Source organism: Rhinolophus sinicus, chromosome 14, assembly GCF_057876585.1.
Source record: "Rhinolophus sinicus isolate RSI-liver-muscle chromosome 14, RSI-T2T, whole genome shotgun sequence".
Lineage (NCBI taxonomy): Eukaryota > Metazoa > Chordata > Mammalia > Chiroptera > Rhinolophidae > Rhinolophus > Rhinolophus sinicus.
The window spans coordinates 94,657,574-94,801,752 of record NC_142514.1 but is presented as its reverse complement, the minus strand read 5'-3'; positions in this window follow the sequence as shown (position 1 = coordinate 94,801,752).

The window sequence follows — 144,179 nt, the reverse complement described above, 5'->3', positions numbered from 1 at the left end:
AAGTAACTAGTTTCCTTTTTTAGCTGCTTTTAGGATTCTCCCTTTGTCTTAAAATTTGACATTTTAATTATAATGTGTGTTGTTGTGGGCCTCTCTAAGTTCATCTTGTTTGGGATTCTAGATTTCCTGGGTTCATATATCTATTTTCTTTGTCAGGTTATGAAAGTTTTCAGTCATTATTTCTTCAAATAGTTTCTCAATCCCTTGCTTTCTCTCTTCTCTTTTGCATATCTCTATGATGTGAATGTTATTGAACTTGATGTTGTTCCAGAGGTCTCTTAAACTATCCTCATTTTTTAATATTCTTTTTTATTTTTGCTGTTCTGATTGGGTGTTTTCTGCTACCCTGTCTTCCAAATCACTGATTAAATCTTCTGCTTCACCATCTAGTGTGCTGGCGATACTTTCTAGTGTGTTCTTCATTTCAGTTATTGTATTCTTCACTTCTGACTAGTTCTTTTTTATGGTTTCTATGTACTTTTTTATGCTTGCTATCTCTTTGTTGAAGTCCTCACTAAGTTTCTTGAGCATCCCTATAACCATTTTTTTGAACTCTGTATCTGGTAGGTTACTTATCTCCATTTTGTTTTGTCACGTCCAGCATGACACAGGCAGTGAGAGAATGAGAAAGGGCAGCAAAGGGTTAAGAAAGAAACTGATATCAAGAGATTTATGCAATAGGGATCAAGGGTCTCACAGCCTCTAAGGACTGAGAGCCCCGTGTTAGGCCACCGTGTGGCTTTTATTGATATACACACAAGGAAGTAGCATTGATTTTTTTTTTTTTTTTTTTTTTTTTTATGGTCTGTGAATCCCATACATCATACAAGGAAACTAATTTAAACCAATCACCCTTGCCTGTAAGCGGTTGAAATTGAAAGTCCCATGATGTATTAATACTTGTTGTATGTACCTACCCAAGGGACAAAACCTTTATGCTGAAACTTACTGATAAGAATAGATGGAGGAACACGTCATCAAAATGGCAGCATGAGGTCAGCCTCTGGAAATCTCCCCTGGACTTTACAACAAATTGAAAAACTATAACTCCACAAAGGACTCCCTGCACAGCAGACAGGCAAGACTAAGAGTCTCACTACTGAATTCACCTAAAGGTGGGCAAATCGTATGAGCAGGGGAGGAGGAAAGAGAGAAGTGTGGAGACGGAGCTGCTGGGCACAGGACGCAGACCTAGCTCAGTGCTCCAAGCTAGCTGCATACCGGAACTACCACAGCTGTGGGAGAAGGAAAAACTTGGACTGCTAGGGCTCTGCTTATGGCTCACTGGGATGAGGGGACAGCATATAACATGGCTGAACCCAACATTCATGGCAGAGACTTTGGAGCAAAGACTGAGGGAAGAAGGATAAAAATGGTGGTTTAAGCCCTCACTGCCACAGAGAACAGAAGCCTTAGGCACTGAGCCTAGCTGCCCCCTCCCACCCTGCCAGAGCTTGCCCCATGCCCACCTGCACAGTGCTAGAAGCTGAACAGTAGCAGTGTTAGATCAAAAGAACAGAATATTTGCAGTTCTGAGAACTGTGGTCCACAGACACAGATTCACAGCCCAATTAGTTCCAGCAAAGGGAAAGCAGGACTGGCTGTGGTAGTGGTTGCCACCATTGCTCTGGGCCAATTCTCACAACACACCCCGCCTCTGTCCCCACCTATCTCGGTGGATCTTGCAGGAGTAAACAGAACTGCTAAAACACATGGGCTCTGAATCTGGTGCAGGAAGAGCTTTGGAACTTCAAAACTTCTCCATATCCTGACAGGGATGTGAAGACCTATGACCCAGGTGAACTGTTAACAGAGGAGGAGCCCTCCTTCCAGGGAATCCCCACATTGTGTGAGAAGCTAGAAAAGTGCAGAGAAAACATAACACTACAGTGTGAGAGAGAAAAAAAAGTTTCAGTTGGAGAGAAAATGAAACATTCTACAAACACATATTGGAAAACAAAAGAAACACCTCTTCCTATCAACCTATTGCAGAAACCACTCCTGTAGATGTCTAGGAAGAGAACTAATAAATCATTAATTGCCATGAATAACCAAGGCAACAAGATAGCTCAGAAAGAAAGTGAAAAGTCTCCGGAAAAGGAACTTAAAGATATGGAAATATGTGACTTAAATGACAGAGAATTCAAGATTGCAGTTCTGAAAACAATCAACAAGATGCAAGAAAACACAGAAAGGAGGGCCGGCCCTGTGGCTAAGGCGGTTAGAGCTCCATGCTCCTAATGCCAAAAGTTGCCAGTTCGATTCCCACTTGGGGCAGTGGGCTCTCAACCACAAGGTTGCCAGTTCAATTCCTTGAGTCCCGCAAGGGATGGTGAGCAGCACCCCCTGCAACTAAGATTGAACACGGCACCTTGAGCTGAGCTGTCACTGAGCTCCCAATGGCTCAATTGGTTGGAGCGCATCCTTTCAAACACAAGGTTGCTGGTTCGACTCCTACAAGGGATGGTGGGTTGAACCCCCTGAAACTAGCAACGGCAACTGGACCTAGAGCTGAGCTGTGACCTCCACAACTAAGACTGAAAAGATAACAACTTGAAGCTGAAGGGCACCCTCCACAACTAACATTGAAAGGACAACAACTTGACTTGGAAAAAAGTCCTGGAAGTACACATTCTTCCCCAATAAAAGTTTTGTAACCCTTCCCCAATTAAAAAAATAAAATCTTTAAAAAGAAAAACAGGAAAGAAAACACAGAAAGGCAGTTTAATGAACTCAGAAACACAATCAAAGAACAATATGAACATTTTCCTAAAGAGACTGAAATTTTAAAAAAGAACCAAACAGAATTTCTGGAGATTAAGAACTCAATAGAAGAAATTAAGAATGAAATAGCCAACTTAGTTAGTAGAGTTGACCAGATGGAGGAAATAATCAGTGACATCAAAGATAGAAATCTGGACATGACATGGATGGAAGAAGAAAGAGACTTGAGACTTAAAAGAAATGAAAGAACTCTACAAGAACTGTCTGACTCCATCAGAAAGAACAATATAAGAATAATGGGCATAACAGAAGGAGAAGAAAGAGAGAAGGGAACGGACAGTATATTCAAACAAATAGTCGATAAGAACTTCCCAAACTTGTGGAAAGAACTGTATCCTCCAATCAAAGAAGTAAATAGAACACCTAATTACCTCAATCCCAACAGGTCTTCTCCAAGGCACATTGTATTGAAGCTGTCAAAAATCAATGACAAAGTAATAATCCTCAAGGCAACCAGGGAAAAGAAGACGGTAACCTACAAAGGAAAGCCCATTAGATTATCATCAGATTTCTCAGTAGAAACTCTAAAAGCCAAGAGGGAGTGGAACCCAATATTCAAACTATTAAAAGAGAGAAATCATGAGCCAAGAATAATATATCCAGCAAAGACATCCTTTAGATATGAAGGAGGAATAAAGACCTTTCCAGACATACAGAAGCTGAAGGAATGTTCTAACACAAGACCTGCACTACAAGAAATACTAAAGGAAGCTATTCAACTACCATCAACAGGGACAATTTGTGGCAACCAGAACATAAAAAGGGGGAGAGTAAAGGCCTGAACCAGAATATGGGAATGGAGAAATTACGCATACTGAAAAATGGAATACTCTAAACATCAAACTTTCTTTTACATAAACTTAAGGGAAACCACTCAACAAAAAAAATCCAGAACTGAAATATATACTGTAATAAAAGAAGAAACAGAGGGAAACCTCATAGAATACAACCACATGGAAATAATAGACAACAACAAAAAGGCAAAGAAGCAATGGAGACACAGTCTTACCAGAAAATTAAGATACAATGATAGGAAATCCTCACATCTCAATAATCACCTTAAATGTAATAGAAATTCACCAATAAAAAGACACAGAGTAGAAAATTGGCTCCAAAAACTAAGCCCAACCATATGCTGTCTCCAAGAGATGCATCTCAGCTACAAGGACGACCATAGACTCCAAGTGAAAGGGTGGAAATTGACACTCCAAAATAATGGTACCCAGAGAAAATGAGGTGTAGCCATAATGATATCAGATGAAAGACTTCATGGTTTAAAAGGTAAAAAGAGACAAAGATGAACATTTCATAATGGGAAAGGGGACTATACAACAAGAAGACATAACAGTCATCAGTATTTATGGCCCCAAACAAGGAGCACGGAAATATACGGAGCAACTACTAACAGAACAAAGGGAGAAATTGACCAAAACACAATTATACTAGGGGACCTAAATACATCATTGACAGCAATGGATAGGTCATTCAAACATAAAATAAATAGTGAAATAGCAGCCCTAAATGTCACATTTGATGAAATAAACATAATTGACATTTATAGAGCACTTCATCCTAAAACATCAAACTATACATTTTTTTTTTCTAGTGTATATGGAACATTCTCAAGGCTAGACCATATATTGGGACATAAAACTAACCTTAGCAAATTTAAGAAGATTGAAATCATACCAAGCATATTTTCTGATCACAAGGCTTTGAAACTGGATATCAACTGCAAAGAGAAAGCAGGAAAAAACACAAATACATGGAGATTAAACAACATACTTTTAAAGAAAAACAGGGTCAAAGAGAAATAAGAGGAGAGATCATAAGATATATAGAAACAAATGATAATGAAAAGACATCCTACCAAAATATTTGGGATGCAGCGAAAGCAATTTTAATAGGGAAATTTATATGATTACAGGCCTATCTCAAGAAACAAGAAAAATCCCAAATAAATAACCTCACGTTACACCTTAAAGAACTAGAAAGAACAAATGAAACCCAGGGTCAGCAGAAGAAAGACAATAATAAAAATCAGAGCAGAACTAAATGAAATAGAGAACAAAAAGACAATAGAAAAAATTAATGTGACAAAGAGCTAGTTCTTTGAAAAGATTAACAAAGAGACAAACCCTTGGATAGGCTTACAGAGAAAAAAAGAGAGAAGACACTAATAAACAAAATCAGAAATGAAAAAGGGGAAGTTATCACAGACACCACAGAAATACAAAGGATCATCCAAGGATTCTATGAAGGACTATATGCCACCCAATTGAATAACCTAGAAGAAATGGACAAGTTCTTAGAAACATATAGCCTTCCAAGGCTGAACCATGAAGAACTGGAAAACCTAAACAGACCAATCACCAGTAAGGAAATTGTATCAGTCATCCAAAACCTTCCCAAAAGCAAAAGTCCTGGACTAGATGGCTTCACTAGTGAATTCTACCAAGCCTTCAAAGAGGATCTAATACCAAGTGTGCTCAAACGCTTCCAAATAATTGAAGAAGAGACAGTACTTCCCAACTCATTTTATGAGGCCAACATTACCCTGATACCAAAACCTGGTAAGTACAACACAAAAAAAGAGAACTATAGACCAATATCTCTGATGAATACAGATGCAAAAATCCTAAACAAAATTCTAGCAAATCGAATGCAACAATGCATTAAAAAGATTATTCATCACGACCAAGTGGGGTTCATCCCCGGGGCACAAGGATGGTTCAACATATGCAAATGCATCAATGTGATACATCTCATAAACAAAATAAAGGACAAAAATCCTACGATTATATCAATTGATGCAGGAAAAGCAGATGACAAGATACAACATCCATTTATGAATAAAGCACATAATAAAATAGATATAGAAGGAAAATATCTTAACATAATAAAGGCCATATATGACAAGCCCTCTGCTAATCTCATAATTAATGGAGAAAAACTGAAGCCCTTTGCTCTACGTTCAGGAACATGACAGGGCTTTCCCCTATCACCTCTGCTTTTCAACATAATGTTGGAAGTCCTGGCCACAGCAATCAGGCAAGAGAAAGAAATAAAGGACATCCAAACTGGGAATGAAGAAGTTAAATTGTCACTCTTTGTAGATGACATGATGCTATATATAGAAAACCCTAAAGACTCCACCAAAAAGCTATTAGAAACAATCAACAAATACAGTGAAGTTGTGGATTATAAAATCAACACACAAAAGTCCATTGCATTCCTGTATACTATCAATGAAATCTCAGAAAAAGAAATTAAAAAAGAAATGGAAGGAGAACTGACTCTGGGTGATGAACACACAATGGGATTTATAGATGATGTAATACAGAATTGTGCACCTGAAATCTATGTAATTTTACTAACAATTGTCACCCCAATAAATTTAATAAAATAAGATTAAAAAAAAAAAAGAAATAACAATTCCTTTTGCAATTGCAGCAGAAAGAATAAAATACCTAGGAATAAACTTAACCAAGGATGTGAAAGACCTATATACTGAACACTACAAGACATTTTTAAAACAAATTCAAGAAGATACAAAGAAATGGAAAGACATTCCATGCTCATGGATTGGAAGAATCAACACAGTTCATTCAATCAACATTAAATTGCCATATTACCCAAAGCAATGCATAGATTTAATGCAATCCCCATCAAAATCCCAATGCCATTTTTTAAAGAAATGGAACAAAAATCATCAGATTTGTTTGGAACCACAAAAGACCCCGAATAGCCAAAGCAATCTTAAGAAAAAAAACAACAATACTGGAGGTATCACACTCCCTGACTTTAGCTTGTACTACAGGGCTACAATAATCAAAACAGACGTGTAGACCAATGGAATAGAACTGAGAACTCAGAAATAAAACCACATAAACATGGACAGATAATTTTTGGCAAAGAAGGAAAAAACATGCAAAGGAGAAAAGACAACCTCTTCAAGAAGTGGTGCTGGGAAAACTGGAAAGCTACTTGCAAAACAATGAAACTGGATTGCTATCTGTCACCATGTACCAAAATTAATTCAAAATGGATCAAAGACTTAAGCATAAGACCTGACACAATAAACTGCATAGAAGAAAACTTAGGTACTATACTTATGGACCTTGGGTCAAAGAACATTTTATGAATTTGTCTCCAAAGACAAGGGTATTATAAGCTAAAATAAATGAATGAGACTATATCAAACTTAAAAGCTTCTGCACAGCAAAAGAAACCATCGACAAACTAAAGAGGCAACGAACTGAATGGGAGAAGATTTTTGCAAACAGTGCCTCCGATAAGGGGCTAATATCTAAATATACAAGGAACACATGCAACTCAACAACAGAAAAACAAACAACCCAACTGAAAAATGGGCAGAGGACCTGAAGAGACATTTCTCCAAAGAGGACATACAAATGGCAAATTGACACATGAAAAAATGCTCAACATCACTAATCATCAGAGAAATGCAAATAAAAACTACAATGAGCTATCACCTCACCCCAGTCAGAATGGCTATCATCAACAAGACAAATAGTAACAAGTATTGGAGAGGCTGTGGAGAAAAAGGAACCCTCATACACTGTTAGTGGGAATGCAGACTGGTGCAGCCGCTATGGAAGGCAGTGTGGAGGTTCCTCAAAAAATCACGAATAGAATTACCATATGACCCAGCAATCCCTCTCCTGGGTATCTACCCAAAAATTTGAAAATGTTTATCCATAAAGACATGTGTGCTCCAATGTTCATTGCAACTTTATTTATGGTGGCCAAGACATGGAAACAACCAAAATGTCCTTCGATAGATGAATGGGTAAAGAAATGGTGGTATATATACACAATGGAATACTATTCGGCGGTAAGAAAAGATGAATTAGGACCATTTGTGACAACATGGATGGATCTTGAGTTTATAATGCTAAGTGAAATAAGTCAGACAGAAAAAGCAGAGAACCATATGATTTCACTGATATGTGGTATATGAACCAAAAACAACAAAAGAACAAGACAAACAAATGAGAAACAAAAGCTCATAGACACAGACAATAGTTTAGTGGTTACCAGAGGGTAAGGGGGGTGGGGGGTGGGAGATGAGGGTAAGGGGGATCAAATATATGGTGATGGAAGGAGAACTGACTCTGGGTGGTGAACACACAATGGGATTTATAGATGATGTAATACAGAATTTTACACCTGAAATCTATGTAATTTTACTAACAATTGTCACGCCAATAAATTTAAAAAAACAACAACACACTTTGCACAGTCAGGAAGTGAAGACTAAGGCAAAGTTGTACACAGCCTGATTGAGCATTGAAGGTGCTACCTAACACATAAACAACCACAAAAACTGAGAGAGCATTCTTTCTTCCTTCCTTCCTTCCTTCCTTCCTTCCTTCCTTCCTTCCTTCCTTCCTTCCTTCCTTCCTTTCTTTTTCTTTCTTTCTTTCTTTCTTTCTTTCTTTCTTTCTTTCTTTCTTTCTTTCTTTCTTTCTTTCTTTCTTTCTTTCTTTCTTTCCTCTCTGTCTCTCTCACTGTCTCTCTCTGTCTCTCTCTGTCTCTCTCTCTCTTTCTTCTTTCTTTTTTTTATTCTTTCTTTCTTTTCTGCTTCCTTTCTCTCTTTTTCTTCAGATATTCACAGAAATATCTGTCAAAGCACTAACTGACCAAAAGCTAAAGGATCAGTGATTTCAGAGACCACACATGAGAGAGAATACAGACTTTACAAAAGTAGCTTAGAAGACTCAATAAACAAAAACTGCAACCCATGGAAAGCACAAAAACTAATTCTGAAAAGGGAAGAAACTGATATCCATAGTTAACATATTATAATATTCAAAATGTCCAGTTTTCAACCAAAAGGTATAAAATATGCAAACAAACACTAAAATATAAGGCTCATTCAAAGGAGAAATGAACAGAAATGTTTCCCGAGGAAGCACAGATCTTGATCGTACTAAACAAACACATTAAGTCAACTGTCTTAAATATGCACTAAAGAAAACCATAGACAAAAGGCTGAAGGACACCAGGAGACCAATGTCTCACAAATACAGATTATTAAAGAGATAGAACTTATGAAAAAGTAACAAAACAGAAATTCTGGAGGTAAAAATTTCAAACTGAAATGAAAAATTCACAATAGGATTTCAAAAAGTACATTTGAGTTAATGAAAGAATTAGAAAACTTAAAGAAATTCAGTTGAAATTATCCAGTTTGAAGAGCAGAATGAAAGAAGAACTAGGAAAAATGAACAGAGCCAAAGAGCTGTGTGGGACACTATCAAGCATACCAACATATGCACAATAAGAGTCTTAGAAGGAGAAGATAAAGAAAAGGGGGGAAGAAAGAATATCAAAAGGCATAATACCTGAGGAATTCTGGGAGTATGGCACAGTTGGAGACACCAGGAATCTGTCTCCCCATGTAGAAAACAACTGTGGTTATACTAACATAAAACAAAATAGACTTAGGTAAAACAAAAAAAAAGTTACAAGTGACAAGGAAGGACATTATGTATTTAAAAAAAAAAAGGATTAATAGAGCAGGAAGATATAACAATAATAAACATTTATGCCCCGAATGACAGACCATTAAAATATATGAAATTAAAATTAACAATTGACGGGAAAGATAGACAGCTCTATATCTATATTTGGAGACTTCACTACTCCATTCACAATAGGGGATAGAACAACCAGACAGAAGATAAGTAAAGAAATAGATGACTTAAACAACATAATAAACCAACTAGTTCTAACAGAAATATACAAGACACATTATCCAACAATAATGGAATAAATATTCATCTCAAATACACGTGGGACATTTTCCAGGATGTGCCATATGTTAGGCCACAAAGTAAGTCTCAGTAGAGTTAAAAAAGATAGGCATCATGCATGGTATCTTCTCCATCCACAATGGGATGAAGTTAGCAATCAATATAGAAGGAAAACTGAAAAATACACAAATTTGTGGAAATTAAGCAACACAGTTTTAACCAATGTATCAAAGAGAGCATCAACATGGGAAATTAGAAAATTCATATTTGTGAATGAAAATCAAAAGACAACTTACAAAAAAATCCAAAGATTGAAATCATACAAAGTATTTTCTCTGAGCACAATGGGTTGAAACTAGAAATCAATAACAGAAGGAAATCTGTAAAATTCACAAGTATATAGAAATTAAGCAACACACTCATAAACAACAAATGAGTCAAAAAAGAAATCTCAAAGGAAATTAGAAAATACCTAGAGACAAATAAAAACAAAAACACAACATACCAAAATTATGGGATGCACTAAAATCAGTGTTTATAGGAAAATGTATAGCTATATACACCCACAATAAAAAGAAAAAAGATCTCAAATCAATAACCTAAATTTGCACCATAGGAACTAGAAAAAGAATAAGCCGAACCCAAAGCCAACAGAAGGAAGGGAATAACATAGTGGAGATAAATGAAATAGAGAATACAGAAAATTAATGAAAACAAAATTTGTTTCTTTGAAAAGATCGACAAAATTGACAAACGTTTAACTAGGTTGACTAGGAAAAAGAGAGAAGACTCAAATTATTAAATCAGAAATGAAAGTGGGGACATCAATACTGACCTTATAGAAATAGAAAGAATTATAAGACAATACTATGAACAGTTTAATTATATGCCAACAAATTAGATAAAGAATAAATAGCTTGTCTTGTTCCTTTGTTATTTTCAGTTTTATATACCACATATCAGTGAAATCATATGGTTCTCTAGTTTTTTTGTCTGACTTATTTTGCTTAGCATAATAATGTCAAGACAAACGAAGAAACAAAAACTCATAGACACAGACAATAGTTTAGTGGTAACCAGAGGGTAACGGGGGAGTGGGGTGGTAGATGAGGGTAAAGGGGATCCAATATATGGTGATGGAAGGAGAACTGACGCTGGGTGGTGAACACACAATGTGATATATAGATGATCTAATACAGAATTGTACACCTGAAACCTATGTAGCTTTACTAACAATTGTCACCCCAATAGATTTTTTTAAAAAAGGAATAAATAGCAAATCTAAATGGTTCTATGACAAGTAAAGAAGTTGCATCAGTAATAATAATAAAAAAAAACCCAAAAAAGTCTAGAGCCAGATGGCTTAACTGATGAATTACACTCATCACTTGAAGAAATAACATCAATTCTTTTCAAATTCTTAAAACAAAGAAAGAAAGAAAAAACTGAAGAGGAGGGAACACTTCCCAAATAATCTTATGAGGCCAGCATTACCCTGATACCAAAGCCAGAAAATGACATGACAAAAAAAGAAATCTATAGACAAATATCATTTATGAATATAGATGCAAAAAATTTATCAACAACATACTAGCAAATGGAATCTATCAGCATATTAAATCAGGACCAAAAGGGATTTTTCCCAGAAATGCAAGTGTGGTTCAGCATATGATAATGAATGTAATACAGAATATGAATAGAATAACAGGGCGGAAATACCATATGATCTCCAGAAACACTCTCAGCTGATAGTAGGAGGAGATGGGTTTTTCTAAGGTTAGGATTGGCAAAGCCAGGGAGGAAAAGGATGCAAGGACTCTGTGTCTGACTGGCTGTGCTTTATGTGATTTCTGGCCTCCCTGTCTCTTTTACCCTCCAATTGCACTCCCTTCCTGCCAGCTTCCACACAGCATGAATGCAGGAACAGATAGAGGACTGAGGGAACAGAAGAAGTGAATAATATGGGGTCATTAGGTGGAGAATTAAATGTGAGGCAGCCAAACTATCAACTGATGAGTGGATAGGCAAAGTGTGGTCCATCCATACATGGAATAGTATTCAGTCATGAAAAGGAATGAAGCACTAAAATATGCTATGACGTGGATAAACGTTGAAAACATATGCTAACAGAAAGAAGCATCACTCAAGACCACATGTTGTATGATTAGGCTTATACGAAATGTGCAGAAAAGGCAAATCCATAGAGACAGAAAGTAGATTAGTGGGTTGGCTAGGGCTGACGGCTTAGGGTGCTGGGGAAAATGGGGAGTGACAGTCAGTACAGAATTTCTTTTGGGGGTGATGAAAATGTTCTCAAATTGATAGGGGTGATGGTTGTACATCTCTGTGGATATACTAAAAACGTTGAATTGTATGCTTTAAATGTGTGAATTGTGTGATATTTGAATTATATCTCAGTAGAGTTATTATTAAAAAGAAAGTGAGGACATAAGAACAAGGACCCCAGTGGAGATATATGCAGGTTACTGAATAATCTTTTTTTCTTTTCTTTCCACTTCCCTTCCTTTTCATTTGTCCTCTTTTCTTTTCTAAGAAGGCACATCCCCAGGCCCATTTATTTGGAGTTGGTGGAGCTGCCTTTCTTCCAGAGGTTCACAGCTAGGATTAGCGTCTTGTGTTTTGCATTTTGCACAGCAGGAATACTGCATTGTTTTCTCTGCACACCTTCCTGACACTTCGCTCCTGTCTGAAATAGAGTGGGTCATTTCACCACACCTCTGTGATTGTCTGTCTCCGCCTGCTAGAACACCAGCCCCAATACACTGCAGCGGTGCCCTAGAGCCTCCAGAGCTACCTGGCACAGGAGGTGGCTCAATAAATACTTGCTGAGAGATCCCCCATTTCAGCATCCTGGGGCAGCCACGTTTACCACACGTCTCCACGGATGGTGCAGTCACCAGGGTAACCCTGATGTGACCCTGGGGTTCAATAATGCTTAAACAGAAGAAACAAAGATGTTACTGATAACCTAGGCTAACTCTGACTTTAGGTGTTTTCTGCACATGGTTATTTATTATTATCTATACCATTAATTCAAATGCTACTCTTCCAAGTGAGACATAAAATAGGAACCTTGTAGATCACATAATGCTGGTTTGGGGGAATCTCTCTCTTACTTAGTCTGTATTTACTAAGCATTTACTACTTACCAGATGCACATTATCTCATTCAATCTTCACAGCACACTATGAGAAACACACTATTTTTATCCTCACTTTCAAGATGAGAAAACTGAGATTTCAGATGAAGAGAACATCCTGTGTTGTTTGGCCAGTAGTTTCCAGGAATGGGTAAACCCAGGGTCTGCAGCTTGAAAGGGAGAGAACATACTTCTCATCTTGTGGATTACCATCTCCCACATGCCTTTGGCTTAGCACTCACCCAGGAGCTCCCGGTGTCCCTTGGTGCCCTACTGCTACTGCAGCTCCAGTTGGGCCTGTCTTCTGTGCTCAGGGCCCCACCCTGGCCCCACCTGCTCACACTCACTTGCAACTTTCTGTCAGGGCACATGTTCCTCTATCAGGCATTGGGAAGGGGCCTGCCTCTCTCCTCACTTCCAGGTAGCCTTTACCTTCTCTTCCCTTCCAACTTGCAGAAACTTCACTGCTTCTTGGATTTAAACTGCTCTGGCCCAGGTTCCAAGCTAGAATCTGTGACCTTGCCAGAGGAGAGAGACTCCCGACTCCCTCCTCCCCCATCAATGGTCAGGATTCCACCAACTGCTTTCGGTCTATCCCCTTCTATGCCCAAAACTAACCTTTTTCCTTCCGATTTTTCACCAGCCCCCTTCCCAGAGTTTAGTCAATGAGTTTGATGGTCTAGAGTTTCTCCTTGAAGCTTTCTCTATGCACGCGTACTAAAAAATGAAGGGAAAAAATTCAGAAACACATATCAATATGTGAGTATTAAAACACTGGTTTAATTGGCAAGACATTTACAATACTGATGAATTAAGAGTTGCATTGGTTTTCTAGGGGCATCATAACAAAGTACTACAATTTAGGTGCCTTAATAACAGAAGCTTGTTTTCTCACAGTTCTAGAGGCTAAAAGTATGAAATCAGGGTATCAGCAGGGCTGGTTCCCTCTGAGGGCAGTGATGGAGAATCTGCTCCAGGCAGCACTCCTTGGCTTGTAGATGGCCCTCCCTTCCCTATCTCTCTTCACCTTGTCTTCCCTCCATGAGTATCTCTGCATCCAAATTGTCCCCTTTTATAAAAATATCAGACAAATTGGATTAGGCCCCGCCCAACGACCTCATTTTAACTTGATTTTCTCTATGAAGAACTTATTTCTTCCAAATAAGGTCACATTCTGAAGTTCTGGGGGTTAGGACTCCAACATATTTTTTTTGACGGGATACAATTCAACCTATAGCAGGTATCAATAATGAATTCCATATCATGCTTCTTCGGACAAATCTGATATGCTGAGTAGATACTAGTGATTTTCTCCACTTGTCAACAAGCACTTGTAAACATGGTGAAAGCATCAAGAAGATTGGTTGGAAGTTTAAACATTTGATAGATCTGAACAGTCTATGATAGGATAGTCATGATTGCTTTTCAACTGTGAGATTTTCTCAGTTTTTACAGTTTACATATTTCTTCAAGGGGAAACCTGAGAGAAGCTTTTGATATGCCCTTCGATGATGCCCTAACCATAAGGCACAGAAAAACATGAGCTCCAGGCCCAGGCACCACCAATGCCCGAGCTGTTCATATCCAGTGCCCAGATGAGTCAGAAGCATTTGTTAGTAAGACTTTTTGAAGTCTTTTCAGAGTAAAGCCATACCGAATGTCCTTTTGTGCTGTTTTCTGGGTTGCTTTATACTGTCTTCTGGGAAGCTGTCCACTGACAATGGGATTGCTTTAGAAAATGATCAAAGAAACCATTTCTAATCGTATGGTCTTCATTTCTGAGCAGCAATAATAGGCCTCCCAGTCCTTGATATTGTAGGAAACTATAAATAATGCTGTGTCCCTTTGATTACCAGCTCTTAATTCTGATTTTATTTACTTTTCAGAAACCAGCACTTGACAATATGGTAGGAATTCTAAGCTGCTTATATTGGTAGAAAATCCTTTTATTTTAGACTGTACGGGTATATAGGTCTGCCCTCGAACTGAACTGTTAACATTTTTCAAAAACATGTAAATGGTTTTAGAGCTGTGCCGACAAGAACACAGAGCTCTTGAGAGAAGGAGCTGAGAGTAAAATGTTCCTGGCAGGTTCTGTGTCAGGTCTGAAGATTACTAAGAGCCATAACAAGGCTTTACCTTTTATCTTCTGTTTGCTCTCAAGATTGTTCCTATAAATTTCTGTGATACTATATTTCTGTCTGACAATAATTTTTATCAATCACTGCTCCATAATATGTCTTTGTAACAATTGGGCAGTTTGTATTTATCTTACATTAGATATGGGGAACACATGTGAAACTCAGCACTCACCTGCTCCCTGACTACCTGAGTGAGTCTTGCTTTCATCCTTTTGAAAAACAAAAATCCTGCCACTAACTTTCTAGAGCAGCTATATAATGTTTTAATCTACTTCCCTACTCTGACCCATCATTTCCAAAATGTGTTATTTTTATCACAAGTCTTTCTCAGGAGGATTATGTCTATGCTATTCTGAGATTGGGTGACATTGGACGGGACCGAAGGTAATAATAACAAATTTTCCACTCTGTAAGTCTGATGTGACTAAATCATTCATAGGGCCACTCTAGACAAACAGCTGATCACTACAGGGAAACACCTCTGGGTAGTCAGGCTCCTTTTTCTGAACCACAGAAAGTCCTTTTCTGAGTCTGCACCTCTTTTTTTATCAGGAGTAATGTGAGGAGATGGAGGCCCAAGTCTGAGTTTCCACACTCTCCTGTGCACCTTGAGCCATTTGCTGTCTGCATTCCAGCCAGCTCTGTGTGTAGGAGCCTCTCTTTTAATAAAACAATCAGTAGATTCTCTTAATATCAAGCCTTATTTGATTCTGGCTTCAGTCTATCAATAGTTTTATCAGGGAAGGAATTCCAAAATAATTCTTAAAAACAACAATAACAACAACCTTCTTAAACAAAATAAAATATATGCCACGGAGTCAGGGTTGTGACTAGGGAAGGTGAAATATGGGAGAAGGGAACAGGGCCTCTAAGTTATCGCTCTGCAGAATTGGGGCCTATGTCTTCCCTGGAGGGCAGGCACTGTGTTGACTGTCAAATGGGACCCGCGTTACCATTAAGAAGTAACTTAAGAATTACTTACTGTTCTTAAGTAACAGGCCTAATGTTACTTACATTAAAATGAATACCACACAGTGCCATTCAGAATCTTTGTTGCACTAAAATTTGGTTGTGCAAAAAACTGATTAAAATAACTAGGCTACTGGAGGTTGATGTTTCATTTACTATACTGGGAGAGGAGCATTTACTATAGGGCTCCACTCCATGCTCATGGTGGGGGAGAAGCTTCGGGAAGGACCACCATGGCCTCCCTAAAATTCTAGTGTTCAGGGCTCACTTAAAGCTTTGAAAATATACAGATTTCTCCTGGGGTCAAAATTACCAGCACCAAAACCCTTTGAGGTAGTCTCTATTGCTGTTTTCAAAAGATTGAAAAGGAGAAGTCTTGTCTTCATATAAGGTTTCAGTCAATTCGCTTCCAAGCCAATCATGTTTATAAGTGTCTGAGAGTTAGCCTGGCTGGTTGGGTCGCTTCCACCTCCCTCAGAATCTTTTGATGTTCACTGAGACTCCCACTAACCATGCCATGGAATGCACTAGCGTAAACTCCACAATGAAAACCAAACAAATAGTGATTGGATCTAAAGACCAGAACAGTGAGCCAAGAATCTAAAGAGTGAATTGTGTTCTCAATAATCCATGAATTACCGAATAAGCTTAATCTATAAAGGAGGACAATAAAACCTGAAACCCAGCAGCTGAGACATATGTTTGCACCCGTGGCCACTAAGCTCAAATCACTTGCAGACCAGTGTGTGTTCTCCCCTATGCTCATGGTAATTCAAGATCAATTCCTGAGAACTGCAGGAAACAACTGTTGTATAGGCCACAAATGATCATTATTTCCAAGTTTATCTCAAATTTTGCAACACATAACTCGCATTAGTGAACACTCTCTAAAGTGCAGAGAATGTACAAAATATCTTCATTTTGCTCCAGGCATGACTTCCATTCATGGAAGTAAATACACGCTCTGAGTCAAAATAAAGTCATGCACAGGATATGAAGCAAATCTGACAGTTTTACTTTTTTTCTATGCACCTTAATTTCATGAAAATGTATGCTGCTAGAGGAAAATGCTTTCTACAGTACTTTGACTTGCATATTTTTCTAGGTTGGAGATGTGATAAGTAGTTAATAGGTGGCAAGTGAGAACGGGACTTTTGAGCAAAATTCAACCAAGACATCCTGAGCTAGTACGTGACATGCAGCATAGACTGTTTTGTGCTGGAAACTATCATTGAAGAAAAGGAAGCCTTTAACCATGTCTCTTTGCAGACCAAGTTAAAACACGGAGAAGGTGAGACCCAAGGATGGGGGAGAACAAATTAAGAAGAAAATAATCAGGACTAGAGGAGCAGCAAACTCTCTGTTCTTGTTTCAAAGCCTCAGTTCCCACATTTCTGAGCACCAGTTGTGACTACCAGTTCACCCATTTCCTCCTCACCTTAAGTATTTGCTTGAACAACAAAGTTTTCTTTAAAACAATGCCTCCATGCAAAAAGGAGCACAAGAAAATTAGGAATACAAGTTATGTAGTTATTTGTTCCAAATCATACTATAACTTGGGTACTTTTCTCTGCTACTGACCTAGTACTACCCTGAAAATCACCTTAGACATAGCAAGACAAAATAATACTTTTTTAAAAATTTACTAAGCCTGAGAGACAACCATAGACAAAGATGGTAAATGCTGTGCTTTCCTTCTTTCACAATCACATCAAAATTACAATCTACAAAACAACTATTATTGAGAATCACTTAAAATCAAGATGAACTGAAGCCTTTTAACTACGGATGTGCAGAAGGATCCACCTCCAGCTGGTAGGAAAGGCAGAGACAGAAATGGGATGGTCCCACACCCTTGTGTGACCATTAAATATCTGTTGGGATATTTTGGCTGTGGAGATTACTCTACCCCCAAAGGAGCAAGAGATACCAGCCCCACCCCACCCCAGGGTTCCAGTGCCAGAAAGAAAAGTCCCCATAATTTCTGGTTGTGAACCAGCAGTGATTGTGAGTGAGTGAGACTGAGGGTGGCTGCACTCTCAGATGCTCTGCTTAAAGGGACTGCATGCAGACTTAACCACCAAAGGAATCACTGGCTCTGAACTCCAGCTGGGGCAGCAGGTAGAAAGGTGGCAGGGACATATAGTGGGGAATTGAGTTGTTTGGCTTGGGATAGGGGCTAGAGAAGTGGCTTTCTCTAGGACAGGGGAACTGTTGGATGTCATTGTTTCTTTTCTGAGCCCTCCCCTTCCCCACATGTGCCCTGCCCTTCATTTGCCATGCCCTGGTGATTTGAGACTTGGCCCCACCCAACTTTTGGGCACACCCAAGTTGTTTCCAGTGGCTTTTACATGCAGACCACCAGCTTTGGCTTAAGCTGCAGACTTTCCTAGGGCTCTCAAAGGTTCACAGAATCCAGACAAGCAGCATCTGGTTTGAGCATGTCCTATACCTCTGGCTGAGCAGCCCTAAGCTGGCAATAGTGGCAGCCGGCCTTGTTTAGTGGCTTGGTCTCTCAAGACGCTTCCAAGCATAGGACAGGCAGCAGCCATCTGTGGAGTTCTTTCTGGCTTCTGCTGGGTGGCCCCAGGTGGGGCACAGGCTGGAGCTGAACTTTACCTACAATGGATCCCCTACAAGGTGGTCCTGGGGCTGGTGCCCCAAGTGGCCATCTTCAAAATAAGCTGTAGCATTACCCAGGCACTTCCAAGTATGACATACAAGGCACAGATTGGGCAGGCACCAGAGCCCTGCTGAGGCACATCCTGCTCTGTAGGATCTGCCCCTGCACAACAACTCTTCTACTGTAGTCAAGGCCAGTCCTCATAACCAGTAAGCCCAAGGGTCAGTCCCTCCCACTGATGTGCAGTTATCAACCAAGGCTCAACTACAAGAAGAGGGCACACACAACCCACACGAGAGACACACCTGGAGTGCATGGCTTAGGTGACAAGAAAGACTGTGCCACTGAAGCTCACAGCACACCTACTATATAAGGCCACTCTACTAAGACCAGAAGACATAGCAGCCCTACCTAATACATAGAAACAAACAGAGGGAGGAAGCCAAAATTGGGAGACAAAGAAACATGTCCCAAATAAAGGAACAGAACAAAACTTCAGAAAAAGAACTAAACAAAATAGAGACAAGCAATCTAGCAGATGCAGAGTTCCAAATACTGGTTATAAGAATGTTCAGTGATCTCAGGGAGAACTTCAACAAAGATGAGAAGCATACAGAATTGTACACCTGAAATCTGTGTAATTTTACTAACAATTGTCACCCCAATAAATTTAATAAAAAAAAAATTAAAAAAAAAAAAAAGAAACCCAGAAAAGAAAAAAAACAAAAAAAACCCAAAAAAACAAATAACCCCCCCCCAAAAAAAAAAAAAAAAAAAGGAACTGGAAACCATGAAAAAGAACCAGTCAGAAATAAAGGATAAAATAATGGAAATGAAGAATATAATACAGGGAATCAACAGTAGATTAGATGAAGCAGAGGATCCAACCAGCGATGTGGAAGATAAGGTGGAAGCAAACATCCAACCAGAACAGCAAAAAGGAAAAAGAATCCAAAAAATTGAGGAGAGTTTAAAGGGCCTCTGGGGTGATATCAAGCATACCAACATTCGCATTATAGGGGTACCAGAAGTAGAAGAGAGAACAAGGAATGAAAAATCTATTTGAAGAAATAATGACAGAAAACTTCCCTAACCTGGTGAAGGAAATAGACACATAAGCCCAGGAAGTGCAGAGAATACCAAACAAGATAAGCCCAAAGAGTGCAGCACTAAGACACATCATAATTAAAATGCCAAAGGTTAAAGACAAAGAGAGAATCTTAAAAGCAGCAAAAGAAAAGCAGTTAGTTATCTACAAGAAAGCCCCCATAAGACTGGCAGCTGATTTCTCAATAGAAACTTGCAAGCAAGAAGGGAGTGGCAGGAAATATTCCAAGTGATGAAAAGCAACGACATACAACCAAGGTTACTCTACCCAGCAAAGCTGTCATTTAGAATTGAAGGACAGATAAGAAAACTTTTTCTTCCCAGAGAAGAAAACGCTGAAGGAGTTCATCACCACGAAACCAGTATTACAAGGAATCTTAGAGGGAGTTTCTTTAAAATGGGAGGGGGTTTAAGGTTGCTTGAAAGGGGAAGGGATTAAGAAGTACAAATTGGTTGTTACACAGTAGTCATGGGGATGTAAGGTATAGCATAAGAATTGTAGTCAATAATATTGTAATACCTAGGTATGGTGCCAGATAAGTACTAGATCTATCAGGGTGAAAGATGGGGACAGGTTGAAAAAAGGTGAAGGTATTAAGAAATACAAATTTCTAGCTAATACAGAATGGTGAATATAATCAACGATGTTGTAAAGACCATATAAGGTGCCAGATGGGCACTGGACTCCTCAGGGGGATCACTTCATAGACTATCCAATGAGCTATACACTTGAAGCTAAAGTAGAATAATACTGAGTGTCAACTATAACTAAATATATAGGTATATATAGTCACGGGATGTGGAGTACAACATAGGGAAAATAGTCAATGGTATTTTAACAGCTATATAAGCTGTCAGAAGGATAGTAGTTTGGGAGGAGGTTAATACTTTATGAGGGCTTTAAATGTCTAACTATTACGTTGCTTTGTACACCTAAAACTCATTTTTAAAAATGCGAAAAAAAGTTTACTGAACACTAATTGTATCAATAGCATTATTTTGAGTGCTATAATATTTTGCCTAGATTTAAATTTTTTAACTTTTAATTTTGAAAGTATTTCAGATTTACAATTTAAAAAAATATGATGAATAAAGCTAAGTGAAATAAGTCAGACAGAAAAAGTAGAGAACCATATGATTTCACTGATATGTGATGTATAAAACTGAAAACAACAAAAGAAAAAGACAAACAAATGAAGGAACAAAAACTCATAGACATAGACAATAGTTTAGGGGCTACCAGAGGGTAAGAGGGGATGGGGGCTCTAGAAGAGGGTAAACAGGGTCTAATATATGGTGATGGAAAGAGAACTAACTCTGGGTTGTGTGAACACACAATGTGAGATATAGATAATGTATTACAGAATTGTACACCTGAAATCTATGTAACTACTAATAATTGTCACACCAATAAACTTTACTTTAAAAAAAGAATTTACATTTATCTTTCATTCAGCTTCCTAAAATATTAACACCTTACATAACAAAAGCACAATTATCAAAGTCAGCAAATTAACAATGATACAACGCTATTATCTAATCTATAGACTTTATACGCATTTATTTTTCTGGTCCAGGATTGCACACTTCCTTTGGATGTCATGTGTGCTCTGTCTCCTCCAGTCTGGGATAGTTCCTCGGTTTCTTTGTCTTTCATGACAAGGACACTTGTGAAGTTATGTTGTGGAACGTTCCTCATCTTGGGTTTATCTGCTGTTTTGTAGGTTGTGTCAGGAGAAGTTGTGGTTTTAAGAAATCATATTTCTAGACAACACACACCTAGGGTGTGAGTCCAATGCCCCCAGGACATTGCCATGGCCTGCTGACTCCTGCTTTGGGCTCCTGGAACTTGAGAGCAGGATGTGATGCTACAGATCCCCTGCCCCACCCTTTCCACCCAGGTATCCCATCCTATTGCCTCCCTCTTTTTCAGTGTGCAAACTCCTTCTCATGGATGGCCCTTGGCTCTTTGTCTAGCCACCATTCCATTCTTCTCCAAGGTTAAGCTTCTGGAAGGAAGGGAGGAAGGAAGGAAGGAAGGAAGGAAGGAAGGAAGGAAGGAAGGAAAGAAGGAAGGAAGGAAAAAGGAAGGACTCCCACTCCTTTCCACTTCTCCCAGTGTGCTGGCTTCACGTTCTCCTGCTGTACACCACCTTCCTTAAGAAAGGGAGGGGAACATGTATGGCAGGGGTCTGACTGACTCTCTTCCCTAGTTGTAGCTTCAAACACTTCCAGGAGGGCTGTGGAGAAAGAAACAATGTCCTCTCTGGAGGGAGGAACTCCAGACAGGAACGAGGTCCAGGTCAGTCAGCTTTGGCCAAAGGAACAGAGCGCTGGCCACAGACAAGGCATGAAACCCACTGTGCACTCAGAGGAGTTGTTGCGGCAAGAACATCAGACTATGGGTGTCAGGTACACAGCTTTTCATCTTTCCTCTCATACCTGCTTCTACACTGTGCTGAGAAATGCAAACTTCACAGCTTCAGTATTAACTGCCAGCTTGGGCTTTGTTTGGATCCCTTATAGGCAATCAAACACTCACAGGCCGAAGGGGAACCCACTGACTCCTCCTGTCTCCATGTCTAATTATCAGCAAGCTTTGCCACTTCTACCTCCAAAGTACACCCAGACTCCACTCACATCTCTCTAAGTGCACCCTAGCATATCACCTAATCTAAATCATCACTGCCCCTTATCTGGGCTGACTCAATGATCTCCGCCATTGTCTTCCTGGGTTCACTCTTGATTCACTACAATCTATTCCTCACACAGCTGCCAGTGCCATTTTTGAAGTATGTAAATCAAATGACTTCCCACTGTGCTTAAGAGAAAATCCAGCTCCTTGCCAAAGACTGCAGACTTCTAGGACTGTCAGTTCTTTGGTCTGCAGCTTCCACCCCTCTCCTCACTCTGCAGCTGTGAGACTCCCACAGATCCTCAACTACCAAGCCCTCTGTGTTCTAGCCACATTGGCCTTCCTGTTCTTGCCAACCTAGTTTCTAGGCTTTGCATTTCTCTTTCTTCTGCCACCAAGTACCTGGGTCTGTCTCACTTCCTCCATCATGAGGCATTAGTTACAATTTATATGTGACTCTCTATCTTTATTCATAGCACCTATCTCTAATGGGAATTACCTTGTTCACCTATTTGTTTACTTATTTTCTGTCTCACCATCACTTTGAGATTTGGAATGAAAATATAGAGGAAAGAAGAGAGAGAGGGGAACAGCTAAAGAAGAGCAAGTTAATGAGGGAGGCCCTGGTGAAGGATTTTTTTTTTAAAGACTTCTATTTTATTAAGGGGGAGTTTCAGGTTCACAGCAAAAGGGATTTTAGAAGTTCATTGTAGAAATTTAGAAGAAGACCTGTGTAAGAATATTTGAAATGTTTTCATGTGCTCAAATTAGATTTAAATTAATGAGAAGAAAGATGGGTTCCTTGAAGAATACTTCTGCTAGAAAGCTCTTCGTTGGGCAATGCTTATTTGTGTTTAACAGCAGTTTGAGTTAATCTGTTTATATTGAGTTGTCATTGTTCAGAAAGGAAATAAATAAATTGAAAATAGAGCTTTAAAACTTGATCTTTAAATTTGGGAAGAGGCAGCGAGTTATGGCATGGAGAATCAAAGAGAATTATGGCATGGGTTAACTTTGTGTTTTTGTGCTTTTGGATTAGTTTTCAGCTTATTATGTACAAGAGAACTGTGTGGTCAAGAGCAGGCAATAACAAATCTGGAGGAAGCATGGCCAAGGAAACCATCCTTAAAGAGCTGATGCCTCAAGAGGCAAACATCATTTCATGTTAATACAAAACAGCAATCACGTTACAGTGCTAACGCAGAGCCAAGCACTGTCCTAAGTGCCATGCATGTACCAGTGCATTAATCACTGCTGTAACCCCATTCTTATTCTCTGCAGTTGGAGAATGTGTAGTCCAGGAGGCTCAGTACCCTCCCCAAATCATGTGCCAGTAAGTGGAGGAGCTGGGATTTAAAACAAGGCTTTGTTGCTGCAGAGGCTATCATCTTAACCACTCCCCTGGCTGTAAACAGCATTTATATTCCAATTCTAGTAATTGCTAGAAATCAGAAATTTGTGTATCACATTCTCACACTATCTTTCAGCCACAGGCAAATGGAATGCATTACTACCAAAGATAAGTTGCTGTTTACCTTGGGACATAATAAGTTACACTTATGACCATTTAATTAGACCTTAATCCAGAGAATTCCAGAGGCAATACCACATTATTCTAGCCTCATTCATCCTCTTAAATCTTACCTCATTTGCCATGTTCTCTGAAAATAAGACTTAACCAGACCATCAGCTCTAATGCATCTTTTGGAGCAAAAAATATATTAAAATAAGACCAGGTCTTAATATAATGTAATATAAAATATAATATAATACTGGGTCTTATATAAATTTTTGCTCCAAAAGACTCATTAGAGCTGATGGTTCGGCTAGGTCTTATTTTCAGGGAAACATGGTAGTATTTCTAAATTGTTCGTTCTACAAAATAGTGACTCTCAGTCTGAGATGGCTACCTACCCTAGGTCCACTTTGTAGTAAACAGAGTGCAAATGATTTTTTCCCTCATATTTAAGAAGCTAAGGGATTTGGTAAAGTTACCCATTAAAAGGCCAGATATGAACTTTCTTTGCTTTTGCAAGAAAAGGTTGGAAATAATTATTCTAAGGCACACTTAATTTGCCCATGCCATATTAATAGTTATTTGTTGTTAAATAACTATAATCTTCAGTTTGGTTATGGAAACATCATTGAACCATGTGTAAAATATACTATCTCCTTAGATCTATTACTGGCCAAACCTCACTGATGGTGGCCACCTTGCCAGATAGGGGAGGAAATAATCAGGCACTGGGAAAGGTGGCCTTGATCTTGGGGGGACTGCTTTGAAAAGCTATGACCATATGAAAAGATGCTCAATGTCACTAATCATCAGTCAAATGCAAATTCAAAGCCCAATGAGATATCACTTCACTCCTGTCAGAATGGCTATCATCAATAAATCAACAAACAAGTGTTGGCAAGGATGTGGAGAAAAAGGAACCCTCGTGCACTGTTGGTGGGATTGCAGATTGGTGCAGCCACTGTGGAAAACAGTATGGAGATTCCTCAATAAGTTAAAAATAGAACTACCTTATGACCCAGCAATTCCACTCCTGGGTATTTATCCAAAGAAATCCAAAATACTGATTCGAAAAAACATATGCACCCATATGTTTATTGCAGCACTATTCACAATAGTCAATATATGGAAACAACTGTAATGCCTGTCAGTAGATGACTGGATAAATGATGGTACATTTATACAATGGAGTATTACTCTGCCATAAAAAAAGAATAAAATCTTACCATTTGTTACAAAATGGATGGACTTAGAGGGTATTATACTAAATGAAATAAGTCAGACTGAGAAAGGCAAATACCATATGATCTCACTGATATGTGGAATATAAAGAACAAAATAAGTGAACAAACAAAACAGAGACAGACACATAGATATGGAGAACAAATTAATGTAGCTAGATGACAGGTGATTGAGGGATGGGTGAGAAAGGTAAAGGGATTAAGAACTATAAATTGGTGGTTACAAAATAGTCACAGGGATGTAAAAAGTACAGTATGGGGAATAGAGTCACTAATACTGTAAAAACTATGTATACTGTCAGATGGGTACTAAACTTATCAGGGGGATCACTTCATAAATTATATAAATGCCTAGCCACTATGCTATACACCTGAAACTAATATAACATAATATTGAACATCAACTATAATTGAAAAAAATAGTCATGGGGATGTAAAGTACAGCATAGGGAATATAGTCAATATTGTAATAACTATGCATAGTGTCTGTGGGGACAGAGTCCCAGAGAGCAGTTTCCAGGCTCTCAGCCTCACATGGAAAGGTGCTGGCTCTGGTAGTAGATGGCCATCAACTGTAACTAGTTGGCCCTCAGCTGTAACCAGTTAGCCGTTGGCCACTTATATAATTGCCGTGCCTAAGCTAGCAAGCATGGATTGCAGCTAGCAAGTGGGATTGGTTGGTTGGTTGGCAGAGAAGCGAAGGGCAGATGGCGGATCACATGGATCCTGCTTCCTGTATCTCCAACCCAGCTGCCAGCGAGAATATAGTGGTATGAACTGGTATGAACCTCCTGTCCATGGCTCCCTTGTTCCTTTTTGGCCTCACCATATCCTGCGTTCTTGTGTGGGGAGCGAGAGCTGAGACCCTTCATTACAGTTTCAGATGGGTAATAGACTTATCAGGGTTATCATTGTGAGGTATATGAATGTCTAATCAGTATGTTATTTTTGTATACCTTGACTAATATAATAGTGTATGTTAATGGTAATTGAAAAATAAATTTTTTAAAATTAAAAAAAAGAAAAGCTGTGACAACTATGCATCCTGACCCTCGCACAGAAAAGAACCCCACATTTTACAATTTTAAGAGGGTTCATGATTTTCCAAATCTGTTTCAATAAACCATTTTTGACTTATATAATACATTTCAATCATTAAAACATTCTATTGCAATTAAAATCCAAATTTCTAAACTATGGAAACAGATGCATAAAGAAGTATGATGACTTAACTGACGTTATGGGGTGAAAATATTAACATGAGACTATTCAATGACTTCCTGATCACCTACCTTAAACAAGAGATGTTCACATTCAGTTATCAGCCTAAATTCTTGCTCCCCAACATCTGAAAGAGGAAATTCTTACTGGAAGAGAGATGAAGGGGAGATGTGTGTGTCATGAAGGGTGTCATGCGGAGTCTCCTGTCCCGCTCCCCACATAAGAATGCAGGATATGGTGAGGCCAAAAAGAAACACCCACGGAGACACAGATAGGGGAATCATACCACTATAGTCTCACTGGTGGCTGAGTTGGAGACACAGGAAGTAGGATCAACATGATCTGCAACCTGCCGTCTGCTTCTCTGTCATGCAACCAACCCCACTTGCTAGCTGCAATACGCCCTGCTAACTGCAATCGGCTCTTGCTAGCTTAGCCACCATCTTCTTGCTAGCCCCCATTTTCTGCTAGCATAGCAACAGCAGTTATACTAGTGGCCAATGGGTCACTGGTTACAGCTGACGGCCAACTAGCCACAGCTAGTTAATGGCCATTTACTACCCGAGTGAACACCTTTCCACGTGAGGGCGAGAGCCTGGAAACTGCACCACTGGCTCTGTCCCCACACTCCACCCCTGCAGGGTCTTGCCTCACAATCTATGCAACAACCGTCTTCTGCGAGGGGCCCTGTGCGAGGAGCCTGGAGGTGAATGCAATATCCTGGACACAGTGAGGCTCTCTGGGCACAGCCAGGGTTTCTCAGGGCACCACCAGTCCTTCTGGGTACAGCTAAACTTCCCGGGCTTCTGAGGGCACCACCAGTCTCCCCCGGCACAGCCAGGGCCTCTCAGGGCACTGCCACTCTCTCTGGGCACAGCCCGACTTCCTGGACACAGCCAGGGCCTCTCAGGGTATCACCAGTCTTTCTGGGCACAGCCAATCTTCCTGGGCACAGCCAGTTTCTCAGGGTACCACCAGTCTTTCTGGGCACCACCAGGTCTCTTAGGGCACTGCCACCCTTTCTGGTCACAGCCAGACTTCCTGGGCTCAGCCAGGGTTTCTCAGGGTACTACCAGTCTTTCTGGGCACAGCCAGATTTTCTGGGCACAGCCAGGGTTCTCACATACTCTCAATGGTGGCGGTCGAGACACAGAAGCAAACATCCGCCAATTCCACTACATGGTGGTACGTTCCCAAGCAAACAGTCAAGAGGTCCATCAAATCAGGGATGGAGCCAATTCCCCATAGTCCATAGTCATTCACCAGGGCTGTGTGTTAGCCTCACAATGTGTGCCGTCTCCGCGGGCGAGGGCTGCAAATCCTCCCCAACCAGGGAATGAGGGCCTCAGCAAGCACTTCCCAGCCCACAGGGCTGTAACGACCTTCGCTTTCTCTGGCTTATGCTGGTTGGGGAACCGTCCACATCTTCCCACCGCTCTGCGTGGGTCCAGCTTTCCAGCAGCTGCTCCTCCTGGTCCTCCTGAGACTGAGTGTTCATACCCACAAACTGCTCCAGCGCCCTTCGGAGAGCTTTGGCCGGCACCGTACCCTGCTTCACTGCGTCATGTGTCATGCAGGGTGTCATGTGGGGTCTCCTGTCCCACTCCCCACATAAGAATGCAGGATATGGTGAGGCCAAAAAGGAACACCCACGGAGCCATAGGTAGGGGAGTCATACCACTATATACTCGCTGGCGGCTGAGTTGGAGACACAGGAAGTAGGATCAACATGATCTGCAACCTGCTGTCTGCTTTTCTGTCATGCACCCAACCTCACTTGCTAACTGCAATCTGCCGTGCTAACTGCAATCCGCACTTGCCAGCTCAGCCCCCATCTTCTTGCTAGGCCCCATTTTCTGCTAGCATAGCCACAGCAGTTATCTTAGTGGCCAATGGCTCATTGGTTACAGCTGATGGCCAACTAGCCATAGCTGATGACCATCAAATCACAGTTGATGGCCATTTACTACCCGAGTGAACACCTTTCCACGTGAGGGTGAGAGCCTGGAAACTGCACTCTTGGCTCTGTCCCCACAGTGTGATAGCAGCTGGTAGGAAGAAGGGGTATTGGCTTTGTGAGAGGCGCAGGTGGAGGTGCTTAAGCAACTCTACTGGGTGAGGAAAGTCACTAGGAACAAAGAGCCTTGGAGTAAGTGTGTTGGGGAGTAATTCTAGATTTCTTAAAGGTACAATGTCTTTTTCAGTTCTTCATGGTTGTTGAAATGTGCTTTGAATGCAACACACATCTAGGACATCCAAGTTATTTGAGAACTGCAGCCATATATGAAAATTAGAGCTCTAGTTCCAAATAGCTTCTACCATCTTTTCAGCTCAAACAGGGCCCCTTCAGACCATGATTTTCTTTTTTCTTTTTTCTTTTTTATTTATTTATTAAATTTATTGGGGTGACAATTGTTAATAAAATTACATAGATTTCAGGTGTACAATTCTGTATTACATCATCTATAAATCCTCTTCTCACCCTCCTACCTCCAAACAAACAAACCCTGGACTATGAACTTCTGCCATCAGATATATTAGTTTTGAATACAAAAATTTCCATGGTAACTAATATCTAACCCTATTAGATAGTTCCTCACCATCTCAAATTCCATTTCCCTCTGTATGTTTTCACACACACACACACACACACACACACACACACACACACACACCTCACTCCAGGCATTGACAAGGATACAACTCATTACTGTTTAGAGATGTGTGTTTCAACCAAATGCCAAGGGCTCAGTTAGGAGGAGTGAGAGCGTGGATGTGGAGAAGCAATAGGGAGTACAGTTTCCCTTGTTTGAGGAAGCTATTAACAAACGTGGTACTTTCACCTGTCAGGAAACAGAAGTAAAAACTGCTTTCTCTCACCTGGAGATGCACAAACGTGGTGTTGGGCTTTTCTTCACTTGAGGGTAGAGCAAGTCATACATCCACAAGCTTGATTTTGAGATGAGTCATAATGAGTCGAATTCTTTTGGTTTTATTTATTCATACTGGAGAAGGGCTGAGTTAATCTGCCTCCTCAGAGCAAACTGTCTAACCTTCACAGAGAAAAACATCCAGCACAGTTCTCAGGTAATTGCAATGCTCTCTTAAATGAAGAATTTGGGTGTTGAAGTTCCCTTCCTTTTTCTTAACCTTCCTCTTTCCCTTCTTCCTCCCTCCTATCTTCCTTCCTTTGTTAAAAATGTGCCAAACCTGCTGAAAAGAACTAGAGTTCCCTAGTGAAATGTCTAACTCTAGGGCTGGAGAAAAAAGTATAAGATACAGGTAACCCCCATATAACATGGTTGTTAGGTTCCTAAAAAAATGCCGTGTGTGGGAACAGAGTCCCAGAGAGCAGTTTCCAGGCTCTCAGCCTCACATGGAAAGATGCTGGCTCAGGTAGTAGATGGCTATCAGCTGTGACTAGTTGGTCATCAGCTGTAACCAGTTAGAAATTAGCCACTAATATAATTGCTGTGGCTAAGCTAGCAAGCACAGATTATGGCTAGCAAGTGGGGTTGGTGGGTTGGCAGAAAAGCGGATGGCAGATTACGTATCGTGTGAAAGCTGCTTCCTGTATCCCCAACCCAGCCACCAGCAAGACTATAGTGGTATGAACCTTCCCATCCATGGCTCCATTGGTGTTCCTTTTTGGCCTCGCCATATCCTGCATTCTTAAGAGGGGAGTGGGAACAGAGACACCGCAAGACACCATGTTATATGAATCCGTGTTACACGAATGTGGGGGCAGAACCCCAGAAAGTAGTTTCCAGGCTCTCGGCCTCACATAGACAGGTGCTGGCTCAGGTAGTAAATGGCCAACTGTGATTACATGGCCATCAGCTGTGGCTAGTTGGCCGTCAGCTGTAACCAGTGAGCCATTGGCCACAATATAACTGCTGTGGCTACGCTAGCAGAGAAGAGAAGAGAGAGAAAGAATGGGGGCTAGCAAGAAGATGGCGGCTGGGCTGGCAAGTGTGGATGGCGGTTTGCGGACAGTGTGGATCCAGCCTCCAGTGAGAGTATAGTGCCGCCAGAGAGAATATAGTGGTATGACTCCCCTACCTATGGCTCCGTGGGTGTTCCTTTTTGGCTTCACCATATCCTGCGTTATATGGGGAGCGGGAGCAGAGACCCCACCGGACGCCCTGCACGACAAATGGCGCAGCGAGCAGGGTCTCCCGCATGACAAATGGCGCAGCGAGCAGGGTATGGTGCCGGCCAAAGCTCTCCAAAAGATGGTGGAGCAGTTTGTGCATGTGAACACCAGTCTGAGGAAGACCAGGAGGAGCAGCTGCCGGAGAGCTGGACCCCCGTGGAGGGGTGGGAGGACGTGGACGGTTCTCCCACCAGCACAGGAAAAGCCATGCAGCTGCTGGAGAGATGGAGCCCCGTGGAGAGGTGGAAAGATGTGGACGGTTCCCCAACCAGCACAGGCCGGAGAAAGCGAAGGTCGTTGCAGCCCTGTGGGCCGGGGAAGTTCCTGCTCGGGCAGCCCAGATGCAGGACTTGTAGTCCCAGGAGGTAACGCTTGCTGAGTCCTCCGTGGGAGATGAGGGTGAGGTCAAGGTCGTCCCTCACCCCCAGGACAGCCCTGGTGAATGACTATGGAGTATGGGGAATTGCCTTCCATCCCTAATTTAATGGACCGCTTGACTGTTTGTTTGGGAACTGTTGTTAGTGGAACTGGGGGATATTTGCTTTTGTCTCTTGACTGGCCGCCATTGAGAATATGTAAGCACCTTGATTGTGAGTCGCTGTTGTTCCAGCAGGGTACCCTGAGAGGCACAGAGAGAGTGGCAGTGCCCTGAGAGCCCTGGCTGAGTCCAGGAAGTCTGGCTGAGCCCTGAAGATACCCTGGCTGTACCCAGGAAGTCGGGCTGTTCCCAGAGAGAGTGGCAGTGCCCTGAGAGCCCTGGCTGTGTCCAGGAAGTGTGGCTGTGCCCAGAGAGTGGCAGTGCCCTGAGAGCCCTGGCTGTGTCCAGGAAGTGTGGCTGTGCCCACAGAGAGTGGCAGTGCCCTGAAAGCCCTGGCTGAGTCCAGGAAGTGTGGCTGTGCCCACAGAGAGTGGCAGTGCCCTGAGAGCCCTGGCTGTGTCCAGGAAGTGTGGCTATGCCCACAGAGAGTGGCAGTGCCCTGAGAAATCCTAGCTGTGCCCGGGGAAACTAGTGGTACCCTAAGAAGTCCAGGAAGTCTGGTCGTGCCCAGGAGTACTGGTGGTGCCCTAAGAAACCCTGGCTGTGTCCGGGAAGACAGGTGGTACCCTAAGAAGTCCAGGAAGTCTGGCTGTGCCCAGAAGTACTGGTGGTGCCCTGAGAAACCCTGGCTGTGCCCGGGAAAACTAGTGGTACCCTAAGAAGTCCAGGAAGTCTGGCTGTGCCTAGAAGTACTGGTGGTGCCCTGAGAAACCCTGGCTGTGCCCAGAGAGCCTGGCTATGTCCAGGATATTGCATTCACCCCCAGGCTCCTCGCACAGGTCCCCTTGCGGAAGACGCTTGTCGCGTAGATTGTGAGGCGAGAGCCTGTAGGGGTGGAGTGTGGGGGCAGAGCCCCAGAAAGTAGTTTCCAGGCTCTCGGCCTCACATAGACAGGTGCTGGCTCAGGTAGTAAATGGCCAACTGTGACTGCATGGCCATCAGCTGTGGCTAGTTGGCCGTCAGCTGTAACCAGTGAGCCATTGGCCACAATATAACTGCTGTGGCTACGTTAGCAGAGAAGAGAAGAGAGAGAAAGAATGGGGCTAGCAAGAAGATGGCGGCTGGGCTGGCAAGTGTGGATGGCGGTTTGCGGACAGTGTGGATCCAGCCTCCAGTGAGAGTATAGTGCCGCCAGAGAGAATATAGTGGTATGACTCCCCTACCTATGGCTCCGTGGGTGTTCCTTTTTGGCCTCACCATATCCTGCGTTATGAGGGGAGCGGGAGCAGAGATCCCGCAGGCCGCCCTGCACGACAAATGGCGCAGCAAGCAGGCCTCCCCGCATGACAAATGGCGCAGCGAGCAGGGTCTCCCGCATGACAACGAAACAAAGAACTAGTACAAAAAAGGGGGTTAGGTTCCAAAAATTAAAAAAAAATACTATTATATTTTTTTTTGTTTTTTGTGTTTTTTTTGTGTGTTTTTTTTTCTCTAATTTTTTTTTAAATTTTATTTTATTAAATTTATTGGGGTGACAATTGTTAGTAAAATTATATAGATTTCAGGTGTACAATTCTGTATTACATCATCTATAAATCCCATTGTGTGTTCATCACCCAGAGTCCGTTCTCCTTCCATCACCATATATTCGATCCCCCTTACCCTCATCTCCCACCCCCCACCCCCCACCCCCCTTACCCTCTGGCAACCACTAAACTATTGTCTGTGTCTATGAGTTTCTGTTTCTCATATTTTTATAATTAAGAGAAATTTCTTTATTAAAGCAATTTTCACCCAAAATATGACATATTAATATATATTAAATAATGTTTTCTTCATCATCCCTACTAAGCACCATTAACCGAGAGTGTTTTCTTTTTGACAAAATATCTTCATCCTCTGAACTTAATATTCCACGAACAAAAATGGATTTAAAATTCTAATAAATTTTAAAATTCTGCAGTCAAATCTGATACAACATCCACGCTCAAATAAAAAATGTCAAATAAGATATCTTTTGCTCTTAAAAGGTCTTATTATGTTCCGTGTTATTGAGGGATTTCCCTAATTTCAAATGAGATCATGTTTGCTCTTAAAAGCTCTATTATACTCCGTGTTGTTCCGGGATTTCTCTAATTTTCAAACCGCGTTAGAGTGAACCCATGTTCTAGGATTCCGTGTCATAGGAGGGATTTCCCCAATTCTCGAACTGTGTTAGAACGAAACCATGTTATAGAAATGCTGGGTTATATGGGGGTTACCTGTAAGCCCCGAAGTAAGGAATTGCTCAAAAAATGATGGAGACATTCCAAATGTCACAGAAACTAGTTTGAAGGGGCTGCCACTGGCCAAACCTAAAACAAACTAAGTATCAAAATGAATAGTGGTATTAATGGATTATAACTCATTAAATAAATAAATAAATAATAAATAAGCTTGTGAGTACATATTAATAGTAGAAAACAAACAAATAAATAAAGGGGTCAGGTAGAAGGGAAAGCTCTTCCTGTAGTAGAATGCCAACTAATCTATGAAGAAGGAATAATAGACATAGAAAATTACTGCTTTGTAGCCACCATAACAAAATTGATCAGGCAAGAATAGTCACTAAATACTAAAATCACTGGGTGAAATCATTAGGGGGTGGGCAGATAGTTACCGTCTCCTATTCTGCTGACAAATGATTACTAACACAAGAGCAGAATATCTTTCCAATGGACACACTGAGATGCTTACGTGATCACACTCACGCAAACTGAGAGTGCACAACAGGGCCCAGGGTATTTCACAAATGTCAATGTCATAAAAAACAGTGACAGGTTGAGGATTGCTCCAGATTAAAGGAATCTAAGTGGACATGATATCTAGAAGCACTGCGCAATCCTAGATTGGATCTTGGATTAGAAAAAAAATACTTTTAGTATAGTTTTTGACAATATCAAAATTTGAGTAATCACTGAAGGTTAGATAATAGTATTGTGTCAATGTAAAATTTTCTAAATTGGATAATTACACAGTGATGATCTAAAAGATTATTCTGGTTATTAGAAGATGCACACTAAATATTTATAGGTGAAGGGTCATAATCTGCAATTTACACCAAATAATTTGTAAGAAAAGAAAAATCAAATGGAGGAATGGAGAGAGAGAGAGAGAATCAACGTGGCAAATTATTAATGATGGAAGGATTGAAGTGAAGGACATATGGGCATTAATTTGTAATATTCTTGCAACTTGTTTTTTAAGTTTTTAATTCTTTCAAAATAAAGAACTTTAATCAAAAAATAACTTCCTAGATGTAATCAAAATGGTGGCGTGAGGTGAGCCTCTGTAATTTCCCCTGGAATTTACAACTAATCGAACAACTATAACTCCACAAAGGACTCCCTGTGCAGCAGACAGGCAAGAAGAAGAGGCCTACTACCGAATTCACCTAAAGGTGGACGAATTGCGCGAGTTGGGGAGGAGGGAAGGGAGAAGTGCAGAGATGGAGTGGCATGGGTGCAGGACACAGAACTAGCTCAGTGCTCTAAGCTTGCTGCATCCCAGAACTACCGCAGCTGTGGAAGAGGGAAAACTCGGACTGCTAGCGATCCGTTTATAGCCCACGGGCTGAGGGGACAGCATATAGCATGGCTGAAACCAACGCTCACGGCAGAGACCTCAGAGAAAAGACTGAGGGAAGAAGGCTGCAACAGTGGTTTAAGCCCTCATTGCCGAGCAGAGAATGGAAGCCTTAGGCATTGAGACTAGACAGCCCCTCCTTACCCAGCCAGAGCTTGCCACGCCCCCACCAACCCTATGCTAGAAGCAGAACAGTAGCAGTGTCAGATCAAAAGAACAGAATATTTGCTGTTCTGAGAACTGTGGACTGCAGATACAGATTCCCAGCCCAACTAGTTCCGGCAAAGGGAAGGGAGCTGTGGAAACAGGACTGGCTATGGTGGTGGATGCCTCCATTACTCTGGGCTATCTCTCACAACTCACCTGACCCCTGACCCCACCTACCTTGGTGGATCCCTGTAGGAGTAAACAGAACTGCTAAAACATACGGGCTCTGTTTCTGGTACAGGAAGAGCTTTGGAAATTCAAAAGCACTCCGCATACCCACACGGACACCTGCACCCTGTGACAAAGATGCACTATAAACAGAGGAGAAGCCCGTCTCCCAGGGAATCCCCCCATTGTGTGAGATGCTGGAATAGTGCAGAGAAAACATAGCACTACAGTGTGAAAGAGAAATAAAGGCTGCAGTCGGAGAGAAAATAAACTGTTCTACCAACAAGTACTGGAAAACAAAAAAAAGACCTCTTCCTATTACTCTGTAACAGAAGCCACACATGTAGATGTCTAGGAAGGGAAATAATAAATCAGTAATTGCCATGAATAACCAAGGAAACAAGACAGCTCAGAAAGAAAGTGAAAAGTCTCCAGAAAAGGAACTTAAAGATACAGAAATATGTGACTTAAATAACAGAGAATTCAAGATTGCAGTTCTGAAAAATCTCAACGAGATGCAAGAAAACACAGAAAGGCACTTTAAAGAACTCAGAAAAACAATCAAAGACCAATATGGGCACTTTATGAAAGAGACTGAAATTTTTAAAAAGAACCAAATAGAATTTCTGGATATTAAGAACTCAATAGAAGAAATTAAGAATGAAATATCCAGCTTCGGCAGTAGAGTTGACCAGATGGAGGAAAGAATCAGTGACATTGAAGATAGAAACCTGGAAATTACACGGATGGAAGAAGAAAGAGACTTGAGAGTTAAAAGTCTCAAATTCTACAAGAACTTTCTGACTCTATCAGAAAGTGCAATATAAGAATAATGGGCATACCAGAAGGAGAAGAAAGAGAGAAGGGAACAGAGAACATATTCAAACAAATTGTCGATGAGAAATTCCCAAACTTCTGGACAGAACTGGATCCTCGAATCAAAGAAGCAAATAGAACACCTAATTACCTCAATCGCAACAGGCCTTCTCCAAGGCACATTGTATTGAAGCTGTCTAACTAAAATCAACGACAAAGAAAGATTCCTCAAGGCAGCCAGGGAAAAGAAGATGGTAACCTACAAAGGAAAGTCCATTAGATTATCATCAGATTTTTCAGCAGAAATTCTACAAGCCATGGGGGAGTGGAACCAAATATTCAAACTAGTGAAAGAAAGAAATTAGGAGCCAAGAATAATATATCCAGCAAAGACATCCTTTAGATATGAAGGAGGAATAAAGACCTTGCCAGAAATATAGAACATGAGGGAATTTTCTAATACATACCTGCACTACAAAAATTACTAAACGAGGCTATTTGACCACCATCAACAGGGACAATTTGTGGCAACCAAAACATAAAAAGGGGGAGAATAAAGGCCTGAACCGGAATATGGGAATGGAGAAAGTAAGCGTGCTGAAGAAAATGGAACACTCTAAATATCAAACTTTCTTTTAAATAAACTTAAGGGTAACCACTCAAAAAAAAAAAAAAATCCAGAACTGAAATATATAGTGTAGTAAAAGAAGAAAGAGAGGGAAACATTATAGAATACCACCACACAGAAATAATAGACAAAAACAAAAAGGCAAAGAAGCAATAGAGACACAGTCTTACCAGAAAACTAAAGATAGAATGACAGGAAATCCTCACATATCAATAATCACCATAAATGTAAATGGACTGAACTCACCAATAAAAAGGCACAGAGTACAGATTGGATCAAAAAACTAAACCCAACCATATGCTGTCTCCAAGAGACACATCTCAGCTACAAGGACAAGCATAGACTCAAAGTGAAAGGGTGAAAATTGAAACTCAAAGCAAATGGTACCCAGAGAAAATCAGGTGTAGCCATAATGATATCACATGGAACAGACTTCAGGGTGAAAAAGATAACAAGAGACAAAGATGGACATTTCATAATGGTAAAAGGGACTGTACAACAAGAAGACATAACAGTCATCAATATTTATGCCCCCAATCAGGGAGCACCGAAATATACCAAGCAACTACTAACAGAACAAAAGGGAGAAATTGACCAAAACACAATTATACTAGGGGACTTAAATGCATCATTGACAGCTATGGATAGATCATCCAAACAGAAAATAAATAACAAAATAGCAGCCCTAAATGACACATTAGAAGAAATGGACATAATTGACATTTATAGAGCACTTCATCCTAAAACATCAGACTATACATTTTTTTCTAGTGTACATGGAACATTCTCAAGGATAGACCATATATTGGGATATAAAATCAGCCTCAGCAATTTAAGAAGATTGAAATCTTACCAATCATATTCTCTGATCACAAGGCTTTGAAATTGGATATCAACTGCAAAAAGAAAGCAGGAAAGAAACACAAATACAAGGAGATTAAACAACATGCTTTTAAAGGATGACCGTATCAAAGAAGAAATTAGAGGAGAGATCAAAAGATACATAGAAACAAATGACAATGAAAATACATCCTACCTCCGATAAGGGGCTAGTATCCAGAATATACAAGGAACTCATGCAACTCAACAACAAAAAAACAAACAACCCAATTGAAAAATGGGCAGAGGACTTGAAGAGACATTTCTCCAAAGAGGACATACAAATGGCAAATAGACATATGAAAAAATGTTCAACATCACTAGTCATCAGAGAAATGCAAATCAAAACCACAATGAGATATCACCTCACCCCAGTCAGAATGGCTATCATCAACAAGACAAATAGTAACAAATGTTGGAGAGGCTGTGGAGAAAAAGGAACCCTCATACACTGTTGGTGGGAATGCAGACTGGTGCAGCCGTTATGGAAGGCAGTGTGGAAGTTCCTCAAAAAATTACGAATAGAATTACCATATGACCCGGCAATCTCTCTCCTGGGTATCTACCCAAAAAATCTGAAAACATTTAGAGATAAAGACACGTGTGCTCCAATGTTCATTGCAGCTTTGTTTACTGTGGCCAAGACATGGAAACAACCAAAATGTCCTTCGATAGATGAATGGATAAAGAAGTTGTGGTATATATACACAATGGAATACTATTCGGCGGTAAGAAAAGATGATATAGGAACATTTGTGACAACATGGATGGATCTTGAGAGAGTAATGCTGAGTGAAATAAGTCAGAGAGAAAAAGCAGAGAACCATGTGATTTCACTGATATGTGGTATATAAACCAAAAATAACAAAAGAACAAGACAAACAAATGAGAAACAGAAACTCATAGACACAGACAATAGTTTAGGGGTTACCAGACGGGGGTGGGGGGTGGGAGATGAGGGTAAGGGGGATCGAATATATGGTGATGGAAGGAGAACTGACTCTGGGTGTTGGACACACAATGGGATTTATAGATGATGTAATACAGAATTGTACACCTGAAATCTATGTAATTTTACTAACAATTGTCACCCCAATAAATTTAATAAAATAAAATAAAAAAAAGAAAAAAGTAAATACGGTTTTAAATACACATATGAGGTCAGACAATTAAGTTCGCGAGTTTGTTGCAATGATGTTGCTAACCTTTTTTGATATCAGAGGTATTATTCATTAGAAATTTGTACCAACTGAACAACAATTAACTAAGTTTACTATTTAGAAGTGCTGCAAAGGCTGCATGAAAAACTTAGATGACCTGAACTTTTCACCAACAATTCATGGCTCTTGCATCACGACAATGCACCAGCTCACACAGCACTGTCTGTGAGGGAGTTGTTAGCCAGTAAACAAATAACTGTATTGGAGCACCCTCCCTACTCACCTGATCTGGCCCCCAATGACTTCTTTCTTTACCTGAAGATAAAGAAAATGTAGAAAGGAAGACATTTTGATGACATTCAGGACATCAAGAGTAATACATTGACAGCTCTGATGTCCGTTCCAGAAAAAGAGTTCCAAAATTGCTTTGAAGGGTGGACTTTGTGCTGGCAAGCAGTGCATAGCTTCCCAAGGGGAGTACTTTGAAGGTGGCTGTAGTGATATTCAGCAATGAGGTATGTAGCACTTTTTCTAGGATGAGTTTGCAAACTTAGTTATAAGACCTCATATAAAAACCATATTTAATGGTTTTAAAAACTATATATATATCCTATTTTCACATCTGTTAAAAACTACAAAAACCAAAGACCCAGCTCTTTAGTCTTAGAACACTCCTTTATTTTTCTATGTTGTCAAAAATCATGAATCAGTCTAGCCTTCAAATCTGTCAGCGACCTAGTAGGTCCTCATCCTCTTTCTCCAATGTATAGTTGGCTCTGTGGTTCCTGGTTCAACATTCATTGTCTCTGTGGCTCTCTGTGTGGCATTCCTGATGGAACAATGGATATACTTGACAGATTCACAGTTAGAAGGTATCAAGTTTCTTTAATGTCATAGTTAGTGGACACATGGTGGACAATTAGTAAAAGAGTTACATAAAATGGCAGCTACTACAGTGTCTTCCCAGACAGCAGTATCTCTTACCCAAAAGCTCCATGGTGGGCAAACAGCTGTGGGTGACCCCACCCATAAGGAGTGAGGGTTTCATCAGGTATAGAAGGCCCTTTTGTGCTTGTCCACAGGAGGTTGTACAACCTCTTGACTTTCCTCCTGCCTAACTCTTCTGGAATCTTCCAACCACACCAACTGCACATCAGGTACAAATAACCAGTGCACCACATCACCAGTGCATTCCTGAGTGTTTTCTTGGAAATGAAGAAGGAAGGTCAGGGTAGATACACAAGTAGAGGCTTAGGATGGCTGAGGTGCTCGTCAGTGTTCTCATAGGGCAGGTTGGGTGTTTTAGAGTCGAATAGTGAAATAGATGCTTAGAACAGCCATCCATCATTACTTGTTTGAACAGCCATCCATTATTACTTATTTGAAAATGGTGAATCAAGATACTGTGAGATGTGGTATGCAAATTAACATACTCAGCCAACAAGAGGCATGGCCCTCAGAGTCCTCATGAGCATTTCCAGGGCTCCTAGCAAAGCAATGAAGTGAAACTTTAGGGCTATTGTTCAGGTCCAAGGAACCAAAATTATGCTTCCCTGACAAAAAGGAATAAAAAATGTGCCCCAACTCTCAGCAAAATGGAAACTGGTAATGATAACTCAAAGACATCCAGTTAATTGTCATCATGTGTTTATTTGCATATAAGTTGGAGACAATAATCAATTTTATTAGTGTTATCTAACAAAGAGGGGAAAGTGATGCATATGGCAACAGAGGCAGAGAGGGAAAACAGAGATGCAGACAGTTTGCATGTGTTGGGATAAACTAATTTGCAGTCACCTAGCAGAGGTCAATAGGGAGCAGGTTGACAAGGAGTACCAGTGAAAACACTTCCAGTTGTCACAGACTTTCCAGGAAACCTTAACATCAGCTTTAGTGCGTGTGTGACAAGCCGACCTTATGCCTGCCAGTGTCCTGCCAGCATCTGCACTTTATTAAGGGCAACTCTGCCCCAGCTCCCTTACAGACTTTTCTCACTACAAACCTAAAGTAGGTGAGACTCCAAAACACAAGCCTTGTCCCACTGACAGTGAGAGTGTCATCACTGTCCTTGGCTCGGTAGGCATCTATACACAGGAGCACGTCACACCAAGGGGTGTGATCCAAATACAGTGCTGAACTGTCAGTACTGGACCTGAGTGCTCCCTGTGGATCTCAAAAGAGCAGCATTTGCTGTAAGGCCAGGCTACCCATAGTCAGAGAGAGTGCTGTAGGTCTCACAGGTGGGGAGAGGGTTTCCCTAACTGCCGGGGGCAGAATGCAGCATCACACTGAAGAGCAAACACGGTGGATATCAAGACACCAGCATGAGTGGCTGGGTTCCCTGGGACCATGGAAGCATCAGCCATTGGGGGAGGCTGCCAGGAATAGAACTTCTCGGGCAAAGGTGCCAGTGGTTGAAGAGTTACTTGGCCACTGACAGAGAGGCTCAGGGGTTGCTAGTGGACTGAGGAGGAGAAATGGTTGCAAGGCTAGACTTTCTGCAGCTCTCCCAGGTAGGAGCTGGGGTCAAAGGAAATGCCTCTGCTGCCCTTAATTAGCTCAGGTCATGAAGAGCCTGGGATAGTCAGGGTTGTTAACTAATTTGACCTAAGAGCTCCACTATTTTAGAAAGGCATTTTTCATACTACTAGATAGTGGGCTTCCAGATCACACCAAGTCAAACAAATCCTGGTATAATTTGGAACTTTTGGACAAAAGGATATATGCTCATGTTGTAACCACATTAGGCTGAGTTAGAAATGTCCCAGATTTGTCAGCCTGGCCACAAACTGTCTCAGAAACAGAAAGCATCAGAATTCGAAAGGGCCTTAAGGATTATTTAGTCCAAACACATGTTTTTACAGATAAGAAAATTGAGGTTCAGAGAGGTGCAAGGAGTGTTGTTCCCAAATTACTTTATGAGTTTAGAGTTGAAACCAACTCTGAATTTTAAATCTGCTGATTTTCAGCTGAATTATCAGCAACAGGTGGTTACGTCCTTATTTGTTGCTAAGTCATTGTCTCCTTAATAAATGAGTGTGCTTGTGACATTCATACATTTTAGTCTCTTTTTTTATTGTGGTTAACTACACAGAACATAAAATTTGCTATTTTAACTATTTAAAAAACATTTTTTTATTGGGGGACAGTGTGTTTCTCCAGGGCCCATCAGCTCCAAGTTGTTGTCCTCCAAATTAGTTGTGGACGGCACAGCTTAGCTCCAAGTTCAGTTGCCATTTTCAATTTTTAGTTGCAGGGGGCGCAGCCCACCATCCCATGCGGGAATTGAACCGGCAACCTTGTTGTTGAGAGCTCGCACTAACCAACTGAGTCATCCGGCCGCCACTATTTTAACCATTTTTAAGTGTACATTTCGGTGGTCTTAGACACATTCAGACTGCTGTGCGGCCTTCATCACCATTCATCTCTAGAATTCTTTGCATCTTGCAAAACTGAAACTCTGTCCCCATTCAACTCTACATTCTCCCTATCCTAAGCCCCTGACAATCACCATTCTATTTTCTGTCTCTATGAATTTGACTACTCAGGGTGCCTCGTATAAATGGAATCATACAATACTTGTCTTTTTGTCACTGGCTTATTTCTCTTCTAGGTTCATCCATGTTGTAGCATGTGTCAGAATTTCCTTCCTTTTTAAAGCTGAGTAACATTTCATTGTATGTATAGACCACATTTTGTTAATCCATACATCCATTGATGGACATTTTGGGTGTTTCCCCCTTTTGGTTATTGTGAATATTATTGTACAAATAGCTGTTTGAGTCCCTGCTCTCACTTCTTTTGGGTATGTACCCAGAAGTGGACTTGCTGGATCATAGGTAATTTTATGTTTAATTTTTGGAGGGACCTCCATGTCATTTTCCACAGTGGCTGCACCATTTTACATCCCCACCAGCAGTGCACAAGAGTTCCAATTTCTCCACATCCTTGATAACACTTGTTTTGTTTTTAAAACAGTCACCCGAATGGGTGTGAAGTTGTATCTCATTGTGGTTTGGATTTTCATTTCCCTAATAATCAATAATGCTGAACATGTTTTCATGCACTTAGCTGGTATTTATGATCTGTTTTCCCAGTGGTCACTGTTCCCCGTGTGCACTGCTTCTTTGCAGCCGGGCAGCGTGAGAGCTGTGGCTTTGGGTCATCCATCTGCCTGTAAATTTTCTGGAGGCAGTTTGAAGTTGAAAGACGAGTCAGACCCATGTGGCAGAAAGAAATAAAAGGGCTGTGGGCAGGGGGTTCCAGGAAGGCTGGTATTAGTGATTGGAGGTTGGACTGTTGAGTCATCTTGTTGTTCTCTTTCCCTCACTGCTGAAGTCTAGTCAGAGGCAGGTCCTGGAGCTTTACTGAGTCATTCAACATTGATGGCTCCTTTTCCTTCCTCACTTTCTTTGCCATGCTTACTGTCAGTTCAACTCTCTTCTCCTATCAAATTATGCATATAAAAGCATTGTGCAACTGCAAGGAGTTATTAAATAGAAGGGACACACTAGCTTTAGGCCCCCTCCAACATCATTTTGTCACTCAGTCACAGCTAACAAATAACTTTAAAAACATAGTCCCTCTTTCTATTTTCTCTCATGCCTATCTCACAGCCAGCCTTCCTCCCTCCTTCCTCCCTGCTGTTTCCTTCCCTCCTTCCGGTCCTCCTTTCCCTCCTCTCTTTCTTTCCTTCTCTCCTTCCATCTTTCCTGGTCATTTTTCTCACTGTCCACTGAACAGGTCATCCATTTCCCTACCTCTAGACACTTGGGCCCTGTACCCAAGCACTGAAACGTCTCTCACTTTCTTCTTAAGTTGCCTGATCCTAAGTGTCCTATGTATACTAAAGTCTGCCCCACTTTCAGGTACATTCCAGGTCATTGAACTCCTCCAGCTTCTTCCCATACTCCTTAGATCTGATTGACCTTGACTCTCAGAATTTCTCTCTTCCTTTTCATTTTATTTTGCTTTGACTTTTGACTCCTGCACTGGACTGCACCATCTTTGAGGAGGAGATCATGTCTCAGACATCCCTGGACATGGGAAGCAGAAAGAGCCCTTGTGTTAGGGAACAGCCTTGATGTCTCCCTGCAGCCGTACTGCTCTCCAGCTGTGTGTTTTGGGTTGTTTCATTCATCACTTTACAAGGAGGTGCTACTAAATGATCTTTATCTTCATTTCCTGCTCTGATACCAACAACTTCATAAACAACTTCATAAACCTATATTGTCTTGGCTTCTGTGCTCCCAGACTACTGGTTACAAAGCACACATAGTATTGTCAACTCTAAGTGGCTTAACACAGCACGAATTTATTATTTTATGATTCAGTAGGTTAGAAGTCCAGATGGGTGTCAATGGGCTAAAATCAAGATGTTAGCAGGCTTGACTCCCCTTCTGGAAGCTCTAGGAGAGAACCCATTCCCTTTTCCAGCTCCTAGAGCCCATCCACCATGTTTCCCTGAAAATAAGACCTAGCTGGACAATCAGCTCCAATGCGTCTTTTGGAACAAAAATTCATATAAGACCCAGTCTTATTTTACTATAAGATCCAGTCTTATTTTACTATAGTATAAGACCCGATATAATATAATATAACATAACAGCAGGTCTTATATTCATTTTTGATCCAAAAGACACATTAGAGCAGATTGTCCAGCTAGGTCTTATTTTCAGGAAAACACGGTCCTTGGCTTATGGCCCCCTTTCTTCCAAGTTAACAATATCACATCTCTCTGAATCTTTCTTTCATAGTCACATCTCTCTCTCTCTGACCACAGCCAAGAATCTCTGTTGTTAAGGATCCATGGGATCATACTGGGCAATCCAGTATAATCCAGTATAATCCAGAATAATCCAGTATAATCCAGAATAATCCAGATGGGGACATCTCAAGGTCCTTAATCCCATCTGTGAAGGTCCTCTTGCCACGTACAGGAACATTCATAGGTTCCAGGAATTAGGATGTGTACATTTTTATGGACCACTCTTCTGCCTAGCAAAGGACAGAGTGGCAGGTGGGCAGGCTACTGCTCACTTCTACTTTTGGGAGTTCTCAGCCAGATCCCTATATTTTCTGCTTTTATCCAGATCTGGTCCACGTTTGTCTTCTATCGCAAAGCTTGTTTCTTTTTGCTATTGCAGTCTATGCTTTTCATTAAAAAACTCATTCCCCTGACTTCAAGGTGCGCTTTTTTTCCCACTAGATGCTTCAGAGCCAACCCTTTCAAACATGCAGTTCTAAAAGCAGAGCTTTTAGCAATCCCTGGGGCCATTTATCAGACAGTTGTTGCCACATGAGACAGAGTGCAGCCAGGGTTCTCCAAACACTTTTGCTGTTAGAGGAGAGGAAGAACGTGAGTATTCTGAAATGTAATGCTGTGGAGCACATATTCCTAACTATTATGAGTTTAATAAATTTGCTTTAAAACCCAGAAATTTCAAGGACATCTCTTTATGTGATTATCTGTAACTTTCAGAATGTGATGATTGTTTAGATACATGGCTACAAATTACTATGACTTCAGTTATGATGGTAAAATAATTTGTATTTTGTGAACCACAATGGTATTTACATAATTTAACGATGGGACAGGTATAGGTAAGAGATGTCATTTACTTGATTCAGAGCCTATGCTTGCTGTGTATATAGATTTGTGGGCACGAGATATGACTCATGGCCTTATTAGCAAGTTTTCACCGGAGGGTGGCAGGCAGGGGTCCCTGTTCTTACTCACTTTCCTGGGCTCCTCATGAAAAAACCCAAATATTGCAGGCTTTCTGAGACCCTCAGCTTTCCAAGCTCTCTCCATAGGAATTGAGACATAGCTGTACATTCGTGCCCCTCGGCCAGTGAGGTGTGGCATGAGGTAGCCCACCCAAAGCCAGTCAGGTCTCTTCCGTAGTGCTTGCACCAAAGAAGGGAATCCATCCGCACCTTCAAAACATCCAGAGTGCCCAACAAGAGGAGCATGTCTCCTGACCTTTCATAAGAAGCCGATCTCACTGTCTCAGACAGTTGACATCCACATGGCAATGAGTTGTTCCTCTTGGAGGCGGCCCCGTCCCCCGCCCACACACACAATCCCAGTTCTGACCTTTAGTCTCATTTTCCAAGTCCTACTTAAATCTGGTCTAACTCTAAACTTCTCCCTTTCCTTTGTACAATTGTCAGCTCAAAGCACTTTCTGTGAACTGTTATTTTTAAGAAGCCTGCAAGAAATGTTGCTTTCCTCCACTTTTCTGTGTCTCAGTCAATTTAGACTTCTTTTCTCTTGAAACTTCAACTCCACCTATTCTCTTCTGAAAATGCATTATGGGCTTGACATGAAAAATGTACTTCAGTTAAAACTCATGAAATCATACTATATTTGTGATTTTTTTCTTTTGATGTAGCTAACCATTAGGCCAAGTAAAACTATAATAGACTCACAACTTGTCTTATAAAAACATTTCACTCACGGGTATGTTTGCCTGAGATTATTTTCCTGCTTCTACAAGACATATGTTTCATGAGCCTTCACATTTTGCAATAAATAGTCTTCACTCAGTGTTTTTACTTTCTACTTACAGTACTGACTCAAGGGGGTGTTTTCCAATTGAAATGTGTTTCACAGTCTTTATTCTAAATAATGTTTCCTCTTAGACATAAGGTGTTTTTTCTTAGCAAATCAACCTGCATATTTTTAGCAAGTGGAGTATTGGTAGAAGCCTATCAGTGAGGGAAAAGCTATCCAGAGATCTGCTCATTTGTGTGCTTCTACTTAGCACCACAAATTGAAACCAAAGGAAACACTTATTTCATATTTTTCTGGACATATTTTAAGGGTATTCATGGTACTTTTTAGTCAGATATAAATGCTCAGTAACAATGCACCTCAATGAAAGCTGCACCACAAGGTCACTCAAGAGGTTTGTATCATAGAGACACTTTACAAGAGGCTTGGTCAAATTCTGGGGGTCTGCCTGGAGCTTTCAGCTCTTAAAATAATCCTGAGAGGTAAGTAAGCAGAGCACTGAGATCTAACAAGGCTAAATTATTTGCCCAAGAATACAGCAAATTAATGGGTGCCAGGGCTAGATAGGTCTTCCAGAAATGAGGTCAGTCCCCTTTTGCATATCAGGTGTGGTTCCAGGGCCCCCCAGATTAATGGAATCTGCCACCTTGAAGTCACTGAAGAAGTGATCCCAACCAAGCTTTCCTGGGTGTCCTGACAACCAGATGAGCCATCTCCAATGAGGAGTTCAGTGGGCGGAGTGGATTTCACAATGCGAGAGGCCTACACGGCATAAAACTAGCCTGTGCATTTGGAGTTGATCTGGGGACTGTTACACTCAATATGGAACACTGAGCTGCTTTGGCTATGTTCATCTGAGCTTCTTCATGAATAACAGAGGGAGAATGGAGGAGTGAATAAATCAGTCTGACCTCAGTGAGCTGGACCCTCCCACTATAACATCTATAACTGTAACATCTAAAATTCAAAGGACACATTGACATATGAGGTGTCAGTGAATCTTAATGCATCTAGAACAGGGAGAATCTTGTTAATTGTTTATGTGATTAAATATTTTGCTCTTCAGTTCAACATCAGGGAGTTGAACTGATGGGAGTGAACATACACACACACACACACACACACACACACACACACTTAAAGACAAGCACAACTGCCTCTAAAGCTTTGATGTATAAATTAATGTAAAGACAGAAGACAGAACATAAATAAATGAAATAAACAGACCCACAGTTGTCACATTTATTTTCCTTGTTCCTATTCACTCACTTTTTATGGCAGCCCTGTAAAATCTCTCATAAAAATCCCTCCTATCTGAAAGCTATAAGGACAAACCATCGGTTTTTTTGTTTGTTTGTTTGTTTGTTTGTTTTTTTAATTAAATTTATTGGGGTGACAATTGTTAGTAAAATTACATAGATTTCAGGTGTACAATTCTGTATTACATCATCTATAAATCCCATTGTGTATTCATCACCCAGAGTCAGTTCTCCTTCCATCACCATATATTTGATCCCCCTTACCTTCAACTCCCACCCCCTTGTTTTAGTGACTGAGTTTTCAGTTTTCCTTTGAGTACCTAGAGGACCCCATGTGAAGGGCAAGCTTCCCGTATTCTGATCTGCAAAGTTATTTTAAAAAGAGAGAGATGACCTTGGGACTGAGATTTTCAAGACCACATATCTATTTGTTCCCTCATTTATTTAGTCAGTAAAAATGTATGTGTGTCAGGCCCTGGACTAGTTTAGAGGGGAATACAGAAGACTGAGCCCCAGACACCTGATGGCGTCTCATCTATAATAATAGGACCCACAAGACAGTTCACAGATAATTATAACAAAGCAGAATAAGATAACTGCTATAATTGAAGTATAAGCAACATGCTCTGAGAAGACAGGAAAAACAGAGTAATCCATTGTGCCTGGTTCGATGGAGGGAGAGAGCAAAGGCCTTATGGAGAAAATGGTCCTGGAGATGGGCCCTGATTTTTAAGTTTGAAAGGTCAACATTTGGGAGGAAGAAGAGTAAAAGGCAGTGAAAGGGACCCTGCAGGTTGGAAGAAATGCATGAAGAAAGTCAATGGAGGACGTCATAGGAATGGCGGCAGCGGGGCGCACTTTTTGAGTTCTCTGTCCGATCTTATCAGAAACGGGAAGCTTATAACCCATCAAAGGACTCTCTGCTCATCACGCGGAACAGCGAACAGACTCGCGCAGTGATTACTTGCAGGTGGGAAAAATTGGGCGAGCAGGGGAAGAAGGAAGGCAGTGGAGCGGAGACACGCCGCACCTGCGGTGGCGGTGGGGACGCGGGTTAGAATCGCGGTCCACACCTGTGCTGTGGGGACTCTGCGGCTGTAGAAATTCAGCCCACACCCTTGGGCTGTGGAAATCTGCCCCACACCTGTGCCTGTGAAATTCCAGCCCACATCCACAGCTACAGATACACAGGATATCCCAGGACGGAGGAGAGCGCAGAAGCCAGGAGGTGGGTGCTTTGCCCTGCGTCCCACAGCGGACCTCTCCCGCCGCAGGGGCAGCATATCCAGCATTTGAGGCAATAACTTTAGCTACCTCCAATTAAGCCTTAGGCCGGACAAAGGACACAAACTCCATACCTGGGCCCCTCCCCCCGCTCTTCCGACCCTACCCCCGCCTTTCTAGAGACTTGATCTAGCCCCTGCACTAAGGAGCAGTGGCAGATTACAGAGGAGCCTTGGTGCCCGGGCTCCGGGAAGACAGGCGGGCGGCTCTGGCCCAGGGAAGAGGCTGGGAGCTGGACTGGGAGAGGGGGGAGTCTTCCGTCCCCAGCCACCACCTTTTCTGGCCTGCGGGAAGAGTGTAAGACAGTGAGGCTGGGAAAGAGAAGACCCCTCCTTCCATCACCAACCCCACCCTTTCTGGCCAGCCTAGGGCGGGGCAACCACATCCCCAGCTGCGGGCGGGGGTTCCCAGGACAAGAGAGAGAACACAAAAGCCAGGTGGCAGACTCTTTACTCTGCGTCCCACAGGAGACCTCTCCCCCTGCGGAGGCAGCATATCCAGTATTTGAAGCAATAACTTTAGCTACCTCCAATTAAGACTTAGGCTGGAAAAAGGACACAAACTCCATACCTGGGCCACTCCCCTCGCTCTTCCAATCCTACCCCCACACTTCCAGAGATTTGAACTGGCTCCTGATCTGAAGAGCAGTGTCAGATTACAGAGGAGCCTTGGTGTTTGGGCGCTGGGAAGACTGGCGGGCGGCTCCCCCAGGGAAGAGGCTGAGAAGAGTGTGGTTTGCGCTGGCCTAGGAGACAGGAGACTCCTGCATCCCCAGCCACCACCGTTTCTGGCCTGCGGGTGGGGTGTGACACAGCTGGACTGGGAAAGAGAAGACCCCTCTTTCCATCCCCAGCCCCCACCCTTTCTGGCCTGCCTAGGGTGGGGCAATTACATTGGCGGAGGCACTCCCAGGGATCAGCAGTAAGTGGCAGATGCAGCTCTCAGCTTTCAGCAGCTGAGGAATCTCCTGCCCGCCACACACACACACACACACACAGGGAAGAGGTGCCCTAAGACTCAGGAGAACTGGACACAGGGCTGGTGGTGCTACTCTCAGTGTGCATATGTGCAGGCAAGGGCAGAAACTGCACTGGCTTTGTAAAAACTACTGTCCAGACCCCTCAGCCCCACACATCTAAAGCTGCAGCCCCAACGTCACCCTGGGCACCAGGTGACCGGCTCTACCTGCACAATACGCAGGGGACTCTGTGCTACAGCAGAGAACAAACTGGAGATTACTTGGTGGGCTTAAACCACAACTGGCGCTGTTTTTTGTTCTGTTTTGATTTGTCTTTATATCTTTGACATCTTTGCCTGTGTCGAGTGGGGGTTGTCGATTGTTTTTTACATGTGAATGTATTTGATTTTTTCCTTGTTGTTGTTGTTGTGCTTGGTGATTTGCTTTGTTCTGTAATTGCCTTACCAGTGCCCAGCTTAAGAGGCACAAGATTCAACATACCCAGCGGCCAACTCCAGACCAAGGCAGAGTACTACCGGGTTTGACCTACAAGTGACACACCCAGAGGGGATTCTTTACAGGCACATAGAGGCCAAACCACATCTAAGCGGTCAACCCTCACGCAGCAGAATACTCTGCGTGGGCAGAGCCAAGTCTCACAACTAGTCAGCCTAGGAGTTAACCTCACCTACTCACAAGCGAAAAGCAATTAAGGATCTTCTTTAACAGGACAATATACACAACACAAGAGTCACTTTTGGAGCACACGCAGGGGAGAAGAACGAAGTAGTGCAAGTGAAATATAAGGGACATTTATTACATACTAATCCAGGAAGAACTAAGAACTCCAGGGCATCTACCTAATACATCGAAGCAAACACAGAGAGTCAGCCAGAATGAGGAAACAAAGAAACATATCCCAAATAAAAGAACAGAAGAAACCTCCAGAAATGGAACTAAATGAAGCAGAGGTAACCAAACTATCAGAGACAGAGTTCAGAATACTGATGATAAGAATGTTTAAGGAGCTTAGAGAGGACATCAAGAAGGATCTAGAAATCATAACGAACAACCAGTTAGAACTAAAGAACACAGTTACTGAAATAAAGAAATCACTTGAAGGAATTAACAGCAGGTTAGATGAAGCAGAGGATCGAATCAGCGACTTAGAAGACAAGTTAGCAGAGATCACCCAAACAGAACAACAGAAAGAAAAAAGAATAAAAAACAATGAAGATAGTTTCAGAGACCTCTGGGATAACATCAAGCGCAACAACATGCGCATCATAGGAATACCAGAAGGTGAAGAGAAGAAACAAGGGATTGAGAACATATTTGAAGTAATAATGTCTGAAAATTTCCCTAACCTGATGAAGGAAACCAACATACAAGCCCAAGAAGTGCAGAGAGTTCCAACCAGGATAAACCCAAACAGGTCCACTCCAAGACACATTATAGTTAAAATGGCAAAGGTTAAAGACAAAGAGAGAATCCTAAAAGCAGCAAGAGAAAGACAGAGGGTTACATACAAGGGAACTCCCATAAGACTATCAAATGACTTTTCTGCAGAAACATTGAAGGCCAGGAGGGAATGGCAGGAGATACTCAAAGTGATGGAAAACAAAGGCCTACAACCTAGGTTGCTTTATCCAGCAAGGCTATCATTTAAAATTGAAGGAGAGATAAAGAGCTTCCCAGAAAAGAATAAGCTAAAGGAATTCATTACCGCCAGGCCAGCGTTGCGAGAAATACTAAAAGGACTTCTGTAAATAGAAGACAGATGAAAACAATCTAACCACAAATTTAAAAATGGCAATAACTATGTACTTATCAATAATCACTTTAAATGTAAATGGTTTAAATGCTCCAATCAAGAGACATAGGGTGGCTGAGTGGATAAGAAAGCAAGACCCTTGTATATGCTGTATACAAGAGACTCACCTCAGACCAAAAGACACACACAGGCTGAAAGTGAAGGGTTGGAGTAAGATATTCCATGCAAATGGAAATGAGAAAAAAGCTGGAGTTGCAATACTTATCTCTGACAAAATAGACTTTAAAATGAAGAAAATATTAAAAGACAAAGATGGGCACTATATAATAATAAAGGGATCAATTCGACAAGAGGACATAACCCTAGTAAACATCTATGCACCCAACACAGGAGCACCTAAATATATAAAACAGATATTGACTGACATAAAGACAGAGATCAACAGTAACACTATCATAGTAGGGGATTTCAACACACCTCTGACAACAAGGGACAGGTCTTCCAGACAGAAAATTAATACGGAAACAACAGCCTTAAATGACACATTGGACCACTTGGATTTAATCAAAATTTTCAGAGCATTCCACACCAATGCTGCAGAATACACGTTCTTCTCAAGCGCACATGGAACATTTTCCAAGATAGACCATATGTTAGGCCACAAAGCAAGTCTGGATAAATTTAAGAAAATTGAAATCATACCAATTGTCTTCTCTGACCACAGTGCTATGAAATTAGAAATGAACTACAGGAAAAAAACTGGAAGACACACAAATTCATGGAGGCTGAATAATATGTTACTAAATAATGAATGGGTCAAACAGGAGATCAAGGAAGAAATCAAAAGATATCTCGAGACAAACGAAAATGAAAATACAACGACCCAAAATCTATGGGATGCCGCGAAAGCAGTCCTAAGAGGGAAGTTCATAGCACTGCAGGCCTACCTAAAGAAACAAGAAACATCACTAATCAACAGTTTATCTTCACACTTAAGGGATCTGGAAAAAGAACGACAAAATAAGCCCAAAGGGAGTACAAGGAAGGAGATAATAAAGATCAGAGCGGAAATAAATGAAATAGAAACCAGAAAAACAATACAAAAGATCAATCCAAGAGTTGGTTCTTAGAGAAGATAAACAAAATTGACAAACCTTTAGCCAGACTCATTAAAAAAAAAGAGAGAGAGGACCCAAATTAATAAAATCAGTAATGAAAGAGGAGAAGTGATAACAGACACCTCAGAGATACAAAAAATTTTAAGAAATTACTATGAGCAATTGTATGCCAACAAATTTGACAACCTGGAAGAAATGGACAATTTCCTAGATGCATACAACCTTCCAAGGCTAACTCAAGAAGAGACAGAAAACCTGAATAGACTGATTACCACCGAGGAAATTGAATCAGTAATCAACAATCTCCCAACAAACAAAAGCCCTGGACCAGATGGCTTTACAGGCGAATTTTACAGAACGTTCAAAAAAGAATTGTCACCTATTCTCCTCAAACTCTTCCAAAAAATCCAGAGGGAGGGAAGACTCCCAAACACTTTTACGAAGCCACTATCACCCTGATCCCAAAATCAGACAAAGACACCACAAAAAAAGAAAACTACAGGCGGATATCGCTAATGAACATAGACGCAAAAATCCTCAACAAAATACTAGCGAACAGAATTCAGCAATACATTAAAAAGATCATACACCATGATCAAGTGGGATTCATTCCTGGTATGCAAGGGTGGTTCAACATCCGCAAATCAATTAACGTGATACATCACATTAACAAAATGAAAAATAAAAATCATATGATCATATCAATTGATGCAGAAAAAGCATTTGATAAAATTCAGCAGCCATTCATGATAAAAACCCTTAAGAAAGTGGAAATAGAGGGATCATATCTCAACATAATAAAGGCCATATATGATAGACCCACAGCTAACATCATACTCAATGGGGAAAATCTAAAACCATTCCCCTTAAAATCAGGAACAAGGCAAGGTTGCCCACTTTCTCCACTTCTATTCAACATAGTGCTGGAAGTTCTAGCCACAGCAATCAGAAAAGAAAAAGAAATAAAAGGCATCCAATCGGTAAGGAGGAAGTAAAACTGTCATTATATGCAGATGATATGATACTATATTTAGAGAACCCTAAAGACTCCATCAAGAAACTATTAGAGCTGATAGGTTAATTTAGTAAAGTAGCAGGATACAAAATTAATATTCAGAAATCAGTTGCATTTGTATATACCAATAATAAAACATCAGAAGGAGAAATTAAAAAAGCAATTCCATTTACAATTGCTCCAAAGACTATAAAATACCTGGGAATAAATTTAACCAAAGAAGTAAAAGATCTGTACTCAGAAAATTATAAGACACTGAAGAAAGAAATGAAAGAAGATACAAATAGATGGAAACACATACCATGTTCATGGATAGGAAGAATTAATATAGTTAAAATGTCCATACTGCCTAAGGCAATATACATATTCAACGCAATTCCTATCAAACTACCAACGACATTTTTCACAAAAATAGAACATATAATCCTAAAATTTATATGGGATAACAAAAGACCCCGGATATCCTCAACAATCTTGAGAAATAAGAACAAAGTGGGAGGTATAATAATACCTGACTTCAAATTATACTACAAGGCTACAGTAATCAAAACAGCATGGTACTGGCATAAAAACAGACCCATAGATCAATGGAACAGGATAGAGAGTCCAGAAATAAATCCATGCCTATATGGCCATTTAATCTATGACAATGGAAGCAAGAATGTACGGTGGGGTAAAGACAGTCTATTCAATAAATGGTGCTGGGAAACTTGGACAGACACATGCAAAAAGATGAAGCTGGATCACCTCCTTACACCACATACAAAAATAAATTCAAAATGGCTTAAAGATTTAAATGTAAGATCTGAAACCATAAAATTCCTAGAAGAAAATATAGGAAGAAACTTCACAGACATTACCCGGAGTAAGATTTTTACTGATATATCCCCTCGCGCAAGGGAAGTAAGAGAAAAAATAAACATGTGGGATTACATCAAACTAAAAAGCTTTTTCACAGCAAAGGAAACTATCGATAAAACAAAAAGGGATCCTACTGAATGGGAAAAGATATTTGCCAACAATATATCTGATAAGGGGTTAATATCACAAATTTATAAAAAACTCACTCATCTCAACTCCAAAAAAACAAACAACCCAATTAAAAATTGGGCAGAGGACATGAAGAGACATTTTTCTAAAAAGGACATACAGATGGCAAACATCATTTGAAGAAATGTTCAACCTCACTAACCATCAGAGAAATGCAAATAAAAACCACAATGAGATACCACCTCACCCCAGTCAGGATGGCTATCATCAATAAATCAACAAACAACAAGTGCTGGTGTGGATGTGGAGAAACGGGAACGCTGGTGCACTGTTGGTGGGATTGCAGATTGGTGCAGCCACTATGGAAAACAGTTTGGAGGTATCTCAAAAACCTGAAAATGGAACTACCTTATGATCCAGCAATCCCACTCCCAGGTATCTATCTGGAGAAATCCAAAACTCCAATTCAAAAATCTTTATGCACTCCTGTGGGGAGCTGGAGCATTAAGGGTTAAGAAAATGTAACTTCAAGCAGAGTTTGGGAGGATCGCTAAGGGGAACTCCGATAAGCATAAAGAACAAACAGACACCAGCTGTTCTGGGGATGAGGAATTATCAAAAAGGTAAAGACAGTCAGGGCCAAACTTTGAAAAAACATAACTAATCTGTACTTGCTGCCTCAGCCGCTCTATGTAACCTTCTTGTTTCTGTGTGTATAAAAGAAAGCTGGAAAATAAAACAGGTGCAGCAGTCTAATTAGAACTGCTTGCCCTCCCGATCCCATCTTTGTCTCTTGTCTATTTTTTTCTCCATCCTCACTCCCCACTTCAGGAACCGTTTGTCTCGTCGGCAGGCTCCGACAAGTGGTGCCCGAACAGGGACCTGAATAATGGGGAATCAGAAGTGAAGGACACCACTTGCAAGTGAGACGCGTCGAATAAGGTTAGTGAAAGCGGTGAGATACCATTGTCGGGAGTGAAATAAAATGGGACAGGGTAACAGTAAAAGGCTGTTTACTCACATGTTAAGGAGCATGCTAAAAGCTAGAGGAGTTAAAACCAGTGAAGCACAGTTGCTTCGATATTTAGAATTTGTAGTACAAATATGTCCCTGGTTCCCCGAAGAAGGGACTTTAAACTTAGAAACTTGGGAAAAGGTGAGAGAGCGTTTACAGGGATATTATGATGCTCATGGACCCTCTAAATTACCAGTAAACACTTTTTCCTTATGGAATTTGGTTAGGGATGTGATCCATCCTAGACATGAAGAAATCAGATACTCTAAAAATGACCAACCCAAACTGGATCCCCCTTGGAAGCAGAAGTGCAAAGATTGCAAGCTGCACTCACTTACCTCTCTGTTCGAATGCAATTAGTCCAAGCTCAACAGACTGGGCCTTTATTAGAATCTCAATCAGAATGAAAGCCTAGATTACAATTAAGTTCTCCTCCAAGTGTCATTGCAGGGCTGAATCCACAGCCTGAGGCTCCTGTTGTAGCCCCTGTGACAATCAGACAATTACCAGGGTAAAAGATCAAAGGTCCCCCCTACAAAAGATTTTACAAGCTGCTAGTACAGGACCAACTTAAAAAGGGACACATTGCCCCCTCCAATTCTCCCTGGAATTCTCCCATTTTTGTTATTAAGAAAAAATCTGGTAAGTGGAGATTATTACAAGATATACAAAAAGTTAATGAAACCATGAAATTAATGGGAGCTTTGCAGCCAGGCTTGCCCTGTCCTGCAGCTATACCAAGAAACACATATAAAATTGTTTTGGACTTAAAAGATTGTTTTTATACTATACCTTTAAATCCTAGTGATTGCCCTAGGTTTGCTTTCAGTGTTCCTTCCGTTAATTTACAAAAACCTTTTAAGAGATATCATTGGCTAGTGCTACCTCAGGGTATGGCTAATAGCCTTACATTATGTCAAAAATTTGTATCAGCTGCAATAGAACCTACCCGAAGGGCATTTCCAGATATTTACATCATCCACTACATGGATGACATACTTCTTGCCCACTCTTGTGAACCAAAGTTGCTTGCTGCTTTTGCTCATTTACAAAAAAAAGCTCCACAATCATGGGCTGGTTATAGCCCCAGAAAAAATTCAACAAGTGCCTCCTTACTCTTATCTGGGATATTGTTTAATGCCTCAGGCCATTGTGCCTCAAAAAATACAAATCCGGGGAGATTGTTTAAAAACATTAAATCATTTCCAAAAGCTACTGGGAGACATTAATTGGATTAGACCTCAGTTGCGGTTGACGACCGGTGAATTACAACCTTTGTTTAAAATATTACGTGGGGAAGCTGATCCTACTTCTCCCCGCGAGATAACATGGGGAAGAGGCTTTGCTTGTATTTCTCCAGGTCCTGAAGAAAAACCTTTGTAAATTCCTGGTCGGTGTTAAACCATACCATAAACGACAGCCCACAGAAGAGAAGACATCTATAAATACCCATCCACGCCCCTAGGGTGTGGAAAAGCTCTCACTCCTCACACTTTCCGCAGCTGCAGAAGGACTTTCCACTTCAAACCCTGTTAAATGGATAAAGACTTTGGGTAGAGGGTTTGCTGGGGATATTGCTATTCTGTTTATTGTTCTGTTTATTTTACATAGTCCTCAGATGTAGACAAATAGCCCTCCGACGGGCTGTAAATGAAAAAACTACACGTTCTGTGTTTCTCATGCTTCAAAAAACAAAAAAGGGGGAGATGTAGTCACACAACAGCCTAGCTGACTGTCCCCCCATGTCTTTTTTTGAAAAAAGAAAGAAAAGTCAGTGAGACTGTGCCTTTTTAGGACTTTGCTTATCTCTATGTTTTACACCTCATGTCTCTCTGTCTGGTCCCCAAAAGATGGTTTGCAGCCAAAGACGGGTAAGATATCTCATGGGAGATACAACCTAAGCCAGGCAAAACCGAGTGGGGACCCCCAATGAGCTGCCTTAAAAGATCCAAAAAGGAGCCTTTCCTCCCCTGCCCCCTGCCTGGGAAAAGCCATTGCTGTCTCTGGCTTTTCTCTCTCACCTGATTGTGAGAGAAGTCATGAGGGCAATGAAGATCAGTTCTCTCCACTTATCTCAACAGAACTGTTACAATATGAGCGACTTGACCCTGAGAAGGTAAGACATCATGGGACTTCATGCTTCGGCTGTTCACAGACAAAGGGTGATTGGAATAAGCATTTTTCTGCTACGAGGTATGAGTCTCACAGACCGTGTAAAAAAAAATGTTACTCTTGATCTTATCCAATTTCAAAAAGAGGTCTTGACACTATAAGAGGCCTCGCCCTTAAATACTGATATAGCTGAGACGCTCAACAAGCTTCTCTCTAGCTTTCACAACATATTTCCATCATACTCTTCAATGCTTTAAATTATGGCCCCTCTTGTTACTCCGCTTGTTGTGATCCTCCTGATACTATGTTTCCTCCCCTGCATCACAAAAGCTGTGATGGGGATAGTCACAGATATTTATGGAGAAATTCACAAAATAAGGCTCCACATTGCTAATAAACCAAAAGCCACTGCCCCTGTATAACCCCAAAGGAGATCGGTAGCCAATGACGGGTAATGATCAGTGGATGTCTTACAACCTAAGACAGGAGTCGATCGCTTTGATGATCGATATCCAATGAAGGGTAAGTTAGAATGTCTGTACTGACCACCTAAGCCAGGCACAATCTCAAAAAATAAAAAAGGGGGAATTGTGGGGAGCTGGAGCATTAAGGGTTAAGAAAATGTAACTTCAAGCAGAGTTTGGGAGGATCGCTAAGGGGAACTCCGATAAGCATAAAGAACAAACAGACACCAGCTGTTCTGGGGATGAGGAATTATCAAAAAGGTAAAGACAGTTAGGGCCAAACTTTGAAAAAACATAACTAATCTGTACTTGCTGCCTCAGCCGCTCTATGTAACCTTCTTGTTTCTGTGTGTATAAAAGAAAGCTGGAAAATAAAACAGGTGCAGCAGTCTAATTAGAACTGCTCGCCCTCCCGATCCCATCTTTGTCTCTTGTCTATTTTTTTCTCCATCCTCACTCCCCACTTCAGGAACCGTTCGTCTTGTCGGCAGGCTCCAACACAATCCTATGTTTATTGCAGCACTATACACAATAGCCAAGACCTGGACACAACCGAAATGCCCATCAGTAGATGACTGGATTAAGAAACTGTGGTACATTTATACAATGGAGTATTACGCAGCCATAAAGAAGAAAGAAATCTTACCATTTGCAACAACATGGATGGACCTAGAGAACATTATGTTAAGTGAAATAAGTCAGAAAGAGAAAGACAAATACCATATGATCTCACTTATATGCGGAATCTAAAGAAAAGAATAAGTGAATGAATTAATCAGAGAGAGTTTTGGAAACATGGAGGAAAAAAGGAGGGTTGCTAGAGGGGCGGGAGGGTGGGGATAAGGGGAAGGTGAGAGGTTTTGAAAAATAGTCGGTAACCACAAGATGGTCATGGATGTTTGAAAATTAATTTGGGGAACGTACAGAGGGATAGTGGATGGGGGGAGGGGGGTTCACACAGTGTGAGGGATATAAATGATAAACATCTAAGTTTTGCTTTGTCTTGTGCACCTGAAAATAATAATAATTAAAAAAAAAAAACAGAACTGAAATATATACTGTAATAAAAGAAGAAGCAGAGGGAAACATCACAGAATAATACCACACAGAAATAATAGACAACAACAAAAAGGCAAAGAAACAATGGAGACACAGACTTACCAGAAAACGAAGGACAGAATGACAGGAAATCCTCATATATCAATAATCACCATAAATGTAAATGGACTGAACTCACCAATAAAGAGGCACAGAGTAGAAGATTGGATCAAAAAGGAAACCCAACCATATGCTGTCTAGAAGAGACACATCTCAACTACAAGGACAAGCATGGACTAAAAGTGAAAGTGTGGAAATTAAAACTCCAAGCAAATGGTACCCAGAGAAAATCAGGTGTAGCCACAATGATATCAGATGAAACAGACTTCAGGGTGAAAAAGATAACAAGAGACAAAAATGGATATTTCATAGTGGTAATGGGAACTATACAACAAGAAGACATAACAGTCATCAATCTTTATGCCCCCAATCAGGGAGCACCAAAATACACCAAGCAACTACTAACAGAACTAAAGGGAGAAATTGACCAAAACACAACTATACTAGGGGACTTAAATACATCATTGACAGCTATGGATAGATCATCCAAGCAGAAAATAAAGAACGAAATAGCAGCCCTAAATGACACATCAGATGAAATGGACATAATTGACATTTATAGAGCACTTCATCCTAAAACATCAGACTATACATTCTTTTCTAGTGTACATGGAACATTTTCAAGGATAGACCATATATTGGGACATAAAATCAGCCTCAGCAAATTTAAGAAGATTGAAATCATACCAAGCATATTCTCTGATCACAAGGCTTTGAAATTGGATATCAGTGCAAAAAGAAAGCAGGAAGAAACACAAATACCTGGAGAATAAACAACATACTTTTAAAGAATGACTGAATCAAAGAAGAAATTAGAGGCATGTTCAAAAGATACATAGAAACAAATGACAATGAAAATGCATCCTACCAAAATTTTGGGGATGCAGGAAAAGCAGTTTTAAGAGGGAAATTTATATCACTACCTATCTCAAGAAACAAGAAAAATCCCAAATAAATAACCTCATGTTACACCTTAAAGAACTAGAAAAAAAAGAACAAGTAAAACCCAAGGTCAGCAGAAGAAAGGAAATAACAAAAATTAGAGCAGAACTAAATGAAATAGAGAACAAAAAGACAATAGAAAAAATTAATGTGACAAAGAGCTGGTTCTTTGAAAAGATTAACAAAATTGACAAACCCTTGGCTAGACTCACTAAGATAAAAAGAGAGAAGACACTAATTAACAAAATCAGAAACAGAAGAGGGGAAGTTATCACGGACACCACAGAAATACAAAGGATCATCCAAGAATACTATGAAGGACTATATGCCACCAAATTCAATAACCTAGAAGAAATGGACAAGTTCTTAGAAACATATAGTCTGCCAAGGCTGAACCATGAAAAACTGGAAAATCTAAACAGACGTATCACCTGTAACGAAATTGAATCAGTCATCCAAAACTTTCCCAAAAGTAAAAGTCTGGGACCAGATGGCTTCACTAGTGAATTCTACCGAACCTTCAAAGAGGATCTAATACCAATCCTGCTCAAAATCTTCCAAAAAATTCAAGAAGAGGCAGTACTGCCCAACTCATTTCATGAGGCCAACATTACCCTGATACCAAAACCTGGTAAGGACAGCACAAAAAAAGAAAACTACAGACCAATATCTCTGATGAATACTGATGCAAAAATCCTAAATAAAAATCTAGCAAATCAAATACAACAATGCACTAAAACGATTATTCATCACGAACAAATGGGGTTCATCCCCTGGGCACAAAGATGGTTCAACATCCGCAAATCCATCAATGTGATACATCACATAAACAAAATAAAGGACAAAAATCATATGATTATATCAATTGATACAGAAAAAGCATTTGACAAGATACAACATCCATTTATCATTAAAACACTTAATAAAATGGGTATAGAAGGAAAATACCTTAACATAATAAAGGCCATATATGACTAGCCCTCAGCTAATCTCATAATTAATTGTGAAAAACTGAAACCCTTTGCTCTACTTTCAGGAACACAACAGGGCTGTCCCCTACCACCTCTGCTTTTCAACATAGTTTTGAAAGTCCTTGCCAGAGCAGTCAAGCAAGAGAAAGAAATAAAAGGCATCCAAATTGGGAATTAATAAGTTAAATTATCACTCTTTGCAGATGACGTGATGCTATATATAAAACCCTAAAGACTCCACCAAAAAGGTATTAGAAACAATCAACGAATACAGTAAAGTTGCTGGCTACAAAATCAACATACAAAAGTCCATTGTGTTCCTATATACTAACAATGAAATCTGAGAAAGGAAATAAAAAGAACAATTCCTTTTGCAGTTGCAGCAAAATAAATAAAATACCCAGGAATAAACTTAATCAAGGATGTGAAAGACCTATATGCTGAAAACTACAAGATATTTTTAAAAGAAATTGAAGAAGACACAAAGAAATGGAAAGACAATTCCGTGCTCATGGATTGGAGGAATCAACATAGTTAAAATGGCCATATTACCCAAAGCAATACACAGATTTAATGCAATCCCCATCAAAATCCCAATGGCATTTTTTAAAGAAATAGAACAAAAAATCATCAGATTTGTTTGGAACCACAAAAGACCCCAAATAGCCAAAGCAATCTTAAGAAAAAAGAACAATAATGGAGGTATCACACTTCCTGACTTTGGCTTGTACTACAGGGCTACAATAATCAAAACAGCACGGTATTGGCAGAAAAACAGACACATAGACCAATGGAATAGAATTGAGAACCCAGAAATAAAACCACATAAATATGGACAGATAATTTTTGACAAAGAAGCTAAAAACATACAATGGAGCAAAGACAGCCTCTTCAATAAATGGTGCTGGGAGAGTTGGATAACCACGTGCAAAAGAATGAAACTGGACTGCTATCTGTCACCATGTACCAAAATTAATTCAAAATGGATCAAAGACTTAAGCATAAGACCTGACACAATAAACTGCATAGAAGAAAACTTATGGACCTTGGGTTCAAAGAGCATTTTATGAATTTGACTCCAAAGGCAAAGGAAGTAAAAGCTAAAATAAATGAATGGGACTATATGAAACTTAAAAACTTCTGCACAACAAAAGAAACCATCGACAAAATAAAGAGGCAACCGACTGAATGGGAGAAGATTTTTGCAAACAGTTCCTCCGATAAGGTGCTAATATCCAGAATATACAAGGAACTCATGAAACTCAACAACAAAAAAACAAACAACCGAATTGAAAAATGGGCAGAGGACCTGGAGAGACATTTCTCCAAAGAGGACATACAAATGGCAAATAGACATATAAAAATGCTCAAGAGCACTAATCATCAGAGAAATGCAAATAAAACCACACATCACCTCACCCCAGTCAGAATGGCTATCATCAACAAGACAAATAGTAACAAGTGTTGGAGAGGCTGTGGAGAAAAAGGAACCCTCATACACTGCTGGTCGGAATGCAAACTGGTGCAGCCATTATGGAAGGCAGTATGCAGGTTCCTCAAAAAATTAGGAATAGAATTACCATATGACCCAGCAATCCCTCTCCTGGGTATCTACCCAAAAAATCTGAAAACGTTTATACATAAAGACACGTGTGCTCCATTGTTCTTTGCAGCTTTGTTTACGATGGCCAAGACATGGAAACAACCAAAATGTCCTTCGATAGATGAATGGATAAAGAAGTTGTGGTATATATACACAATGGAATACTATTCGGAGGTAAGAAAAGATGACATAGGAACATTTGTGACAACATGGATGGATCTTGAGAGTGTGGTGCTGAGCGAAATAAGTCAGACAGAAAAAGCAGAGAACCATGTGATTTCACTGATATGTGGTATATAAACCAAAAACAACAAAAGAACAAGACAAACAAATGAGAAACAGAAACTCATAGACACAGACAATAGTTTAGTGGTTTCCAGAGGATAAGTGGGGTGGGGGGTGGGAGATGAGGGTAAGGGGGATCGAATATATGGTGATGGAAGGAGAACTGACTCTGGGTGGTGAACACAGAATGGGATTTATAAATGATGTAATACAGAATTGTACACCTGAAATCTATGTAATTTTACTAACAATTGTCACCCCAATAAATTAAAAGTTAATAAAAAATAGAAAGAAAAAATAAATGGTATCAGTTTTGCCACTAAATAAAAAAAGTATCTTAACTATTGAGCATTGTCCTGGAATTATTCAGAAGAAAATATACTATCTTCATTTTGGGATATATAAGCACATCTTTCAGTGCCCCTTACCCCCAATGAACCCATAAACATGCCCAAAAGAGAGCCATCTATAAATATATGCCAGGATCAGTGACCCTGAAGCCATTTTATAACATAAAAACTCTATTACCATTCATGTCATCCCTCCCTCACCACCTTTTTACCACCTTGACCATGCCCTGGTTGGAAACCTGATAAACAAAGTAAGGAAATAGAGGAGAACCAAACCCACCTTCCCCCACTCTCATGCCACCACTATAAGGCAGCCTCAGCTTACCCAGCTAGGGGCACAGACTGAAGATAGCATCAAGGTAACATCAAGTCTAGGGTTCTGTATGTCATTTGGACTAGCACTATAATTGCCTAATTAAATTTATTTTATATCTTATAATATTGGTGGGATTTTTTTTAGTACAAAACAGTGAGCAGAAAGTCATGGAGATGGCCTGATTTTTCATCCAGGAGCAGGGAAGGACTACCTTTAAATCTCATTGAGCAGGTTTAAATGGGTAGTAGAAGAACAATAATGAAAGTTGCTTTTATGACTGCATTTCTAAGTCTGGCTTTACAATGTACCAGTTACCCAGTTACCAACATGCTTCTCTGTATTTCAAGTTCACTTACAATCCTTTCACTAAATAAAATGGGACAGATTCAGAGTGAAAATCTGAAGCAGAAAAGGCCGATTTAGACTTCACTGTTTGCAAAACAAGTATCTCCTGGGAAGCAGGTCCATCTTTCTTCCTCAATGGTCTTCCGAGCCCTTTCTTACTTGAGGCTTCTGGGTAATTCTGATGCCATTCATTCCTCCTTGCCCCTGTATACAGGGGAGTATTTTGCCAGAGTTTTAACCATGACTTTTGCTTTGAATCCATGTTAAGGCCAACCCTCTGCTACCTTCAACTTGGACTGCTTTGCCTCCATGGAAGATGGGAAGGAAATCACAGGTTCTGCCATTCTGTATGTCAAAGGAGGTTGTTTATCCTGTTAGTGAAAGTCAATAGACAACTGACTTCCTGTCAAGGACTGAATTCTGGGACAAGAAAGCCAAGCTGATGAAAGTGGAGTAGGCAATTTTTCCGAAAAATATGCTAATAGTGCATTTGATAACTTCTTTCCCCTGTAAACCCACTTACTGAGGAGGAAGTGTGGGTATTCAAAGGACTACAAACATTTAGACTGCACTTCGCCCATCATCCTGCTGCAAGAAAGCTTTTGGTCTTACCAGTTTGGGGACCATACTGTAGAAATACACTGACTGCCCAGGACCCATGACTACACACATTAAGGAAATGTGCTGACTGAAGTTCCTCATCAAGGCAGGTCTGGGGTTTCTAATCAATTTTCTATAATGGGCTTTCACTATTCAGCAACATTTGTTCAGAGCAATAGGCTAACTCCATTTTTTTCCTGACTCTCTGGGAGACCAGCCAACTCAAGCCTCCTTTCAATCATTAAGGCTTAAACTAAGTTCTTTATTATTTTTTTAAATTTATTGAAGTGAAAATGATTAGTAAAGTTACATAGGTTTCAAGTGCACATTTCTATAATATATTATATACCACATTGTGTGTTCACAACCCAGAATTAGTTCTCCTTCCGTCACCATATATTTGATCCCCTTTACCCTCATCTACAATCTTCCTCGCCCCTTACTCTCTGGTAATCACGAAACAAAACTATTGTCTGTGTCTATGAGTTTTTGTTTCTTTATTTGTTTACCTTGTTCCTTTGTTTCTTTCAATTTTATATTCCACATATCAGTGAAGTCATATGGTTCTCGATTTTTTCTGTCTGACTTATTTCGCTCAGCATAATAATCTCAGGATCCATCCATGTTGTCACAAATGGTACTATTTCACCTTTTCTTATGGCAGAATAGTATTCCATTGTGTATACATACCACATCTTCTTTAACCAATCATTTATCGAAGGGCACTTTGGTTGTTTCCATGTCTTGGCCACCGTAAATAAAGCTGCAATGAACATTGGAGCACATGTATCTTTATGGATAAATGTTTTCAGATGTTTTGGATAGATACCCAGGAGAGGAATTGCTGGGTCATATGGTAATTCTATTCTTAAATTTTTGACGAACCTCCACACTGCCTTCCATAACAGCTGCACCAATCTGCATTCCTACCAGCTGTGTATGAGGGTTCCTTTTTCTCCACAGCCTCTCCAACATTTGTTACTATTTGCCTTGTTGATGATAGCCATTCTAACTGGTGTGAGGTGATATCTCATTGTGGTTTTTATTTGTATTTCTCTGATGATTAGTGATGTTGAACATTTTTTCACATGTCTATTGGTCATTTGTATGTCTCCTTTGAAAAATGTCTATTCAGGTCCCCTGCCAATTTTTTAACAGGATTGTTTGTTGTTCTTTTGTTGAGTTGTATAGGTTCCTTATATATTTTGGATATCAGCCCCTTAGTCGAGGTGTTGTTTGCAAATATCTTCTCCCATTCAGTTGGTTGCCTCTTTGTTTTGTTGGTGGTTCTTTTGCTGTCCAGAATATTTTATTTTGATATAGTCCCATTCATTTAATTTTGCTTTCACTTCCCTTGCCTTTGAGGTCAAATTAATAAAATCCTCTCTGAACTCAAGGTCAATAAGTTTAGTTTCTATGCTTTCTTCTATGCAGTTTATTATTTCAGGTCTTATGTTTAGATCTTTGATCCATTTTGAGTCAATTTTAGTATATGGTGACAGATAGCAGTCTAGTTTCATTCTTTTGCCCATGGCTTTACCAATTCTCCCAGCAGCATTTATTGAAGAGGCTTTCTTTTCTCCATTCTATGTTTTTGGCTCCTTTTTCAAAAATTCTGGGTTTTCAATTCTATTCAGCTGGTGTGTGTGTCTGTTTTTTTGTGTGTGTTTTTTTGTGCCAATTCCATGCTGTTTTGATTATTGCCCTGTAGTACAAGCTGAAATCAGGGTAAACTACGTTCTTTTAGCATCACAACTTTGTCCACACCTGGAATTAGTTTTTAATATCTTCCCAGAAGTTTGTCAGGAAAGGAAGGGGCCTGTCCCCTTGAACATCCATGCTATTCCCCATATCTGCCACTTAGTAATGCTCAATTAATATTGAATAAATGACATTGGAAATGGTGCTACAATGCTCTGAGTATGGCATGTTCACAGTTGCTGTTTGTTATTTACCAAGCTGGTGGGTATATGCAATTAGTTTAGGGTCTAGGTTTCAGGATTCCTGTCCCTGATTTTTTGTTCTAATCCCCACCACATTCGGTTTCCCTCCAGTACTCTTCCAAGTAAGTGGTAAACTGGTAAACACGAAAGTCTCCAGATAATTACATGAAGAAAGGGAGAGAAGTGAATTGACCAGAATATTTCTAAACAGCATATGTCATTTCCCTCACAGTATACACTATACACAGGACTACAAGGAGAAGAAGAAAGCCAAGTGCTGATTGCAGCAATAACTACTGTAGAGCAGCTGTGTCACTAAAAGAATGAAGCACATGAATAGGTATATTTAAATGCAGCTGGGACAAAAAAAAAAATGCCCCATAGACATAGGTGTTTTGGTAAAAGTCCAAATTCCAAGACCCTAGAGGAAAAACTAATCATCACGTGTCATTAGCTTCCTGCAGTTGTCCCCAACATTCTGACTTGCCCATGGAGGATGAGACCTTCATTGTAAAACCAAAAGCACCTCTGCTAAGGCAAAGCATTCCCACACACAAGCAACCTGATATCCCATTTATTCGGATCCTCTAGCATCGTAGCAAGTGTGATGGAACAGAGATCAAAAAAGAGCTCAGGGATTTTTGTCCCAGAGTACCGAGCCCTTGGTCTAGGCTAATTCTCCCTCTTTTTAAACATTGATACAGGAAAGTATCAATCAGAAAAAGAGATTTTTTTTTCTTACTTAGCAGCTGAACTAGTTTAGCTCGGATAAGAGTACTCTTTTCTAAAGATGACAACACAGTCATGAGTATTTGAAAAGCACCATTGCCTGATCTGTGCAATCTATTAAGTGGCTGAAAGAGAGAGATGAGCGTAAGTCTTCGATGCTTGCTGTGCTCCAGGCACTTTAACGCATGTCATTTTATTCTCATAATACTCTTGTGGGGTGTCTTTTAAAAATAAAACAATTTCCACATTTTACAGTAAAGGAAACAAAGGAGGGTAAGTAGCTTACCCAGTATCAGAGTGGGACTTAAACCTTGACCCCCAACCTCCAAATCCAGCCTCACTCTATCCAGGATTCAACCGTTACCTGCTTTTCTATTATCAGAAAGATGTTGGATCAATAAAGCTTTTATTCATTACTACAAGGTAAAATCTACACAAATTCAGAAATCATCATGGTTTATTTATACTTTGGTACATTAAAAAAACAACACAAAAAAGTGCTTTTAAAAAAATTACATAAATATCCTGTTAATTTTTCTTTGGTACATTGTAAGTTCCTGGACAGTTTAATGTTCCCATGTCATTGATGACTTCCCAATATAAGCCTTCCTTCCTACATTTGTCTGCCTTGCTCTGATTATTTAGGCTTTCAGACCCATATTCAGAGTAGTTTACCCAAGAAAACATCATTGTCTTACACCAAATTCAATCTCTTAATTTTTTTTTTCATTTTACACACCACTTTAACTCACTTTCAACCAAGATTTTTATCCCTGACATGAGTTAGAACTTTGATTCAAACCTTAAAAGGGATAGAATCAGATGTTACAGCTCCCAAGAAAGCTCTGATTAATGACCCATCCTAACTTCTGAAGAAATAATCAAAATCATTTTTACTGAGGATAGCCTAGTAAGAGCCCTACAGTCATTGTAAGAGGGAACAACAGACTCAACACGTAACCATGATTCTGAACCCAGTTTCCCTGGTGCTTGTGTGCCTACACCAGGCTCCCCTCAGGCTCTTAAGGAAGTACCCTCAGACTTTCAGTCAATTTCTTCCCTGGAAACATCCTCTGGAAATTTAATGACAACAACAGCAGCAGAAAGATTGGAAGGAGAAATGTCTCAGTCCTTTTCTGGACACCTCCCATCAAGGCCTGTGCAGGACTTTTCTCAGGTGGGTTGACAGCCAAATAAGTCCACTCTCCAAAGGTGAAGTCTAACCATTTCTCTTTTCTTCTTTTATTTGTCTCTGTCCTTTTTATCACTGTCCCTTCACCACAAGACAAATCATAGAGTCCCGTAAGACTTGTGAAATGCAAATAAGATCATGATGAGAAAGTGTCAGGCAAAGTTGAGGGGTGAAGGGCCTAAAGGAGCCTGAGAGCACCCCATGTGGAAGAGGAGAGCATTGGGGCAGTCTTCCTGGCAGTGTGTGCACACAGCTGTCTGTCTGGCTCCAAGACAATGGGAGTGGATGGTTGGGGCAGTAGTCATGCCTCAGATACAACTGATTATGATTTTCAGCTAGGCCTAGGGATGAAGCAATCCTCAGGAATCCAGAACCCTCACTGCTGCCATGTTTCTGAGTAAACAGCAGCAACACCTAGTTGTGTGGGTGGTAATTAATCAAGGCAGTCAGTGAGTTCTACTTGCAGAATCTCTTCTAGTCCATTGTTCCTTGTCCCCACCCTTTGGCGTGGTTTCCCTGGGAATTTTTTTTTTTCTTGCTGAAGCTTGGGTTATGTACACACACATACAGTAGGTCAAATGCCAACAAGTTGACTTCAGATTTGCATCCCCCTCATGAATGGCACGGGATGGGACCTGGAATCCATCATCCTAAGTACTAGACCAGACTTGAATGTTTATTGGCCATGTGACCTTTGACATTAACTTCTGTTTCTTAACTAGAAAAATGCAGACAATGATGTCTATTTCACCTATTTCATACATGCATAAAAGCATTTTATTACCTTCCATGAATGTTAAGACTCCTAGGAAGGGAGTAGGTATGGTGATGTCTATGCTGAAAGTGTTAGCAGCAAGTTAAAAATTCATGGGCTTGGGGTTTTGTTATGTTGGGTAAAATTAAACCACTTATTTTTCCAAAAGGGAGAAAATGCTTCACACACACACACACACACACACACACACACACACACACACTACACTCATATACAAATATATATGTTTTGAGGACTAGTACATATTAAGTGCTGTTTATACCTCTTAAAATTTACTTTGGATTTAGGCAAAGAACTTTTTGGTGTCAGTTGGTTAAATATCATTGGAAAATCTTATGTTTAAAAATCAGGGGTGGAAAGCACGTAAGCAAAACATACTTGTGATTTAACTGAACCACAAACACTTTAAATCTAGAGCATCCTTGGGTCTAGTCAGATCTATCTGTTCTTAGTTTAGGATGTGTCTGTTTCCTGCTGAGAAATTGGCCTGTGTGACATGCCATCTCTTGAGTGACAAGCCAGCCCCTTCCCCTGTCTTGGTCATAACCATGGTCTCTTTTTTTAGAATACCACCAAATATTGGACACAAGTTTCACATCCCCATCATCCAGAGTGATTTACATACAGAGATCAGACATTTCCCCTAATTTATAGATGGTACAACTGAAGTCCATCATCCAACAGTCAACTCTGACTCCTCACTCATTATTGGGAACAACAGCGCAGCACTGCACAAAGAAACTAATAGCTCAATAATGAAATGGTAGACTAAACATGTGACTTATTTAAATGTGAGTTTCAGTCACTTTGTTTTTTGGGAAAATCTGTCACTCTGTTCCTACCACAGCCTCATACAAGGACTGTAATGCTTTCTTTTGCTTCCTTTCAACCATTGTTGACCTACATTCTTGGAGGGCAGGGCTCTGCAGTCTACTTCTTTTATTCCTTACAGCTATTATAATTGAAATTTGCATATAGTAGATGCCTAATATGCCCTTGTTGATTAATGAATTAATATACTTACCATTTAGAGAATAAATAATGTAAATCAGGCAATGTATTGGATCAGTTACAGATATTTCCTCATACTCAGAACTGCCCTATGAGACAGATGTTAGCAGATGAGGAAATTGAACTTAGGTTAGTTTATTTGCCCAATGACCATACAGCCAGAAAGTGGCAAAATCTGGGCTTCTCCCACCTTCTATTTTTGTTGTTGTTGTTGCCTTTCTGATACTACATAGAACTTGCAAATATTATCTGGCTCTATTTATTTCTAAAACCATGTCCTTGAGCATTCCTGAGCAGTGATGGGATGGCTGGGAGAAAATCGTCAGAGTAGAACCTGTAGAGCTGCATCTAACTTCCTTTCTGTGCCCTCATTAGTTATCAATATCTTGGTTTCCAGGCATTGTCTGCTACTACGGGCTTTGAACCATGACCCTGGAACATTTGGGCTGCACAGATATGCTTCAGTGGTTCTGGAAACATCCTCTTCTAATTTAATTTTGAAAAACACGTTTTTAACTGTTTGAAAATAATGGAAAAGAGCATGTGTCCTCAAGTGCATTATCCATTTGCCAATGCCATGCCTTTGGCTACCAGTTTAAGCCTTTTTTTTTTTTAAGAGTGGAAACTGCTTTCTTCCAATATCTGTATTTAAAATTTGACTTATTATCTATAAATCAGTGATTAAAAAGTGTAATCCTGCATTGATCATGTTTTACACAGAGACTGGTTGGATCCCCAGGCCTGGCAAGTCACAGCTCACCCATGGCCCAAGAGCTTCCTCTCGGTTACAGGCCAGGAAAAGCCCGGAGCACTTCTTGGGGCAGGCATCCATCCACCAGTGTATAATGATTTCCTAATAATAACCGAGCCCAGCACTGTGCATATTCCTAACATCTTGTTATAGGTGTGTTGAAGCATACTTAGGAATGTTCTTTTGTCTATGATAAATAGGACAGAATTATTATAAGTTTTGAGATTGGGATATTTTCATTCTAATATTTATAAGTGGTAATTTTCACCACTTTCTATTTTTTAATAGTTCCTATTCCTAATTTTTCCTTAAAATTAGAAATAGATTATCAGCTAAAATTTGAAACTATTTTTTCATTACAAATGAATATGAAAGACTGACCAAACCTAAGATCAATAACAAATTATGCTTCACAGCACCAACTGATGTTTCAGTTGTGTCCATCCTGCCAACAGCAGGGCATAAAAGCAACGTGATGAAAAGTAAGAAAGTGTTACAACTTATTTTTTGTGAGGATTCACCTTCTAAGATAATCAAATTGTCTAAGTCCTCTCTATAATATGAAGTTTTGGAAAATAGCTTTATGGGTCCTACCAATATGAAAATTCATTTAAAACTATCAGGTCATAAGAAAATTTTATAGAGTATAGATATATGGCTCTAACTTTGTTTTTAGCATAAATAGAATACTTCAAAGTTATAAGAAATACACAAAATTTAAATCCAACAGTCAATGCCATTCACAGTTAAGTTAAACACATTACATACGAAGGAAAGCAATCCATGAAGCCAAAGCTAATCCCATTTTATGTCATTGAAATTATATTAAGTCTGTTAGATGAACAGATAGTTACAACAGTGCAGCGAATGGTACTGTCATCCACCCAGGTATTGAAGCCACAAGGCTGGTCATTCTTCCTCACATTTCCCTTTACCCCTACATTGATGTCATGTCAGTTCTACCTTCATATCAGAGGCAAATTCATTTACTCGTCTTCTGTCCCTCTGAAGCACCCTAGGCAAAGCCACCCTTGCCCTAAACCAGGATGATATTTTAAAACTGGAAATACTAACATGTAACTGGCCTGATAAAAGTCCTTTGTCAGTCTTCACATTGCACTTAGAACAAAATCCATGTTTGCTTTCCCTGGCTTTGGAGACTGGGCAGGGTGTAACCCCATTTCTTTCACCAGCCTTATCGCATGCTACATTCCCTCCTGTACCCACCCCAGAACACACCTCGCTGTTTCTCTGCTGGGGTCCACCCTTGCCATTCCGTGTACCTGGAACTCTTCTCTTGGACCTTCACAACAGCTGGCTTCTTTTCATCCTTCAGCTGCAGCTTACATATCATCTCCTGCACGGGAGGCCTCCCATGCATCCTCTGTTTCAAATGTTACCATCCCTGACATTCCTGCTTCTAGTATCTTATTAATTCCTGGTTGGCACTGTTTATAAACTGCACTGGCGTATTTATTTGCTTGCTTCTTTACTGCCTGTCTGTCTCCAATAGACTGTAAACTCTAAAAGGACTGGAAAAGAACGAGTCCTGTTTATCATTTTGTCCCCAGCACCAGAACCCTCAGCATCTGATACTTAAGAAATATAACTTTCACCACAACCCAGAATATATATTTTTATTAGATGTCAGTTACTCTGATACTTTCTATTCTACTATGTTCTCTTATATTTTATTTTCTTAAGAAGCTACAACAATTTTCATAACTTACTAGAGGGTCCCAACATATCATTTGAAAATATGACAATGCAAACTACAAAAAGTGTTCAATATTCTTGATTCATTTGGATAATGAGATTATGTGAAATCTTTATAGTTCAACTGGATAAGAGTATAGATTTGGTAAAACTTTCAATTAGTCCTCAAAACAGTGCATATTCAGACAGTTAAAATTTAATTTTCATATAACATTTTCGTGTTGTGAATAAAATGAATTTTTATTATTTAAAAAAAAAAACAAAAGGGGAGAATTTATATGTATTAGATCATGTTTACTATAACATCCAATAAATTAAATACAATTCAATAACATGGCATGGCAGCTAAATCAATGATGTGAAAGAAACACAAGCGCATTGTCACAGCATAATGACATAATGTAGAAAAAGCCAGTTTCCTAAAGTGTGGGAGAATCCCACACAAAATTTACCAGTTTTATGAAGGAACCTTTTCTATTTCACTTTATTTTATACATTTTATTTACTAGCTTTGGAATAAAAAATAAAAATAAATTTAAATTATTACAATAAAATTGTATCCACTAAAAAAAAACTCCTTGTTGTATCCATTCAAGTTTCTTTGAAGAAAATTGGTGTTATCAGGTTCCTGACAATCTTTTCAGAGATGTTTTAGGTATATTCTCCTTCCTTTAAAAAAAAAAAAAAAGAAAGAAAAAAGATATATTTTCAAACCATGCCCTTTAAAAAATCTTACAACAGATTTGGGGCATTGTTTCATATCTGTACATACAAGTCTTTCTCACTGTTTCAGTTGCACAGTATTCTGCTGTAAGAGTGTACCATCATTTATTTGGCCAATCTTACATTGTATATTTAGGCTGTCTCCAAATGTTTGCTACCAGAACAAACAATGATGCCATGAATAATAACCTTGTACAAACATCATGTAGCACAGGTGTAAGTATTTCTGTGAGGTAAATTCCCAGAAATGAAATTGCTGGGTCAAAGGGTAGGTGCATTTATAATTTTGATAGATGTTGCCAAGTGCTTACCATTGAAGATGTACCAGTCTACACTCTCACCTACACTGTGTTAGCAGATGTGTTTACTATATCTACACCCACACCAATCGAGAACTTTATCAAGCTTTTAGACATTTGCCAATCTGATAGGTGAAAAATAGCATCTCAGTATAATTTTAATTTGCATTTTTTCTAATAATGAATGAAGTTGAATATCATTTTTTAAAATAAAACTTAATAGTATAGTTTTAATATTGCAGTGTGGCCATTTTGTATTACTACATAACTGTTTGTATTTACTTTTATTAATCTTATTAAATTTATTGGGGAGACATTGGTTAGTAAAATTACATAGGTTTCAAGTGTATGTTTCTATAATACATCATCTATTAATATATATTGTATTGTGTGTTCACCACCCAGAATCAGTTCTTCCATCACCATATATTTGACCCCCTTACCCTCTCGCAACCACTACTGTTGTCTGTGTCTTTGAGTTTTTGTTTCTTTGTCTTACTCATTTGTTGCTTTCAGTTTTATATGCCACATATGAGTGAAGTCATATGGTTCTCGACCTTTTCTGTCTGACATTACGCTTAGCATGATAATCTCAAGATCCATCCATGTAGTCGAAAATGGCATCTTTTCTTCTGGCCTAGTAATATTCCATTTTATATATGTACCACATCTTCTTTATCCAATCATCTGTCAAAGGATACTTTGATTGTTTCCACATCTTGGCCACCACGAAAAATTCTGCAAAGAACATAAGGGTCCATATATCTTTACAGATAAATGTTTTCAGATTTTCTTGGGTAGATATCTGTTTTGTTTGTCCTTTTATTCCATTCTTTAGATTCCACATATAAGTGATATCATGTGGTATTTCTTTTTCTCAGTCTGACTTATTTCACTTAGCATACTATCCTCTACATCTATCCATGTTGCTGCAAATGGTAGCATTTCATTCTTTTTTCGTGGCAGAGTAATACTTCATTGTATAAATTAGATAAACCACAATTGTTTATCTAATCTTCTATTGGTGGGCATTTTTGGTGTTTCCATACCTTGGCTATTGTGAATACCATTGCAATAAACATAAAGGTGCACATATTTTTTCATGTTAGTGCTTTGGAGTTCTTTGAATAAATACCCAGGAGTGGAATTGCTGGGTCATAGTTATATTTTTAATAGAACTAGTTTTAATTTTTCAGGAAACTCCATGCTGTTTTCCATAGTGACTACACCAATTTCCAATCCCACCAGCAGTACACGAAAGTTCCCTTTTCTCCACATCCTCGCCAAAACTTGTTTGTTGATTATTGATGGTAGCCAATCTGACAAATGTAAGGTGGTATCTCATTATGGCTTTTACTTGCATTTCTCTGATGATTAGTGACATTGAGCATCTTTTCATATGTCTATTGGCCATCTGTATGTCCTCTTTGGAGAAATGTCTATTCAGGTCCTCAGCCTGGTTTTTAATTAGATAGTTTGTTTTTTTGGTGTTGAGTTGTATGAGTCTTTTTAATAAATTTTGGATATTAGCCCCTTATCACATATATCATTGGCAAATATCATCTTCCATTCAGTAGAATACCTTTTTGTTTTGTTGATGGTTTCCTTTGCTGTGAGAACATTTTTCAGTTTGATGTAGTCCCATTGGTTTATTTCTGATTTTGTTTACCTTGGCCAAGGAGATATAGCAGTAAAAATATTAATAAAGATAATGTCTAAGAGTTTACATCCTACATTTTCTTCTGAAATTTTATGGTTTCGAGGCTTACATTTAAGTGTTTAATCCATTTTGAGTTTATTCTTGTATGTGGTGTAAGAAGCTGGTCCCATTTCAGTTTATTTATTTACTGATTTTTTGCATGTATCTGTCCAGTTTTCCCAGCACCATTTATTGAATAGACTGTCTTCACCCCAATGTAAATTATTGCTTCCTTTGTCATAGAGTAAATGACCATATAGGCATGGATTATTCCTGGGCTCTCTATTCTGTTCCTTTGGTCTATATATCTGTTTTTAAGCTAATATCATGCTGTCTTGATTACTATTGTCTTGTAGTATAATTTGATATCAAAATAGAGTGATACCTCCACCTTTGTTATTCTTAGAATTGCTGTGGCTATTCAGTGTCTTATCGCTCCATATACATTTTAGGATTATTTGTTCTAGTTCTGTGAAAAATACCATTGGTAATTTTATGGGGATTGCATTGAATCTATAGATTGCTTTGGGTAGTATGGACCTTTTAACAATATTAATTCTTCCTGTCTGTGAGCATGGTATATATTTCTATTTATTTGTGTCTTCTTTAACTTCTCTCCCCAGTGTCTTATAATTTTCTGGTTATAGGTCTTTTACTTCCTTGGTTAAATTATTCCTAAGTATTTTATTATTTTTTTGATGTAATTGTAAATGGGATTGTTTTCTTAATTCCTCTTTCTGATAGTTCATTATTGATGTATAAAAATGTAACCTATTACTGAATATTAATTTTGTATCCTGCTACTTCACTAAATTCATTTATCAGTTCAATAGCTTTTGGTGGAATCTTTTGGGCTCTTTGTATACAGTATCATGTCATCTGCAAATAATGACAGTGTTACTTTTTCCTTTCCCACTTGAATGTCTTTTATTTATGTTTCTTGTCTGATTGCTATGGCTAGAACTTCCAGTACTAGGTTGAATAAAAGTAGTGAAAATAGGTATCCTTATCTTGTACCTTATCTTAAAGAGAATGTTTCTAGTTTTTCCCCATTGAGTATGATATTAGCTGTGGGTTTGTCATATATGACCTTTATCATGTTGAGATATGTTTCTGATATTCCCACTTCACTGAGTTTTTATCGTAAATGAATGCTGGATTTTGTAAAATGCCTTTTGTGTATCTATTGGTAAGATCATATGAATTTTATTTTTCATTTTGTTGTGTGGTGTGTCATGTTAATTGATTTGTGGACATTGAACCAACGTTGCATACCAGGAATAAATCCCACTTGATCATGGTGTATGAACTTTTTAATGTATTGCTGAATTTGGTTTGCTAATATTTTGTTGAGGATTTTTTACATCTGTGTTCATTAGGGATATCAGTTTATAGTTTTCTTTTTGGTAATGTTGTCACGTGCTGTCTGTCTGTAAGCCTCAGCCATTGAAAGTGGCTCCTTAGGTGCATGGGACAGGCTGGTGTTGAGAGTGCCTCCAGTGATTAAACTCTTGGTGTGTGTGGCAAGGTTCTAGGAAGCTACCTGGTGTAGGCAGTGGTCTTTACAAAGTTAATGCAGTTTCAGTTCTAGCACCAGTGCTGGGTCCATGACTAGTTTGCAAAAATGCCCTCAGATAACTGTGCTCAGCCACACAGCCTCAGGCTCGCAGGTCCTCGAGAGCTGCCTAAGAAAGGCAGCAGCACAGGTTGTGACTCACTGTCCACTACCAAAAGTTCTCCAGGCCCGTGCAGGCCATCTATAAAAGGCTAATGCCACTTGTGGGGTGGGGCTGGCTGCTCAGTAGCCTAGAATGCAACTTGCTTGAGGTAGTAGATGAGAGAGGCGGGAACCCAGGGTGTCACCAAGCTGCATGTACAAATTTTACCAACCAGTGAGGTCTCTAATTTGGCCTTTTCAAGGAGGTTTCAATATAGAAAAGATGGCACCCTCCTATAGGCTACATGTGAGGCAGCCTTCACATAGGGGTAATGGCTGCTGTCCCTCCAGTCCTTGCCCCAAACCTACACAACTCAGTCTTTTCCCATCATCTCTGGGACCTCTTGAGTTGCTGCCCCTCCACTGGAGACCAGTGAGTGTTCGCAAGCAAGTGAGTCTGTATGCAGGACTTTTAAGGTGGCCTCTGTGTTTCCACTGCCTTCCATCTCACTGGGATGGGCAGACAGAGTCCTTGCTGATTTTCACTGTCAGATGTTGTGGGAACTCTTTTTCTGGCACAGGACTTCTGGGCTGGGGAGCCCAGTGTGGAACTGGGACACTTCCAACTTCTTAGGGGACCCGTGCCATCAAGGTGACCCTCCCAGTGCTCAATCACTACTTGTTTGGGGTCAGCCAGTTTTGCATCTCCACCTCTCCTATGAATCTTGATGTGGCCTCTTTTTTATATCATTACTTATAGGGCTTCTGTTCAGCTAGTTTTCAGATGATTCTTGAGGTTGATTGTTCTATAATTTATTTGTAATTTTGGTGTGATCCTGGGGTGCAGTAGGCACAGCATTTACTAATCTGCCATCTTGGACCTCTTCTCTGTATAATCTTTTTAATGTAATGTTGTAGTCTATTTGCTAGCATTTTGTTTAGGATTTTTGTATCTGTGTTCATCAGAGTTGTTGGTCTGTGGTTTTCTTTTTTTGTGTTATTCTTACCAGATTTTGGTATCGGTAATGTTGGCCTCATATAATGAGTTAGGAAGTATTACCTCTTCAATTTTTTGGAAGACTTTGAGATGGACATGTATTAAATCATTTCTGTTTCATAGAATTGTGAAAGCATCTGGTCCTGGACTTTTGCTTTGGGGGAGGTTTTGGATGATTGTTTCAGTTTTCTTACTGTTAATTGGTCTACTTAGATTCAGTCTAGGAAGGTTATATATTTCTAAGAACTTGTTCATTTTTTTCTAGGTTATTGAATGTGATGGCATATAGTCCTTCATAGAATTCTTGTATGATCCTTTGTATTTCTGTGGTATCTGTCATAACTTCTCCTTTTTAATTTCTGATTTAGTTTATTTGTGTCTTTTCTCTTTTTTCCTTAATGAGTCTAGCCAGGGGGATGTCAATTTTATTAATTTTTTCAAAGAACCTGTTCTTTGTTGCACTAATTTTTCCTACTGTCTTTTTGTTCTCTAGTTCATTTAATTCTGCTCTAATTTTTTATTATTTCCTTCCGTCTGCTGACTTTGGGTTTCATTCTTCTTCTTTTTCTAGTTCTTCAAGATGTAATGTTTGGTTATTTATTTAGGATTTTTCTTGTTCCTTGAGATAGGCCTGCACCTATATAAATTTCCCTCTTAATACTGCTTTCACAGAATCCCAATAATTTTGATATGGTGTATTTTCATTCTCGTTTATTCCTATGTATCTTTTGCTGTCTCCTTTTATTTCTTCTTTGACCCAGTCATTCTTTTGTAGCATGTTGTTTCATCTCTGCATATTTGTGTGTTTTTCTTTTTGCAGTTGATCTCTAATTTCAAAGCATTGCGGTCAAAGAGTATGCTTCATATGATTTCAATCTTAAATTTGCTTAGGCTACTTTTGTGTCCCAACATGTGGTCTATCCTTGAGAATGTTCCATGTGCATTAGAAAAGGATATATAATCTGGTGTTCTAGGATGAAAAGCTCTGTAAATGTCAATTATGTCCATTTAGTCTATTGTGTCATTTAAGACTGATGTTTCCTTATTGATTTTCTGTTTGGATGATGTATCCATATCTGTCAGCAGGGTATTTGGGTCCCTTACTATTATTGTGTTTTTCTCAGTTTCTCCCTTTAGTTCTGTTAGTAGTTGCTTCATATAGTTTAATGCTCTCTAATTGGGAGTATATATATATATATATATATATATATATATATATATATATACAGCCCATTTACATTTAGGGTGATTATATATATATATATATATATATATATATATATATATATATATATATATATATGTAAGTGTTTTGTCTTCTTGATGTAGTATCCCATTTATGATTATGAAATATCCATCTTTGTCTCTTGTCAACTTTTTTAATCCTAAAATCTATTTCATCAAATATAAGTATGGGACACACCTGATTTTCTCTAAATACCATTTGCTTGGAGTATGATTTTCTACCCCTTTAACTTTGAGTCTATATTTGTCCTTGCAGGTGAGATGTGTCCCTTGGAGGCAGTATATGGTTCGGTTTGGGGTTTTGTTTTTTTTAATCTAATCTGCTGCTCTGTGCCTTTTAATTGGTGAGTTCAGCCCATTGACATTTAGGGTGATTATTGATATATGAGGACTTTTTATAGCCATTCTATCTTTTGTTTTCTGGTAGGTCAGTGTCTCCATTGTTTCTTTGTCTTTTTGTTTCTGTCTGTTATTTTAGTTTGGTGGTATTCTATAAGTTTTTCTGTTTTCTCCTTTTTTATGTTATGTGTCTCAGTTTTGGATTTTTTTGAGTGGTTACCATTAAGTTTATGTAAAAGAAAATTTCATATATACAGTAGTCCTTTGTCTTCAGCATGCATCTTATCTTCATTCACCTGTGCAAGTTCAGTTCTTTAACCTCTCCCTTTTATGTTTTTGTTGTCACAAATTATCTCTATGCTGTGAGTTCATTGCTGAATTGAAGTAGCAAATTATCTTCTTCTCTTTTTCTTTTTTAAATGTTTTTATCTCCTTTACTTTTTATATTATGTTCAAGTGTATAATGCCCTATTTGGTGCAGGGGTTGCCATTTTCTGCTTCTGTCTGCCCATTAATAATTTGCTCATGGTTTTGTAGCCTTTTGTCTTTTTGTCTCAGGTAGAATAACTTCCTTCAGTATTGCCTGTAATGCAGGTCTTGTGGTGGAAAATTTCCTCAGCTTCTGTATATCTGGAAACATCTTTATTCCTCTTTCATATGTGAAAGATAACTTTGCTGGATACATTATTCTTGGCTGGTAATTTCAGTCTTTCCACTGCTTGGATATTTGATTCCACTCCCTCCTGACCTGTAGAGCTTCTGTTGAAAAATCTGCTGACAACTTAATATGGGTTCTTCTTTTCCCTTGCTGCCTTGAGAATTCTTTCTCTGTCATTAAGTTTTGACAGCTTCAATATAATGTGCCTTGGGGAAAGGCTGTTAGGATTGAGGTAATTAAGTGTTCTGTTCACTTCTTGGATTTAAGGATCCAGTTCTTTCCATAGGTTTGGGAAGTTCTTGTTGACTATTTGATTGTTCCCTTCTCTCTGTCTTTTCCTTTTGGTATACCCATTATTCTTATGCTGCTCCTTCTGATGGAGTCAGATAGTTTTTTTAGTAGTGTTTTTTCATTTCGTTCAACTCTCATATCTCTCTCTTCTTCCATCTATATCATTTCAAGATTTCTATCTTCAATATCACTAATTCTTTCCTCCATCTATTTCCTAAGCTTGTTATTTAATTCTTCATGTTTTTTATTGAGTTCTTTACCTCCAGAATTTATAAATTTAAAAAATTTAAATCTCTTTGGTTCTTTTTAAAAATTTCAATCTCTTTGGTAAAATATTAATTTTGTTCATTGATTTTATTCCTGAGTTCATTAAACTTCCTATCTGCATTTTCTTGCATCTCGTTGAGTTTTTTCAGAACTGTAATCATGAATTCTCTGTCATTTAAGTCATGTATTTCCAAGTCTTTAAGTTTGTTTTCTGGAGATATTTCATACTCTTTCTTAGTTGCCATGTTACCTTGATTTTTTATGAAAATTGATGAATTATTTTTCTTCCTGGACACCTATTGGAATGAATTCTTCAGCAGGTTGATATGAAGAGGTCTTTCTTTTGTTTTATAGTAGGTAGCACTGGAAAGTTTTATTTTATCTTGCCCTTTTCTGGCTTCTTACAGTGGAAGATTTCTTGGGAAGATGGGCATCTCCTCTGTGACCAGGTTGCCTCAGTCTCAGGACACCAACCACCAACCCCATGTGAGGATGTGGTGGGTGATGGGGTTCTGAGACCCTGAAATCCCTGTAGTCAGATGCAGAGCTATGCACCTGAGCAGTTCTGTGTGCTCCCGCTGGGATCAGCTGCAAAAAATGAGGTCAAAATGGGCTGGGAGAGGAGGCTGGTGTCTTGTTCCTTTGTTCTCTCTGAGTAATGCCAGACCACAGCTGCATTGTCCCTATATCTCCTGCCTTGTCACTGGAATTACCTGCAGTGTGCATCTGCTGCTCAGGAACTATCTCTCTAGTTCTCAATGATGTAGATATTCTGCTTTTTAATCCAACACTGCTACAGATTTTTCTGGAGCCTGCTGCTAACACTGGGAGAGTGTAGGCGAGGTGAGTTCTGGGAGGGTTGGGGGAAGCCAGCAGGTTCTGTGGCTTTGTTTTCTGCCTGGTAGTGAGGGCTGTGAACCCACAGCTGTTACACTTCTGTATTCAGTCTTTGCCTGGAGGTCTCTGCTTTGATCTCTGGATTCAGCCCTATTATATGCGGATCAGTCAAGCAGGAATGCTCAGGGCCATAGAGAGTGCACCTGCAGCCTGAAATCCCCCCCTTGAACCCCACAGTGAGCTCTGGGATGCCCAGTCTCTGTCTCTGCCCTTCTCTCTTCCCTCCTCCTCTATTCACCCCAATTCACCCACCTTCAGATGTTCTGATGCATGGATTTCTCAAACGTTTGTTGCATAGGTGTCGCCATGCAGCAGCCTAACCGTTTGTTTCCTTGTACTTGCCCCCAAAGAAAGGAGAGTCTGTGAAACAGATCCTTTCAGGGACTTTGCTAAACTTTTGTGTTTGCGCCTCATGTCTCCCTGTTTGGTCCCAGAAAAAGGGCTGGTCAGCCAATAATGGGTATGACTTTCCACGTGGAAAGCAACCTAAGACAGGCGGACCCGAGTAGGGACCAACAGGGGAATCCACGGTGTTCATAGAGGTGGGTACAGCCCCCCACCTTCCCCTGGCTAAGGAGAGCCTCTGCCTCTGTGGCTGCATTCCTTCCCAAAACCTGCAAGGGAAGAGATTCAATGATGTGCTCTCCATCTATTCATATGCATATAGGTTTTGTCCCTTGGGGAAGTTGAGACTTATGGTGCATCTGCCTGCAGGCAAGGGTGATTGGCTTGAATCAGTTTTCTATTATAGTGTATGGAATTCACAGATCTTGAGATTGACAAGCTTTATCTCCTTTGCTTCCCCACCTAACTAATAAAAGCTGATGCTAGGCCCGATTAGGCACCACAGCCCAGTCTTTGAGGCTGCCGGTCCCTTGGCCCTAGCACTTAAACTCTATTCATGGCTACTGTCTTTTCTTAACCCTGTGCCTCTGCCCTCCTCGCTCCCCACAACTCTCGTGGTACTGGATGCAACACATAGGGAAACTTTTGTTGAATTATACTTCTTCAATTTGCTGTAACTTCAAGTGGAGAGATCAAGGGGGACCCCTCACACCGCCACATTTTTGATATCACTGGTTGAGCATCTTTTATACCTTAAATAATTATGGGGTCTGACAATTAAGTTTGCAAACTTGTTGCAACAATGTTGCTAACTTTTTTTATACTAGAGGGATTATTTATTATGAATTTTTACCAAATGGACAAATATTTAACCAAGTTTACTATTAGGAAATTATGAAAAGGTTGCATGAAAAAGTTAGACGACCTGAACTTTTCACCAACAATTCATGGCTCTTGCATCACGACAATGCATCAGCTCACACGGCACTGTCTGTGAGGGAGTTTTTAGCCAGTAAACAAATAACTGTATTGGAACACCTTCCTTATTCACCTGGTCGGGCCCCCAATCACTTCTTTCTTTACCTGAAGACAAAGGAAATATTGAAAGGAAGACATTTTGATGACATTCAGGAAATCAAGAGTAACACGACGACAGCTCTGACGGCCATTCCAGAAAAAGAGTTCCAAAATTGCTTTGAACAGCTAGGCACTGTTATCAGTGCATAGCTTCCCAAGGAGAGTACTTTGAAGGTGACCACAATGATAGTCAGCAAAGAGGTATGTAGCACTTTTTCCAAGATTAGTATGCAAACTTAACTGTCAAACCTCAACATGTGTAATTTCTGTTAATTGTTTATATACTTTGCTTATTTTTCTATTGTATTATTGAGGTTTTTTTCTCACTGATTTGTAGTATATACAGAGAAATATATATCGGGGGAATTAATCTTTTGTTCATGTTAAGAAATGCTGATGTGTTTTATCATTTTATGGTTTTTGTTCATTTTCCGTCTCTGAAAGATCTGTCCATTGGTGTCAATGGGGTGTTAAAGTGCCTGACTATGATTGTATTACTGTCAAGCCCTCCCTTTATGTCAGTCAATATTTGCTTTATATATTTATGTGCTTGTATGCTTGGTGCAGAGATGTTTAGTACAGTTATATCCTCTTGCTGGATTGATCTCTTTAGCATTGTGTAACCACATAAAGATACATTATGTCCTTCTTTATCTCATATTATAGTCTTCATTTTAAACTGTATTTTGTCTGGTATAAGTATTACTACCTTAGCTTTCTTTGTTGTTGTTTCTATTTGCATGAAATATTATTGTTTCCACCCCTTTACTTACAGTCTATGTTTGTCTTCCAATCTGAATTTGATGTCTTGTGGACAACATATGTATGGGTCTTGTTTTCTTCTCTATTCAGCTACCCTACGTCTTCTGATTGGAGCATTTAATCCAATTAACTTGAAACTGATTATTGATAAATACATAGTTCTTGCCATTTTATTATTTATGTTTCTGATCTTTTTTTTTTCCCCCTTATTCTTATTAAAGAAATCCCTCTAACATTTCTTGTAGCACTGGTTTAGTGATGATAAACTTTTTAAGCTTTTTCTTGTTTTGGGAGCTCTTTATCTCTTCTTCAATTTTAAATGATACTCTTGTTGGATAGAGTTATCTTGGTTGTGGATCTTTTATTTTCATCACTTGGAATATTTCCTGCCACTCCTTCTGGCCTGCAAGATTTCTGTTGAAAACTGAGCTGATAGTCTTATGGGAGCACCCTTGTAGGTAACTAACTTTTTCTCTTGCTGCTTTTAGGATTCTCTCTTTGTCTTTAATCTTTGCCATTTTAACTAAGATGTGTCTTGGCATGGGCCTGTTTGGGTTCATTTTGTTGGGATTCTTTGTACTTCCTAGATTTGTATGTCTATTTCCTTCACCAGGTTAGGGAAGTTTTCAGTTATTATTTCTTCAAATAGGTTCTCAATCCCTTGCTCCTTCTCTTCTCCTTCTGGAACTCCTACAATGTGAATGTTGCAATGCTTGATGTTCCAGAGTTAGCTTAAATTATCTTCATTTTTTAATTTTTAAATAATTACTTATTAATTTATTTACCAATGACAACAATAAATCCAATTATATGTCAGCATAAGTGACATTTATTTTAATGCAAAAGAACTATAGTTTCAAAAGAACATACATTACTGAGGAGAGTTGTTTTGTTTTGTATTTTCACAAATTTAATGTCTGGCATGATAGAAGAAAGATGGATTCTCATATCTGCTTCTGCATTCACTCTGCTACAATATGTTATTTTGGTTCAAGTATATAAAGAACATTCTTATTCATATGGATATGTAGATGGAAAAGGAGAAGTATCCAGTTTGGATGCATATCAAAGAAGAATATCCACAATTATCTGAAAATGATATTAAAATACTCCTCCTTTTCTATCTTCATTTTTTAAAATTCTTTTTTCCTTTTGTTGTTTCAATTGTGTGTTTCTGCTACCTTGTCTTCCAAATCACTGATTCAATTTTCTGCTTCATCTAATCTGCTGTTGATTCCTTCTAATGTTTTCTTCATTTTAGTTATTTTATTCTTTATTTCTGACTTTTTTTTAATGGTTTCTATGTCCTTCTTCATGCTTGCTATCTCTTTGTTAAAGTCCTCATTAAGTTTCTTAAGCATTTTTATATACGCTGTTTTGAACTCTGTCTCTGGTAGATTGGTTGCCTCCATTTCATTTAGTTCTTTTTCTGGAGTTTTCTACTATCCTTTTATTTGGGACATGTCTCTTTGTTTCCTTTTTCTGGCTGCCTCTCTGTTTACTTCTTTGTGTTAGGTAGATCTCCTATGTCTCTCAGTTTTTGCTGGGTGGCCTTATGTAATAGTTTTCCTCTGTGACCCAGTGGTGCAGTCTTCCTGATCACCTGTATCATATGCTCCAGGAGTGTCCTTTGTGTGGGTTGTGTGCCTTCCCATTGTAGTTGAGCCTTAATTGCTTTGGGTATGTCAGTGGATGGAATTGACTCTCAGGCTAACTAGCTGTGAGGATTGGCTATGCCCATAGTGTATGAGTTATTACATGGGGCTTGATCCCTCAGGAAATAATTTGCCCCAGCACGTTCTTGTGCCTGTTGAGACCACCCTTTAGGTGTGCCCTTGTAGGGATAATTAGGTGGTGCTCTGCTTTGGTTGGGAACTGGCCTCTGGGTGTATTTTTTCTTGTGCCTCTTGAAAGGGACTCCTATGCATCCAATTTCATCCACTACCTATGACTGGGTTAGGGCTACCTGGTAGGAGCTACGAAGATATATGCAGTTGGTTGCTGTCTGTATTGGACCTAGAGTCATGTGGTGGTGGTCACTCTGTGAAGTGAGGCCAGTTGCTACCTGTATAAGGTCTGGGACAGCTAAGCAAAAGGTCCCGGGCACCCCTAGGCCTGTTGACACCTGCCAGCTGCCCATAAGGCTCAGCCACTAAAAGAGACTCTTTAGGTGTGCAGAGCCAGGCTTATTACCCCATTGCTGATAGTGCCTCTGGTGGTGTTGTGTGAGTTGGGTGGGGCAGGGCCCCAGGAATTTCTGGGGGTGAAGCGAGTGGTGTTTACAAGGTTAATTTGGATATATCTCAAGGTGTAAGTCAGATCTCTAAAGTCTTCATCTCCTGAGAACTCACTGTGAAAAGAAGTGGTTACAAATTTGGCATTTTCTTTAAGTGATTTTTATCAAACTTTGGCAATAGTGTAAGATGTCTCCTTTCAATAATGTCAGCTCATAAGTTTATTTTTCTAATTTAAGTCCAGGTTAAATACACTATGAGGTATGAAGGAATGCAAAATCCAAAATATGGGGTTTGCCATGGAGCAGAGTAGAACCAACTGGGCAACTTGGGTTTTCTTTAGCCAGGACTATTCATTTAATTTACCACCATTATTTACACATACAGTGCACCCTTAAAGTTTTTTATCACTCATTTTACAATGCAATTTAACATAAAAGAAAACATTTTGAGATGTTTCAGGGGCCCTTCTGGAACTCTGCAGTTATCCCTACGTATATTGAGACTTAACCCTTAAAATCTCAATTTCTAATGAAAACTAAGAAGTAGAAGAGTTCCGGGAAAATGGCGGTGTGAGGTGAGCCTCTGTAAAGCTCCCCTGGAATTTACAAAGAATCGAACAACAAAAACTCCACAAAGGACTCCCTGCACAGCAGACAGGCAAGACGAAGAGGCCCACTACCGACTGAAATCACCTACAGGTGGGAGATTCGTGCAAGTGGGGGGAGGAGGAAAGGGAGCAGTGCGCAGAGACAGAGCCGCGCGGACGCAGGACGCAGACCTAGCTCAGTGCTGCGAGCTCGCTGCTTCCCGGAGCTACCGCAGCTGCGGGAGAGGGAAGAACTCGGACTGCTAGGGCTCCGCCAGGGCTCCACAGGGCTGAGGGGACAGCATATAACATGGCTGAAACCAACGCTCACGGCAGAGACCTCGGAGAAAAGACTGAGGGAAAAAGGCTGAAAACGGTGGTTTAAGCCCACACTGCCGAGAAGAGAACGGAGCCTTAGGCACTGAGACTAGCCGCCCCCTCCCTACCCTCCCAGAGCTCGCCCCGCCCTCACCTGCCCGGTGCTAGAAGCCAAACAGTAGCAGTGTCAGATCAAAACAACAGAAAATTTGCTATATTTGAGAACTGTGGCCCACAGACACAAATTCACAGCCCAACTAGTTCCGGCAAAGGGGAGAGAGCTGTGGAAGCAGGACCGGCTGTGATGGTGGTCGCCGCCATTGCTCTGGGCCACCTCTCACAGCTCACCCCGCCCCTGGCCCCACCTATCTGGGCGGATACCTGCAGGAGTAAACAGAACTGCTGAAACATACAGGCACTGAATCAGGAGCTGGAAGAGCTTTGGAACATCAAAAGCTCTCCGCATACCCACCGGGACACTGCGCCTGTGACCTAGACGAACTATAACAGAGGAGAAGCCCATCTCCCAGGGAATCGCCCCAGTGTGTGAAAAGCTGGAACAGTGCAGAGAAAACATAGCACTACCTTGTGAGAGAGGAGAAAAAAAGCCTGCAGTCGGAGAAAAAGTAAAACATTCTACCAACAAGTACTGGAAAACAAAAGAAAGACCTCTTCCTATCAACTTGTTGCAGAAGTCACTCCTGTAGATGTCTAGGAAGAGAAATAGTAAACCAGTAATCGCCATGGATAACCAAGGCAACAAGATAGCTCAGAAAGAAAGTGAAAAATCTCCAGAGAAGGCATTAAAGATACAGAAATATGTGACTTAAATGACAGAGAATTCAAGATTGCAGTTCTGAAAAAGCTCAACGAGATACAAGAAAACACAGACAGGCAGTTAAATTGAACTCAGAAACTTAATTAAAGAAGAGCATGAGCATTTCACGAAAGAGATTGAAATTTTAAAAAAGAACCAAATAGAATTTCTGGAGATTAAGAACTCAATAGAAGAAATTAAGAATGAAATAACCAGCTTAGGTAGTAGAGTTGACCAGATGGAGGAAAGAATCAGTGACATCGAAGATAGAAACCTGGAAATGACACAGATAGAACAAGAAAGATACTTGAGACTTCAAAGAAATGAAAGAACTCTACAAGAACTGTCTGACTCCATCAGAAAGAGCAATATAAGAATAATGGGCATACCAGAAGGAGAAGAAAGAGAGAAGGGAACAGAGAATGTATTCAAACAAATTGTCGATGAGAACTTCCCAAATTTGTGGACAGAACTGGACCCTCGAATCCAAGAAGCGAATAGAATACCTAGTTACCTCAATCCCAATAGGCCTTCTCCAAGGCACATTGTATTGAAGCTGTCTAATTTCAACGACAAAGAAAGAATCCTCAAGGCAGCCAGGGAAAAGAAGACGGTAACTTACAAAGGAAAGCCCATTAGATTATCATCAGATTTTTCAGCAGAAACTCTACAAGCCAGGAGGGAGTGGAACCAAATATTCAAACTATTGAAAGAGAGAAATCATGAGCCAAGAATAATATACCCAGCAAAGATATCCTTTAGATATGAAGGAGGAATAAAGACCTTTCCAGACATACAGAAGCTGAGGGAATTTTCTAATACACGACTTGCGCTACAAGAAATACTAAAGGAGGCTATTCGACCACCATCAACAGGGACAATTTGTGGCAACCAAAACTCAAAAAGGGGGAGAGTAAAGGCCTGAACCGGAATATGGGAATGGAGAAAGTAAGCGTGCTGAAAAAAATGGAATACTCTAAATATCAAACTTTCTTTTACATAAACTTAAGGGTAACCACTCAAATTAACCCAGAACTGAAATATATACTGAAATAAAAGAAGAAACAGAGGGAATCATCATAGAATACTACCACACAGAAATAATAGACAGCAACAAAAAGGCAGAGAAACAATGGAGACACAGCCTTACCAGAAAACTAAAGATAGAATGACAGGAAATCCTCACATATCAATAATCACCCTAAATGTAAATGGACTGAACTCACCAATAAAAAGTCACAGAGTAGCAGATTGGATCAAAAAACTAAACCCAATCATATGCTGTCTCCAAGAGACACATCTCAGCTACAAGGACAAGCATAGACTCAAAGTGAAAGGGTGGAAATTGACACTCCAAGCAAATGGTGCCCAGAGAAAATCAGGTGTAGCCATAATGATATCAGATGAAACAGACTTCAAGGTGAAAAAGATAACAAGAGACAAAGATGGACATTTCATAATGGTCAAGGGGACTATACAACAAGAAGACATAACAGTCATCAATATTTATGCCCCCAATCAGGGAGCACCAAAATACACCAAGCAACTACTAACAGAACTACAGGGAGAAATTGACCAAAACACAATTATACTAGGGGACTTAAATACATCATTGACAGCTATGGATAGATCATCCAAACAGAAAATAAATAACGAAATAGTAGCCCTAAATGACACATTAGATGAAATGGACATAATTGACATTTATAGAGCACTTCATCCTAAAACATCAGACTAAACATTCTTTTCTAGTTCACATGGAACATACTCAAGGATAGACCATATATTGGGACATAAAATCAGCCTCAGCAAATTTAAGAAGACTGAAATCATACCATGCATATTCTCTGATCACAAGGCTTTGAAATTGGATATCAACTGTAAAAAGAAAGCGGGAAAAAACACAAATATATGGAGACTAAACAACATACATTTAAAGAAGGACTGGGTCAAAAAAGAAATTAGAGCAGAGATCAAAAGATACATAGAAACAAATGACAATGAAAATACATCCTACCAAAATTTTTGGGATGCAGCGAAAGCAGTTTTAAGAGGGAAATTTATCTCATTACAGGCCTATCTCAAGAAACAAGAAAACTCCCAAATAAGTAACCTCATGTTACACCTTAAAGAACTAGAAAAAGAAAAACAAGTGAAACCCAAGGTCAGCAGAAGAACGGAAATAACAAAAATCAGAGCAGAACTAAATGAAGTAGAGACAAAAAGACAATAGAAAAAATTAATGTGACAAAGAGCTGGTTCTTTGAAGAGATTAACAAAATTGCCAAACCCTTGGCTAGACTTACTAAGATAAAAAGAGAGAAGACACTAATCAACAAAATCAGAAATGAAAAAGGGGAAGTTATCACGACAACACAGAAATACAAAGGATCATCCAAGAATACTATGAAGGACTATATGCCACGAAATTCAACAACCTAGAAGAAATGGACAAGTTCTTAGAAACATATAGCCTTCCAAGGCTGAACCATGAAGAACTGGAAAATCTAAACAGACCGATCACCAGTAACGAAATTGAATCAGTCATCCAAAACCTTCCCCAAAGCAAAAGTCCGGGACCAGATGGCTTCACTAGTGAATTCTACCAAACTTTCAAAGAGGATCTAATACCAATCCTGCACAAACTCTTCCAAAAAATTGAAGAAGAAACAGTACTCCCTAACTCATTTTATGAGGCCAACATTACCCTGATACCAAAACCTAGTAAGGACAGCACAAAAAAAGAAAACTACAGACCAATATCTCTGATGAATACTGATGCAAAAATCCTAAATAAAATTCTAGCAAATCGAATACAACAATGCATTAAAAAGATTATTCATCACGACCAAGTGGGGTTCATCCCCGGGGCACAAGGATGGTTCAACATCCGCAAATCCATCAATATGATACATCACATAAACAAAATAAAGGACAAAAATCATATGATTATATCAATTGATGCAGAAAAAGCATTTGACAAGATACAACATCCATTTATGATTAAAACACTTAATAAAATAGCTATAGAAGGAAAATACCTTAACATAATAAAGGCCATATATGACAAGCCCTCTGCTAATCTCATAATTAATGGAGAAAAACTGAAGCCCTTTGCTCTACGTTCAGGAACACGACAGGGATGTCCCCTATCACCTGTGCTTTTCAACATAGTGTTGGAAGTCCTTGCCAGAGCAATCAGGCAAGAGAAAGAAATAAAAGGCATCCAAATTGGGAATGAAGAAGTTAAATTATCTCTCTTTGCAGATGACATGATGCTATATAAAAAAAAAAAAAAAAAAGAAAACCCTAAAGACTCCACCAAAAAGCTATTAGAAACAATCAACGAATATAGTAAAGTTGCTGGCTACAAAATCAACACACAAAATTCCATTGCCTTCCTATATACTAACAATGAAATCTCAGAAAAAGAAATGCAAAAAACAATTCCTTTTGCAATTGCAACAAAAAGAGTAAAATACCTAGGAATAAACTTAACCAAGGATGTGAAAGACCTATATGCTGAAAACTATAAGACTTTTTTGAAAGAAATTGAAGAAGACACAAAGAAATGGAAAGACATTCCGTCTCATGGATTGGAAGAATCAACAGAGTTAAAATGGCCATATTACCCAGAGCAATATACAGATTCAATGCAATCCCCATCAAAATCCCAATGGCATATTTTAAAGAAATAGAACAAAAAATCATCAGATTTGTTTGGAACCACAAAAGACCCCGAATAGCCAAAGCAATCTTAAGAAAAAAGAACAATAATGGAGGTATCACACTTCCTGACTTTGGCTTATACTACAGGGCTACAATAATCAAAACAGCATGGTATTGGCAGAAAAACAGACACATAGACCAATGGAATAGAATTGAGAACCCAGAAATAAAACCACATAAATATGGACAGATAATTTTTGACAAAGAAGCTAAAAACATACAATGGAGCAAAGACAGCTTCTTCAATAAATGGTGCTGGGAGAATTGGATAGCCACGTGCAAAAGAATGAAACTGCACTGCTATTTGTCACCATGTACCAAAGTTAATTCAAAATGGATCAAAGACTTAAGCATAAGACCTGACACAATAAACTGCATAGAAGAAAACATAGGTACTAAACTTATGGACCTTGGGTTCAAAGAGCATTTTATGAACTTGACTCCAAAGGCAATGGAAGTAAAAGCTAAAATAAACGAATGGGACTATATGAAACTTAAAAGCTTCTGCACAGCAAAAGAAACCATTGACAAAATAAGGAGGCCACCAACTGAATGGGAGAAGATTTTTGCAAACAGTGCCTCCGATAAGGGGCTAGTATCCAAAATATACAAGGAACTCATGCAACTCAACAACAGAAAAACAAACAACCCAATTGAAAAATGGGCAGAGGACTTGAAGAGACATTTCTCCAAAAAGGACATACAAATGGCAAATAGACATATGAAAAAATGCTCAACATCACTAATCATCAGAGAAATGCAAATCAAAACCACAATGAGATATCACCTCACCCCAGTCAGAATGGCGATCATCAACAAGACAAATAGTAACAAATGTTGGAGAGGCTGTGGAGAAAAAGGAACCCTCATACACTGTTGGTGGGAATGCAGACTGGTGCAGCCGTTATGGAAGGCAGTGTGGAGGTTCCTCAAAGAATTACAAATAGAATTGCCATATGACCCAGCAATCCCTCTCCTGGGTATCTACCCAAAACATCTGAAAACATTTAGAGATAAAGACACGTGTGCTCCAATGTTCATTGCAGCTTTGTTCATGGTGGCCAAGACATGGAAACAACCAAAATGTCCTTCAATAGATGAATGGATGAAGAAGTTGTGGTATATGTACACAATGGAATACTATTCTGCGGTAAGAAAAGATGATATAGGAACATTTGTGACAACATGGATAGATCTTGAGAGAGTCATGCTGAGCGAAATAAGTCAGACAGAAAAAGCAGAGAACCATGTGATTTCACTGATATGTGGTATATAAACCAAAAGCAACAAAAGAACAAGACAAACAAATGAGAAACAGAAACTCATAGACAGACAATGGTTTGGTGGTTGCCAGAGGGTAAGGAGGGTGGGGGGTGGGGGGTGGGAGATGAGGGTAAGGGGGATCGAATATATGGTGATGGAAGGAGAACTGACTCTGGGTGGTGAACACACAATGGGATTTATAGATGATGTAATACAGAATTGTCCACCTGAAATCTATGTAATTTTACTAACAATTGTCACCCCAATAAATTTAATAAAATTAAAAAAAAAAAAGAAAACTAAGAAGTAAAGTTTATGAAGATAAAAATGTATTTCACAAACATCAAAGTCAATTATTAATGTGGACTTAATGTTTTAATCTGGGTGAAATATGATATTATATTGAATATCAATAACTTGAAAGATATGTCTGTTCCACTTAAACCAACAAATGTAAAAGACTTTTATTTACTAAAAGATCATGTGAACTTAAATAGCATTTGAGTATGTTTCTATATTTCTGAGAATTTTAGAATACCCAATCCTTACATATGCTTCCCTTTAAATTAATTTTAATAATATCATTTGGAGTTAGAAAATTATCTCACATTTACAATATATATGTATAGACATCCATAGACAGATACAGCCATGAGAAAAACTCACTAGTTTACAAAAGAACAGTTGTATTCAAAGTCTGTTTTATAGGAATTTATAATTTATATCTGTCTTTGACAAGTCAAGTTCGAAATGATATGCCCCTTTTAAAATAAGGACAGCTATTTTTATACCTCAAAGAAAGAGATGACACCTAAATGACATCACAAGTTGACCCATTTATCTAAATTCTCCTTTTGAAGCTTTGAGAGAGACCAGATATAAATGCTTTCCATTCTTACTGCTTAATTTTATAGCCCACTTATTCTAATTGTGTGTTGTTTAAGATTAATTTAGGAGTATCAAAGTCTCCTCATCTTAGTCATCTTAGCATTAATGGGAAGCTGTCTGTCCTGGGTCTTGGCAGTCTTGGAGGCATGATCTCCCATATTAATTTTAGTTTTTCCTTTGAGACCTGTAGAGTGAACAAACTTCTAGGGGAAACCAGCCTTTATGTGCATATCTCCAGACAAGCTAAATGTGATGAATATCCCTACAGGTATGCTTTATGCCCTGGAGGAAAATTTTCTTCAGACAGCACCACAAAGATTCTTAGTCACCTAAGAGTACCCAAGCAAAACCAAGTGAGAGCTTACTGGATGCCACTGGAACTGTGATGATTTCCAAGGAATGGGCACCTCTCTTGGGATGAATCCATTCCCGAGTATTTTGCCCTTCTCCCTGGAGCTGCCATCATCTTCTCTGGGATTGGCTGCACTACCACATTGGAGGACTCCTGGCATCCATCTTCACCACTCTAGATTCAGGGATCTGAACAACTATCATCACCTCATGGGTTATTCAGGTTGGGGTATGAAGTGTCCTTTTACTTTCAGAGCTAAAGAGAGTTCAGTCTCTCATTTAACCAGCAAAGATTTTTTCAGACTCTCAGTAGCAATCCAATTAAAGCCTGAAATTAAAAACAGAAATACATTTTTTTTCTTGTCCCTGGGATATCTCAGCTCTTATTCAATTCAAGGATTTTCTAAGAGCTCAGATAAAGTCATGGATCTGCTACTTAAAGCAAAGAGACCTGATTTATGAGAAAAGAGTCACCCAAGTTTACTCACTCTGAAGCGAGGTGCCAGTGAGGCACATGGTCCCTTGCTTGTACCTAGCACCAAGTGGGTACCTGGACTCAGGAGCTAGGCAGTCTCAGGATAACACCCAAGCAAGAAGATGGACTTGGGAAAGCCCCAGTGTGCTTAGTGAATAAGATAGAATTATAATATCTGTTGATGTGGGATGTGGGGGCTAAATGATATGACACATGTGACGTACTGAGCATAGCACTGGAGCCATAGTAAGCCCTCAAGATGAACTATTATTGTCATTGACAGCAGCTGGCTTGAGCCTGACTTTTCCAGGTACCCTAACCTTGTTCCTTATAGGGGCAACTGACAACAACATATGTGAATAGATCTTGGATTGGCACAGTCTATAAATTCTATGTGCATAGACTACAGATACTGGCCCCAGGTTCTGTTCTTGCTGTCACAAACCAGTCAGCCCTCCCATAACCGTGTGGTTGCTCATAGGGTGTCCTAGGTCCTTGTTTCCATGACTATTTGAGGGAACATGAGGAAGAAAAAAGGAGAGGAGTTGGGGAAAGAAGGGCAGGAGAAAGGAAGAGAAAGATATTCAAGACTACAGAGAATTCCAGGCTTTCAGCACGTGCTGCATAATGCTGAAAGCTTGAAAAAATAAGAAGTTGTGAAAGTAAAGTTTGCTTCAGGAGCTTTCACAATCAAAAGCCAAGAAAAGCCAGAAATGTGCGGCATCTTTTGGAGAGGGCTCAAGTCCCCTAGGACTTCTTTCACTGTTACTGAAACTTTCTTTCTATTCCTTGATCCTATTTTGTACCTTATGCCCTCTCCAATAAATAAAGAAAGGGATTGTTACATGGAATAGACCAACAGTTTTAAAACTTTTTGAAAAGCAGAATTCTTTTTTTTTTTCAAATTATGTCTTACACACTAGACTATAAACTCCAAGAAGGCAAGAGCCATGTCTGCCTTGATTATTATTGAAACTGCAGGCTTAGAACAATGCCTGGCAGATGTTCAAAATACCTTGATTTAATAAATAAGGAAGAATCCAAGTCATACAGTTGAAAAAATTGTTAACTTAAGACTTCCAATTGAAGGTCAGAACAGATTATACTCTCCTCTCATCTCTGAAAGTCATAAAAATGAACACCCCAAAATGAAGTAGAAAACTCCATCTCTGATGACATTAGGAATAGAGAACAACTCCAATTCAAGAATATGAAGAATTCCACCAGATAGAGTGGCATTTGATCAGTGGAGAAAACTGTGGTTGCCTCTACAGCTTGTATTTATTCTCTCTTCCTAACTGTACTCCAGTTTCCTGGCCATGTGGTTTTAGTGAAAGTGAATCAAGCAGTAGACCCTGATTAGCTTGATTCAGTCTCAACTCCCTGGGCTGAGGTTATTTGTTCAAGTGTGGGCACAGGGTCCAAGTTAGATCTGTAAGGACCTATTAGACTCAACTCCAACACTTTGGTTGACCTCTTGGAGAGACTGTTTCTTTTCTTTCTACTGGAAGTAAATGAGAATTTAGTTGGCCAGAAAATTCAGCCAGCTGCTTGAGACCAATGTCCCTGAAACACCTCAGAATGTTTGCTTTTTATACTAAATTGCATGGGAAACATTGTCAAATAAGTGATGAAAAACTACTAAGGTATATTGTATGGTGGTAAACAATGGTAATAAATTAAATGAACAGTCAAGGCTATGGGAAGCCCAACATGATCACTTGGTTCCTCCCAGCTCTCTCGCATCACTGCAGTGCATTTAAGCTGGACTTAGATAAATGAACTTATGGGCTGACATTATTGAAAGGAGACACATTATAATGCCAAGCTACTGAATATGTATAAGAGAACTTTTAATATTTTTTATGGCTTATGTAAATTTTGTAGTACATGCTGAAGCAAGGCTCAGTTGGGATCCACGTAATAGAGGTCTTGCAGCATCCCTGACCTCACCTTCCCTTGACCTATAGCTTAAGGATAGATAATTCTCCTGCAGCTTGATCTTGGGGTGTCCCCTGTTCCAGCCAATTTCTTATTTTAGAAAATTACCCTGAAACTTATGCTTGATACCCTTAGGCTTATTGATCACAATCTCAATGGTCTAGCTTTCTTTCCAGGCTAATCCCATCATTGTTCCTGGGTTACTGACTCCAGAGGGAAATCTCCATGCAGACCCCCAAAACCCTCACATAGCCTCTGGAGGCAAATCCAGATTTTCTCTTAAATACTCCAAGCCAGTCTGAGAATATTAGGCAGTTTTTTAAGGTGTTAATCTGCTGCCTTCTCAGATCATCAGGGATCTACAATAAATGCTTATTCTATAGCCCAAATTCTGCTTCTGTCTATTGCTGAATGGTACAAGCAGCACGAGCCCGACTCAGTTGGTCTCTAGTTTCAATGCCAAATGCAGAAAAATGAAAAAGAAGGCAAAAGTTAGATCATGATAATTCATAGGATAGTGATGTAGGATGTTCCTTAGTGTATGCCAGGTTCATAGTCTCATGGAGCTGAACAATTGATAACGGACCAAGGAGAAGCAAAGAGTTGCACAGGAAGATAGTTTATTATAGCAAACAAAGACTTATAGCTCCCGAGCAGGAAGGGGTACCCGAAACTGGGATGCCCACTAGCTAAGGCAAAAAAGCGTGTGTTTATGTACCTTTATTTCTACATGGGAGGGGGGTGTTGGGATGTTGGTGCTTATGGATATAATGTTTCCCAGACTCGCTCTACTGCTTAGCTTGGGGGAGACCTTTGAAACAACTTAGTTGCCCCCGAGCATGATTGATGATATTTTTGCCCTGGTACGGTTGTCCTGGTACAGTTGCCCTGGTACAGGTAATTTCTGTGTTTGCTCAGTCTACCAAGGAATTTCTAACTGCCAGATTTCATACTAACTAATCTGCCTCACTAGAAATAATCCAGAGTTGTTTCTTCTTCTTTTTTTTTTCTTTCCCAAAATGAAAGCCATGAGACTTGACTGCCTTCCATTTACCTGCACCGCACTTTTTGGGAAACATTCAGCCTCAACTCACATCCCACAGTTACAGTATTACCCCATCTCCAATGGTCAACAAGATGCTGATACTGAGACTTTCTAGGAATGAGCCTTCCTAGTTCTGTGAGACCACACTATCACACCAAATTGTTGGTCATCAATGCATCCTTCTTATTAATTTATTACCCAAAGGCAGAACTGTGGACAAAAAGAGGTTCTATGAGAAGTAACTTCACAGGTGATCTGATTATAAATTCCTAACTGGGCAGGTCATTATGGATAGTCATACCTCAGGTATATAACGTCTTCAGTAAAAAGTTGATCTTATTTGTAAGCAAGACTTGTTCATTGTTTTTGTGCATCTAGTTTAACACACCTTTGAAACAAGCCATGACCACCCTCAAAAGAGCACATAATTTTGTTAACTCTCCTTAAGCCAATCTCTGCCTTCCTTTCTCTCACTTCCATGTAATCTTCCTTACATTCCCTCCTTAATTTCAATCGCATAAAAAAAGCTGTAAAACTGTTATTCTCAGGAGCATTTGAGATCTTGCTCCCCAGCATACATTGTCAGTTTGGCTCAAATAAATTCATTAAAATTCTCTACAGGTTTGAACATTTCTTACATTGACAAAAAGAAAGATTTCTGGGTGATAATAAGTGAAATCTTACAGAGCAGATGGAATTTAATTATGAGTATGTTATGAACTCATCATCATTAACTGAAGATTCACAATAGGTACTTAATATTTACAATCAATGATGACAATGTATTCCTTTATTATTATAAATTTAAAAATTGTTAGGATTGAAAAATCTGTGTTTTTTTTAATTAATCTAAAGCATGGTGTGTTTTTGTTTGTTTTTGTTTGTTTGTTTTATGAAGCATGGTTAGTTTGGGGAAAATGGTATGAATTTACTATTAAAAGTAAAATCCAAAGACAAATGAATTTGGATATTTTAAAATCTAAAAACATGATAAGCAAAATCAAATCAGAACACAGTGGTAATGTGTTAAATGATAATGGAGTTGATTTCATAATTTAGTCAAAATCACCCTCAGAAATGTCTTTTGTCAGGAAATATCTACAGTGTATATTTATTTTAAAGACAGTGGTTGCCAGCTTGAAAGGGGAAGAGAAGTAAAAGTGTAAAGTTTACAAATTCTATTGAAGTTAGTTTAAAATTGGTTGCTATAAGTTTAAAATAGTTTATGTAAGCCTCATGGTAATCACATGAGAAAATCCTGTAGTAATTACACAAAATAATATGATAAGGAAGACAAAAGATATTGATATCAAAAGACATCAAAAGACGAGGGAGAAGGATGAGAAACTAGAAACAATGGATCTACAAAATAATGAGAAAATAATTAAGTAATGGCAATAATAATTCCTTACTTATCAACAACTACTTCATACATAAATAGATTAAATTATTCAATTGAAAGACTATAGAATGGCTGAATGGATTTACAAAATAATCCAATAATATGCTGCCTATGAGAGGTATTTAGGCTTAAAGACACATATAGACTGAGTGAAGAGGTCAAAAAGACATTTCAAGCCAATTGTAATCAAAGAGGGGGAAAACTAGGGGTACCTATACTTATATCAGAAAAAAAAAAAGACTTCAAGCTAAAAATGGTAAAAAAAAACAACACACACACACACAAAATAAAACAAAACAAAGAAGGGGCATTATATTATGACAAAAAGACAATGCATCAAGAAGATATAACTATTGCAAATATTCATGAGCCTAACATTGGAGCACCTAAACACATAAAGTAAAAACTAACAGAGCTAAAGAAGAAACAGACAGTAATACAATAATAATTGGGGACTTTAATACCTCACTCTCAACAATGAAAAGATCATCCTGACCTCTGTCAATAAGGAAATGGCATATATGAGCAATGCTACAGATCACATGGCCCTATTAAATATATACAGAACATTTTATCCAACAACAGTGGAATCTACATTCTTTTCAATTGTACATGCAACATTTATTATGATAGACCATATATGAAGCCACAAAACTAGTCTTAGCAAATTGAAGAAGATTGAAATTATGTCAAATATCTTCTCTGCCTACAATAACATGAAACTAGAAATCAATAACAAGAGGAAAACTGGTGTTAGGCATGGTCAGAGGAATGAGTCACGGGAGACCAAGATTGGTCTATTAGAATTTATTTGATGGGTTTGAGCTGCAGGAGGTCAGGCTAGATCAGATGGAAAAGATAATAAGAAGGGTATGGAGTTTTATAGCAGGGGGTAAATGAGGCTATTCCCCCTTCAATGCTTCAGGGAGTTTCATTGACAAAGGGTTTCAGGGCATGACCAAGCCCTCCAGCTCCACACCCTGGCTGCAGGTCACCATCTGGACTGCCCAGACCTGCCCAGGCCTGCTGATCACAGGCCCCTAGGAGATAAAGCAAGACAGGATCAAGACAAGATGGCTTTTAAGATAAGGTTTCTGCTCCTGGCCTAAATATGGCTTAACAATTGGAAAACTAATGAATAGTTGGATTAAACAACACTCTTGAACAACCAATGGGTTAAAGAAGAAATCAAAGGGAAAATAACAAATTTTCTTGATACAAAAGAAATGAAAACACAACATACCAAAATGTGGGATGCAACAAAATCAGTTCTAGAAGGGAAGTTCATAGCAATAAACAAAAATAAGAAGCAAGAAAAAGCCCAAGTAAACAATCTATTCCTATGCCTTAAGGAACTAGAAAAAGAAGAAATTGAGCCCAAAGTTAAGAAAAGAAAGAAAATTATAAAGATTAGAGAAAAAATAATTGAATAGAGAACAGAAAAACAATAGAAAAGATTAATTAAATTGAGTTAATTCTTTGAAAAGGTAAATAAAAATGAAAAAACCTTAACTAGATTAACCAAGAGAAAAGTAAAGGATCCAAATTAACAAAATTATAAATGAAAAAGAAGACATTACAACTGAAACCACAGAAATACAAAGGATTTTAAGAGGCTATTATGCACAACTATATACCAAGAAACAGTACAACCTAGAAGAAATGGAAAAATTCTTAGAAGCATGCAACTTACTAAGTCTAAATCATCAAGAAATAGAAAAATATGAATCCATCAATTATAAGATTGAATCAGTAATCAAAAATCTCCCAACAAAGAAAAGCCCAAGACCAGAGAGTTTCATTGGTGAATTTTACCAAGCTTTTAAAGAAGAATTAACACCAATCCTTTTCAAACTGTTCCAAAAAAACACTGAAGGGAAGGGAATACTCCAAAGCTCATTTTACAAGGCCAGCATTATCCTGATAGCAAAACCAGGAAAGGACACTGTAGAAAAGAAAACTACAGGTCAATACCCCTGATAAATCTGATGTAAAATTTCTCAATAATAACACATCAAAATTACAACTAAACTACAACTAAACTACAGAACAACGACCATTGAGAATTACCTAAAGTTTAGCCTAACTGAAGCCCTACAACTAAGGACAAACAGAAGAAGTTACCTCAAGACTGGTAAAAGGGACAAAGATGTGGACTGTAGTGGTCCCACACCCATGTGTGACCATATCTTGGCTGTAGAGATCCCCAGAGGAGCAAGAGCTCTGCAGCCCAGGATTCCAGTGCCAGAAAAAGAAGTCCCCTCAACTTCTGGCTGCCAAGACCAATGGAGATTGTAGCTGAGTGAGGCAGAGGACAGCTGGACTCTCAGGCACTCCTTTTAAAGGGCTGGTGCAAGGACTTACTTGCTCATGGACTCACTTGCTCTGAGCTCCAGTGCTGGCACAGCAACTCTAAAGGCACTAAGGACATACAGGGAGAACTGAATTGTCTGGCTTTAGAGAGAAGGCTGGAGGGGCAGCTTTCTCCCAGATGGAGGAGTTGTTTCTTTGTTGAGCCCTTCATCCTCCCAGCATGCAGACGCAGGGGCCCCCACATCTGGCTAATGCTGGTTATTCACTTGGTGATTCCAGGAGACCTCACCCCCACCCAACTTTCAGGCATATTCACGCTGCTTCCAGTGACTTTACTATACAAACAGCCTGTCTTGGCTTATGCTGTGAATTTTTCTAAAATCTCTCAAAGGTTCACAAAACCCAAACAAGCGGCACGTGGCTTCAGTGAGACCCGTACTTCTGGCTGAGCAGCCCTACACCCAACACTAGTGATAGCCAGCCTCATTCTGTGGCTTGGCCTCTTGAGGCAGCTGCAAGCCCAGTGCAGGCAGGGGTCATCTGTGGATTGCTTTGTGGCTCATGCCACGTGGCCCCGAGAAGAGCAGAGGCTGCAGCTGAACTTGCTCTGTAGTGAGTCTCCTTCCAGGAGGCCCCGAGGCTGGCAATACAGTGGCCAACTTCAGACTGAGCCGAGCATCATCTGGCTGCCTCTAAGGATGACACACCCAAAGGGTAGACTGGGCAGGCACTATAGCCCTGCTACAGCAAATCCTGCTCTGTAGGGTCAGCCCCTGCATCACAGCTCCTTCAATGTAGTCCTCATAACAATTTAGCCTGAGGGTAAATCCCTCCCACTGATGTGCAAAGAGCAACCAAGGCCCAACCACAGCAGAAGGGCACACACAACCCACACAAGGGACATATCTGGAGCACCCTGATCTGGTGATCAGGGAGAATGAGCCACTGGGTCTCCAGGACACCTACTATATAAGGCCACTCTACTAAAACCAGGAGACAAAGCAGCCCTACCTAACACATAAAAACAAACACAGGGAGGCAGCCAAAATGGGTGTCCTAAATGTGTCCCAAATAAAAACACAGAACAAAGCTCCAGAAAAAGAACTGAACAAAATAGAGACAAGCAATCTACCAGATGCAGAGTTCCAAAAACTGGTTATAAGGATGCTCAGTGATCTCAGGGAGAACTTCAACAAAGAGATAGGAAACATAAAAATGGAGATAGAAAACACTAAAGAGAACAAGTCAAAGCAGAGTACAAAACCAAAATGAAGACTATGTTAGAGGGAATCAACAGTGGATTAGATGAAGCAGAGGATTGAATCAGTGATTTAGAAGATAATGTAGCAGAAAATACCTAACCGGAACAGCAAATAAGAAAACAAATAAACAAACAAACAAAAAAACCCAGAAAACAGAATCCAAAAAAATGAGGATAATTTAAGGGGCCTCTGGGACAACATCAAGTGTACCAACATTTGCATCATTGGGTACCATAAGAAGAAGAGAGAGAGCAAGGAATTTTGAACCTATTTGAAGAAATAATGATGAAAATATTCCCTAACCTGGTGAAGGAAATAGATATACAAGCCCAGGAAGTGCAGAGTCCCAAACAAAATGAACGCTAGGATACCCACATGAAAACACATCATAATTAAAATGCAAAAGATTAAAGACAAAGAATCTTAAAAACAGCAAAAGTAAAGCAGTTAGTTACCTACAAAGGAGCTCCAATAAGACTGTCAGCTGATTTCTCAACAGACACTTTGCAAGGCAGAAGGGATTAATACAAAATATTCCAAGGGATGAAAAGCAAGGACCTACAACCAAGATTTCTTTACCCAACAAAGCTATCATTTAGAATTGAAGGACAGATAAAGAGTTTCTCTGACAAGAAAAAGCTAAAGGAGTTCATCACCACCAAACCAGTATTACATGAAATCTTAGAGGGACTTGTTTAAGATGGAAAAAAAATCAAACATATGAATATGGCAATAGCTATAAATCTATCAATCATCCACTTGAAATGTAAATGGATTAAATGCTCCAATCAAAAAATATAAGGTGACTGAATGGATAAGAAAACAAAACCCTTACATATGCTGCCTACAAGAGACTCATATTAGATTAAAGGTACCCACAGATGAAAATTTAAGGGACAGAAAAAGATATTTAATGAAAACGGAAAAAAGGGAAAAGAGAGATAGAAAGAAATACTGGAGTAGCAATACTTATACCATAAAAAATAGACTTTAAAATACAGTCTATAACAAGAGACAAAAATCGACTCAGTAATTGCACTTCTGGGTATTTATTTGAAGAAATCCAAAACAATAATTCAAAAAGACTCATGCAACCATATGTTCATTGCAGCATCATTTACAATAGCCAAGACATGTAAACAACCTAAGTGTCCATTGATGGATGAATGGATAAAGTTGTTGTATACATAAACAAGGGAATAATATTCAGCCATAAAAACACCAAGGAAATCTTATAAATTGTGAAAACATGGATAGATCTTGAAGACATTGTGCTAAGTGAAATAAATCAGACAGAGAAACACAAATTTGTATGATGTCACTTATATGTGGAATCTAAAAAAAAGACAAAAAAAAACAAACAAAAAAAAACGCTCATAGGCAAAGAGACCAGACTTGTGGTTATCAGAGGTCAAGGGTGGGGGCAGAGGGATTTGGAGGAAAGTAGTCAAAAGGTACAAACTTCCAGTTATAAGATAAGTAAGTACTAGGGATGTAATGTACGTATAACATGATGACAATAGCTAGTACTGTTGTATGATATATAGGAAAGTTGTTAAGATAGTAAATCATAAGAGTTCTCATCACAAGGAGAAACTTTTTCCTTTTCTTCTTTCTTTTCTTTTTATTATATCAATATGAGAAGATCGAAGTTAGCTGAGCCTATTCTGGTAATAATTTCACAATTTATGTAAATCAAAACATCATGTTGTACACCTTAAACTTATACAATGATATATGTCAATTATTTATTAATAAAACTGGGGGATGACTTGTTATTCTAAATAATACACATATGTCATGAAAGTTTAAAAACACGTACTCATGTGCACAATAAGGAAGAATGATAAGAAGTTAATTAATCTTTTCCTGATTCAGCACTTAAGGTGATACTTAATGCTACTAAATTTAATGCTTTCAATAAAATGTCAGTATGGGAACTACATCAGCTGTGAACTGGAAAAATGACATGTTTTGTGGAAATTTACTTATGCTATTTGTAGATAAGCACAAAAAATTCTAATAAAGTCTGAGAAGGATCACTCACACAAAGGATTCCAGTTAGCTGTAAAAGTAAATGTAGTACTTACTAATGAACATTCCAATTGTTCTCGTAAATGTGGATGTTAATGGGACACATACACAGATACAAATCACTGTAGTTTTAGAGAATATGAAATTCTCAAATTAATAGCATATTTTCATAGTAACCCCCAAAACAGGTTTTTTTCTTCTCATTCTAAATGTGGAAGCATTTTGAGTGGAATTTCTTGGGGATATCCAGACAAGCAGAACACATAAATTAGCCTGATGCATCAGGTGTTTATGGGTATTATTTGAGCCTGTAACTGAAACAGGATGGGTTTAACTCTGGGATGTACAGGTGGAAACACTTAGTAGGATTCATATTCTTTGTCACACACAAAACATCCTGAGAAAGAATAGAATGCTCACCAAAGAATAAAGAGCCCTTTAGATTTTTACCTGCATGGTAAAGCCAATCTTTAATTGGCGTGGGGTTATTCTCTGGGCCCTCCTTGTCATTAGGGGGTGAGCATGCTTGGAGGTGGGATGTGGCATCCTGGGCTATGTCTAAGTAGTTCTGTGATCTGCCAGCACAGGAGCTTCTGCACTAGACACAGGAAGGACTGCAGGTCCCGAAGTGGCGTTCTCACCCACTTGACCTAAAGGCAGAAGCTTTTAAACTCCTAGCCCAAGGAGGCTATTACTAATAAATAGGTCTTTGAATAAGAAACTCATAATTTATTTTGGCCAGAGTACTCAATGTTCATAGTCTAAACTTTGCAAAGTTCAATTAATATATATTTCCTTTAAATAAAATAGATATGCTCCCTTATTGCAATTTTAATTTTTCCTAAGATTTGTTAGGGTATTTGCTTCACTCTGAGGTGTCTTTGCTTGCTCTTTCCTCCTGGTTAATAATGTTCGTTATTTTTTAAAAGTGGAGAAAAGTGTTTTAAATTAGGACTCCCTTCTTTACACAACACATTGAAGTTAATAGTAAAAATATATTAATAATTTTAAGTATTTGTCATTTATTGAGCACTAACTTACACAAAGTGTTTATTAGGCACCTTTCATTATTATCTCATTTCATTCTCACAAAACTTATGGGGAAAATATTTTTCTACATTTTCTCAAATGAGAAATTAAGTTTCAGAGAGGTTAAATGGGTTAACAGAGGTTGTTAATTAGTGATGAAAAATCCAGGGATTCAGAGTCACAAAGCCCATGTTCTTTCACAGCCCCTGATTCTCATCCTGGGCTGCACAAAATCACCCAGGGAACTTTAAAACAAATTAACTAGTTTTGTGCCCCCTCACATTGATGAACCCACATCTCCACGTGGTATAGGAGGCATCTCATGTAGATCTCCCTACTGTACCATGCTGGTCTCCACGGAAATGCGGATGGTCACTCAGTCTGGCACATCCCTTTCCCCTGTACTTTGTTAGTTAGAGGCCAACTACCCAAATGATCTGTTTCTCGGGCATTTCATACCCAAATCACAGGATAACATGTTTCTCTTTTCTGAATCTAAACTAAAATGTTTACCTCTGTTTTGTCAATATGTATTGAATGTCCATAACTTGGCATTCTGGAGGGTTCTGAGGTCATCATGGGTCCTGCCCTTGTGGTAGTGACAACCTGGTTAGGCCATATGAGAACAGAAGCTAGCTAGGGTCCTGTCAGCACACCCTCACTGACATGTGCAGATGAAATCATTTACTAGGCAACCCATCACATGATCAAATTTCGATAGGTCTTATCATCCTGCTATTTTGAGACATAGGGAATAACAGGGCTTACGCTCACTATGTGCCAAGCCCTATCCTAAGTACTTTATATTTAACTCATAGTCTTCACAACAACCCTACACTATTGATGTCCCCATTTTACAGATGAGTAAGCTGAGGTGCAGAGTGATTGAGCAACATGTCACACAGCCGGTGTGGCTACTGAAGCTAGGATTCAAACCTAGGCCATGTGACTCCAGAGGCCTTAGTCATAACCAGGCACTATATACTAGGGAAGGAGTGTGCCCAATACCTCTAGGCCTGGTAGAAAATCAGAAACTCAGGTGAGCAATCAGAAAAAAATCACCGTAATTCTTCTACCCACTATTAATATTTTTGTAAATATACTTGCAGATTACACTTTTTGTGTGTATAAATATATGATATTTATAGGTGTTTTTTTAAATAAAAATCATACCATACCTTGTAATCTGAATATAAGGATTCAAATTATTGACCTTTAACTTGTTGACATAAATATTCCATTGGAGACAATATAGAGGAATGTATAGGAATTTATAGAAAACCATTCTTTCGGTGCCCTTTGATTCTCCTTCTTAAGAATGCCTTCTTCTGAGTTTTCAACGGAAAGATTTTGTCAATGCAAACCTAAAAATTAAGGTTTTTGAGAATATTTATTGCTAATCTTCTAAAGGTAAAACTTAGCACATCACCTCCCCTTGGTATTGTAATCCACAAGCCTCTTTCATCCTTATTCTAAGTCAATTCCAGTCTATTCTCTCATTTCTGGCCCTTCAGAAGGAGTTTTGTTTTGTCTTGATCCAGCTGATTCCCATTCTTCTATCTTCAATTTTAATGTCTGAAACTGTCAGTGGGACATGAGAGTCTGTGGTAAGTAGACTCTATGACTTGGTTTTAAGCATGCACCACTTGTAGAATAGAGTACAGATCAGGATAATGCAAATTTTCAAAATTCCCTTGAATGAGAACTGAGAGTTCATTGGATTACTCCGGCATGTATCAACACAATTCCTTAAAGAATTGTCTATAGCCTAATCTCTATGTACTCACAGGTGAATAGTAGTTTCATGCCTTATCTCTGCTCCATTGACTTTCTTTTTTTTTTTTTTTAATTCCATTGTTTCATTTATTTTATCTATTTCACTATTTTAACTATGTCAATTTATTTCATTTAATCAATAATGCTATAGTTCCCTTTAAATGGAAACCATATTTTAAAACTTCGGGGAAAGTTCAAGAGCTAGCAACTTTGACAAATTTGATTCTTCAATTTCTTTCTTTTTTTTTTTTTTATTAGTTTCAGGTGCACAAGACAAAGCAAAACTTAGATGTTTATCATTTATATTCCTCACACTGTGTGAACCCCCCTCCCCCCATCCACTATCCCTCTGTACGTTCCCCAAATTAATTTTCAAACCCCCATGACCATCTTGTGGTTACCGACTATTTTTCAAAACCTCTCACCTTCCCCTTATCCCCCCCCCGCCCCTCTAGCAACCCTCCATTTTTCCTCCATGTTTCCAAAACTGTCTCTGATTAGTTCATTCACTTATTCTTTTCTTTAGATTCTGCATATAAGTGAGATCATATGGTATTTGTCTTTCTCTTTCTGACTTATTTCACTTAACATAATGTTCTCTAGGTCCATCCATGTTGTTGCAAATGGTAAGATTTCTTTCTTCTTTATGGCTGCGTAATACTCCATTGTATAAATGTACCACAGTTTCTTAATCCAGTCATCTACTGACAGGCATTTCAGTTGTTTCCAGGTCTTGGCTATTGTGTATAGTGCTGCAATAAACATAGGAGTGCATAAAGATTTTTGAATAGGAGTTTTGGATTTCTCCGGATAGATACCTAGGAGTGGGATTGCTGGATCATAAGGTAGTTCCATTTTCAGATTTTTGAGATACCTCTAAACTGTTTTCCATAGTGGCTGCACCAATCTGCATTCCCACCAACAGTGCACCGGCATTCCCGTTTCTCCACATCCACACCAGAACTTGTTGTTTGTTGATTTATTGATGATAGCCATCTTGACTGGGGTGAGGTGGTATCTCATTGTGGTTTTTATTTGCATTTCTCTGATGGTTAGTGAGGTTGAACATTTCTTCATATGTCTGTTTGCCATCTGTATGTCCTTTTTAGAAAAATGTCTCTTCATGTACTCTGCCCATTTTTTAATTGGGTTGTTTGTTTTTTTGGAGTTGAGATGAGTGAGTTTTTTATAAATTTGTGATATTAACCCCTTATCAGATATATTGTTGGCAAATATCTTTTCCCATTCAGTAGGATCCCTTTTTGTTTTATCGATGGTTTCCTTTGCTGTGAAAAAGCTTTTTAGTTTGATGTAATCCCACATGTTTATTTTTTCTCTTACTTCCCTCGCGCGAGGGGATATATCAGTAAAAATCTTACTCCAGGTAATGTCTGTGAAGTTTCTTCCTATATTTTCTTCTAGGAATTTTATGGTTTCAGATCTTACATTTAAATCTTTAAGCCATTTTGAATTTATTTTTGTATGTGGTGTAAGGAGGTGATCCAGCTTCATCTTTTTGCATGTGTCTGTCCAAGTTTCCCAGCACCATTTATTGAATAGACTGTCTTTACCCCACCGTACATTCTTGCTTCCATTGTCATAGATTAAATGGCCATATAGGCATGGATTTATTTCTGGACTCTCTATCCTGTTCCATTGATCTATGGGTCTGTTTTTATGCCAGTACCATGCTGTTTTGATTACTGTAGCCTTGTAGTATAATTTGAAGTCAGGTATTATTATACCTCCCACTTTGTTCTTATTTCTCAAGATTGTTGAGGATATCCGGGGTCTTTTGTTATCCCATATAAATTTTAGGATTATATGTTCTATTTTTGTGAAAAATGTCGTTGGTAGTTTGATAGGAATTGCGTTGAATATGTATATTGCCTTAGGCAGTATGGACATTTTAACTATATTAATTCTTCCTATCCATGAACATGGTATGTGTTTCCATCTATTTGTATCTTCTTTCATTTCTTTCTTCAGTGTCTTATAATTTTCTGAGTACAGATCTTTTACTTCTTTGGTTAAATTTATTCCCAGGTATTTTATAGTCTTTGGAGCAATTGTAAATGGAATTGCTTTTTTAATTTCTCCTTCTGATGTTTTATTATTGGTATATACAAATGCAACTGATTTCTGAATATTAATTTTGTATCCTGCTACTTTACTAAATTAACCTATCAGCTCTAATAGTTTCTTGATGGAGTCTTTAGGGTTCTCTAAATATAGTATCATATCATCTGCATATAATGACAGTTTTACTTCCTCCTTACCGATTTGGATGCCTTTTATTTCTTTTTCTTTTCTGATTGCTGTGGCTAGAACTTCCAGCACTATGTTGAATAGAAGTGGAGAAAGTGGGCAACCTTGCCTTGTTCCTGATTTTAAGGGGAATGGTTTTAGATTTTCCCCATTGAGTATGATGTTAGCTGTGGGTCTATCATATATGGCCTTTATTATGTTGAGATATGATCCCTCTATTTCCACTTTCTTAAGGGTTTTTATCATGAATGGCTGCTGAATTTTATCAAATGCTTTTTCTGCATCAATTGATATGATCATATGATTTTTATTTTTCATTTTGTTAATGTGATGTATCACGTTAATTGATTTGCGGATGTTGAACCACCCTTGCATACCAGGAATGAATCCCACTTGATCATGGTGTATGATCTTTTTAATGTATTGCTGAATTCTGTTCGCTAGTATTTTGTTGAGGATTTTTGCGTCTATGTTCATTAGCGATATCCGCCTGTAGTTTTCTTTTTTTGTGGTGTCTTTGTCTGATTTTGGGATCAGGGTGATAGTGGCTTCGTAAAAGTGTTTGGGAGTCTTCCCTCCCTCTGGATTTTTTGGAAGAGTTTGAGGAGAATAGGTGACAATTCTTTTTTGAACGTTCTGTAAAATTCGCCTGTAAAGCCATCTGGTCCAGGGCTTTTGTTTGTTGGGAGATTGTTGATTACTAATTCAATTTCCTCGGTGGTAATCAGTCTATTCAGGTTTTCTGTCGCTTCTTGAGTTAGCCTTGGAAGGTTGTATGCATCTAGGAAATTGTCCATTTCTTCCAGGTTGTCAAATTTGTTGGCATACAATTGCTCATAGTAATTTCTTAAAATTTTTTGTATCTCTGAGGTGTCTGTTGTCACTTCTCTTTCATTACTGGTTTTATTAATTTGGGTCCTCTCTCTCTTTTTTTTAATGAGTCTGGCTAAAGGTTTGTCAATTTTGTTTATCTTCTCTAAGAACCAACTCTTGGATTCATTGATCTTTTTTATTGTTTTTCTGGTTTCTATTTCATTTATTTCCGCTCTGATCTTTATTATCTCCTTCCTTGTACTCCCTTTGGGCTTATTTTGTTGTTCTTTTTCCAGATCCCTTAAGTGTGAAGATAAACTGTAGATTAGTGAGGTTTCTTGTATCTTTAGGTAGGTCTGCAGTGCTATGAACTTCCCTCTTAGGACTGCTTTCACGGCATCCCATAGATTTTGGGTCGTTGTATTTTCATTTTCGTTTGTCTCGAGATATCTTTTGATTTCTTCCTTGATCTCCTGCTTGACCCATTCATTATTTAGTAACATATTATTCAGCCTCCATGAATTTGTGTGTCTTCCAGTTTTTTTCCTGTAGTTCATTTCTAATTTCATAGCACTGTGGTCAGAGAAGACAATTGGTATGATTTCAATTTTCTTAAATTTATCAAGACTTGCTTTGTGGCCTAACATATGGTCTATCTTGGAGAATGTTCCAAGTGCGCTTGAGAAGAATGTGTATTCTGCAGCATTGGGGTGGAATGCTCTGCAAATATCGATTAAATCCAAGGGGTCCAATGTGTCATTTAAGGCTGTTGTTTCCGTATTAATTTTCTGTCTGGAAGACCTGTCCCTTGTTGTCAGAGGTGTGTTGAAATCCCCTACTATGATAGTGTTACTGTTGATCTCTGTCTTTATGTCAGTCAATATCTGTTTTATATATTTAGGTGCTCCTGTGTTGGGTGCATAGATGTTTACTACGGTTATGTTCTCTTGTCGAATTGATCTCTTTATTATTATATAGTGCCCATCTTAGTCTTTAATTATTTTCTTCATTTTAAAGTCCATTCTGTCAGAGATAAGTATTGCAACTCCAGCTTTTTTCTCATTTCCATTTGCATGGAATATCTTACTCCAACCCTTCAATTTCAGCCTGTGTGTGTCTTTTGATCTGAGGTGAGTCTCTTGTATACAGTATATACAAGGGTCTAGCTTTCTTATACACTCAGCCACCCTATGTCTCTTGATTGGAGCATTTAAACCATTTACATTTAAAGTGATTACTGATAAGTACATAGTTATTGCCATTTTTAAATTTGTGGTTAGATTGTTTTCATCTGTCGTCTATTTACAGAAGTCCTTTTAGTATTTCGTGCAACGCTGGCCTGGCGGTAATGAATTCCTTTAGCTTATTCTTTCCAATTTTTTTTTCTTTTTTTTTTTTTTAATTTTATTAAATTTATTGGGGTGACAATTGTTAGTAAAATTACATAGATTTCAGGTGTACAATTCTGTATTACATCATCTATAAATCCCATTGTGTGTTCATCACCCAGAGTCAGTTCTCCTTCCATCACCATATATTCGATCCCCCTTACCCTCATCTCCCACCCCCCACCCCCCGCCCCCGTTACCCTCTGGCAACCACTAAACTATTGTCTGTGTCTATGAGTTTCTGTTTCTCATTTGTTTGTCTTGTTCTTTTGTTGTTTTTGGTTTATATACCACATATCAGTGAAATCACATGGTTCTCTGCTTTTTCTGTCTGACTTGTTTCGCTCAGCTTTACTCTCTCAAGATCCATCCATGTTGTCACAAATGTTCCTATATCATCTTTTCTTACCGCCGAATAGTATTCCATTGTGTATATATACCACAACTTCTTTATCCATTCATCTATCGAAGGACATTTTGGTTGTTTCCATGTCTTGGCCACCGTAAACAAAGCTGCAATGAACATTGGAGCACACGTGTCTTTATCTCTAAATGTTTTCAGATTTTTTGGGTAGATACCCAGAAGAGGGATTGCTGGGTCATATGGCAATTCTATTCGTAATTCTTTGAGGAACCTCCACACTGCCTTCCATAACGGCTGCACCAGTCTGCATTCCCACCAACAGTGTATGAGGGTTCCTTTTTCTCCACAGCCTCTCCAACATTTGTTACTATTTGTCTTGTTGATGATCGCCATTCTGACTGGGGTGAGGTGATATCTCATTGTGGTTTTGATTTGCATTTCTCTGATGATTAGTGATGTTGAGCATTTTTTCATATGTCTATTTGCCATTTGTATGTCCTCTTTGGAGAAATGTCTCTTCAAGTCCTCTGCCCATTTTTCAATTGGGTTGTTTGTTTTTTTGTTGTTGAGTTGCATGAGTTCCTTGTATATTCTGGATACTAGCCCTTTATCAAAGGCACTGTTTGCAAAAATCTTCTCCCATTCAGTTGGTGGCCTCTTTTTTTTTGTCAATGGTTTCTTTTGCTGTGCAGAAGCTTTTAAGTTTCATATAGTCCCATTCGTTTATTTTAGCTTTTACTTCCATTGCCTTTGGAGTCAAGTTCATAAAATGCTCTTTGAACCCAAGGTCCATAAGTTTAGTACCTATGTTTTCTTCTATGCAGTTTATTGTGTCAGGTCTTATGCTTAAGTCTTTGATCCATTTTGAATTAACTTTGGTACATGGTGACAAATAACAGTCCAGTTTCATTCTTTTGCACGTGGCTATCCAATTCTCCCAGCACCATTTATTGAAGAGGCTGTCTTTGCTCCATTGTATGTTTTTAGCTTCTTTGTCAAAAATTATCTGTCCATACATATGTGGTTTTATTTCTGGGTTCTCAATTCGATTCCATTGGTCTATGTGTCTGTTTTTCTGCCAATACCATGCTGTTTTGATGATTGTAGCCCTGTAGTACAAGCCAAAGTCAGGAAGTGTGATACCTCCATTATTGTTCTTTTTCCTTAAGATTGCTTTGGCTATTCGGGGTCTTTTGTGGTTCCAAACAAATCTGATGATTTTTTGTTCTATTTCTTTAAAATATGCCATTGGGATTTTGATGGGGATTGCATTGAATCTGTATATTGCTTTGGGTAATATGGCCATTTTAACTATGTTGATTCTTCCAATCCATGAGCACGGAATGTCTTTCCATTTCTTTGTGTTTTCTTCAATTTCTTTCAAAAATGTCTTATAGTTTTCAGCATATAGGTCTTTCACATCCTTGGTTAAGTTTATTCCTAGGTATTTTATTCTTTTTGCTGCAATTGCAAAAGGAATTGTTTTTTGGATTTCTTTTTCTGAGATTTCATTGTTAGTATATAGGAAGGCAATGGACTTTTGTGCGTTGATTTTGTAGCCGGAAACTTTACTGTATTCGTTGATTGATTCTAATAGCTTTTTGGTGGAGTCTTTAGGGTTTTCTATATATAGCATCATGTCATCTGCAAAGAGTGATAATTTAACTTCTTCATTCCCAATTTGGATGCCTTTTATTTCTTTCTCTTGCCTGATTGCTCTGGCAAGGACTTCCAACACTATGTTGAAAAGCAGAGGTGATAGGGGACATCCCTGTCGTGTTCCTGAACGTAGAGCAAAGGGCTTCAGTTTTTCTCCATTAATTATGAGATTAGCAGAGGGCTTGTCATATATGGCCTTTATTATGTTAAGGTATTTTCCTTCTATACCCATTTTATTAAGTGTTTTAATCATAAATGGATGTTGTATCTTGTCAAATGCTTTTTCTGCATCAATTGATATAATCATATGATTTTTGTCCTTTATTTTGTTTATGTGATGTATCACATTGATGGATTTGCAGATGTTGAACCATCCTTGTGCCCCGGGGATGAACCCCACTTGGTCGTGATGAATAATGTTTTTAATGCATTGTTGTATTCGCTTTGCTAGAATTTTATTTAGGATTTTTGCATCGGTATTCATTAGAGATATTGGTCTGTAGTTTTCTTTTTGTGTGTGATCCTTACCAGGTTTTGGTATCAGGGTAATGTTGGCCTCATAGAATGAGTTAGGGAGTACTGTCTCTTCTTCAATTTTTTGGAAGAGTTTGTGCAGAATTGGTATTAGATCCTCTTTGAAGGTTTGGTAGAATTCACTAGTGAAGCCATCTGGTCCCGGACTTTTGCTTTTGGGAAGGTTTTGGATGACTGATTCAATTTCGTTACTGGTGATCGGTCTGTTTAGATTTTCCAGTTCTTCATGGTTCAGCCTTGGAAGGCTATATGTTTCTAAGAACTTGTCCATTTCTTCTAGGTTGTTGAATTTGGTGGCATATAGTCCTTCATAGTATTCTTGGATGATCCTTTGTATTTCTGTGGTGTCCGTGATAACTTCCCCTTTTACGTTTCTGATTTTGTTAATCAGTGTCTTCTCTCTTTTTATCTTAGTAAGTCTAGCCAAGGGTTTGTCAATTTTGTTAATCTTTTCAAAGAACCAGCTCTTTGTCATATTAATTTTTTCTATTGTCTTTTTGTTCTCTATTTCACTTAGTTCTGCTCTAATTTTTGTTATTTCCTTTCTTCTGCTGACCTTAGGTTTTACTTGTTCTTCTTTTTCTAGTTCTTTAAGGTGTAACATGAGGTTATTTATTTGGGAGTTTTCTTGTTTCTTGAGATAGGCCTGTAATGAGATAAATTTCCCTCTTAAAACTGCTTTCGCTGCATCCCAAAAATTTTGGTAGGATGTATTTTCATTGTCATTTGTTTCTATGTACCTTTTGATCTCTCCTCTAATTTCTTCTTTGACCCAGTCCTTCTTTAAAAGTATGTTGTTTAGTCTCCATGTATTTGTGTTTTTCCCCGCTTTCTTTTTACAGTTGATATCCAATTTCAAAGCCTTGTGATCAGAGAATATGCATGGTATGATTTCAATCTTCTTAAATTTGTTGAGACTGATTTTATGTCCCAATATATGGTCTATCCTTGAGAATGTTCCATGTACACTAGAAAAGAATGTATAGTCTGATGTTTTAGGATGAAGTGCTCTATAAATGTCAATTATGTCCATTTCTTCTAATGTGTCATTTAGGGCTACTATTTCGTTATTTATTTTCCGTTTGGATGATCTATCCATAGCTGTCAATGATGTATTTAAGTCCCCTAGTATAATTGTATTTTGGTCAATTTCTCCCTTTAGTTCTGTTAGTAGTTGCTTGGTGTATTTCGGTGCTCCCTGATTGGGGGCATAAATATTGATGACTGTTATGTCTTCTTGTTGTACAGTCCCCTTCACCATTATGAAATGTCCATCTTTGTCTCTTGTTATCTTTTTCACCTTGAAGTCTGTTTCATCTGATATCATTATGGCTACACCTGATTTTCTCTGGGCACCATTTGCTTGGAGTGTCAATTTCCACCTTTTCACTTTGAATCTATGCTTGTCCTTGTAGCTGAGATGTGTCTCTTGGAGACAGCATATGGTTGGGTTTAGTTTTTTGATCCAATCTGCTACTCTGTGCCTTTTTATTGGTGAGTTCAGTCCATTTACATTTAGGGTGATTATTGATATGTGAGGATTTCCTGTCATTCTATCCTTAGTTTTCTGGTAAGGTTGTGTCTCCATTGTTTCTTTGCCTTTTTGTTGTTGTCTATTACTTCTGTGTGGTGGTATTCTATGATGTTTCCCTCTCTTTCTTCTTTTATTTCAGTATATATTTCAATTCTGGATTTATTTTGAGTGGTTACCCTTAAGTTTATGTAAAAGAAAGTTTGATATTTAGAGTATTCCATTTTCTTCAGCACGCTTACTTTCTCCATTCCCATATTCCGGTTCAGGCCTTTACTCTCCCCCTTTTTGAGTTTTGGTTGCCACAAATTGTCCCGGTTGATGGTGGTCGAATAGCCTCCTTTAGTATTTCTTGTAGCGCAGGTCGTGTATTAGAAAATTCCCTCAGCTTCTGTATGTCTGGAAAGGTCTTTATTCCTCCTTCATATCTAAAGGATATCTTTGCTGGATATATTATTCTTGGCTCATGGTTTCTCTCTTTCAATAGTTTGAATATTTGGTTCCACTCCCTCCTGGCTTGTAGAGTTTCTGCTGAAAAATCTGATGATAATCTAATGGGCTTTCCTTTGTAAGTTACCGTCTTCTTTTCCCTGGCTGCCTTGAGGATTCTTTCTTTGTTGTTGATTTTAGACATCTTCAATACAATGTGCCTTGGAGAAGGTCTGTTGGGATTGAGGTAACTAGATGTTCTATTTGCTTCTTGGATTCGAGGGTCCAGTTCTGTCCACAAATTTGGGAAGTTCTCATCGACAATTTGTTTGAATATATTCTCTGTTCCCTTCTCTCTTTCTTCTCCTTCTGGTATGCCCATTATTCTTATATTGCTCTTTCTGATGGAGTCAGAAAGTTCTTGTAGAGTTCTTTCATTTCTTTTAAGTCTCAAGTCTCTTTCTTCTTCTCTCTGTGTCATTTCCAGGTTTCTATCTTCCATGTCACTGACTCTTTCCTCCATCTGGTCAACTCTACTACCTAAGCTGGTTATTTCATTCTTAATTTCTTCTATTGAGTTCTTAATCTCCAGAACTTCTATTTGGTTCTTTTTTAAGATTTCAATCTCTTTCGTAAAATGCTCATGCTGTTCTTTGAGTGAGTTTCTGAATTCCTTTAACTGCCTATCTGTGTTTTCTTGTATCTCGTTGAGTTTTTTCAGAACTGCAATCTTGAATTCTCTGTCATTTAAGTCACATATTTCTGTATCTTTAAGTGCCTTCTCTGGAGATTTTTCACTTTCTTTCTGAGCTATCTTGTTTCCTTGGTTATTCATGGCGATTACTGGTTTACTATTTCTCTTCCTAGACTTCTACCGGAGTGACTTCTGCAACAGGTTGATAGAAAGCGGTCTTTCTTTTGTTTTCCAGTACTTGTTGGTAGAATGTTTTATTATTTCTCCAACTGCAACTTATTTTTCTTCTCCCACACAGTAGTGCTGTGTTTTCTCTGCACTATTCCAACTTCTCACACAATGGGGGATTCCCTGGCAGACGGGCTTCTCCTCTGTTTATAGTTCGTCTAGGTCACAGGGCGCAGTGTCCCGGTGGGTATGCGGAGAGCTTTTGATGTTGGAAAGCTCTTCCAGCTGCTGATTCAGAGCCCGTATATTTCAGCAGTTCTGTTTACTCCTGCAGGGATCCGCCCAGATAGGTGGAGTCAGGGGCGGGGTGAGTTGTGAGAGGTGGCCCAGAGCAATGGCGGCGACCACCACCACAGCCGGTCCTGCTTCCACAGCTCTCTTCCCTTTGCTGGAACTAGTTGGGCTGGGAATTTGTGTTTGCGGTCCACAATTCTCAAAACAGCAAATTTTCTGTTGTTTTGATCTGACACTGCTACTGTTTCACTTCTAGCACCGGGCAGGTGGGGGCGGGGCGAGCTCTGGGAGGGGAGTGAGGGGGCGGCTAGTCTCAGTGCCTAAGGCTCCGTTCTCTGCTCAGCAGTGAGGGCTTAAACCACCGTTTTCAGCCTTTTTCCCTCAGTCTTTTCTCCGAGGTCTCAGCCGTGAGCGTTGGGTTCAGCCGTGTTATATGCTGTCCCCTCAGCCCTGTGGAGCCCTGGCGGAGCCCTAGCCGTCTGAGTTTTTCCCTCTCCCGCAGCTGCGGTAGTTCCGAAAAGCAGCGAGCTCGGCGCACTGAGCTAGGTCTGCGTCCTGCGCCCGCGCGGCTCCGTCTCCGCCGCGCGCTTTTCCCTTTCCTCCTCCCTCCACTCGCGCAAATCTCCCACCTGTAGGTGATTTCAGTCAGTAGTGGGCCTCTTCGTGTTGCCTGTCTGCTGTGCAGGGAGTCCTTTGTGGAGTTTTTGTTGTTCGATTCTTTGTAAATTCCAGGGGAGCTTTACAGAGGCTCACCTCACTCCGCCATTTTTCCGGAACTCCAGCTTATTCTTTTCTGGGAAGCTCTTTATCTCTCCGTCAATTTTAAATGATAGCCTTGCTGGATAAAGCAACGTAGGTTGTAGGCCTTTGTTTTGCATCACTTTGAGTATCTCCTGCCACTCCCTCCTGGCCTTCAATGTTTCTGCAGAGAAGTCATTTGATAGTCTTATGGGAGTTCCCTTGTATGTAACCCTCTGTCTTTCTCTTGCTGCTTTTAGGATTCTCTCTTTGTCTTTAATCTTTGCCATTTTAACTATAATGTGTCTTGGAGTGGACCTGTTTGGGTTTATCCTGTTTGGAACTCTCTGCACTTCCTGGGCTTGTATGTTGGTTTCCTTCATCAGGTTAGGGAAATTTTCAGACATTATTACTTCAAATATGTTCTCAATCCCTTGTTTCTTCTCTTCACTTTCTGGTATTCCTATGATGCGCATGTTGTTGCGCTTGATGTTATCCCATAGGTCTCTTAAACCATCTTCATTGTTTTTTATTCTTTTTTCTTTCTGTTGTTCTGTTTGGGTGATCTCTGCTAACTTGTCTTCTAAGTCGCTGATTCGATCCTCTGCTTCATCTAACCTGCTGTTAATTCCTTCAAGTGAGTTCTCTATTTCGGTAACTGTGTTCTTTAGTTCTAACTGGTTGTTCATTATGATTTCTAGATACTTCTTGATGTCCTCTCTAAGCTCCTTAAACATTCTTATCATCAGTTTTCTGAACCTTGTCTCTGATAGTTTGGTTACCTCTGCTTCATTTAGTTCCATTTCTGGAGGTTTCTTCTGTTCTTTTATTTGGGATATGTTTCTTTGTTTCCTCATTCTGGCTGACTCTCTGTGTTTGCTCCGATGTATTAGGTAGATGCCTTGGAGTTCTTAGTTCTTCCTGGATTAGTATGTAATAAATGTCCCTTATATTTCACTTGCACTACTTCGTTCTTCTTCCCTGCGTGTGCTCCAAAAGTGACTCTTGTGTTGTGTATATTTTCCTATTAAAGAAGATCCTTAATTGCTTTTTGCTTGTGAGTAGGTGGGGTTAACTCCTAGGCTGACTAGTTGTGAGACTTGGCTCTGCCCACGCAGGGTGTTCTGCTGCATGAGGGTTGAACGCTTAGATGTGGTTTGGCCTCTATGTGCCTGTAAAGAATCCCCTCTGGGTGTGTCACTTATAGGTCAAACCCGGTAGTACTCTGCCTTGGTCTGGAGTTGGCCGTTGGGTATGTTGAATCTTGTGCCTCTTAAGCTGGGCACTGGTAGGGCAATTACAGAACAAAGCAAATCACCAAGCACAACAACAACAACAAGGAAAAAATCAAATACATTCACATGTAAAAAACAATCGACAACCCCCACTCGACACAGGCAAAGATGTCAAAGATATAAAGACAAATCAAAACAGAACAAAAAACAGCGCCAGTTGTGGCTTAAGCCCACCAAGTAATCTCCAGGTTGTTCTCTGCTGTAGCACAGAGTCCCCTGCGTATTGTGCAAGTAGAGCCGGTCACCTGGTGCCCAGGGTGACGTTGGAGCTGCAGCTTTAGATGCGTGGGGCTGAGGGGTCTGGACAGTAGTTTTTACAAAGCCAGTGCAGTTTCTGCCCTTGCCTGCACATATGCACACTGAGAGTAGCACCACCAGCCCTGTGTCCAGTTCTCCTGAGTCTTAGGGCGCCTCTTCCCTGTGTGTGTGTGTGGCGGGCAGGAGATTCCTCAGCTGCTGAAAGCTGAGAGCTGCATCTGCCACTTACTGCTGATCCCTGGGAGTGCCTCCGCCAATGTAATTGTCCCACCCCAGGCAGGCCAGAAAGGTGGGGGCTGGGGATGGAAAGAGGGGTCGTCTCTTTCCCAGCCCAGCTGTGTCACACCCCACCCGCAAGCCAGAAACGGTGGTGGCTGGGGATGGAGGATTCTCCTGTCTCCTAGGCCAGCGCAAACCACACTCTTCTCAGCCTCTTCCCTGGGCCCAAGCCGCCAGCCATTCTTCCCAGGGCCCAAACACCAAGGCATCTCTGTAATCTGACACTGCTCTTCAGATCAGGAGCCAGTTCAAATCTCTGGAAGGGTGAGGGTAGGACTGGAAGAGCGGGGGAAGGGGCCCAGGTGTGGAGTTTGTGTCCTTTGTCCGGACTGAGGCCCAACTGGGGGTATCAGCTGAGGCTAATTGCCTCAAATGCCAGACATGCTGCCTCTGCAGGGGGAGACGTCCGCTGTGGGACGCAGAGCAAAGAGTCCGCCACCTGGCTTTTGCGTTCTCTCTCTTGTCCTGGGAACCCCTGTATCTCTGCAGCTGGGGATGTGGTTGCCCCGCCCTAGGCTGGCCAGAAAGTGTGGGGGCTGGGGATGGAAGGAGGGGTTTTCACTTTCCCAGCCCCACTGTCTTACACTCTTCCCGCAGGCCAGAAAAGGCGGTGGCTGGGGACGGAAGACTCCCCCCTCTCCCAGTCCAGCTCCCAGCTTCCTCTCTGGGCCAGAGCTGCCCACTCGCCCTCCCAGAGCCCGGGCACCAAGTCTCCTCCGTAATCCGCCGCTGCTCCTCAGTGCAGGAGCTAGATCAAGTCTCTAGAAAGGCGGGGGTAGGGTCGTAAGAGCGGGGGGGAGGCGCCCAGGCACGGAGTCTGTGTCCCTTGTCCGGCCCAAGGCCCAACTGAGGTTATTAGCTGAAGTTATTGCCTCAAATGCTGGATATGCTGCCCCTGCGGCGGGAGAGGTCCGCTGTGGGACGCAGGGCAAAGCGCCCACCTCCTGGCTTCTGCGCTCTCCTCCGTCCTGGGATATCCTGCATATCTGTAGCCGTGGGTGTGGGCTGGATTTTCACAGGCACAGGTGCGGAGCAGATTTCCACAACAAAATGGTGGGGGCCGAATTTCTACAGCCACAGGTGTGGACCGCGATTCCAACCCGCGTCCCCACCGCCGCAGGTGCGGCATGTCTCCGCTCCGCTGCCTTCCTTCTTCCCCTGCTCGCCCAATTTTTCCCACCTGCAAGTAATCACTGCGCGAGTCTGTTCGCTGTTCTGCGTGATGAGCAGAGAGTCCTTTGATGGGTTATAAGCTTCCCGTTTCTGATAAGATCGGATGGCGTCGTGCGGGAGACCCTGCTCGCTGCGCCATTTGTCGTGCGGGGCAGCCTGCGGGGTCTCTGGTCCCGCTCCCCATACAAGAACGCAGGATATGGTGAGGCCAAAAAGGAACACCCACGGAGCCATAGGTAGGGGAGTCATACCACTATATTCTCTCTGGCGGCACTATACTCTCACTGGAGGCTGGATCCACACTGTCTGCAAACCACCATCCACACTTGCCAGCCCAGCCGCCATCTTCTTGCTAGCCCCCATTCTTTCTCTCTTTTTCCTCCTAGCATAGCCACAGCAGTTATATTAGTGGCCAATGGCTCACTGGTTACAGCTGACGGCCAACTAGCCACAGCTGATGGCCATGCAATCACAGTTGGCCATTTACTACCTGAGCCAACACCTTTCTATGTGAGGCCGAGAGCCTGGAAACTTCTTTCTGGGGCTCTGCCCCCACAGATGGAGAACTCAAAAAGTGCGTCCCGCTGCCGCCATTCCTGTGACGTCACTCTGGAGTCTAAAGTCTTGATGGATGGTAGAGCAACAAGGTGGAAAGAACCTGGGTCCCCGAATCAATATATGGAAGAAAACCACCCTCTGGCCTCCAACTCTGCATTGTCAGGTTACCTCCAGCCATCCAGGGAGCTTCAGGTTTGAGTCCTTGCCATTGCCTTGCTTGTTCATGTGCTCACCTTCCCTCTGTTGTCTCCTCAGGGCCTCTGCCGCTGCTTCCACTATGTTCTCACTGGAGGCTGGGCCCACCGGACGCGTGACCTGCCATCCGCCTTTCGGCCAACCGACCGACCAACGACTCTCCGCCACTCTCTCCTCTGTTCCTCTCTCAGTTCTGTATTTTTTTTTTTTTTTTTTTTTTTGGTTACGCTTAAATTTATGTAAAGGAAAGTTTTATATTTAGAGTATTCCATTTTCTTCAGCACGCTTACTTTCTCTGTTCCCATATTCCGGTTCAGGCCTTTACTCTCCCCCTTTTTATGTTTTGGTTGCCACAAATTGTCCCTGTTGATGGTGGTCGAATACCCTCCTTCAGTATTTCTTGTAGTGAAGGTCATGTGTTAGAAAATTCCCTCAGCTTCTGTATGTCTGGAAAGGTCTTTATTCCTCCTTCATATCTAAAGGATATCTTTGCTGGATATATTATTCTTGGTTCATACTTTCTCTCTTTCAATTATTTGAATATTTGGTTCCACTCCCTCCTGGCTTGTAGAGTTTCTGCTGAAAAATCTGATGATAATCTAATGGGCTTTCCTTTGTAAGTTATTGACTTTTTTCCCGTGCTGCCTTGAGGATTCTTTCTTTGTTGTTGATTTTAGACAGCTTCAATACAATGTGCCTTGGAGAAGGCCTGTTGGGATTGAGGTAATTAGGTGTTCTATTTGCTTCTTGGATTCGAGGTTCTAGTTCTGTCCACAAGTTTGGGAAGTCCTCATCGATAATTTGTTTGAATATATTCTCTGTTCCCTTCTCTCTTTCTTCTCCTTCTGGTATGCCCATTATTCTTATATTGCTCTTTCTGATGGAGTCAGAATGTTCTTATAGAGTTCTTTCATTTCTTTTAAGTCTCAAGTCTCTTTCTTCTTCCATCTGTGTCATTTCCAGGTTTCTATCTTCGATGTCACTGATTCTTTCCTCCATCTGGTCAACTCTACTACCTAAGCTGGTTATTTCATTCTTAATTTCTTCTATTGAGTTCTTAATCTCCAGAAATTCTATTTGGTTCTTTTTTAAAATTTCAATCTCTTTCGTAAAATGCTCATGCTCTTCTTTGATTGTGTTTCTGAGTTCATTTAACTGCCTGTCTGTGTTTTCTTGCATCTTGTTGAGTTTTTTCAGAACTGCAATCTTGAATTCTCTGTCATTTAAGTCACATATTTCTGTATCTTTAAGTTCCTTTTCTGGAGACTTTTCACTTTCTTTCTGAGCTGTCTTGTTGCCTTGGTTATTCATGGCAATTACTGGTTTACTATTTCTCTTCCTAGACATCTACAGGAGTGGCCTCTGCAACAGGTTAATAGGAAGAGTTGTTTCTTTTGTTTTCCAGTACTTGTTGGTAGAATGTTTTATTTTCTCTCCGACTGCAGCCTTTTATTTCTGTCTCACATGGTAGTGCTATGTTTTCTCTGCACTATTCCAGCTTCTCACACACTGGGGGGATTCCCTGGGAGACAGGCTCCTCCTCTGTTAATAGTTCAGCTAGATCACAGGGCGCAGTGTCCTGGTGGGTATGCGGAGAGCTTTTGAAGTTCCAAAGCTCTTCCTGCACCAGATTCAGAGCCCATGTTTCAGCAGTTCTGTTTACTCCTGCAGGTATCCGCCCAGATAGGTGGGTCCAGGGTCAGGGTGAGTTGTGAGAGGTGGCCCAGAGCAATGGCAGCGACCGCCACCACAGTGGTCCTGCTTCCACAGCTCCCTCCCCTTTGCCAGAACTAGTTGGGCTGCGAATCTGTGTCTGCGGTCCACAGTTCTCAGAACAGCAAATATTTTATTCTTTTGATCTGACACTGCTACTGTTGCATTTCTAGCACCAGGTGGGGGCGCTGAGAGCTCTGGGAGGGTAGGGAGGGGGCGGCTCGTCTCAGTGCCTAAGGCTTCCGTTCTCTGCTGGGCAGTGAGGGCTTAAACCACCGTTTTCAGCCTTCTTCCCTCAGTCTTTTCTCCGAGGTCTCTGCCGTGAGCGTTGGGTTCAGCCATGTTATATGCTGCCCCTCTCAGCCCTGTGGGCCATAAACGGAGCCCTAGCAGTCCGAGTTCTTCCCTATCCCGCAGCTGCGGTAGGTCTGGGATGCAGCGAGCTCGGAACATTGAGCTAGGTCTGTGTCCTGCGCCCACGCGGCTCTGTCTCCACACTTCTCCCTTCCCTCCTCTCCAGCTTGCGCAATTCACCCACCTGTAGGTGAATTCAGTAGTGGACCTCTTCGTCTTGCCTGTCTGCTGTGCAGGGAGTCCTTTGTGGAGTTAATGTTGTTCGATTAGTTGTAAATTCCAGGGGAACTTTACAGAGGCTCACCTCATGCCGCCATTTTGATGACGTCCTACCTTTTCTTTTTATTAATTAAATTTTATTAGGGTGAAAATTATTAGTAAAGTTACATAGAGTTAATGTTTAGAATTCTGTAGTACATCATCTCTATATCCCATTGTGTGTTCACAATCCAGAGTCAGTTCTCCTTCCATCACCATATATTTGATCCCTTTTACCCTTATCTACCACCCCCCTCCCCCCTTACCCTCTGATGACCACTAAACTATTGTCTGTGTCCATGAGGTTTTTGTTTCTTCATTTGTTTTGTTCTTTTGTTGTTTTCAGTTTTATATACCACATATTAGTGAAATCATATGGCTCTCAACTTTTTCTGTCTGACTTATTTCACTTAGCATAATAATCTCAAGATCCATCCATTTTGTCACAAATGGCAGTATTTCACCTTTTCTTATGGCAGAATAGTATTCCATCATGTATATAAACCACATATCCAATCATCTATCGAAGGACACTTTGGTTGTTTCCATGTCTTGTCCACCATAAATAAAGCTGCAATGAACATTGGAGTACATATATCTTTATGGACACAAGAGAGAACAAAGAATGTGTTATTCCCCCAAGTAGACTTACAAGTATAACGAGAACGAATCAGGACCGAATTCATTTTTCACTTCCTGTAACACAGAGCCAGCCCAGATTTTGTGCATGGGGCTTACCAATGTCTGTCCCCTTCCTGATTCTGGACAGCCCACCCTCTGAGACCGTGTCCCATGGAGATAATTTGCCCCTAGCCCAGCCTCCAGGGGCACTGAGGAATGAAGAGGGTCCTTAGTCTTGCAAAAGAAAAAGGGTGTTTTGGGCACTACACCTTGGAACTTAGATCTCATTCTGCTGTAGAAATAATGAGTCTCCCAATTTTGGAAATGGGAGATTATTACCCCACAAGATTTGGAGGGATTTATGAAGTTAATGAGTGAAAGTAGCTTTCATATAGCCAAATTGCAATAAACATGAGTTTATTTTTTATTTCTTTAAAAGAGTTTACTGTGAATGAGTGGGGTAAAGAAAGAATGAAAATATGATATCCATAAGTGACCATTCAATATTTAGCACTATTTAAGATAGGATAGATAGTACTGTCAATACTCAACATCAATTGCTTTGTAGATCAATCAAGGTTCTTTGGATTAATCTGAAACTTGATAACTATTTTAGGTTTGTGTGTGTGTGTTCGTGAAAAATGTGTTCCATGTTGTTAACAAGTGTTTCTACATGAAAATTTTGATATATATATATATATATATAGTCTGATGATTAAGTTCATGAACTTGTTGCAACAATGTTGCTGACCTTTTTTGATATCAGAGGGGTTATTCATTATGACTTTGTACCAACTGGACAGTCAACCAAGTTTACTCTTTGGAAGTTCTGAAAAGGCTGCATGAAAAAGTTAGATGACATGAACTTTTTGCCAACAATTCATGGCTCTTGCATCACAGCAATGAATCAGCTCACACAGCACTGTCTGTGAGGGAGTTTTTAGCCAGCAACCAAATAACTGTATTGGAACAGCCTCACTACTCACCTGACCTGGACCCCAGTGACTTCTTTCTTTACCCGAAGATAAAGGAAATATAGAAAGGAAGATATTTTGATGACATTCAGGACATCAAGGGTAATACAATGACAGCTGTGATGGCCATTCCAGAAAGAGTTCCAAAACTGCTTTGAAGGATGGACTAGGCACTGGCATCAGTGCATAGCTTCCCAAGGGGAGTACTGCGAAGGTGACCATAGTGATACTCAGCAATGAGGTATGTAGCACTTTCTTTAGGATGAGTTCACGAACTTAATTGTCCAACTTCATGTGTGTGTGAGTATGTGTGCGCGTGTGTATAAAGTTATCATCAAACATATTGTGAAATATTCCTCATTATAGGTTATAAGAATTTTAATTTGTTTTGAAAGAAATTATAATTTTCAAATTTTTTAGACCAAAATTCCCAGGTTTTTCTGCTTAAAGTTCTGAGGAAATAAATTATATTAGTTAGAAAAAAGGTTGCACTCAGCTATCTTTTGGGTCTTCAGATAAACAAATATCCAAAGAATATTTGAGAGGATTGAATTTCTCAAAAGCAACCTAAAGTAACAAGTGACACACTGTTTCCAGGTGTAATCTGGGCTGGGAAATAAATTGTAACTTTCCCAGATTAAAGAAGGTGTCTATTGTTCTTCCTCCTGGTAAATTGCCATGGTGCTGTCATGGAGTCTCATCCCTACATTGCCATTTCACAGAACTTAGGTGACACAGAGACACATGATCACTCTCTGCCAAACCCCAATATGCAGGGCTCAGCAGTCTATCACTGCCAGGTGGGTGGACTATCTTAGTGCATGCAGGGTGCATCCAGCAGGAGAGAGCTTCTGAGGAAGCAGGTGTTGAAAGACACACACCCTCGGCTTTTCCTCTGGAGCTAGCCTGTGCATTCTGGGAATATTTTTTGTATTAATCCAGAGTATAGAGACCAAATGATTGAAGACTAGGATTTGTTGAGTAATTTTATGATGCTCATCCAGTGTATTATTCACTGAACTTCTTTCCCACCCTCCTCATTGATTATGTCACACATCTGTGAACATCAGATCTAGTCTCCACATTAGTCTTCCGTGTACCATACAGATTCCCCCACCTGAATCTTGAGCTCCATTTTCCTTTTTCCTCCTTGGCCAAACTCTTCCTAATTTTCTTTTTTTTTTTTTTTTTTCTTTTTTTTTTCTAATTTTCTATCTATCTCAAGTTCTACATTTTCTTTCAGTGATTCTCTTGAGAGTCACTGGGGAAACGTTTTCCAACTATGTATTCTCATCATATGCTTGTAACCAGTAGAATGCCAGGTTTAATAGATACATTTTTTAATTTTAATTTTTCAATTACAGTTGACATTCAATATTATATTAGTTTCAGGTGTACAACATAGTGGTTAGACATTTATGTAATTTACAAATGATCTCTCCCGATAATTCTAGTACGCATCTGACACCAGACATAGTTATTACATTGTTATTGACTATAGTCTCTATGTTGTAGTTTTCATCCCTGGACTATTTTGTAACTACAAATTTGTACTTCTTAATCCTTTCACCTTTTCCATCCAACCCTCAGCCCCCTCCCATCTGGCAACCATTAGTGTGTTCTCTGTATCTAGAAGTCTCTTTCTCTTTTGGGTGGACTTAAAGAGTATTATGCTAAATGAAGTAAGTCAGACACAAAGACTAATACCATATGATTTCACTTATATGTGGAATCAAAAGAACAAAATAAACAAACAAAACAGATATTGAGTTTTGATTATTCAAAAATGGAGTCCATTTTTATCACAAGACTTTACAGACTGTGTCACCTAATAGTCCACATTGCACCTCTCTCCTACATTGCAAATCCTCATGGAACTAAAAGTATATTTATAATTTTCTAATATCCCTTCTTGTACCTAAGCTAGAATGATATCTGCACAGAGTTGAAGGAATGGTGAAAGAATGAAAGAACATAAGTTAGAAAACAGCGTACTACTAGCATGTTCTCTTTTTCAGTTTTCCAGTTATGCAGTGGGAAACACACTGTTTGATGTAGGCCTCTCTTACAGAGATAAATCATGCTAAAGCCTCGAAAGAGCTAAAGCCTCATGAACAGCTCTGGGTGGGTTGTGAGCATCTTCTAGACATCACTCAAGTCATTCAACTTTCTTTTCAACATTTTTAAATTCCTTTTTTTTTTTCAGATTTTGTGCTTGTTTATAAATAATTTTAGGCATTTTACTAAAAATTTGATAGTTGCTGTCATGAGCAAATCACTGCAACAAGTTTTAATTTCTGACTTCTATTGCTAAACACACACACATGCACACAGATACCCGTCCATGAAACTGACCACAGGTCATTTCTTGATTACACTATTCTTTTCATACAGAGAAGTTATAGCCTTATCCTTCTCCCAGCTTCTTTGTCCTTCTCCCCACCCTTCCCAACCTCCACAGGGAAGAAAATCAAAGAAATCAGCGGTGTGCTCTCCTTCTGGCACCTCTTTCCCAGGCAAAGCCCACCCTAAGCCACTCGCTGTGTCTCTGGTATGACCTCTGATCAGCAGCTTCCAAGGAGGGTCAGGCTCCTTTGTGTGTCTATGTTTACTGTCAGGTACTGAAAATAGTAACTCCCCTGCTTCCCTTTTCCAAACAACACAGCTTTCCCCTTTGCTTGCTTGCCTTGCACAAAAGAAAGAAAACATCCTCACGTCCTGGACTTCTGCCAGCTTTCAAAAATAAGTAAACTTCCCTCACTTTCAAAGAGACTATTTCTCTGAGACTTCTGAGCTCAGATGTTCAACTCCAGGGGGTTGCTTACGCTTTAATTGGCCTTTCCTCAAGACCCTTCAATGATATAACAGGTGACCTCTTGCGGTGAAGAACAAATATCTTGTTATCTGTTTCCTGTTGTCTTGGCAGCTGAGGCTGATGGGGACCATGCGTCCAGGGGTCGGAGGAGAGGCTGCTGCTGAGGACAAAGGTGTATCCATGGTCACTGGCACCTCCAGAACAAAAGTCTCATGCATTTCACTGGTCAGCCTCTTTGTTCTGTTCTGCCAAGTGCATTTTGAGGTCTGATGGGAATTTTTCAGCTTCCTGCTTCAACTTCCTGTCCCCCAGTTTTATCAACCTGGGGTCTCGAACTTGTTGACAAACACCACCGAGTAGCAAGCACCACTATGATCACTGTGGGAGCAGCTCACTCCTACCCACAGTTGATGATTTGGAAAGCAGTGTAGTAGGAAAAACAGATCTTTGCAGCCAGACTCACCTGGGCCAAGCTAATAAATGCGGCACTTATCGCAATATGACTTTGGACACGACATTGGCCTCTCTGGACCTCAATTTCTCCACCTTTAAAACTGAGGAATACCAATTTCTATTTTATGGGTGTCTTTTTTTTTTCAAATTAAAAATCATCCATGCAAAATTGCTTGTGCTGTGCTTGCTACAAAATAAGTCATCAATACATAAATGATAGTGTCATTATTGTTATAAGTGTGCTTTCCATGCTCCTCAACCTTTACATGAGCTAGATCACAAAAGGAACTTAGGACAGCTATGAAATAATGAGCAAGGATTAATCTTTTTTTCCAAAACTCTGGAAAAACATACTTCAATATCTTTCTTTAATTAAAACCTTGAGAAACTGTGAAAGAAAATAAATGTTGACTCCTGTTAGTGCTGAGAAACATCACATATTTTCACCTACATTATGCTTGCCCTTCAGCCTGTCTTGAAAATACACATTATTTTGGCAGGTCCAGAGGCTTCCCTCATGAATGCTCATAACGATTCCTCTAACTCTCTTCCACCTATTCCCTTCTTATCATGATCTATATTAGTTTTCTTGGGCTGCCATAACAAAATACGACAGACTGGGTGAACTAAATAATGGAAATTAATTTTTTTCACAGTTCAGATGTTGACAGTGTTGGTTTCTTCTGAGGCCTCACACCTTGGCCTGTAAATGGCCATTTTCTCATTGTGTGCTCACATAGTGCATGCCCATATCATCTTACAAGGAGGTAGTCATGTTGGATTAGGGCCCACCCATATGACCTCATTTTGCCTTGATGATCTTTGTAAAGACCCTCTCTCCAAACATAGTCATATTTAGATGTACTGGAGGTGAGGATGTTGACACAAATTATGAAGACAGGTGTGAGGGGCAGACACAATTCAGCCCTTAACAAGATCTCTGCAAGAACACTTGAGGGTGGTACTTTACCAAGGTCTGCTCTCAGGGATGAGCCAGCAATATCATCTTCCATTGTGCCTACAGCCACCAGCCCTCATGATGCAAAAGCACCCTGTGTACAACTTGGTCCTTTTTTGCCAAAGACACCCTGTGCTTCCCACACCTCTACCATTGTGCACTCTCACACCTCTGTGCACTCTCTACCACACTTGGTCATGAACACTGGATCCCATGATCTCTTCCTGAAGACAGTGTCTTCACCAGTGGTCTCAGGCCCTCTTTGCACAAGGCTCAGAGATGAATCCTCACGGGTTGGCGGAGGGTGGACTTACGTGGCCTGCCCACCTGAGGGTGTACTCAGAGCCACTTCTCTTTTCCCAAGAGGGGGCTTGATTACTGGTACACAACTAAAATGCCCAGCTCTGTCTCCCTTGAGGATGAGTGCATTCCCAAATGAGTCCACAGCCCCACATCCTGCTACTTCACTGACATGCCCAGAGGGGTATGAACTCCCAATGGTCGGCTATGCTTAAGCTCAAGCTCTCCTTCATGCTTTTACACTTTTCTGTGAAATGTATCTTTATAGATTTTTAAATTTTCTAATTGAGAGACTTTTAGTCTGTGATAAGCATCTCATATGTTTTTTTCCTTTTTTTATGGTGATCTTTTGCAATATCTTTACTGTTTGTGCTCCCTAGACTTCTGCCATTAGCGAGATGGAATTTCATGGGTGTTTTGAAAGAAGAATGAGACAAAGAAAGTGGACAATCAAATGACTACTTCATCTATGAGGAAAGTGTCTGTTTCATTCACCCATTCAGTGCTTATCTGGGTGACCAACACATAGTAAGAACTCAATAAATGTGTGTGTATTGTCAAAATGCACATGTGCCTATAGTAAGTACTAGTAGAACACAAAGATCTAATAGTTAACTAATTAACATTTTATTAAAATAATTGACATTTTATACCTCAAGCCAGGTTTTCTGGATATGTTTTCAAGGCCAGGATATACTGGAAGTATTAGTCCTCCACAAATGAGCCTAAAATAGGTCTCTGTCTGCAAACTTCCCTAGACACAGCCACAGCTATGGACAGAGCCACAGCCATGGGTGGAGCCACAGCCATGGGTGGGGCCACAACCATAGCTATACACATAGATGTAGACACAGACATGCATATGCACATACTCATATCATTAATCCTCTGTGTTCCATGGATCACATGCAAGCAAAAGAAATGTGGAAAGGGACCATTCTGCTCACCAAGGGCATCTCTGCCACATTTCCAGCATCTCCCCACCATAATCATACTGTGTGTGGGTGCAGCATGGCACCATGGCATCTTGCATGCATGCTGGGACATAGTGACTCTCTTCCTCTACACACACATAACAACAACCATTCCATAAATGCTTAATTTTTCCCACTACATAAAACAATGATGTAGCAACACTACAAAATATGGCTTTCAGAATACAGGATGGTGTGTCCTGGACCATCCATTTATCTGTAAAGATATATGTGTGCTGATGTTCATTGCAGCTTAATTTACAGTGGTTAAGATGTGGAAAGAACTAAAGTGTCCTTCGATAGATGATTAGATAAAGAAAATGTGGTATATGTACACAATGGAATACTACTCTGCCACAAGAAAAGATGAAATAGGACCATTTGCGGCAACATGGATGGGTCTTGAAATTATTATGCTAAGTGAAATAAGTCAGACAGAAAAAGTTGAGAACCATATTATTTCACTGATACATGGTATATAAGACTGAAAACAACAAAGGAACAAGACAAACAAATGAAGAAACAAAAACTCATAGACACAGACAATAGTGGTTACCAGAGGGTTGGGGGAAGGGGGGGTAGATGAGGGTAAAAGGGATCAAATATATGGTGATGGAAGGAGAACTGACTCTGGGTGGTAAACACACAATGTGATATATAGATGATGTATTACAGAATTGTATACCTGAAACCTTTGTGATTTTACCAAGAATTGCCACCCCAATCAACTTTAATTAAAAAAAGAAGAAGAAGAAGAAGAAGAAGAAGAAGAAGAAGAAGAAGAAGAAGAAGAAGAAGAAGAAGAAGAAGAAGAAGAAGAAGAAGGAGAAGGAGAAGGACTCAGACATTCTCCATATACAGGGTGTTGGGTTCAGTTTCAGAACATTTTTACTTTGTATCTGAATATAGTCACCGATGTACAAACATAAGCCTTTGCACATATATATCTTAAACCTTTTCCAACTCTATAAATCTCCTCAAATGGCCAGCCTTGAGCTATGAGCTAGATGTACATCCTTTTGGAAACTGTTGCTGGCTTGAACACTACAACCTTTAAATGAGTCCTTCATGATGATTGTATTGACAGCATTAATAAGGTGAGGAATCCTCCAATCTCACACAAATTATTATGATGCTTTTTTAAGTATTTAATGCTTTATGTTTTTGTCACAACATTAAATAGCTATTCACAACTATCTGAAGATGCATGATCCTGAGAGAAATCTCTCATCCACTCTCCCTTCCCTCTCAAGGAGTCAAGTTTTAATTGTTGCAAAACTTCCCTCTGTCTGTGGTAGTCTTATATGCAAAGTTATTTGATTACTGATTTAACAGCAGCAACCAGAAAAGACAAATGTCTTCTATTACAGCCAACATCCACAAAAGTCTGTGGTCATGTGATACATAATTTTAGGCATGATTCTTAAATTCCCTACTCTGGTCAGATTATTTCCCTCAATTCTAGTTTAGGAACCTGGAACATTTTATTGTGAGTTTGGATTTGACTTCTGATCATAAGGAACAGAAGAACGACGTGAAAATATATGATAGAATTTATAGAGGGGAAAATAATATAAGTTGGAAGAAAAAAACAGATCATGAAGATAATAAAGGAAGAATAATAACAGAAGATGTATAGATCTGTTTAAAAAAAAAAAAAAAGGCTGTGTGTGAGACTTGTGAGATATTTCTAAGGTTCTGGAAGACCCTGAGGCAGACTCCCTCAATCTGACATCTGGGGATAATATGGTGGTAATGAATGTGAGGGTGAAATTCACAGATACAACAACAATAAAACACTTATCAGAAGCCACATCAAGGGGCCTAAATGTTGCTCTTTTGATTCCATTCATGCCAAGAATAAATGTGTATTTAAGGTATTTTCAACTTTGGCACTTTTGACATTTTGAGCCAGATAATTCTTTGTTGTACGGGGCTTCCCTGTGCATTGCAGGATAGTTAGCAGTACCTTGGCCTCTACCCACTAGATGCAGCAACACTTCCTTCCAGTTGTGACAATCAAAAATGTTTCCAGACCTTGCCAAATGTTTATCCCAAGATTGTCCCCAGCAGTTGACAACCACTGTCCTACAGGATAGGGAAAGGAATAGGGAATAAATATGGGAAGGGAATTCGTATTATTCACCTTTGTTTCACCACTGTGTAAGGATGTCTGGCAGTAAAGATAAGCAGATACATCAAGAAGTTATCTTTGATGGACAACCAAGATGGCGCAATAGGTAAATACTGTGTTTACCTTGTCTCACATCAAAATTACAACTAATCTACAAAACAACCATTATTAAGAATCACTTAAAATCCAGCTGAACTGAAGCCTTTCAACTAAGGATCTGCAGAAGAAAACACCTCCAGACTGGTAGGAAGGTCAGAGACGTGGAATGGGCTGGTCCCACACCCTCATGTGACCATTAGAGATCAGGAGGGATATTTTGGCTGTGGGAGTCCCCCCCCCATCCCCTAGAGGAGTAAGAGATCCCAGCTCAACCCCAGCCCAGGTTTCCAGTGCCAGGGAGAGAAGTCCCCATATTTTTGGTTGTGAAAATCAGCGGAGATTGTAACTTAGTGAGACAGTGTGGCTGCACCTCCAGGTGGTCCTCTTAAAGGGACTGTGCATGGACTTACCCACCAACTGAATCACTCTCCCTGAGCTCCAGTGCTGGGGCAGCAGCTTGAAAGGCAACAGGAACATATGGGGATGGGGAAGGGGGGAAACTGAGTTGTTTGGCTTGGGATGGGGTTTGGAGTGGTGGCTTTCTCCTGGATGGGGGAACTGGTGGAAACCATTGTTTCTTTGTTGAGCCCTCCCCTTCCCCACTTGCGGACACAGGCAGCCACCATATCTAAGTCTCCATCCTTCATTCGCCACTCCCTGGCGATTTGGGACCTGGCCCCTCCCAAATTTCAGGCACACCCAGGCTGCTTCCAGTGTCTCTTTTGTGTAGACCACCTCCTTTGGCTCAAGCTGCAGACTTTCCTAGGGTCTCTCAAAGGTTTGCGGACCCAGACAAGCAGCATCTGTCTTGAACATGTCCTGTACCTCTGGCTGAGCAGCCCTAAGCTGGTACTAGTGGCATCCGCCCTTGGTTCACAGCTTGGCTTCTCAAGGTGCTTCCAAGCACAGCACAGGTGGCAGCCATCTGTGGATTTTGTTCGACCTCCTGCTGGGTGGCCCCGGGTAGGGCATACGTTAGAGTTGAACTTTACCTGCAACTGATCCCCTCCAAGGTGGTCCTGGGGTTGGCACCCCAAGTGGCCAGCTTCAAAATGAGCTGGAGCATCACGTAGCTGCCTCCAAGTACAACACACCCAAAGGGCAGATTGGGCAGGCACCAGAGTCCTGCTGAGGCAGATCCTGCTCTGTAGAATCAGCCCCTGCACAACAAGTCTTCCACTGTAGTCAAGGCCAGTCCTCACAACTAGTGAGCCCAAGGGTCAGTCCTTCACATTGATGTGCAATTATCAACCAAGGCTCAACTACAAGAGGAGGGCACACACAACACACCAAGGGACACACCTGGAGCACATGGCTCAGGTGATCAGAAAGACTGCGCCACTGAGCCCCACAGCACACCTACTACATAAGGTCACTCTACTAAGGACAGAAGACATAGCAGCCCTACCTAATACATAGAAACAAATACAGGGAGGCAGCAAAATGGGGAGACAAAGAAATATGTCCCAAATAAAAAACTGAACAAAGCTCCAGAAAAAAAATGAAGCAAAATGGAGATAAGCAATCTATCAGATGCAGAGTTCCAAACACTGGTTATAAGAATGCTCAATGATCTCAGGGAGAACTTCAACAGAGAGATAGGAAGCATAAAAATAGAGATGGAAACCATGAAAAAGAACCAGTCAGAAATAAAGGATACAATAACTCAAATGAAGAAGGTATTACAGGGAATCAACAGTAGATTAGATGAAGCACAAGATCCAACCAGCAATGCAGAAGATAAGAACCAGAACAGCAAAAAGAAAGAATCAAAAAAATTGAGGACAGTTTAAGGGGCATCTGGGATAATATCAAGCATACAGATATTCGCATTATAGGGGTACCAGAAGGAGAAGAGAGAGAGCAAGGAATTGAAAACCTGTTTGAAGAAATAATGACATAAAACTTCCCTAACCAGGTGAAGGAAATAGACATAGAAGCTCAGAAAGCCCAGAGAGTCTCAAACAAGGTAAACCCAAAGAGGCCAACACCAAGACACATCATAATTAAGATGCCAAAGGTTAAAGACAAAGAGAGAATCTTAAAAGCAGCAAGAGAAAAGCAGTTAGTTACCTACAAGGGAGCCCCCATAAGACTGGCAGCTGATTTCTCAACAGAAGCTTTGCAGGCAAGAAGGGAGTGGCAGACAATATTCCAAGTGATGAAAAGCAATGACATACAACCAAGATTTCTCTACCCAGCAAAGCTGTCATTTGGAATTGAAAGACAGATAAGGAGCTTCCTAGACAAGAAAAAGCTGAAGGAGTTCATCACCACAAAACCAGTATTACAAGGACTCTTAGAGGGACTTCTTGAAGATAGGAGAAGGATTAAGAATGGGTGAAATGGGAAAGGATTGAGAAGTACAAATTTGTTGTTACATAGTAGTCATGGGAATGTAGGGTATAGTATAAGGAATATAGTCAATAATATTGTAATAACTAGGTCTAGCCAGATAGGTGCTAGATCTGTCAGGGTGATAGAAGGGAATGGGGTTGGGGGCAGGGTGATAAAGGTGAAGGTACTAAGAAATACAAATTGGTAGTTGATACTATGGGGAATATAATCAACAATGTTGTAAAGATCATATAAGGTGCCAGATGGGCACTGGACTTAACAGGGGGATCACGTCATAGACTGTGTAGATGCCTGACTAATGCACTATACACCTGAAGCTGAAGTAGAATAATACAGAATGTCAACTATAACTAAATATATAGGTACATATAGTCACGGGATGTTGACTACAACATAGGGAAGATAGTCGATTGTATTGTAACAGCTATATAAGATGTCAGAGGGTAGTAGCTTGGGGGGGTGGGTTATGAGGGGTTTAAATGTCTAACACATTGTTTTTTACACCTGAAACTAATAAAAAATAAATTTTAAAAAAAGAAGTTATCTTAATAGGACTTAATTTTAACTTGGCTTTTGACAACTCTATTTGCACATCTTCTTGCCTTCCCCCAACTATGCACATTGTTTTCTCTTTCAATGAACCTATTCCAATAGGTGTGTGAGTCCTCCAAATCAAATTCATTTGCTTTTGACAATCTCCCCTTTGATTCCACTGGTGGGGGGGGGGGGGCGACTCTGCGCTGTTCTGTTGTGAAAGGTTCATTTCGGTTTTTTGTGATCTCCCTAGGTGTATAGATTGCAAAACCCAGCTATAGACAAGGAGTTTAGACAATAGGAAGACTCATTAGTGACTCCTTTGAAGTATGCGATGGCAGACGCCTCTACTTTTCCTCCTCCCTCCCTCTTTCTTCCCATCCTTTATTCCAGATGCCAACGATGGAAACTGGCAAAACAATAAAAGCAAAGTGAAGGATGAGATCAGGAAAGAAGTGAGTCTTTAGGAGGGATATGAAGAAGGCTGCCTTTGCTTCCTCTTCTCACTGGGCAATGAGCCTAGAGGCTGCAGCCTGTACCATAACCTGAGGCTTGGGGCATAACGGCAGGAGAGGCACTTCTGAGAACAGACGTCATGTGACTGTGGGGTGCTGTCAGTGCTTGGTGTAGGGGTGGGGAAGACAAACAAGCCTGAATGATCAGCCCTGGACATAATAAACTATGCCCTGAAATGTGCTGAAGGAAAACAACTTGTCTCTATTCCAACCTTACGTTAAAGACAACTCAAAAAAGTCAGTTTAAAGTCTCCAGCCCCTACCTTTCCTCTCTGCCCTTGGGAACTTGTCTCTGTATTTGCCACCATAAAGAGAAAAGTCTAAAGGTATATTGTGGTGTATAATGAACACAAAAAGGCTGCTTCTTATTCAACACAGGAAGGTAGGCAGTTCCATGAAAAGACATAAGAAGAGGAGTTCTATATCCTCTCAGCTGGAGAAGATCAGCAAGGAGGAGTATATCCAAAATCACACAACAGCCTTTAAAGTCAAAGGGAAAGTGTTCTGGAGCATCCTGGAACTTCATGACACAAATCTGTAACATCTCACCAGACTTACTGCATGGCTCCACATCTGAAGTGTCTTCAAATCTTGATACCCTACACTTTGCACAGAGGGTTTTCTGCTAGGGAGAAACCAGACCCTTCAAAAACACTATTTTGAATGTCATCACAGCAAGTACACTCCAGAGGAGGGGTTGGCAATGAAGCTTTGAGCTAGTGACCTCACTCGAGTCACCTGGAAAGTTCTGCCAAATCAGGAAGCAGAAGGCTCCATGGCACTGGGTGTCCTCACCTGGTGTGTGGGAGGTAGTGAACGCAGCCTGGAGCTGAGCCCACCTTTTGCCTTGGTAGTGACAGAGATGCACCCACACAGAATCATTAGAAGGGGTCAATTTACTGACCATGCCCCCTGAGCTGCAGAGGTCCCACATCAGTTCTGCATGTTCTTCCAGGGTGTACATCAAGCCTCTTCACATCCCAAGACAACACCACCATCTTTAAATAACATTATCTCTCTCTTTATGAGCAAATCTGAAGTTATTTACAAGTTATTCCTTTTTTGAAAATTGTGTTATTTTCATTAAAGATGATCAGGGGTTTACAGCTAAGAAATTTTTGAAAATATGAAGAAGCAAAACAAACAAAAAAAATCAACCCTAGTCCCACACTGGGTTTGCAAAGATAACTATGGCTAACATTCTGTCTCTATTCATCCAGTTTTGTTCTTTACAAAGATGTGTGTTTAAACAAAAGTCATGTACTACTTTTCTTTAATAATTTCCTGAAGAGCATTATACTTTTTGGGAAAATATCACAAATGCAATTCATGAGTATGGTCTTAGAACAATGGTTCTCAAACTTCAATGTGCATCGTACTCACCAAGGGAATTTTTAAAAATATAAATGCCTGGGGTCTCTTCCCAGAGATCCTTCAAGAAAAAAACAAAACTGATTTTAGGTGTGGCCTGGAAAGATGGATATTTTATAACTCCCCAGATAATTACATTGTGCAACCCAGGTTGAAAACCTGCTCCTGGGTCTTCCTGTTAATGGCCTCTTTTGCAGGGTACAGGCTGCCATTTCTGGACCTACACTAGCTTTCCTGTGTTATAAAAAGCTAACCAAAGCACAGTCTTCTTTCAAGCCCTGTTGTTGCTCCATCCAGCCCTAAAAACCCTACCTCTGCTTTACTCCATCCCTCAGTCTCCATTTGCACATCCCACAATGTAAAGAACTCCTCAAAATAACAAACCAGTGGTGACTTGATTGCTTTCTACAATGTTGATATGTAGGCTCAAGGGTGGAGCAGGCAATTTAAAGAATTAGCATGTAGGCTGCCACCCATCTCAGCCTGGTGTCCATTCCCGTAATCCCCCAGGAGTCAGTGGATGCTTCGGAGATAGGCTATACAGGTAAAACATGTAGAAACAGAAGCAAGCACTATGTGTTCTAAATCACTGTTTCCAACACCTAGGCATCCAAGAACCATAGATCTGGTCTTTGCAGGGTTTGCCAGCTGCATAACCTTCCTGAAGTTGATAAGAGGAGGTTCACATTGCTTTTTGAACTACTCTAGATGCTGGGTTTATGGTAAGACTTGTCTATCATTTATACTCAGAAAATGCTAATCCTAATAGTCAGAGTATTAAAAATCTGGCAGTTTTTGTTTTATAAACAAGGTGTAGATTTCTTTGTCTTGTTCTTTTGTTGTTTTGGTTTATATACCACATATCAGTGAAATCACATGGTTCTCTGCTTTTTCTGTCTGACTTGTTTCGCTCAGCATTCCTCTCTCAAGATCCATCCATGTTGTCACAAATGTTCCTATATCATCTTTTCTTACTGCCGAATAGTATTCCATTGTGTATATATACCACAACTTCTTCATCCATTCATCTATTGAAGGACATTTTGGTTGTTTCCATGTCTTGGCCACCGTAAACAAAGCTGCAATGAACATTGGAGCACACGTGTCTTTATCTCTAAATCTTTTCAGATTTTTTGGGTAGATACCGAGGAGAGGGATTGCTGGGTCATATGGCAATTCTATTCATAATTTTTTGAGGAACCTCCACACCGCCTTCCATAATGGCTGCACCAGTCTGCATTCCCACCAACAGTGTATGAGGGTTCCTTTTTCTCCACAGCCTCTCCAACATTTGTTACTATTTGTCTTGTTGATGATCGCCATTCTGACTGGGGTGAGGTGATATCTCATTGTGGTTTTGATTTGCATTTCTCTGATGATTAGTGATGTTGAGCATTTTTTCATATGTCTATTTGCCATTTGTATGTCCTCTTTGGAGAAATGTCTCTTCAAGTCCTCTGCCCATTTTTCAATTGGGTTGTTTGTTTTTTTGTTGTTGAGTTGCATGAGTTCCTTGTATATTCTGGATACTAGCCCCTTATCGGAGGCACTGTTTGCAAAAATCTTCTCCCATTCAGTTGGTGTCCTCTTTATTTTGTCAATGGTTTCTTTTGCTGTGCAGAAGCTTTTAAGTTTCATATAGTCCCATTCGTTTATTTTAGCATTTACTTCCATTGCCTTTGGAGTCAAATTCATAAAATGCTCTTTGAACCCAAGATCCATAAGTTTAGTACCTATGTTTTCTTCTATGCAGTTTATTGTGTCAGGTCTTATGCTTAAGTCTTTGATCCATTTTGAATTAACTTTGGTACATGGTGACAAATAGCAGTCCAGTTTCATTCTTTTGCATGTGGCTTTCCAATTCTCCCAGCACCATTTATTGAAGAGGCTGTCTTTGCTTCATTGTATGTTTTTAGCTTCTTTGTCAAAAATTATCTGTCCATCTTTATGTGGTTTTATTTCTGGGTTCTCAATTCTATTCCATTGGTCTATGTGTCTGTTTTTCTGCCAATACCATGCTGTTTTGATTATTGTGGCCCTGTAGTACAAGCCAAAGTCAGGAAGTGTGATACCTCCATTATAGTTCTTTTTTCTTAAGATTGCTTTGGCTATTCGGGGTCTTTTGTGGTTCCAAACAAATCTGATGATTTTTTGTTCTATTTCTTTAAAAGATGCCATTGGGATTTTGATGGGGATTGCATTGAATCTGTATATTGTAGATTTCTTGAATACCTTTCCTTACCTTTCCTATTTGTCTGAGACATGTGGATACCTTTAAGGCGCCCCTATATTATTGCTTTGGAATATTTAAAAATATTCTTTAAATGTGCTTTGCAACAATTTTATATCCCTTCACATACGCTGCAAATCATTTAGAAACAGATCTGAATGACATGACCAGAACAGGTTTGAAGAGGCCTATTTGCCTATCAACTTATACTGGGTTTCCTTACAACTCTCACACTTTACGATTTCAAATCCTAGGAAGAAGATGCTGTGGGATTAGCTCTTTAGCTCATGAGGACTAATTATGGGTTCACACAATGGTGCTGTCAGCAGATGGAGAGTACAGAGTGACAATGATCTTATACAAAGCCTCTTAAATACCACAATATCAAAGTATTCATCAGTTGTTAGCCTGTTGACCAGGGAACACAAAAGGAGATGAAAACTAAAACCCTTTGGAACCATTGTTCACAGCTGGTGGAAATGTAAGATGTGGAAACTGTATGGAGATTCCGATTCCTCAAAAAGTTAAACATAGAATTATCATATGATTCAGCAATTCTACTTCTGGGTGTATACCCAAAAGAAATGAAAGCAGAGACTCAAACAGATATTTGTACACCCATGTTCATAGCAGCATTATTTACAATAACCAAAAGGTAGAAATAACCCAAGGGGTCATCAACAGATAAATGGATATACAAAATATACGAGGTATGACAATTAAGTTCACGAACTCATCCTAGAAAAAGTGCTACATACTTCATTGCTGAGTATCACTATGGTCACCTTCGAAGTATTCCCCTTGGGAAGCTGTGCACTGATGCCAGTGTCTAGTCCATCCTTCAAAGCAATTTTGGAACGCTTTTTCTGGAATGGCCATCAGAGCTCTCGTCGTATTACTCTCGATGTCCTGAATGTTATTAAAATGTCTTCCTTTCAATATTTCCTTTATCTTCAGGTAAAAAAAGAAGTCATTGGCCAGATCAGGTGAGTAGGGAGGGTGTTTCAATACAGTTATTTGTTTACTGACTATAAATTCCCTCGCAGACAGTGCCGTGTGAGCTGGTGCATTGTCATGATGCAAAAGCCATGAATTGTTGGTGAAAAGTTCAGGTCATCTAAATTTTTCATGCAGCCTTTTCAACACTTCCAAATTGTAACCTTGGTTAATTGTTTGTTCAGTTGGTACAAATTCATAATGAAGAATCTCTCTGCTATCAAAAAAGAGTAGCAACATCATTGCAACATGTTCGCAAACTTAATTGTCAAATGCTGTATGCATACAGTGGAATATTATTTGGCCTTAAAAAAGGAAGCAAATTCTGACATATGCTACAACATGGACGGACCTTGAGGACATTATGCTAACTGAAATAAACTAGTCACAAAAGGAGAAATACTGTATGATTCCACTCATAAGAGGTACTTAGAGTAGACAAATTCATAGAGACAAAAGGTAGAATGGTGGTTGCCAGGGGCTGGGGGTGAGGACGAGGGTGTTAGTGTTCAATGGGTACAGAGTTTCAGTTTTACAAGATGGAAAGAGTCATGTGGATGGATAGTGGTTGTGGTTGCACAGCAATATGAATTTATTGTATTTACAATACGTATTTAAGGCCACTGAACTGTACACTTAAACATGGCTAAAATGGTATATCTCATGTCATGTGTATTTTACCACCATTGGGGAAAAAAATACAAAACTGAAACCTTGCTTTTGTGAACCATACACAGAAAACAAAACAAAATCTGAATACAATGGAGAATCACTTTTGTTGCTGTAAGTTTTCAAAGAAGTAAAGGCCAAGTTGGGGTGAGGAGGGAAACCTGGACAAGGAAAGAGCCTTCAGAGACTGAGAGAAACAGGGAACTCAGTAATAATGGAGAGGGTGGACAGGTGGCTCAGTTGGTTAGAGCGTGAGCTCTGAGCAATGGGGCTTCCAGTTCGATTCCCACATGGGCCAGCAAGCTGCGCCCTCTGCAACTAGAATGAAGTCAATGAGCTGCCACTCAGCTCCCGGGTGGCCAGATGGCTCAGTTAGTTGGAACATGGCAACAAGGTTGCCGGTTTGACTCCTCGACTCCCTCAAGGGATGGGAGGCTCCGACTCCCACAACTAAGATTGAACACGGCACCTTGAGCTGAGCTGCCTCCCGGATGGCTCAGTTGGTTGGAGCGTGTCCTCTCAAACACAGAGTTGCCGGTTTGACTCCCGCAAGGGATGGTGGGCTGCGCCCCCTGCAACTAACAAAGGCAACTGGACTTGGAGCTGAGCTGCGCCTGCCACAACTAAGACTGAAAGGACAACAACTTGACTTGGAAAAAGTCCCGGAAGTACACACTGTTCCCCAATAAAAGTCCTGTTCCCCTTCTCTAACAAAATCTTTAAAAAAGAATAAAATAATAATAATAATAATAGAGATAATTTGATTTCCTACATGATATCTTAGAAGGATGAGGATTAGATACACTAGTTTTTCTCCCTTAGTTTTTTGTTCATTATTTCCACTTTATTACTCAGTAATATTTGGTTGGTGTAAAAGTAATTGCAATTATTTTTAACCTTTTAAACCACAATTACTTTTGCACCAACCTAATACATAAGTTTTTTCAGAGACCCAGACACACAAAGGGTGAATGAGGCTCCCTATGTATGGTTTCAGGAAGGCTGGTCAGTAGTGGGAGGGTAGCTGAAAAAGAACTCCTGTATAGTCCTCATCTAGTGTTTCCAATTGTTATTTCACCACACTTGCTTTGTCAGTTTTCTCTTTTTTATATATCTGTGCTTATGTATATTATATACATAGTTTTTACCGCTAAAATACATATTTCTTAAAGGCAAAGAAGAGAATTTGGTACAACCATCAAAATCAAGAAGCTAACATTAACAGCCATATGAATATGCTTAACACTACTGAATTGAACACTTAGAAATGGTTAACATAGTAAATTTTATGTTATGTATTTTACCAAAATAAAAAAAGAAATTAATATTAATACATTATCCTCTAATCCACAGACTTCATTCAAATCTCACTATTTATCCCAATAATGTTCTTTATAGTGAAAAAGAAAGAAAGAAAGAAAGAAAGAAAGAAAGAAAGAAAGAAAGAAAGAAAGAAAGAAAGAAAGAAAGAAAGAAAGAGAAAGAAAGGGAAAAAAGAAAAAAAGAAAGAGGCAGAGTGGTTCAGGATCTAACTGAAGACCACACATTGCACTTAGCTACCATGGCCGTACTTCTCTTCACTGGGGAAGAGTCGCTCAGTCTTTCCTTGTCTTTCAGGACTCAACATTTTTAAAGAGAACAACCAAGTATTTTGTAAAATGTCCCATAATTTTGATTTACCTGGCACTTTCTCATAATTGGGTTGAAGTTATGCATTTGGGGCCGGAATCCCACACAAGTGATCTGGTGTCCTCTCAGTGACTTACCTTAGAAGACACTGGACCTTGCTGAGTCTAATCACCACTAGTGTCAACTATGGTAACTTGTTTGGAGGTCTTTCAGGTTTCTCCACTGTAAAATTTCTATTCTCCCTTTATAATTTATGAGCATTTTTGGTGAAATACTTTGACAATAGCTGAATACCTTGCTCATTATCTAACTTCCACCCACTAGTTTTAGCATCCATTGATGATTCTTGCTTAATTAATTATTACTATTTTGGT